Source organism: Dendropsophus ebraccatus, chromosome 5 (assembly GCF_027789765.1).
Source record: "Dendropsophus ebraccatus isolate aDenEbr1 chromosome 5, aDenEbr1.pat, whole genome shotgun sequence".
Lineage (NCBI taxonomy): Eukaryota > Metazoa > Chordata > Amphibia > Anura > Hylidae > Dendropsophus > Dendropsophus ebraccatus.
In genome coordinates, this window is record NC_091458.1 from 3,620,219 (window position 1) to 3,764,397 (window position 144,179).

General features: G+C 48.4%; 3 protein-coding genes across 5 annotated transcripts in view; 1 reads left to right on the top strand and 2 right to left on the bottom strand.

Annotated features, from left to right (window-relative positions):
• The first annotated feature begins 11,411 nt into the window (after positions 1-11,411).
• On the top strand, positions 11,412-70,453 carry LOC138792187 (hydroperoxide isomerase ALOXE3-like). Its single transcript, XM_069969304.1, has 15 exons — positions 11,412-11,504; positions 27,137-27,315; positions 32,876-33,080; positions 34,182-34,257; positions 34,341-34,463; positions 38,333-38,436; positions 58,487-58,659; positions 58,733-58,879; positions 58,965-59,168; positions 61,634-61,720; positions 62,182-62,351; positions 63,608-63,729; positions 63,857-63,957; positions 69,626-69,796; positions 69,878-70,453. The coding sequence occupies exons 2-15, from the start codon at positions 27,178-27,180 to the stop codon at positions 70,055-70,057; spliced, it is 2,001 nt and encodes a 666-aa protein (XP_069825405.1). The 5' UTR covers positions 11,412-11,504; positions 27,137-27,177; the 3' UTR covers positions 70,058-70,453.
• A 6,158-nt stretch (positions 70,454-76,611) lies between these two features.
• LOC138793348 (hydroperoxide isomerase ALOXE3-like) lies at positions 76,612-98,711 on the bottom strand. The gene is made up of 14 exons (XM_069971878.1): positions 98,521-98,711; positions 96,910-97,114; positions 92,937-93,018; positions 92,090-92,212; positions 91,915-92,018; positions 86,612-86,783; positions 86,391-86,538; positions 84,633-84,836; positions 84,309-84,395; positions 81,997-82,166; positions 81,714-81,835; positions 81,507-81,607; positions 78,693-78,863; positions 76,612-78,131 (listed from the first exon to the last, which is right to left on the bottom strand). The coding sequence occupies exons 1-14, from the start codon at positions 98,656-98,658 to the stop codon at positions 77,952-77,954; spliced, it is 2,007 nt and encodes a 668-aa protein (XP_069827979.1). The 5' UTR covers positions 98,659-98,711; the 3' UTR covers positions 76,612-77,951.
• A 35,291-nt stretch (positions 98,712-134,002) lies between these two features.
• Positions 134,003-144,179, bottom strand: part of CNGA4 (cyclic nucleotide gated channel subunit alpha 4) — a 14,937-nt gene continuing 4,760 nt past the window's right edge. The window contains exons 2-6 of one of the 3 annotated variants that reach the window (XM_069969305.1): positions 144,079-144,179; positions 143,744-143,851; positions 139,781-139,887; positions 136,985-137,980; positions 134,003-134,761 (exon numbers count right to left, since the gene is read on the bottom strand). The exon at positions 144,079-144,179 is cut by the window's right edge and continues 331 nt beyond it. In XM_069969305.1, the coding sequence (XP_069825406.1) occupies positions 134,367-134,761; positions 136,985-137,980; positions 139,781-139,887; positions 143,744-143,851; positions 144,079-144,179 (1,707 nt within the window). In that variant the 3' untranslated portion in view covers positions 134,003-134,366. Of the gene's footprint in view, positions 134,762-136,984; positions 137,981-139,780; positions 139,950-143,743; positions 143,852-144,078 lie in introns of those variants that run through there. The other 2 variants (XM_069969306.1, XM_069969308.1) reach the window with 2 other exon arrangements.

Sequence of the window (144,179 nt, forward strand, 5' to 3'; positions counted from 1 at the left end):
GAAGAAGAAAGAGCATCTCCCATTGGCTAGCACAGAACACATGGTACAACATCAACAACATTCAGTAGTATTAGTAGTGATAGTTGGAGTAGTAGTAGTGATAGTTGGAGTAGTAGTATTAGTGATAGTTGTAGTAGTAGTAGTGATAGTTGGAGTAGTAGTAGTAGTGATAGTTGGAGTAGTAGTAGTGATAGTTGGAGTAGTAGTAGTAGTGATAGTTGGAGTAGTAGTAGGGATAGTTGGAGTAGTAGTAGTGATAGTTGGAGTAGTAGTAGTGATAGTTGGAGTAGTAGTAGTGATAGTTGGAGTAGTAGTAGTGATAGTTGGAGTAGTAGTAGTGATAGTTGGAGTAGTAGTAGTAGTGATAGTTGGAGTAGTAGTAGTAGTAGTGATAGTTGGAGTAGTAGTAGTAGTGATAGTTGGAGTAGTAGTAGTAGTGATAGTAGTAGTAGTAGTAGTGATAGTTGGAGTAGAAGGATAATCCCCCGTCTGCGGTCATTGGGTGAGTGTCAGTAAATTACAATGTATGGTTACTTTTCTCCGTCCCGTTCTATCACTCACCTATCTGGGAATTTCTTTATTTAATGAAACGCAATCAATAATGTTGTTGATGTGTATAAAGTCATCTGCTGCCATGTACTGAGCCCCAAGGCCCCGAGTAAGCAAACACAGCATCGTCCTATGACTCCAACCCCAGAAGTGAGAGCAAGACGTTACCAGAAGGAAGGAGGGGAGCATCTTACAGAAGGAGTAGTAGTAGTAGTGATCCAGGCCATTGGGAGTAGTTGGAGTAGTAGTGATAGTTGGAGTAGTAGTAGGGATAGTTGGAGTAGTAGTGATAATTGGAGGAGTAGTAGTAGTAGTGATAGTTGGAGTAGTAGAAGTAGTGATAGTTGGAGTAGTAGTAGGGATAGTTGGAGTAGTAGTGATAGTTGGAGTAGTAGTAGTAGTGATAGTTGGAGTAGTAGTAGTGATAGTTGGAGTAGTAGTAGTGATAGTTGGAGTAGTAGTAGTAGTGATAGTTGGAGTAGTGGTAGTAGTGATAGTTGGAGTAGTAGTAGGGATAGTTGGAGTAGTAGTGATAGTTGGAGTAGTAGTAGTAGTGATAGTTGGAGTAGTAGTAGTGATAGTTGGAGTAGTAGTAGTGATAGTTGTAGTAGTAGTAGTAGTAGTGATAGTTGGAGTAGTAGTAGGGATAGTTGGAGTAGTAGTAGTGATAGTTGGAGTAGTAGTAGTGATAGTTGGAGTAGTAGTAGTAGTGATAGTTGGAGTAGTAGTAGTGATAGTTGGAGTAGTAGTAGTAGTAGTAGTGATAGTTGGAGTAGTAGTAGTGATAGTTGGAGTAGTAGTAGTAGTGATAGTTGGAGTAGTAGTAGGGATAGTTGGAGTAGTAGTAGTGATAGTTGGAGTAGTAGTAGTAGTACTGATAGTTGGAGTAGTAGTAGTGATAGTTGGAGTAGTAGTGATAGTTGGAGGAGTAGTAGTGATAGTTGGAGTAGTAGTAGGGATAGTTGGAGTAGTAGTAGTGATAGTTGGAGTAGTAGTAGTGATAGTTGGAGTAGTAGTAGTAGTGATAGTTGGAGTAGTAGTAGTAGTGATAGTTGGAGTAGTAGTAGTGATAGTTGGAGTAGTAGTAGTGATAGTTGGAGTAGTAGTAGTAGTGATAGTTGGAGTAGTAGTAGGGATAGTTGGAGTAGTAGTAGTGATAGTTGGAGTAGTAGTAGTAGTACTGATAGTTGGAGTAGTAGTAGTGATAGTTGTAGTAGTAGTAGTAGTAGTAGTGATAGTTGGAGTAGTAGTAGGGATAGTTGGAGTAGTAGTAGTGATAGTTGGAGTAGTAGTAGTGATAGTTGGAGTAGTAGTAGTAGTGATAGTTGGAGTAGTAGTAGTGATAGTTGGAGTAGTAGTAGTAGTAGTAGTGATAGTTGGAGTAGTAGTAGTGATAGTTGGAGTAGTAGTAGTAGTGATAGTTGGAGTAGTAGTAGGGATAGTTGGAGTAGTAGTAGTGATAGTTGGAGTAGTAGTACTGATAGTTGGAGTAGTAGTAGTGATAGTTGGAGTAGTAGTGATAGTTGGAGTAGTAGTAGTAGTGATAGTTGGAGTAGTAGTAGGGATAGTTGGAGTAGTAGTAGTGATAGTTGGAGTAGTAGTAGTGATAGTTGGAGTAGTAGTAGTAGTGATAGTTGGAGTAGTAGTAGTAGTGATAGTTGGAGTAGTAGTAGTAGTGATAGTTGGAGTAGTAGTAGTGATAGTTGGAGTAGTAGTAGTGATAGTTGGAGTAGTAGTAGTAGTGATAGTTGGAGTAGTAGTAGTGATAGTTGGAGTAGTAGTAGGGATAGTTGGAGTAGTAGTAGTGATAGTTGGAGTAGTAGTAGTAGTACTGATAGTTGGAGTTAGTAGTAGTGGATAGTTTGTAGTTAGTAGTATAGTAGTGATAGTTGGAGTAGTAGTAGTGATAGTTGAGTAGAGTAGTGATAGTTGGAGTAGTAGTAGTGATAGTTGGAGTAGTAGTAGTAGTGATAGTTGGAGTAGTAGTAGTGATAGTTGGAAGTAGTAGTAGTAGTGATAGTTGGAGTAGCTAGTAGGGATAGTTGGATAGTAGTAGTAGTAGTGATAGTTTGGAGGAGTAGTAGTGATAGTTGGAGTAGTAGTGATAGTTGGAGTAGTAGTAGTAGTGATATTTGGAGTAGTAGTAGGGATAGTTGGAGTAGTAGTAGTGATAGTTGGAGTAGTAGTAGTGATAGTTGGAGTAGTAGTAGTAGTGATAGTTGGAGTAGTAGTAGTAGTGATAGTTGGAGTAGTAGTGATAGTTGGAGTAGTAGTAGTAGTAGTAGTGATAGTTGGAGTAGTAGTAGTGATAGTTGGAGTAGTAGTAGTAGTGATAGTTGGAGTAGTAGTAGTGATAGTTGGAGTAGTAGTAGGGATAGTTGGAGTAGTAGTAGTGATAGTTGGAGTAGTAGTAGTAGTACTGATAGTTGGAGTAGTAGTGATAGTTGGAGTAGTAGTGATAGTTGGAGTAGTAGTAGGGATAGTTGGAGTAGTAGTAGTGATATTTGTAGTAGTAGTGATAGTTGTAGTAGTAGTAGTAGTGATAGTAGTAGTAGTGATAGGTAGTAGTAGTAGTGATAGTATTAGTAGTTAGTGATAGTTGAGTAGTAGTAGGATAGTTGGAGTAGTAGTGATAGTTGTAGTAGTAGTAGTGATAGTTGTAGTAGTAGTAGTGATAGTTGGAGTAGTAGTGATAGTAGTAGTAGTAGTAGTGATAGTAGTAGTGATAGTTGGAGTAGTAGTGATAGTTGGAGTAGTAGTAGTAGTAGTAGTGATAGTAGTAGTGATAGTTGTAGTAGTAGTAGTGATAGTAGTAGTGATAGTTGGAGTAGTAGTAGTAGTAGTAGTAGTAGTGATAGTTGGAGTAGTAGTAGTAGTGATAGTTGGAGTAGTAGTAGGGATAGTTGGAGTAGTAGTAGTGATAGTTGGAGTAGTAGTAGTAGTAGTGATAGTAGTAGTGATAGTTGGAGTAGTAGTAGTGATAGTAGTAGTGATAGTTGGAGTAGTAGTAGTAGTAGTAGTGATAGTAGTAGTGATAGTTGGAGTAGTAGTAGTGATAGTTGGAGTAGTAGTAGGGATAGTTGGAGTAGTAGTAGTAGTAGTGATAGTTGGAGTAGTAGTAGTAGTGATAGTAGTAGTGATAGTTGGAGTAGTAGTAGTAGTAGTAGTGATAGTAGTAGTGATAGTTGGAGTAGTAGTAGTAGTAGTAGTAGTAGTAGTGATAGTTGGAGTAGTAGTAGTGATAGTTGGAGTAGAAGGATAATCCCCCGTCTGCGGTCATTGGGTGAGTGTCAGTAAATTACAATGTATGGTTACTTTTCTCCGTCCCGTTCTATCACTCACCTATCTGGGAATTTCTTTATTTAATGAAACGCAATCAATAATGTTGTTGATGTGTATAAAGTCATCTGCTGCCATGTACTGAGCCCCAAGGCCCCGAGTAAGCAAACACAGCATCGTCCTATGACTCCAACCCCAGAAGTGAGAGCAAGACGTTACCAGAAGGAAGGAGGGGAGCATCTTACAGAAGGAGTAGTAGTAGTAGTGATCCAGGCCATTGGGAGTAGTTGGAGTAGTAGTGATAGTTGGAGTAGTAGTAGGGATAGTTGGAGTAGTAGTGATAATTGGAGGAGTAGTAGTAGTAGTGATAGTTGGAGTAGTAGTAGTAGTGATAGTTGGAGTAGTAGTAGGGATAGTTGGAGTAGTAGTAGTGATAGTTGGAGTAGTAGTAGTAGTAGTGATAGTAGTAGTGATAGTTGGAGTAGTAGTAGTAGTAGTAGTGATAGTAGTAGTGATAGTTGGAGTAGTAGTAGTAGTAGTAGTGATAGTAGTAGTGATAGTTGGAGTAGTAGTAGTAGTAGTGATAGTTGGAGTAGTAGTAGTAGTGATAGTTGGAGTAGTAGTAGTAGTGATAGTTGGAGTAGTAGTAGTAGTAGTAGTGATAGTAGTAGTGATAGTTGGAGTAGTAGTAGTAGTAGTAGTAGTGATAGTAGTAGTAGTAGTGATAGTTGGAGTAGTAGTAGTAGTGATAGTTGGAGTAGTAGTAGTAGTGATAGTAGTAGTGATAGTTGGAGTAGTAGTAGTAGTAGTAGTGATAGTAGTAGTGATAGTTGGAGTAGTAGTAGTAGTGATAGTAGTAGTAGTAGTGATAGTAGTAGTAGTAGTGATAGTTGGAGTAGAAGGATAATCCCCCGTCTGCGGTCATTGGGTGAGTGTCAGTAAATTACAATGTATGGTTACTTTTCTCCGTCCCGTTCTATCACTCACCTATCTGGGAATTTCTTTATTTAATGAAACGCAATCAATAATGTTGTTGATGTGTATAAAGTCATCTGCTGCCATGTACTGAGCCCCAAGGCCCCGAGTAAGCAAACACAGCATCGTCCTATGACTCCAACCCCAGAAGTGAGAGCAAGACGTTACCAGAAGGAAGGAGGGGAGCATCTTACAGAAGGAGTAGTAGTAGTAGTGATCCAGGCCATTGGGAGTAGTTGGAGTAGTAGTGATAGTTGGAGTAGTAGTAGGGATAGTTGGAGTAGTAGTGATAATTGGAGGAGTAGTAGTAGTAGTGATAGTTGGAGTAGTAGAAGTAGTGATAGTTGGAGTAGTAGTAGGGATAGTTGGAGTAGTAGTGATAGTTGGAGTAGTAGTAGTAGTGATAGTTGGAGTAGTAGTAGTGATAGTTGGAGTAGTAGTAGTGATAGTTGGAGTAGTAGTAGTAGTGATAGTTGGAGTAGTAGTAGTAGTGATAGTTGGAGTAGTAGTAGGGATAGTTGGAGTAGTAGTGATAGTTGGAGTAGTAGTAGTAGTGATAGTTGGAGTAGTATTAGTGATAGTTGGAGTAGTAGTAGTGATAGTTGTAGTAGTAGTAGTGATAGTTGTAGTAGTAGTAGTAGTGATAGTAGTAGTAGTAGTAGTGATAGTAGTAGTAGTAGTGATAGTTGGAGTAGTAGTGATAGTTGGAGTAGTAGTAGTGATAGTTGGAGTAGTAGTAGTGATAGTTGGAGTAGTAGTAGTAGTGATCGTTGGAGTAGTAGTAGTGATAGTAGTAGTAGTAGTGATAGTTGGAGTAGAAGGATAATCCCCCGTCTGCGGTCATTGGGTGAGTGTCAGTAAATTACAATGTATGGTTACTTTTCTCCGTTCCCGTTCTATCACTACCTATCTGGGAATTTCTTTTATTAATGAAACGCAATCAATAATGTTGTTGATGTGTATAAAGTCATCTGCTGCCATGTACGAGCCCCAAGGCCCGAGTAAGCAACACAGCATCGTCCTATGACTCCAACCCCAGAAGTGAGAGCAGAAGACGTTACCAGAAGGAAGGAGGGGAGCCTCTTACAGAAGGAGTAGTAGTAGTAGTGATCCAGGCCATTGGGAGTAGTTGGAGTAGTAGTGATAGTTGGAGTAGTAGTAGGGATAGTTGGAGTAGTAGTGATAATTGGAGGAGTAGTAGTAGTAGTGATAGTTGGAGTAGTAGAAGTAGTGATAGTTGGAGTAGTAGTAGGGATAGTTGGAGTAGTAGTAGTGATATTTGTAGTAGTAGTGATAGTTGTAGTAGTAGTAGTGATAGTTGGAGTAGTAGTAGTAGTGATAGTTGGAGTAGTAGTAGTAGTGATAGTTGGAGTAGTGGTAGTAGTGATAGTTGGAGTAGTAGTAGGGATAGTTGGAGTAGTAGTGATAGTTGGAGTAGTAGTAGTAGTGATAGTTGGAGTAGTAGTAGTGATAGTTGGAGTAGTAGTAGTAGTGATAGTTGTAGTAGTAGTAGTGATAGTTGGAGTAGTAGTAGGGATAGTTGGAGTAGTAGTAGTGATAGTTGGAGTAGTAGTAGTGATAGTTGGAGTAGTAGTAGTAGTGATAGTTGGAGTAGTAGTAGTGATAGTTGGAGTAGTAGTAGTAGTAGTAGTGATAGTTGGAGTAGTAGTGATAGTTGGAGTATAGTAGTAGTAGTGATAGTTGGAGTAGTAGTAGGGATTAGTTGGAGTAGTAGTAGTGACTAGTTGGCAGTAGTAGTAGTGTACTGATAGTTGGAGTAGTAGTAGTGATAGTTGGAGTAGTAGTGATAGTTGGAGGAGTAGTAGTGATAGTTGGAGTAGTAGTAGGGATAGTTGGGGTAGTAGTAGTGATAGTTGGAGTAGTAGTAGTGATAGTTGGAGTAGTAGTAGTAGTGATAGTTGGAGTAGTAGTAGTAGTGATAGGTTGGAGTAGTAGTAGTGATAGTTGGAGTAGTAGTAGTGATAGTTGGAGTAGTAGTAGTAGTGATAGTTGGAGTAGTAGTAGGGATAGTTGGAGTCGTAGTAGTGATAGGTTGGAGTAGTATTAGTAGTACTGATAGTGGGAGTAGAAGTAGTGATAGTTGTAGTAGTAGTAGTAGTAGTAGTGATAGGTGGGATTAGTAGATAGGGATAGTTGGCGTAGTAGTAGTAGTGATAGTTGGAGTAGTAAGTATGATAGTTGTAGTAAGTAGTAGTAGTGATAGTTGTAGTAGTAGTAGTGATAGTTGAGTAGTTAGTAGTATTAGTGATAGTTGGAGTAGTAGTAGTGATAGTTGGCTAGTAGTAGTAGTGATAGTTGAGTAGTAGTAGGGATAGTTGGAGTAGTAGTAGTGATAGTTTGGAGTAGTAGTACGTGATAGATTGGAGTAGTAGTAGTGATAGTTGGCGTAGTAGTAGTGATAGTTGGAGTAGTAGTCAGTAGTGATAGTGGAGTAGTAGTAGGGATAGTATGGAGTAGTAGTAGTGACAGTTGGAGTAGTAGTAGTAGTGATAGTTGGAGTAGATAGTAGTAGTGATAGTTGGAAGTAGTAGTAGTGATAGTTGGAGTAGTAGTAGTAGTGATAGTTGGAGTAGTAGTAGTGGATAGTTGGAGTAGTAGTAGGGATAGTTTGGATAGTAGTAGTAGTGATAGTTGGAGTAGTAGTAGTGATAGTTGGAGTAGTAAGTAGGGATAGTTGGAGGTATGTAGTAGTGATAGTTGGAGTAGTAGTAGTAGTACTGATAGTTTGGAGTAGTAGTAGTGATAGTTGTTAGTAGTAGTAGTAGGATAGTTGGGAGTAAGTAGTAGTGATAGTTGGAGTATAGTAGTAGTGATAGTTGGAGTAGTATAGTTGATAGTTGGGAGTAGTAGTAGTATTAGGATAGTTGGAAGTAGTACGTAGTGATAGTTGGAGTAGTAGTAGTAGTGATAGTGGAGGTAGTAGGGATAGTTGGAGTAGTAGTAGTAGTGATAGTTGGAGTAGTAGTAGTGATAGTTGGAGTAGTAGTGATAGTTGGAGTAGTAGTAGTAGTGATATTTGGAGTAGTAGTAGGGATAGTTGGAGTAGTAGTAGTGATAGTTGGAGTAGTAGTAGTGATAGTTGGAGTAGTAGTAGTAGTGATAGTTGGAGTAGTAGTAGTAGTGATAGTTGGAGTAGTAGTGATAGTTGGAGTAGTAGTAGTAGTAGTAGTGATAGTTGGAGTAGTAGTAGGGATAGTTGGAGTAGTAGTGATAGTTGGAGTAGTAGTAGTAGTGATAGTTGGAGTAGTAGTAGTGATAGTTGGAGTAGTAGTAGGGATAGTTGGAGTAGTAGTAGTGATAGTTGGAGTAGTAGTAGTAGTACTGATAGTTGGAGTAGTAGTGATAGTTGGAGTAGTAGTGATAGTTGGAGTAGTAGTAGGGATAGTTGGAGTAGTAGTAGTGATATTTGTAGTAGTAGTGATAGTTGTAGTAGTAGTAGTGATAGTAGTAGTAGTAGTAGTGATAGTAGTAGTAGTAGTAGTGATAGTTGGAGTAGTAGTGATAGTTGTAGTAGTAGTAGTGATAGTTGTAGTAGTAGTAGTGATAGTTGTAGTAGTAGTAGTGATAGTAGTAGTAGTAGTGATAGTTGGAGTAGTAGTGATAGTTGGAGTAGTAGTAGTAGTAGTAGTGATAGTAGTAGTGATAGTTGTAGTAGTAGTAGTGATAGTAGTAGTGATAGTTGGAGTAGTAGTAGTAGTAGTAGTAGTAGTGATAGTTGGAGTAGTAGTAGTAGTGATAGTTGGAGTAGTAGTAGGGATAGTTGGAGTAGTAGTAGTGATAGTTGGAGTAGTAGTAGTAGTAGTGATAGTAGTAGTGATAGTTGGAGTAGTAGTAGTAGTAGTAGTGATAGTTGGAGTAGTAGTAGTAGTAGTAGTGATAGTAGTAGTGATAGTTGGAGTAGTAGTAGTGATAGTTGGAGTAGTAGTAGGGATAGTTGGAGTAGTAGTAGTAGTAGTGATAGTTGGAGTAGTAGTAGTAGTGATAGTAGTAGTGATAGTTGGAGTAGTAGTAGTAGTAGTAGTGATAGTAGTAGTGATAGTTGGAGTAGTAGTAGTAGTAGTAGTAGTAGTGATAGTTGGAGTAGTAGTAGTGATAGTTGGAGTAGAAGGATAATCCCCCGTCTGCGGTCATTGGGTGAGTGTCAGTAAATTACAATGTATGGTTACTTTTCTCCGTCCCGTTCTATCACTCACCTATCTGGGAATTTCTTTATTTAATGAAACGCAATCAATAATGTTGTTGATGTGTATAAAGTCATCTGCTGCCATGTACTGAGCCCCAAGGCCCCGAGTAAGCAAACACAGCATCGTCCTATGACTCCAACCCCAGAAGTGAGAGCAAGACGTTACCAGAAGGAAGGAGGGGAGCATCTTACAGAAGGAGTAGTAGTAGTAGTGATCCAGGCCATTGGGAGTAGTTGGAGTAGTAGTGATAGTTGGAGTAGTAGTAGGGATAGTTGGAGTAGTAGTGATAGTTGGAGTAGTAGTAGTAGTAGTAGTGATAGTTGGAGTAGTAGTAGTAGTGATAGTTGGTGAGTAAGTAGTAGGGATAGTTGGAGTAGTAGTAGTGATAGTTGGAGTAGTAGTAGTAGTAGTGATAGTAGTAGTGATAGTTGGAGTAGTAGTAGTAGTAGTAGTGATAGTAGTAGTGATAGTTGGAGTAGTAGTAGTAGTAGTAGTGATAGTAGTAGTGATAGTTGGAGTAGTAGTGATAGTTGGAGTAGTAGTAGTAGTGATAGTTGGAGTAGTAGTAGTAGTGATAGTTGGAGTAGTAGTAGTGATAGTTGGAGTAGTAGTAGTAGTAGTAGTAGTGATAGTAGTAGTAGTAGTGATAGTTGGAGTAGTAGTAGTAGTGATAGTTGGAGTAGTAGTAGTAGTGATAGTAGTAGTGATAGTTGTAGTAGTAGTAGTGATAGTAGTAGTGATAGTTGGAGTAGTAGTAGTAGTAGTAGTGATAGTTGGAGTAGTAGTAGTAGTACTGATAGTTGGAGTAGTAGTAGGGATAGTTGTAGTAGTAGTGATAGTTGGAGTAGTAGTAGTAGTAGTGATAGTAGTAGTGATAGTTGGAGTAGTAGTAGTAGTAGTAGTGATAGTTGGAGTAGTAGTAGTAGTAGTAGTGATAGTAGTAGTGATAGTTGGAGTAGTAGTAGTGATAGTTGGAGTAGTAGTAGGGATAGTTGGAGTAGTAGTAGTAGTAGTGATAGTTGGAGTAGTAGTAGTAGTGATAGTAGTAGTGATAGTTGGAGTAGTAGTAGTAGTAGTAGTGATAGTAGTAGTGATAGTTGGAGTAGTAGTAGTAGTGATAGTAGTAGTAGTAGTAGTGATAGTAGTAGTAGTAGTGATAGTTGGAGTAGAAGGATAATCCCCCGTCTGCGGTCATTGGGTGAGTGTCAGTAAATTACAATGTATGGTTACTTTTCTCCGTCCCGTTCTATCACTCACCTATCTGGGAATTTCTTTATTTAATGAAACGCAATCAATAATGTTGTTGATGTGTATAAAGTCATCTGCTGCCATGTACTGAGCCCCAAGGCCCCGAGTAAGCAAACACAGCATCGTCCTATGACTCCAACCCCAGAAGTGAGAGCAAGACGTTACCAGAAGGAAGGAGGGGAGCATCTTACAGAAGGAGTAGTAGTAGTAGTGATCCAGGCCATTGGGAGTAGTTGGAGTAGTAGTGATAGTTGGAGTAGTAGTAGTAGTGATAGTTGGAGTAGTAGTGATAATTGGAGGAGTAGTAGTAGTAGTGATAGTTGGAGTAGTAGAAGTAGTGATAGTTGGAGTAGTAGTAGGGATAGTTGGAGTAGTAGTGATAGTTGGAGTAGTAGTAGTAGTGATAGTTGGAGTAGTAGTAGTGATAGTTGGAGTAGTAGTAGTGATAGTTGGAGTAGTAGTAGTAGTGATAGTTGGAGTAGTGGTAGTAGTGATAGTTGGAGTAGTAGTAGGGATAGTTGGAGTAGTAGTGATAGTTGGAGTAGTAGTAGTAGTGATAGTTGGAGTAGTATTAGTGATAGTTGGAGTAGTAGTAGTGATAGTTGTAGTAGTAGTAGTGATAGTTGTAGTAGTAGTAGTAGTGATAGTAGTAGTAGTAGTGATAGTAGTAGTAGTAGTGATAGTTGGAGTAGTAGTGATAGTTGGAGTAGTAGTAGTGATAGTTGGAGTAGTAGTAGTGATAGTTGGAGTAGTAGTAGTAGTGATAGTTGGAGTAGTAGTAGTGATAGTAGTAGTAGTAGTGATAGTTGGAGTAGAAGGATAATCCCCCGTCTGCGGTCATTGGGTGAGTGTCAGTAAATTACAATGTATGGTTACTTTTCTCCGTCCCGTTCTATCACTCACCTATCTGGGAATTTCTTTATTTAATGAAACGCAATCAATAATGTTGTTGATGTGTATAAAGTCATCTGCTGCCATGTACTGAGCCCCAAGGCCCCGAGTAAGCAAACACAGCATCGTCCTATGACTCCAACCCCAGAAGTGAGAGCAAGACGTTACCAGAAGGAAGGAGGGGAGCATCTTGGAGAAGTCCTTATCTGATTTGTGTTTATGGTGGGACGGAACAGTGACGGTGATGGATTATAAAAGATGCCACCCAGGTGTGTGTGACTGTGAGCCAAGGTCCTACTTGCTGAGACACATATCCTCCACCTGGAGATCCCGTGAAGTGGCCCCAAGTACAGACAGGTATGGACCAAACCCTCCACAGGGGAGGTCAATATATGTAGAATAATAGTGCAGCGGGCATGCCACTGCTGTGTTCTACGGGAAACAGATCACTAATCTCAGGGAGACCAGCCAGATAACACTGTCGGCTTCCAGATAAAGCGCTCAGTACAGTGATCTTTGGCCGGTCTCCCTGAGATCAGCGATCTGTTTCCCGTAGGGCTCTACTAGGCATTGCTCCCACCTAGCCAGAATCCTGCTCCACACTGATGAGGGGAAACACCCCGAAACAGCTGTCTGTGGATGAATACCTGGCCTTGGTTTTACCTTCTCATTACATTGACTTATAGGGCCACTTAATATGGTGGTGTTAGTGGTCTCCATAGAGGAGCCGCCCCTGGCTGGGTCCTTCCCGGAGGGATACCTGGCTGGTCCTGTGTTTCGAGACTCTTCAATGTAGCTCCTCAGGCTCTTCTTTACATACTGCTGTGTTCTTATATAAGTAGGTTTGTACTATCAAGTGTGTGGGCTCTGGGCTAAAGGCCGCATTCTGCACTCCAACCACTAGATGTCTCACTGTATTGTATGCAGGAATCCATATTGTGTCTGCTCTATGAAGTATATTATAGTCTCCATCTTGCATTTCAAGCAAGATTCTTCACCATTATATGAACGGTAAGAAGAGCGGTATCCTTTACCACTGTATGAACTCAGTTATACAGCCTATGGCTATGTTCACACGCTGTATGAGACCGGCTGTTCCGTGACCTGGCCAGGTCACAGAACGTCCGGTCTCATTAAAGATCATCCTGGTAGGTACTGCAGTACTGACCGGATGATCTCTAGTTCTAAAGCGGGAGCATCCTGGCGCCTCTACATCAGAACTCCCCATTGTACCCTATGGAGCGTGCGGCCGTAGCCACTCGCTCCATAGTGTGCACTGACAGGGTTTTCTGCGGCCGCTATTCAATGACATGTTAGTTTTCTACGGCGCTGCTAGGGATTCTGGCCGGAGTGTATACCATGTGTATGTATATATGTACTATGTGTATACACTCTGTCCAGGATTCCATAGAAGGCAAGGTAACATATATTTTCGTATTAATCATGGCCGTTGTGGCAATCGGCAACAAAGGCCGTAGTTTTACAAAAATATACGTTGTGTGAACATAGACTATATTTGCACGCCCTGCATAACCTTGAGGGTTTAGTATATTTTTGCTGACTTATCTAACATAGTAACATAGTTAATAAGGTTGAAAGAAGACAGGAGTCCATCAGGTCCAACCTAGGGAAACCTACTGTGTTACTCCAGGGGGAAGGCAAAAACCTCTATGAGGCAGAGGACAATTGCCCCACCACAGGGAGAAAACTCCTTCCTGACTCCAATGGCGATCAGAATAATCCCTGGATCAACGTATCACCAGAATCTAATGCCCATAACTTGTGATATTATATATATATAGAGAGAGAAGCATCCAGGCCTCCCCTGTACTTATTTAATGAATCGGCCATGACAACATCATGTGGCAGAGAGTTCCACAGCCTTACCGCTCGTACAGTAAAGAACCCGCGTCGATGCTGATGATGAAATCTTCTTTCCTCTAGACCTGTGAGGCGCCCCCTAGTTGTTGGTGAGGCCCAGCTGGCGAGGCAGTTTTCACAAAAGTGACTATAATCTGCACAGTCCTTTTGCTGTTTGCACAAATCTCCATTTTAGCAACATTATTAATTTATGTAGTACTTGCTTAATTAGCATATAGACCTTGGGAGATGGGTGAATAGTAGCCCTAGCATTATTTTCAGCTTTAAATTGGACTTTGGTGAGGCCCAGGAACCCTCTTGGTCAGTCTGGTGAAGTCCAGGCATTGCCTTGGTCTGTTGGGTGAGGCTCCAGTAGAAAAAGTTTGAGAAGCACTGCTTTAGACATAGAGGATTCCCCCTTGTCATGGTTACAGACCTAGGAGTAAGGAGACCACTACAAAGACCTCTGTACTGTCCAGTCATATATTTGTACATTGGGATCAGATCGCCCCTAAGACGTCTTTTTTTCTAGTGTAAATAACCCCAAGCGTGATACCCTGTCCTGGTCCTGTAACCCCCCCATTCCCTTAATGACCTTTGTCGCCCTCCTCTGCACCCGCTCCAGGTCAGCTGTGTCTTCTTTCGGGTGATTTGCCCTACGTTCTCTGTTTTTGATGATTTGCTGGGTTGATATTGTTCTGTTTGCGGATTGTTGTGGTCATCTTGTCTGAGACTTGGGAGCTGGTTACTCTGCAGGAATGGCCACGATAGACAAGGCTCATCTGTATACTCCAGTTATACCACAGTAGGGCACGTGAGCCATGATTAATGGTAATAAGAAGCCTGGGGCGTTCCGGTACGTAGGGACTCTGAAGCCCTTACCAGGGACACCCGTCCCAGGTTGTTCTCATAGGGGCATCAGCATTTGCCGGTTTTAGCTTCTCACAGCCGATGTTTCTGGACAGACGGTGATTAGGCTTGTATGTTATATTGCATTATTTCCTACAACTAGTTATTGTACAGATATCATACCATTTTCTCATAATTTACCTGTATTATATCATTTCCATAACATTGCGCAGTATCTTACGTTGGAGTCTTCTTTACTCCCTTAGGGACACATAATGTACCGGTGCGTCAGTGGGTCCAGCGATGCTATGAGGCCACTCCTGTTTCTAGGGCATTCTGACTACAGGGTGAACTTTGATAAAAGTGCACCCCCCCAGTGTGGTCAGGACGGGGCCTGGGGAGAAGCAGTGTGTGTAGAGCAGAGTTACCAAATCTTTTTAAAACCATATAATATACAAAAAACGTAATTCAGTAACTTACAGGTGACGTCTTCTTTGAGCTGAGGCGATAACATATCCTCTCCATCTGGCCCAGACCACCAGGATGATTTCTTGCAGCTGAAAATTCGTCTCCTCAGAACCTTCCAGACAAACATCTCGGGCTCCATTTACACAGAAAGATTATCTGCCAAAGCCAAGGCCAAAAGCAGGTCATATAGGAGAGCCTGAGATGTCTCCTTTTTTCAAATCCATTCCTGGCTTTGGCTTCAAGTCTATCTGCTTTTGCAGATAATCTGTCGGATAATCAATCTGTGTAAATGGACCCTCAAGCTTCGGGCTTTTCCAGAAACTTTGTTCCCTTTTCCCTCCCATAGGATCCCATACAGTGGTTATTTTACTTTTTTGTGTCACGGTCAGCAAAGTGAGTAGGTGTGTGGTTTGTATCCCGTATGTAGGATCCCCTGCTGCCATTGGGGGGGGAGGCAGCTGCCCAGGGCGCAGAGACCAGGGCGGGCGCCAGCACAGGGAGCAGAGAGAGAAGGATCCCAGCCTGGAAGCTCCTGCCCTCTGTCAGTGTGAGGAGACAGGGGATGATTTTAACTTATCAAAAGAGCTATTTCCCATACTGTACTGTCTCCTGGCTGCTGTTTAGCTATTATTTACGCAAAATCGCTGTGTTTTTTACGTAGATTTTGCACAAATCAGGGCTAAACAGCAGCCAGGAGACAGAACAGTAAAGTTACTGTGTAGATCAGTGATTTTCAACCAGTGTGCCGCAACACATGGTCGGGTGTGCCACGGGGAAAGTTCCCCAAACTATGGTGCCCCTGCAGATCGCCCCGCTGCTGCTGTCCGCCTCACCTACTGGCCGCCTGTAGCGCCCGGAGGTGCTCCTCCTATCCAATCAGCGGAGACCGGGAGCGTGATGCGCTGCGGGCCGTCATGCACGCATCCAATCAACGTGTGCGCTACGGCCTGCCGCAGCGCACCACGCTCTTGGTCTCCGCTGATTGGAGGAGCATGTCCGGGTCCTACGGGTGGCCAGTAGGTGAGGCGGACAGCAGCAGCGACCATCTCGGAGGAGGTGAGGAGGAAGGGGGGAGAGAAACCTGGGGATGGGGGGAGAGAAACAGGAGAAAACAATGGGGGAGAGAAACCTGGGGATGGGGGAGAGAAACAGGAGAAAACAATGGGGGAGAGAAACCTAGGGATGGGGGAGAGAAACATGGGGATGGGGGAGAAACAGGGGAGAGAAGCAGGGGGGAGAGAAACAGCAGAGAGAAGCAGGGGGGAGAGAAGTTTGGTGGAGAGAAGCAGGGGGGAGAGAAGTATGGTGGAGAGAAGCAGGGGGGAGAAGTATGGTGGAGAGAAGCAGGGGGAGAGAAGCACAGGAGAGAAGCAGGGGGGAGAAGTATGGTTGAGAGAAGCACAGGAGAGAAGCAGGGGGGAGAAGTATGGTGGAGAGAAGCATGGGGGAGAGAAGCACAGGAGAGAAGCAGGGGGGAGAAGTATGGTGGAGAGAACCACAGGAGAGAAGCACAGGGGGAGAGAAGCACAGGAGAGAAGCAGGGGGGTGAAGTATGGTGGAGAGAAGCATGGGGGAGAGAAGCACAGGAGAGAAGCATGGGGGAGAGAAGCATGGGGGAGAGAAGCACAGGAGAGAAGCAGGGGGGTGAAGTATGGTGGAGAGAAGCGCAGGGGGAGAAGAAAACAGGCCCAGGTTTCACACTGAGTGAGTATAAATACATTTAGAATCTATATTATTAACTATATGTATAATATGTACTGTTTTAGTGTCATTTTGTGCCACTTTGGTTGGTGGTGTGCCCCGGGATTTTTTAAGTATAAAAAGTGCGCTGCTGCTCAAAAAAGGTTGAAAATCACTGGTGTAGATGGTGAAGGACCATGACATGTGACTATGATGTCACCGCAGGTCCTGTATGTACACTGCACTATGGAGGAGGAAGAAAGAAAATACAGGTGTGTGGAAAGGGGAGGACAATCAGGAGTGCACAGTCTGGGGAGGTGGGTGAAGAGTTTCCAGTGTGGGGAGGGGGGTGAAGGGTGCACAGTCTGGGGAGGGGGGTGAAGGGTGCCCAGTCTGGGGAGGGGGGTGAAGGGTGCCCACTCTGGGGAGGTGGGCAGACTGGGGAGGGGGGTGAAGGGTGCCCAGTCTGAGGGGGAGGGTGAAGGGTGCCCAGTGTGGGGAGGGGGGTAAAGCGTGCCCAGTCTGGGGAGGCTGTGAAGGGTGCCCAGTCTGAGGGGGAGGGGATACAGGGTGAGACCAGTCTGGGATGAGGGGAGACACACAAGAGAGTGTCCAGTGTTTCCAAATATTTATCACATTTATATAAACCTTACCTACTATCTGCAGAGGTAGGGAACCTTGGATCTCCAGCTGTTGCAGAACTACAACTCCCATCATGTCTGGAGAGCCAAAGTTTTAGCTGTGACTGTCCATGTATGATGGAAGTTGTAGTTTTGCAACAGCTGGAGAGCCAAGGTTCTCTATGCCAATCTATAAAGCACCTGTATCTGTATATACAGCGACCATGATACAAGAGTCATTTTTCTAAATTATTTCTATTTTGAATTTGGTGATGAAAAACCTTACTGGAGGTGACGGAAAACCTTACTGGAGGTGATGGAATACCTTACTGGAGGTGATGGAATACCTTACTGGAGGTGTTACTGCTGTTGTCTCTGCTGCTGAGTACAGACAGCAGGGAGCGGAGACAACAGTCCCTCCACAGGTACGGAGAGCAGGGAGCGGAGACAACAGTCCCTCCACAGGTACGGAGAGCAGGGAGCGGAGACAACGGAGCCTTCTCAGGTACAGACAGCAGGGAGCGGAGACAACGGTCCCTCCACAGGTACGGAGAGCAGGGAGCGGAGACAACGGCCTCCACAGGTACGGAGAGCAGGGAGCGGAGACAATAGCGCCTCCACAGGTACAGACAGCAAGGAGCGGAGACAACGGAGCCTTCGGTAAGGTACTTAGGGACCAAATTTTAAATGGGAAAAATTGAAGTACTTTAAAAAATGGTGATTGAGCCCAGAGCTGCCTGATAATTATTCTTCATAAAAACATTCCAGGTACACAGGAAATATGTATCCCATATTGTGAACACCACGCTAGTGCTGCAAGGAGAGATGAGCGAATCACTCATCTGAACAATCCCTTATCTAAACTTCATTTAATAATCTCTCCCGCTGTGCCTCATATCGTAATAATGTCTCCCGCTGTGCCCCATATCGTAATAATGCCCCCTGATGTGCTTCCATATGGTAATAGTGCCCCCTGCTGTTCCCCATATAGTAATACTGTCCCCAGCTGTGCCCCCATATAGTAATGTCCCCAGCTGTGCCTCCATATAGTACTTATGTCCCCTGCTGTGCCCCTTTATAATAATAATGCCCCCTGCTATGCCCCCATATAGTAATAATGTCCCCTGCTGTGCCCCTCTATAGTGATAATGCCTCCTGCTGTGCCCCTCATATAGTAATAATGTCTCCTGCTGTGCCCTCCATAAGGCAATAATGCCCCCTGCTGAGCAGGAGCAGCTAATATTAGCAGTGTACTCACTGTTAATGATGGGCTTAAGCCACCCGCCATTACTCCTGAAGAATTTCAGACAGTGAGAGAAGATGTGCTCCAGGGGTCCCCATTAATTTTACTGACTGCTGAATGTCTCTTACTATCCTCCCAGCAAGTAGATGGGTGATCATTGCATAGAGTCTGCCAGAGGCAGACAACACTGATCCCTACTATGCTATGGCCACAGGCAGTCTGTATGTAGTGATCACAGATAACACTGATCAGTGCTATGCTATGGCCACAGGCAGGCTGTATGTAATGATCACAGATAACACTGATCAGTGCTATGGCCACAGGCAGGCTGTATGTAATGATCACAGATAACACTGATCAGTGCTATGCTATGGCCACAGGCAGGCTGTATGTAATGATCACAGATAACACTGATCAGTGCTATGGCCACAGGCAGGCTGTATGTAATGATCACAGATAATACTGATCAGTGCTATGCTATGGCCACAGGCAGGCTGTATGTAATGATCACAGATAACACTGATCAGTGCTATGGCCACAGGCAGGCTGTATGTAATGATCACAGATAACACTGATCAGTGCTATGACCACAGGCAGGCTGTATGTAATGATCACAGATAACACTGATCAGTGCTATGCTATGGACACAGGCAGGCTGTATGTAATGATCATAGATAACACTGATCAGTGCTATGGCCACAGGCAGACTCTATGTAATGATCACAGATAACACTGATCAGTGCTATGGCCACAGGCAGGCTGTATGTAATGATCACAGATAACACTGATCAGTGCTATGCTATGGCCACAGGCAGGCTGTATGTAGTGATCACAGATAACACTGATCAGTGCTATGGCCACAGGCAGGCTCTATGTAATGATCACAGATAACACTGATCAGTGCTATGGCCACAGGCAGGCTCTATGTAATGATCACAGATAACACTGATCAGTGCTATGCTATGGCCACAGGCAGGCTGTATGTAATGATCACAGATAACACTGATCAGTGCTATGGCCACAGGCAGGCTGTATGTAATGATCACAGATAACACTGATCAGTGCTATGGCCACAGGCAGACTGTATGTAATGATCATAGATAACACTGATCAGTGCTATGGCCACAGGCAGGCTGTATGTAATGATCACAGATAACACTGATCAGTGCTATGGCCACAGGCAGGCTGTATGTAATGATCACAGATAACACTGATCAGTGCTATGGCCACAGGCAGGCTGTATGTAATGATCACAGATAACACTGATCAGTGCTATGGCCACAGGCAGGCTGTATGTAATGATCACAGATAACACTGATCAGTGCTATGGCCACAGGCAAGCTGTATGTAATGATCACAGATAACACTGATCAGTGCTATGCAGTGGCCACAGGCAGGCTGTATGTAATGATCACAGATAACACTGATCAGTGCTATGGCCACAGGCAAGCTGTATGTAATGATCACAGATAACACTGATCAGTGCTATGGCCACAGGCAGGCTGTATGTAATGATCACAGATAACACTGATCAGTGCTATGGCCACAGGCAGGCTGTATGTAATGATCACAGATAACACTGATCAGTGCTATGGCCACAGGCAGACTGTATGTAATGATCACAGATAACACTGATCAGTGCTATGGCCACAGGCTGTCAGAGTTGGGAAATTGATGACAAATGACAGGTGTAGCCGTGACGCTGCTGAATTATTGGTTGGACGTCTTTTACCTGGATTCAGCGACATAACTGTGGTCAGGTGGACAGAAAAGTCCTGGCTTAGGTGCAGATGATGAAGAGCGTCGTCATAGAGATGATAAGGCCGTATTACACGTCCTGACCCCGTGCTGTAATCTGTTAGATCCTCACTTACTGCGCTGATTACACGGCCGGAGACTCGGGCAACCTGAGCTGGAATCAGCCGCCAGCCGGACATCAGATATTACACAGGATGATGGCCGGCCGGCAGCCTCACGTTTATAGGCAGCCAATAGGTGATCGTGTGCTCGCTCCTCGGCTGACTGCTGCCGCTATTACATAGGATGATGGCCGGCAGCCGCACGTTTATAGGCAGCCAATAGGTGATGGCCTGCTCGCTCCTAGGCTGACTGCTGCCGCTATTATATAGGATGATGGCCGTCCGGCAGCCGCACGTTTATAGGCAGCCAATAGGTGATCGTGTGCTCGCTCCTCGGCTGACTGCTGCCGCTATTATATAGGATGATGGCCGGCCGGCAGCCGCACGTTTATAGACAGCCAATAGGTGATCGTGTGCTCGCTCCTCGGCTCACTGCTGCCGCTATTATATAGGATGATGGCCGGCCGGCAGCCGCACGTTTATAGACAGCCAATAGGTGATGGCCTGCTCGCTCCTCGGCTGACTGCTGCCGCTATTACACAGGATGATGGCCGTCCGGCAGCCGCACGTTTATAGGCAGCCAATAGGTGATCGTGTGCTCGCTCCTCGGCTGACTGCTGCCGCTATTACATAGGATGATGGCCGGCCGGCAGCCGCACGTTTATAGACAGCCAATAGGTGATCGTGTGCTCGCTCCTCGGCTGACTGCTGCCGCTATTATATAGGATGATGGCCGGCAGCCTCACGTTTATAGGCAGCCGATAGGTGATCGTGTGCTCGCTCCTCGGCTGACTGCTGCCGCTATTACATAGGATGATGGCCGGCAGCCGCACGTTTATAGACAGCCAATAGGTGATGGCCTGCTCGCTCCTCGGCTGACTGCTGCCGCTATTATATAGGATGATGGCCGTCCGGCAGCCGCACGTTTATAGACAGCCAATAGGTGATCGTGTGCTCGCTCCTCGGCTGACTGCTGCCGCTATTATATAGGATGATGGCCGGCCGGCAGCCGCACGTTTATAGACAGCCAATAGGTGATCGTGTGCTCGCTCCTCGGCTGACTGCTGCCGCTATTACATAGGATGATGGCCGGCAGCCTCACGTTTATAGGCAGCCGATAGGTGATCGTGTGCTCGCTCCTCGGCTGACTGCTGCCGCTATTACATAGGATGATGGCCGGCAGCCGCACGTTTATAGGCAGCCAATAGGTGATGGCCTGCTCGCTCCTCGGCTGACTGCTGCCGCTATTATATAGGATGATGGCCGTCCGGCAGCCGCACGTTTATAGACAGCCAATAGGTGATCGTGTGCTCGCTCCTAGGCTGACTGCTGCCGCTATTATATAGGATGATGGCCGTCCGGCAGCCGCACGTTTATAGACAGCCAATAGGTGATCGTGTGCTCGCTCCTCGGCTGACTGCTGCCGCTATTACATAGGATGATGGCCGGCCGGCAGCCGCACGTTTATAGACAGCCAATAGGTGATGGCCTGCTCGCTCCTCGGCTGACTGCTGCCGCTATTACATAGGATGATGGCCGGCCGGCAGCCGCACGTTTATAGACAGCCAATAGGTGATGGCCTGCTCGCTCCTCGGCTGACTGCTGCCGCTATTACATAGGATGATGGCCGGCCGGCAGCCGCACGTTTATAGACAGCCAATAGGTGATGGCCTGCTCGCTCCTCGGCTGACTGCTGCCGCTATTACATAGGATGATGGCCGGCCGGCAGCCGCACGTTTATAGACAGCCAATAGGTGATGGCCTGCTCGCTCCTCGGCTGACTGCTGCCGCTATTACATAGGATGATGGCCGGCCGGCAGCCGCACGTTTATAGACAGCCAATAGGTGATGGCCTGCTCGCTCCTCGGCTGACTGCTGCCGCTATTATATAGGATGATGGCCGGCCGGCAGCCGCACGTTTATAGACAGCCAATAGGTGATGGCCTGCTCGCTCCTCGGCTGACTGCTGCCGCTATTACATAGGACCATATCTGCCCCATCTGTGTAATAGAATCCATGAGTCCTGTTATCCAATAGGGAGGATCTGGCCGTTCACGGATGATCTGGCTGCTGGCTCTCTCTGCCGCCTCTACATACATCTGCCCACCTGCTATGCATTCTATTCTCACCTCGGAGGGAAACCGGATTCTGCAAGACCACTTCACCCCCCCTCAGTGGGGGTGGGGGGCTGTTTTTTGCGCAGGGATTTCTCGGTTTTAGGGCAGAATATTTATTGATTTCTTTCTGTGTTTTCTGGAATTTGAGGCAATTAAATAATCCGGCAAGTTTTATGCTGCTGAGTGAGAACACGTAATGGTGTAATCGTTCAGAGTCAGCGCCTCCATACAGCTATAACGCCCCCATCATGGATCCCATAGCATATATTCTACCCCCCCCCCCTTTCTGGAGAATGTCCTCACCCACTCACTCTCTGTCCTTACTCACACTCATCTGTGCAACACATATAAACATAAATCACTGACACCTAGAGGTGAAACTTCAGAATAACTCATCACCACTTTAACCTGAAAGAAAAAAGCTTTTTTGTGAGGTGCACAAGAGAGACAAAAACACCAGTGGTGGGACACCACAGGTGCACACAATGTTATTACTGTGCTGCCTTCTCCCCAGGTTGGTGCACACAATGTTATTACTGTGCCACCTTCTCCCCACGTTGGTGCACACAATGTTATTACTGTGCCGCCTTCTCCCCAGACACAATGTTATTACTGTGCCGCCTTCTCCCCAGACACAATGTTATTACTGTGCCGCCTTCTCCCCAGACACAATGTTATTACTGCGCCACCTTCTCCCCAGACACAATGTTATTACTGTGCCGCCTTCTCCCCAGACACAATGTTATTACTGTGCTGCCTTCTCCCCAGGTTGGTGCACACAATGTTATTACTGTGCCACCTTCTCCCCACGTTGGTGCACACAATGTTATTACTGTGCCGCCTTCTCCCCAGACACAATGTTATTACTGTGCCGCCTTCTCCCCAGACACAATGTTATTACTGTGCCGCCTTCTCCCCAGACACAATGTTATTACTGCGCCACCTTCTCCCCAGACACAATGTTATTACTGTGCCGCCTTTTCCCCAGACACAATGTTATTACTGTGCCGCCTTCTCCCCAGACACAATGTTATTACTGTGCCGCCTCCTCTCCAGACACAATGTTATTACTGTGCCGCCTTCTCCACAGACACAATGTTATTACTGTGCCGCCTTCTCCCCAGACACAATGTTATTACTGCGCCGCCTTCTCCACAGACAATGTTATTACTGTGCCGCCTTCTCCCCAGACACAATGTTATTACTGTGCCGCCTTCTCTCCAGACACAATGTTATTACTGTGCCGCCTTCTCCCCAGACACAATATTATTACTGTGCCGCCTTCTCCCCAGACACAATGTTATTACTGTGCCGCCTTCTCCCCAGACACAATGTTATTACTGTGCCGCCTTCTCCCCAGACACAATGTTATTACTGTGCCGCCTTCTCCCCAGACACAATGTTATTACTGTGCCGCCTTCTCCCCAGACACAATGTTATTACTGTGCCGCCTTCTCCCCAGACACAATGTTATTACTGTGCCGCCTTCTCCCCAGACACAATGTTATTACTGTGCCGCCTTCTCCCCAGACACAATGTTATTACTGTGCCGCCTTCTCTCCAGACACAATGTTATTACTGTGCCGCCTTCTCCCCAGACACAATGTTATTACTGTGCCGCCTTCTCCCCAGACACAATGTTATTACTGTGCCGCCTTCTCCCCAGACACAATGTTATTACTGTGCCACCTTCTCCCCAGACACAATGTTATTACTGTGCCGCCTTCTCCCCAGGTTGGTGCATACAATGTTATTACTGTGCCGCCTTCTCCCCAGACACAATGTTATTACTGTGCCGCCTTCTCCCCAGACACAATGTTATTACTGTGCCGCCTTCTCCCCAGACACAATGTTATTACTGTGCCGCCTTCTCCCCAGACACAATGTTATTACTGTGCCGCCTTCTCCCCAGACACAATGTTATTACTGTGCCGCCTCCTCCCCAGACACAATGTTATTACTGTGCCGCCTTCTCCCCAGACACAATGTTATTACTGTGCCGCCTTCTCCCCAGACACAATGTTATTACTGTGCCGCCTTCTCCCCAGACACAATGTTATTACTGTGCCACCTTCTCCCCAGACACAATGTTATTACTGTGCCGCCTTCTCCCCAGGTTGGTGCATACAATGTTATTACTGTGCCGCCTTCTCCCCAGACACAATGTTATTACTGTGCCGCCTTCTCCCCAGACACAATGTTATTACTGTGCTGCCTTCTCCACAGACACAATGTTATTACTGTGCCGCCTTCTCCACAGACACAATGTTATTACTGTGCCGCCTTCTCCCCAGGATGGTGCACAAAATGTTATTACTGTGCCGCCTTCTCTCCACACACAATGTTATTACTGTGCCGCCTTCTCCCCAGGTCGGTGCACACATTGTTATTACTGGTAAGAAGGCGGCACAGTAATAACATTGTGTGTGGAGAGAAGGCGGCACAGTAATAACATTTTGTGCACCATCCTGGGGAGAAGGCGGCACAGTGTGCACCATTCTACCAACTACCCACCCCAGACAGGTCATCCTGTACCCTCCTGTCCCCTCCCCACCCCAGACTGGTCACTCTGCATAGACTCTGGGTCACTGAATTCATCATTTATTGTTCTGAAAAATGATAAGTAGACCTGAGCCAGCTCTGAGCACTGCGCCTCTACATAAATCTGCAAACTGGTGGCGTTACGGGGACATTTTTCAAGCCTGGCGCAAATATGCACATTTACTACATACACACGCTATATGCACACTGACTATGTGCACACTCACTATGTGCACACTCACTATATGCACGCTCACTATATGTACGCTCACTGTATGTACGCTCACTATATGTACGCTCACTATATGCACGCTCACTATATGCACGCTCGCTGTGTGCACGCTCACTATATGCACGCTCACTATATGCACGCTCGCTGTGTGCACACTCACTATATGCACACTCACTATATGCACACTCACTATATGCACACTCAAAACGTGCACATTCATTACCATGTTTTGCTGAAAATAACACAGTGTCTTATATTAATGTTTACTCTGAAAGATGTGCTATGTCTTTTTTACAGGGGATTTTTCCACGAAGATTTCACAAAAAAAAAAAAAAAAAGGACATTTATTATATACTGTACAGTAGTAACCCTAGTGGTGGTGCGGGTCTTACAATCGGGGAGAGGGAGGGGGACACCTTTATTTTAGACTATCTTGTAAATCCTCCACTATGCCTTATTTTTAGAGGATGTCTTAATTTCGGGTAAATGGTATATGCACACTCACTACATGCATGCTGGCTATATTCACACTTGCTATATACACGCTCAATGTATGCACACTCACCGCCGGCGAAGAACGCTGCCCCCCAATGACACAAGTATGAATAGGATATTACACTCACCACACTGCTGCAGACAGAATGGGAAAACATGGACCTGCACGTTGGTACATGGGGCGATATGGCTTGATCAATTCATATTCCAACATCCTGAAGTTGGTTTTTTAAAATAGGCCTAGCAGCATTAGTATCAGCCATAGGTGTGATGTGCAGCCGCTCCTCTCTCTCCATGGCAGATTTTATATTTTTCTCCCCTTTCTGGGCAGCTGGCACTCCCCTTTGTAAGACCCATGTGACCTAAGTCAGCAGAGCATACACCTGTGCTCACACGACAGTATCTCCATGTTTTTCCCATTCTGTCTGCAGCAGTTTTTGGTGAGTGTAATACCATATCCATACTTTTTTCGTTTGGGGGCAGCCTTCCTCGCCGGTGGTGCTGGCTGGGACTTTTTGGGGGGCACTTTGGGTCTGGTCCTGTGACGTGGGGGTTGCGGGGCCACTCCATGGCCTCCCTTCCCTGCATGTGCACGCTTTGCGGAGGTGGCGGTCACTGACCGACACGGTGTGGAGTTAGCGTAGGGACCCGTGTGAACCAGGAGACCTGCATGTTGGTACACGGGGGATATGGCTTGATCAATTCATATTCCAACATCTTGAAGTTGTTTTTTTAAAATGGGATGTGCAGCCGCTCCTCTCTCTCCATGTCGGATTCTACTTATTCTACTTCTTCCTGCAGAGCACAGTACTACCCTGGGTTGGGACCCTCTCAACATCCTCCTCTCTACTTCTCTGAACTTTCTCTACTTCTCCACACGTAACCAAGTCAGCACGGCTATTCTACCTCTCAAGCTCTGAGTACAAGTCATGTCAGTCAAGTCGAGAATTTATTGTCAAGTCAAAATTCTATTGTGTATCACTGTATCCAGTATTCCTGAAGTAAAGAAGAGTTTATTTATTGTAGCAGGACTCAGTGATTCTTATCCAAGCACCTACACAGTAACAGCACCTTTCTTGGGCTATCTCCCCTTTCTGTGGGTGGTGGTACCTATAGTCCGGGGGGTTTAACCACCCAGCAGGTCACCAACTACAGGAGAAAGGGTTTAGCTCGTCTCTCTAAAATAAATTGTTAAACCTTCACTAGAGAGAACAAGTCAGGTTTCATGTCAACCCACGCCATGGACAAGGAGAGTCACAGTGCAGGACAGTATCCATAAAGAAAGTAAAGGAACTGATCTGGATAGAGCAAAGTTGCAAGAAGCCTATGAACTCTAGCATGGGTGTAGGAAGGGAACCCTCAGCATTCCACTCATCCCAGGTAACAAGGTCTGGGGCTTGTGTGACCCTTTAGGACGGATCCCTCAACATTGGTGGGCAATAGGTGGTGCAATGACATCCTAAATAGAATCAAAGAGTCAAAATACAGGCACAAGTATTCTCTCTCTCTCTCTCTCTCTCTCTCTCAAGTATTCTTCTATTTCTACCTCCGTAGTTCCGGCAGAGCACAGTACCACTTGGGTAGGGACTCTCGACATTCTCCTCTCTACTCTTCTGAACTTCTCTTCTACTTCTCAGCATGCAACCCAGTCAGCACGACTGTACCACTCCTTCTACTGTCAATACAGACCTGGATCCTAAAGTATTGTCTTACCAAGTGTAAAGTATTGTATCAAACCAAAGCTGTATTATCTACCTGTGTGCCCAACCGGCACTGGCGTTACGACATAACATCACTAAGCACGGTTATATCTCAGCCAACCACCATAGAACTGGCGTGTCGCTTAACCATCTGGCAAGTGACCGGCCGTACCTCCTTCACACCACTGGAGGGGTACATGCCTGAGTGATGACATCCTAAATAGAATAGTTATAATGGGGGGGGGGGGGGTGTTGTGTATGATAATTATGCCCCTTGTAGCTGGTTATATAACACACAGTGACATCTAGTCTCATATATGTACAGACAGTGCAGAGCTGAGCCGGTGCAGGACGTCCTCTGAAGACATGATGCTATACAGGGTGACAGTGGCCACAGGAAGTGAATTCACTGCCGGGACCATCAACACCATCTCCATCAACCTCGTGGGGGAGAATGGAGAGAGCGCTAAGCAGCAGCTGTCCCACCTGTGGATGCCCGGAAAGGTGAGCGTTCTGTGCCGGATGCAGCCAGGACCACCTCAAGGTTGACGGGCACCAGTTGTCTCCCACTGTAGGTTCTATATAATGTTCCCGCCCAAAGATGTAACTAGAATTCATTGCAATGCACGCCCTGTCTAACCACCTAGATGCTCCGGCCTCTACTGACTGCAGCATCTAGGGGGTAAATAGCAGTGATGTTATATAGATATACTACACATAAGGTCAGCATAGTTGCCGATGTGCTGTCACACTGTGCATGTGCCCTAAACACCTTCAAAGTCCCAGCAGTGAGACCACCTGCGATCTCCAGGGACCCGTGTCTCCTGTCAGAATGACGCACATTGCCATGCCAGTCATTATATGGAAACCCATGTAGTAGGACACCGCATATGATACAGGAGGGAAGGGCACAAGGGCTGGACCCTGAGGAACTCAAAGTAAGGGCAGAAACAGACACTTTCTCTGCTATTGGATCAGAACGTGGTGGTCATTGGGTCCTTGGTCTCCTCTCTTACCAATCTCCTTCCCCCCCCCCATTATATTAGTTTGGTGGGGCAGCATTTCAAGATGGAGCCATAGTTGTTTTATCTGTTCCCATGTAAGAATGATGGAGGCCGCTGTGCTCTTGGGAACCCTAAGTGCAGCAGAGATGTGTTTGCCCCTTCTCCAGATCTGCTCCTCCACACACTCCTGTCTCTGAGCTCTACAGGCAGCTCTTTCCTCCTCCTCCACACAGTCCTGTCTCTGAGCCCTACAGGCAGCTCTTTCCTCCTCCACACAGTCCTGTCTCTGATCTCTATGGGCAGCTCTTTCCTCCTCCTCCACACAGTCCTGTCTCTGAGCTCTACATGCAGCTCTTTCCTCCTCCACACAGTCCTGTCTCTGATCTCTACAGGCAGCTCTTTCCTCCTCCACACAGTCCTGTCTCTGATCTCTACAGGCAGCTCTTTCCTCCTCCACACAGTCCTGTCTCTGAGCACTACAGGCAGCTCTTTCCTCCTCCAAACACTCCTGTCTCTGAGCTCTACAGGCAGCTCTTTCCTCCTCCACACAGTCCTGTCTCTGAGCTCTACAAGCAGCTCTTTCCTCCTCCACACAGTCCTGTCTCTTTGCTCTACAGGCAGCTCTTTCCTCCTCCTCCACACAGTCCTGTCTCTGAGCTCTACAGACAGCTCTTTCCTCCTCCACACAGTCCTGTCTCTGAGCCCTACAGACAGCTCTTTCCTCCTCCTCCACACAGTGCTGTCTCTGATCTCTATGGGCAGCTCTTTCCTCCTCCTCCACACAGTCCTGTCTCTGAGCTCTACATGCAGCTCTTTCCTCCTCCACACAGTCCTGTCTCTGAGCTCTACAGGCAGCTCTTTCCTCCTCCACACAGTCCTGTCTCTGAGCTCTACAGGCAGCTCTTTCCTCCTCCTCCACGCAGTCTTGTCTCTGAGCTCTAAAGGCAGCATTTTCCTCCTCCTCCACACAATCCTGTCTCTGAGCTCTACAGGCAGCTCTTTCCTCCTCCTCCTCCACACAGTGCTGTCTCTGAGCTCTACAAGCAGCTCTTTCCTCCTCCACACAATCCTGTCTCTGATCTCTACAGGCAGCTCTTTCCTCCTCCACACAGTTCTGTCTCTGGGCTCTACAGGCAGCTCTTTCCTCCTCCACACAGTCCTGTCTCTGGGCTCTACAGGCAGCTCTTTCCTCCTCCACACAGTTCTGTCTCTGGGCTCTACAGGCAGCTCTTTCCTCCTCCTCCTCCTCCACATACTCCTATCTCTGAGCTCTACAGGCAGCTCTTTCCTCCTCCACACAGTGCTGTCTCTGGGCTCTACAGGCAGCTCTTTCCTCCTCCACACAGTTCTGTCTCTGGGCTCTACAGGCAGCTCTTTCCTCCTCCACACAGTCCTGTCTCTGAGCTCTACAGGCAGCTCTTTCCTCCTCCACACAGTCCTGTCTCTGAGCACTACAGGCAGCTCTTTCCTCCTCCAAACACTCCTGTCTCTGAGCTCTACAGGCAGCTCTTTCCTCCTCCACACAGTCCTGTCTCTGAGCTCTACAAGCAGCTCTTTCCTCCTCCACACAGTCCTGTCTCTTTGCTCTACAGGCAGCTCTTTCCTCCTCCACACAGTCCTGTCTCTGAGCTCTACAGGCAGCTCTTTCCTCCTCCTCCACACAGTCCTGTCTCTGAGCTCTACAGACAGCTCTTTCCTCCTCCACACAGTCCTGTCTCTGAGCCCTACAGACAGCTCTTTCCTCCTCCTCCACACAGTGCTGTCTCTGATCTCTATGGGCAGCTCTTTCCTCCTCCTCCACACAGTCCTGTCTCTGAGCTCTACATGCAGCTCTTTCCTCCTCCACACAGTCCTGTCTCTGAGCTCTACAGGCAGCTCTTTCCTCCTCCACACAGTCCTGTCTCTGAGCTCTACAGGCAGCTCTTTCCTCCTCCTCCTCCACACAGTGCTGTCTCTGAGCTCTACAAGCAGCTCTTTCCTCCTCCACACAATCCTGTCTCTGATCTCTACAGGCAGCTCTTTCCTCCTCCACACAGTTCTGTCTCTGGGCTCTACAGGCAGCTCTTTCCTCCTCCACACAGTCCTGTCTCTGAGCTCTACAGGCAGCTCTTTCCTCCTCCACACAGTTCTGTCTCTGGGCTCTACAGGCAGCTCTTTCCTCCTCCACACAGTCCTGTCTCTGGGCTCTACAGGCAGCTCTTTCCTCCTCCACACAGTTCTGTCTCTGGGCTCTACAGGCAGCTCTTTCCTCCTCCTCCTCCTCCTCCACATACTCCTATCTCTGAGCTCTACAGGCAGCTCTTTCCTCCTCCACACAGTTCTGTCTCTGGGCTCTACAGGCAGCTCTTTCCTCCTCCACACAGTTCTGTCTCTGGGCTCTACAGGCAGCTCTTTCCTCCTCCACACAGTCCTGTCTCTGAGCTCTACAGGCAGCTCTTTCCTCCTCCACAGAGTCCTGTCTCTGAGCTCTACAGGCAGCTCTTTCCTCCTCCACACAATCTTGTCTCTGAGCTCCTCAGGCAGCTCTTTCCTCCTCCACACAGTTCTGTCTCTGGGCTCTACAGGCAGCTCTTTCCTCCTCCACACAGTCTTGTCTCTGAGCTTCTCAGGCAGCTCTTTCCTCCTCCACACAATCTTGTCTCTGAGCTCCTCAGGCAGCTCTTTCCTCCTCCACACAGTTCTGTCTCTGAGCTCTACAGGCAGCTCTTTCCTCCTCCACACACTCCTGTCTCTGAGCTCTACAGGCAGCTCTTTCCTTCATACAGTCCAGTCTCTGAGCTCTACAGGCAGCTCTTTCCTCCTCCACACAGTCCTGTCTCTGGGCTCTACAGGCAGCTCTTTCCTCCTCCACACAGTCCTGTCTCTGAGCTCTACAGGCAGCTCTTTCCTCCTCCACACAGTCCTGTCTCTGAGCTCTACAGGCAGCTCTTTCCTCCTCCACACAGTTCTGTCTCTGGGCTCTACAGGCAGCTCTTTCCTCCTCCACACAGTCCTGTCTCTGAGCTCTACAGGCAGCTCTTTCCTCCTCCACACAGTCCTGTCTCTGAGCACTACAGGCAGCTCTTTCCTCCTCCACACACTCCTGTCTCTGAGCTCTACAGGCAGCTCTTTCCTCCTCCACACAGTCCTGTCTCTGAGCTCTGCAGGCAGCTCTTTCCTCCTCCACACAGTCCTGTCTCTGAGCTCTACAGGCAGCTCTTTCCTCCTCCACACAGTTCTGTCTCTGGGCTCTACAGGCAGCTTTTTCCTCCTCCACACAGTCCTGTCTCTGAGCTCTACAGGCAGCTCTTTCCTCCTCCTCCACACAGTCCTGTCTCTGGGCTCTACAGGCAGCTCTTTCCTCCTTCTCCACACAGTCCTGTCTCTGAGCTCTACAGGCAGCTCTTTCCTCCTCCACACAGTCCTGTCTCTGAGCTCTACAGACAGCTCTTTCCTCCTCCACACAGTCCTGTCTCTGAGCTCTACAGACAGCTCTTTCCTCCTCCTCCACACAGTCCTGTCTCTGAGCTCTACAGGCAGCTCTTTCCTCCTCCTCCACACAGTCCTGTCTCTGAGCTCTACAGGCAGCTCTTTCCTCCTCCACACAGTCCTGTCTCTGGGCTCTACAGGCAGCTCTTTCCTCCTTCTCCACACAGTCCTGTCTCTGAGCTCTACAGGCAGCTCTTTCCTCCTCCACACAGTCCTGTCTCTGAGCTCTACAGGCAGCTCTTTCCTCCTCCACACAGTGTTGTCTCTGAGCTCTACAGGCAGCTCTTTCCTCCTCCACACAGTCCTGTCTCTGAGCTCTACAGACAGCTCTTTCCTCCCCCACACAGTCCTGTCTCTGAGCTCTACAGGCAGCTCTTTCCTCCTCCTCCACACAGTCCTGTCTCTGAGCTCTACAGGCAGCTCTTTCCTCCTCCACACAGTCCTGTCTCTGAGCTCTACAGGCAGCTCTTTCCTCCTCCACACAGTCCTGTCTCTGAGCTCTACAGGCAGCTCTTTCCTCCTCCACACAGTCCTGTCTCTGAGCTCTACAGGCAGCTCTTTCCTCCTCCACACAGTCCTGTCTCTGAGCTCTACAGGCAGCTCTTTCCTCCTCCACACAGTCCTGTCTCTGAGCTCTACAGGCAGCTCTTTCCTCCTCCACACAGTGCTGTCTCTGAGCTCTACAGACAGCTCTTTCCTCCTCCTCCACACAGTCCTGTCTCTGAGCTCTACAGGCAGCTCTTTCCTCCTCCTCCACACACTCCTGTCTCTGAGCTCTACAGGCAGCTCTTTCCTCCTCCACACAGTCCTGTCTCTGAGCTCTACAGGCAGCTCTTTCCTCCTCCACACAGTCCTGTCTCTGATCTCTACAGGCAGCTCTTTCCTCCTCCACACACTCCTGTCTCTGGGCTCTACAGACAGCTCTTTCCTCCTCCCCCACACAGTCCTGTCTCTGAGCTCTACAGGCAGCTCTTTCCTCCTCCACACAGTCCTGTCTCTGAGCTTTACAGGCAGCTCTTTCCTCCTCCACACAATCCTGTCTCTGAGCTCTACAGGCAGCTCTTTCCTCCTCCACACAGTCCTGTCTCTGAGCTCTACAGGCAGCTCTTTCCTCCTCCTCCACACAGTCCTGTCTCTGAGCTCTACAGACAGCTCTTTCCTCCCCCACACAGTCCTGTCTCTGAGCTCTACAGGCAGCTCTTTCCTCCTCCACACAGTCCTGTCTCTGAGCTTTACAGGCAGCTCTTTCCTCCTCCACACAATCCTGTCTCTGAGCTCTACAGGCAGCTCTTTCCTCCTCCACACAGTCCTGTCTCTGAGCTCTACAGGCAGCTCTTTCCTCCTCCTCCACACAGTCCTGTCTCTGAGCTCTACAGACAGCTCTTTCCTCCCCCACACAGTCCTGTCTCTGAGCTCTACAGGCAGCTCTTTCCTCCTCCACACAGTCCTGTCTCTGATCTCTACTATTGGGTCAAAAGTTTAAAGGAAAGAAATTTGGAGAAGGGAAATGAGTGAATGATACTTGGGGACAGAGAGATAAGAACCTTCTAGATACTAATCTGTCTATCTTCACCCTCTTTGCTGCTCTGTAGGTGTCTGACTATGAGGTGGAGACTGAGCGGGATCTCGGGGAGCTCCTGTCTGTGCGACTCTACAAAGAGACATATCTGTTCTCATTCGAGGACGCCTGGTACTGCCGGTACATTAATGTCACCTCCCCAATTGGGAAGCTCTACCAGTTCCCCTTATACCAGTGGATCTCCGGCCAGACCAGTTTGGTGATCCCTGAGGGGACGGGTGAGTAATCCTGAGCTTCCAATCACTTCTGTAAAATATCCCTCTAATACGTATGAGCTGTGGTGAAGGGGATGGAGCATTACTGCCAGGTCACCAGTCCTTTCCACAGAGGGTTCCCATCCTCACGGATTCCACTTATCTTTGCTATACCGATCAGCAGGAGGAAAAGACAAGAACAAGAAAGGGCTGGAGCTGCTTTCTGCTTTATTAATATAGACTTTATATCTGCTGAGCCAAGTAATGAAAGACCAAAGTAATTCATCATTAAAGGGATACTCCAGCGAAAATAAACTGGTGGCAGAAGATTATATAGATTTGTAATGTACTTCTATTTAAAAATCTCCAGTCTTCCAGTACTTATCAGCTGCTGTATGTCCTGCAGGAAGTTGTGTATTCTTGACAGTCTGACACAGTGCTCTCTGCTGCCACCTCTGTCCATGTCAGGAACTGTCCAGTGCAGGAGAGGTTTTCTATGGGAATTTGCTGCTGCTCTGGACAGTTCCTGACATGGACAGAGGTGGCAGCAGAGAGCACTGTGTCAGACTGGAGAGAATACACCACTTCCTGCAGGACATACAGCAGCTGATAAGTACTGGAAGACTGGAGAGAATATACCACTTTCTGCAGAACATACAGCAACTGATAAGTACTGTACGACTGGAGATTTTTAAATAGAAGTAAGTAAGTAACAAATCTGTACAATTTTCTGACATCAGTTTATTTAAAAAAAAAAAATAAAATTCACCGGAGTTGCTGGGTGAGTCACTTACCAACCAACTGTATAGAAGAGGTGGAGAAGAGGTGGAGCTTCAGTTCCCGCCAAACCAGATTCAGCCCGCCCACCCTAGACAACTGTCTAGAGGCATTGTGGATCCGTCTCAGGGTAACATGCCTCAGGGTCTCCACTAGGGGTGCAGCCTCCAAGCTGATGGGCCAGCTCACAGGATAGCCTGCCTGCCCATGAGCGGGTGTGACACTGCAAGGCCCAGCTAGCCCACAAGTTCTGTCCCACCCAAGGACCCCCCCCCCCGCCACTGTATTGGGCTCACAGTCCCTGCAGGGGGCGCTGTCACAACTAGTAATGACCTGTTCCTCTTTCAGGGAGTATTTTATCTACAAGCTTTATAGACATAAATCAACGAGCAAGAGAGCTGGAGGAGAAGAGACAAATTTACAAGTAGGTGACCTCCCCGACCCCAGGATGACCATGTGATATGGATTATGGAGTATTAAAGTCACGTGTCCTCCATTGTGTTGCAGGTGGAAGTTGTACGCCGACGGGGTCCCGTACTGCATTGAGACAGACGCCGATGATGAGGTTCCCCTCAATGAAAGATTCTCTGGCCTCAAGTATGGCAGCTTCATGTACAGCCACATAGCAAAGTAGGTTTCCTTTCCACCCCAAACACTCTCAATCACGGGCATGTTTCCCATTCTAGAAGTTTGTAAGAACACAAGAGGCTTAGTACTTTATGGTAAGTGAGACGTCCTTTAGATGAAGACCCACCCAACCGATATCGCCAACCAAATAACGTATGAGCAGGGAGTGACCAAACTGACAATCGGGAATCATCAGAGTCTTAGTCACCTTATATTGCTCCTCCACCACTTCTCCATACGATGCCCGATGTCGGACAGGCCCGGGAAGAGCAGCGCACATCTCAAAAAGCAACCAAAAAAGTTATTTGCGCCTGTCCGCGCTGTCCCGGTGTCTTCTTGTGACTCCCCCTATCCTGTCACTCAGCAACAACCCGACCACACACACAGGTCACCCAGCAACAGCCTGACCACACACACAGGTCACTCAGCAACAGCCTGACCACACACACACACAGGTCACTCAGCAACAGCCCGGCCACACACACACACAGGTCACCCAGCAACAACCTGACCACACACACAGGTCACTCAGCAACAGCCTGACCACACACACAGGTCACTCAGCAACAGCCCGGCCACACACACAGGTCACTCAGCAACAGCCCGGCCACAAACACAGGTCACTCAGCAACAGCCCGGCCACACACACACAGGTCACTCAGAAACAGCGCGGCCACACACACACACACACAGGTCACTCAGCAACAGCCCGGCCACACACACACACAGGTCACTCAGCAACAGCCCGGCCACACACAAGTCACTCAGCAACAGCCCGGCCACACACACAGGTCACTCAGCAACAGCCCGGCCACACACACAGGTCACTCAGCAACAGCCCGGCCACACACACACACACAGGTCACTCAGCAACAGCCCGGCCACACACAGGTCACTCAGCAACAGCCCAACCACACACACAGGTCACTCAGCAACAGCCCGGCCACACACAAGTCACTCAGCAACAGCCCGGCCACACACACACAGGTCACTCAGCAACAACCCGGCCACACACACACACAGTTTACTCAGCAACAGCCCAACCACACACACAGGTCACTCAGCAACAGCCCGGCCACACACACAGGTCACTCAGCAACAGCCCGGCCACACACACACACACAGGTCACTCAGCAACAGCCCGGCCACACACAGGTCACTCAGCAACAGCCCAACCACACACACAGGTCACTCAGCAACAGCCCGGACACACACAAGTCACTCAGCAACAGCCCGGCCACACACACACAGGTCACTCAGCAACAACCCGGCCACACACACACACAGTTTACTCAGCAACAGCCCAACCACACACACAGGTCACTCAGCAACAGCCCGGCCACACACACAGGTCACTCAGCAACAGCCCGGCAACACACACAGGTCACTCTGCAACCGCCCGGCCACACACACAGGTCACTCAGCAACAGCCCGGCCACACACACAGGTCACTCTGCAACCGCCCGGCCACATACACAAAGGTCACTCAGCAACAGCCTGACCACACACACAGGTCACTCAGCAACAGCGCGGCCACACACACACAGGTCACTCAGCAACAGCCCGGCCACACACACAGGTCACTCAGCAACAGCCTGACCACACACACAGGTCACTCAGCAACAGCCCGGCCACACACACACACACAGGTCACTCAGCAACAGCCCGGCCACACACAGGTCACTCAGCAACAACCCGGCCACACACACAGGTCACTCAGCAACAGCCCAACCACACACACAGGTCACTCAGCAACAGCCCGGCCACACACAAGTCACTCAGCAACAGCCCGGCCACACACACACAGGTCACTCAGCAACAACCCGGCCACACACACACACACACACACACACACAGGTCACTCAGCAACAGCCCGGCCACACACACACACACACACACACACACACAGGTCACTCAGCAACAGCGCGGCCACACACACACAGGTCACTCTGCAACCGCCCAGCCACACACACACAGGTCACTCAGCAACAGCCCGGCCACACACACACAGGTCACTCAGCAACAGCCCGGCCACACACACACAGGTCACTCAGCAACAGCCCGGCCACACACACAGGTCACTAAGCAACAGCCCGGCCACAAACACACGGGTCACTCAGCAACAGCCCGGCCACACACACAGGTCACTCAGCAACAGCCCGGCCACACACACACACACAGGTCACTCAGCAACAGCCCGGCCACACACAGGTCACTCAGCAACAGCCCAACCACACACACAGGTCACTCAGCAACAGCCCGGCCACACACAAGTCACTCAGCAACAGCCCGGCCACACACACACAGGTCACTCAGCAACAACCCGGCCACACACACACACAGTTTACTCAGCAACAGCCCAACCACACACACAGGTCACTCAGCAACAGCCCGGCCACACACACAGGTCACTCAGCAACAGCCCGGCAACACACACAGGTCACTCTGCAACCGCCCGGCCACACACACAGGTCACTCAGCAACAGCCCGGCCACACACACAGGTCACTCTGCAACCGCCCGGCCACATACACAAAGGTCACTCAGCAACAGCCTGACCACACACACAGGTCACTCAGCAACAGCGCGGCCACACACACACAGGTCACTCAGCAACAGCCCGGCCACACACACAGGTCACTCAGCAACAGCCTGACCACACACACAGGTCACTCAGCAACAGCCCGGCCACACACACACACACAGGTCACTCAGCAACAGCCCGGCCACACACAGGTCACTCAGCAACAACCCGGCCACACACACAGGTCACTCAGCAACAGCCCAACCACACACACAGGTCACTCAGCAACAGCCCGGCCACACACAAGTCACTCAGCAACAGCCCGGCCACACACACACAGGTCACTCAGCAACAACCCGGCCACACACACACACACACACACACACACACAGGTCACTCAGCAACAGCCCGGCCACACACACACACACACACACACACACACAGGTCACTCAGCAACAGCGCGGCCACACACACACAGGTCACTCTGCAACCGCCCAGCCACACACACACAGGTCACTCAGCAACAGCCCGGCCACACACACACAGGTCACTCAGCAACAGCCCGGCCACACACACACAGGTCACTCAGCAACAGCCCGGCCACACACACAGGTCACTAAGCAACAGCCCGGCCACAAACACACGGGTCACTCAGCAACAGCCCGGCCACACACACAGGTCACTCAGCAACAGCCCGGCCACACACACAGGTCACTCAGCAACAGCCCGGCCACACACACAGGTCACTCAGCAACAGCCCGGCCACACACACAGGTCACTCAGCAACAGCCCGGCCACACACACAGGTCACTCAGCAACAGCCACACACACACACACAGGTCACTCAGCAACAGCCCGGCCACACACACACAGGTCACTCAGCAACAGCCTGGCCACACACACACACAGGTCACTCAGCAACAGCCCGGCCACACGCACACAGGTCACTCAGCAACAGCCCGGCCACAAACAGGTCACTCAGCAACAGCCCGGCCACACACACAGGTCACTCAGCAACAGCCACACACACACACACAGGTCACTCAGCAACAGCCCGGCCACACACACACAGGTCACTCAGCAACAGCCTGGCCACACACACAGGTCACTCAGCAACAGCCCGGCCACAAACCAGCCTCCATAATAAACATGACTGACATTAATGTCTGTGTTGGATTATAAAAAAAATAGGCAAAGTCATATTGATGACATCACTCAGTGACAGATATACTGGTGATAATACTCGGTGACAGTTATAATGGTGACATCAATTGGTGACATGTAGTGGTGACATTACTCGGTGACAGATATAATAATAAATCTGGGCCATTGTATCTGCTTTATTATAGAGTAATTGAAGTACAATTGAAAGGTGTCCCAAAAACCTCTGGTTCTTGGAATAATCTAGACGACTTGAAAAAGGCGTTTTACTACAACAGAACGGACATTTCTGGTAAGTCTCATAACTGACCTCTTATGGTTATTACTAGTGATGAGCGAGTACTAAAATGCTTGGGTGGTTGTTACTCGAGATGAACATCTCCCGATACTCGAGTGCTCGTTTCGAGTAACAAACCCCATTTAAGTCAATGGGAAACTCGAGCATTTTTGCAGGGGACTTAAGTTCGGTAGAGGGAAGGTCGTGTGATAACCTGTCAACCTCAGAAAATGATGGAAACACAACGGAAATGGACAGGAAACAGCAGGGGCAGCATGTATGCTTGCCTCTGAGGCTGCCTAATGGCACCATTATGCCAAAAGCGCAATGTCTGGCCTCGGACCAAAAATCAGCTCAATCTTGAGCAATCAACGTGGATACCGCCAACTCCCACTTCTTTGGCATATAACAATCCAATAATATAGGTATCCCACCACACAACGTAATCTTCTATAGTGAGTGTGCGATACAGGAAAAAGTACACTCACATTTCAGTAGTCTTCATCTTGACTCTTTATTGGATGCAGTAGTTGAACTTCGGCTGTGTGTTCTCAGAGCACTGGAAGTAGCTCGAGGTTAGGCGTCCTCTCCCTGCCGCGCGACGTTTCGGAAGGCGGGGCTTCCTTACTCATGCGCACAGGTGAGTGGATCCCACTCAGCTAAATACCGACGTCTGATCTCATCAGTCATCTGTTCATAACCTATTTACAGATTTAACAGTAATAACAATATATAGCATGGCACAAAACTCTACTTATAAATGTAGTTTAACATGTAACCAACTGTGTTCTAAATTTATATACAAAACGCCGTCCACTAGTGGGGAGAAAAAATTCATAAAAATGCTTTAAAGCTACATACTTCATTTAAACCCTTCGGTTGTAGGGTGTCAAGTTTTTTTATCCAATACGTCTCCCGTTGAAGTAGAAGCTGTTTGTCCCTATTCTCTGAACCTGTAGTATTTAATTCTTCCAATATGCACCATCTTAGATCATATATATGATGACCTGCCTCCTTGAAATGTCTGGCCACACTCGTCTCTCCATGTTTTGTTTTTTCTTCCAACGTATTATCTGTTTTTAAATGTCTCCTGATTGTCGCTCTGTGTTCATTTATCCTTACTTTAGCCTGTCTCATTGTCTGACCCACATATGTTTTCCCACATGGGCATTTAAGCATATATATTACTTTCTGTGTGTTACATGTGAAAAACCCTTTCATGTTGATTTTATATCCTTGTGTAGGATGTAGAATTTGTTCTCCCTTTATTATAGATGTACAGTTCTGGCATTGTAGACACCCAAATGTGCCTTTTCGTTGTGTCCTTAAGAAAGTTTGTTTGTCTATTTTTCTCTTTTTTATGTCACTCCTTACAATCTTGTTAGCTATTGTTTTTCCTCTTCTTAATGCTAACATAGGTTTATTTTGAAATAATTTCCCAAACTTAGATTCTTTTTGCATTATGGGCCAGAATTTATTTATGGCTTTTTTTATAACTGGGATATGATGATCAAATGTGGTTACCAGTATCTGTCTCTGTCCATTTTGTTTCTGCTTATTTTGTGTCTTCTTTTTATTAATTGCTGCATTTATTTGTTTCTGTTTATACCCTCTTTGTTGAAATTTATTTTTCATTAATTTCTGACATTTTTCTTTATTTGTTTCAATACTCACTATTCTTTCTATTCTTTGCATCTGACTTCTTATTATACTGTCAAACACTTGAGGTGGATGGTGACTTGTGCGGTGTAGCAAGTTGTTCTTATCAGTGTTTTCGACATATAATGTAGTGTCAAAACTTCCTTCTTTTTTTGTTACTAGTACATCCAAGTAATGTATTACACTTTTGTTATATTCTAGAGTGAATTTTATAGTGGGGTGGCAAGTGTTCAGGTATGACACAAATTCTATAAGTGTTTGTTCACTCTCTCTCCACAGGAGGAACACGTCGTCCACGTATCTGTACCACGTGAACGACGTGTTCCCCAGTGTGTTCTCTAATACATGTTGTCTTTCAAACGTTTCCATAAAAATATTGGCGACACTAGGTGCCACCGCCGAGCCCATGGAAACTCCATATGTCTGTAGAAAAAAATCTTGGTCGAACCTAAAGTAATTCTTAGACAGTATTAACTCAAGGAGACCCATCAAGAAATTAATATCCATATTTGTAAATTTTTCATTGTTTTGCATAAATTCCCTTATGGCTGCCATCCCTTCGTCATGTGGTACGTTAGTGTACAAACTTTGTACATCCAACGTACACATGAAGGTCACTTCATTTGCATTTTCTTTTTGTAATTTGTTCAAGAAATCATTGGTGTCCTTCAAACACCTGGAAAAACCTTTTATTATGTTCTGTAAGAAGCTATCTATATATGTAGCCACAGGCTGAAAGATGGAACCAACTTGTGACACTATTGGTCTCCCTGGTGGGGATTTTAAATCTTTGTGTATCTTGGGAGCCAAATATAAAATTGGGACCCTTGGGTTTTCATTAATGAGTGCATTAGCTGTATGTTCACTTATGATACCACCTGTAACTGCGTCTTGTATGTAACTGTCTAGTTCATCCTTAAATTTGTCCGTGGGGTCACCTCTCAGCCTGTGGTACACCTTTTCATCAGACAGCTGTTTATATGCTTCATTCAAATAATCAGATTTGTTCATTATCACAATGGCGCCCTGAGATCTGCAGTGACGCACTGGATGTATTCACACGGTCCGTCCTTGCAGAGGTCAGGGATAATTGGAAAAATGCTAAAAAAACACCGGCTAACCTAACTAGAGCACAAAGAGAGGCTATTGATTCGTTGACCAATGACGCCGCCCTTGTGGTCAAGAAGGCCGACAAGGGGGGCGCCATTGTGATAATGAACAAATCTGATTATTTGAATGAAGCATATAAACAGCTGTCTGATGAAAAGGATATAAAATCAACATGAAAGGGTTTTTCACATGTAACACACAGAAAGTAATATATATGCTTAAATGCCCATGTGGGAAAACATATGTGGGTCAGACAATGAGACAGGCTAAAGTAAGGATAAATGAACACAGAGCGACAATCAGGAGACATTTAAAAACAGATAATACGTTGGAAGAAAAAACAAAACATGGAGAGACGAGTGTGGCCAGACATTTCAAGGAGGCAGGTCATCATATATATGATCTAAGATAGTGCATATTGGAAGAATTAAATACTACAGGTTCAGAGAATAGGGACAAACAGCTTCTACTTCAACAGGAGACGTATTGGATAAAAAAACTTGACACCCTACAACCGAAGGGTTTAAATGAAGTATGTAGCTTTAAAGCATTTTTATGAATTTTTTCTCCCCACTAGTGGACGGCGTTTTGTATATAAATTTAGAACACAGTTGGTTACATGTTAAACTACATTTATAAGTAGAGTTTTGTGCCATGCTATATATTGTTATTACTGTTAAATCTGTAAATAGGTTATGAACAGATGACTGATGAGATCAGACGTCGGTATTTAGCTGAGTGGGATCCACTCACCTGTGCGCATGAGTAAGGAAGCCCCGCCTTCCGAAACGTCGCGCGGCAGGGAGAGGACGCCTAACCTCGAGCTACTTCCAGTGCTCTGAGAACACACAGCCGAAGTTCAACTACTGCATCCAATAAAGAGTCAAGATGAAGACTACTGAAATGTGAGTGTACTTTTTCCTGTATCGCACACTCACTATAGAAGATTACGTTGTGTGGTGGGATACCTATATTATTGGACCATTATGCCAAACTCTGGGCAACAGCCTGGTTAAAACAGAGGTAGGCATATGAACCACCCCAAAACTCAGCCTGACACAACATGGCAGTGAGAACACATGGAACCATTAAAACAGAGGTAGCATATGATGAACCACTCAAAAACTTTGCCTGACACAGCATGGCTGTGAATACACAGAGAACCATTAAAAACAGAGGTAGCATATGAACCACCCCAAAATTTAGCCTGACACAGCATGCAGGCGAGGACAGAGTGACCAAGGTAGAAGTGGTAGCCAGTGAGCCTCCCAAAAATTAGGCCAGACACAGCATGGCAGTGAGCACACAGAGAACCTTTAAAAGTGAATGAGGAAGCAAGTGAGCTTCCCAAAAAATTGGAGTGAGGCTAGGGGCTGGGATTTATAGTAGACACGAACCCAGGTGCTGACAGCTAACTGGCTAGGCCAGCTGTCAGTCACCATCAAGGGTACACCTGATGCCGATCGACCGGGGGTGGTGAGGCCCTGGCCGCGGACACACACAAAAAAAGATAACACAGCTGTCTGGTTGCAGGGGACGCGATCGGCGGGCCCCCAGCAATCAGTCCCGCTCCTCTGCAGACGTAGTGACGTTAGAGCATGGCAGTGAGGACACAGAGAACCATTAAAAGTGAGTGAGGTGGCAAGTGAGCCTCCCAAAAATTAGGCCAGACACAGGCACCAGCTGCAACGAAGACCCGCTCTGACAACACGCTAGTGGCAGGGCAGCACAGCACCTCCAAGGCGTAAAGCGCCAGTTGGGGCCACGTATTCAGCTTTGCAACCCAGTCGTTGTAGGTAGCAGAGTGATCGGGAAGGACGTTGGTATGGTCAGCAAGGTACTCCCTCACCATCTTCCTGAAGGCTTCCCCCCTACTCTGTCTAGACTGGGGACGGTTGACATAGTCCTGCTGGGGTGCCATGAAACTGTCAAAGGCCTTGGAGAGTGTTCCCCTGCCCCTTGACAAGCTGCCTGCTCCACCACTCCTCTCCCCCGCTCTTTGGCCCACAGAACTACGTCCTCTGGCGCTAGTGGTGTCAGATGGGAAGAACATTTTCAGCTTCTGCACCAGCGCCTGTTGATATTGATTCACTCTCATACTGCGTTCCTCGGCAGCAATGAGAGTGGCAAAGTTCTGTTTGTACCGAGGGTCCAGGAGGATGAACACCCAGTAATCGGTGTTGTCAAAAAAATTTTAACCTGAGGGTCACGGGAAAGACAGCCAAACATCAAGTCAGCCATGTGCGCCAGGGTCCTAACACGCAAGAACTCCCTCTCCTCACTAGCCTCAATTTCCTCCTCCTCCTTCTCCTCCACCAATTCCTCCTCTTCAGGCCATACACGCTCAACAACTAAGGATTGAGTATGGGTACCCTCTTCAGTGGCGGCAGCAGTCTGCTGCTCTTCCTCCTCTTCTTCATCCTCCTCATCCTCTACTCCGAGGTGAGAAACTTACGTCAGGGTGGTCTGGCTATCTAGCAGCGACTGTTCTTCACCCGTCTCCTGAGACAAAGGCAAAGTGTCAGACTTCAGGCTGAGCAGGGAGGTTTGAAGCAGACACAGCAGCGGGATGGTGAGGCTCATGATGGCGGCATCTCCGCTGACCATCTGTGTTGACTCCTCCAAGTGGCCCAGTACCTGACAGATAGCAGACATCCACGTCCACTCCTCATTGTAGATTTGAGGTAGCTGACTGACCTGACTACCGCTTCGCACCGAGGTTGACATTGCACAATGGCTCTGCGTTGCTGGTAAACCCTGGCTGCCATCTGCAAGGTGGAATTCCACCGTGTGGGCACTTCGCACAGCAGTCTGTGAGCCGGCAGTTGCAAGCGCCTTAGCATTGCCCTAAGGGTGGCAACATCCGTGGTTGACGTGCGTAAATGCGCACAGATGCGCCGCACCTTGGTGAGCAAGTCAGCCAAATTGGGGCAGGTCTTAAGAAACCGCTGCACCACTAGGTTGAACACGTGGGCCAGGCATGGTACATGTGTGTGGCTGCCGAGTTGCAGAGCCGCCACCAGGTTTCGGCCGTTGTCACACACAACCATGCCTAGTTTGAGGCTCTGTGGAGCCAGACAAAAATCTGACTGCGCTGTGATGCCCTGCAACAGCTCCTGGGCCGTGTGCCTCTTGTCGCCTAAGTTCAGCAGTTTCAACACCGCCTGTTGGCGCTTACCCACCGCACTGCTGATGCTACGAGATGGAGGCGACGTGCTTGTGGAGGGTAATAGAGAGGAGGAGGAAGAAGAGGAGGAGAAAGAGGTGTACAACTCATGAGAGACCGCAACCGAGGTAGGCCCCACAATCCTCGGGGTGGGCAGCACATGAGCGGAACCAGGGTCAGATGCTGTCCCAGCCTCCACCAAGTTGACCCAATGTGCCGTCAGGGAGATATAGTGTTCCTGCCTGCCAGCACTTGTCCACGTGTCCGTGGTTTGGTGGACCTTGTCACTGACCGCGTTGGTCAGGGCACGGATGATGTTATCCGACACGTGCTGGTGTAGGGCTGGGACGGCACACCGTGAAAAGTAGTGGCGGCTGGGGACAGAGTACCGAGGGACAGGCACCGCCATAACGTTCCTAAAAGCCTCTGTCTCTACCAGCCAATAGGGCAGCATCTCCAGGCTCAGCAGTTTGTGCACATTTAGGGCTTGTGCATGCGGGTGAGTGGCAGTGTATTTGCGCTTCCATGCGAAGGTGCTGCAGGGACAGTTGCTGCAGGGACAGTTGAACGCTGCGCTTGGACACCTTGCTGGAGGGTGTGGATCATCGTTGAGGTGAAGGGGTGCGTGTAGGGTGGGAGGCGCTCGTGCCTGGGGGGGGGGGGGGGGGACTGACAGAACCAGCACCTGACACAGGGGAAGGAGCAGGTGTGCGACTTGCAGTCACTGAACGGCCTTGGTTCCACTGAGTGGGGTGTTTAGCACTCATATGCCTGTGCATGCTGGTAGTGGTAAGGCTGGTAGTGGTGGCTCCCCTGCTGATCCTGGCGTGGCACACGTTGCACACTACAGTCCGTCGGTGATCCGCAGTTTCTTTAAAAAACCTCCAAAACTTGGGAACATCTAGCCCTGGTCACGGGAGTTTGACTCTGTGAAACAGTTACTGATCTACTCGCTCTGCCCCTGCTTCTTCCTCTGCCCCTGCCTCTCCCTCTGCCCCTGCCTCTCCCTCTGCCCCTGCCTCTCCCTCTGCCCACCCCTCTTCCTCTTCCAACCGGTCCTGCGGGTGAACTTGCCTCCCCCTCAGTAGCACGGTCTTCACTAGGCTTATCCACCCAGCTCGGGTCAGTCACCTCGTCCTCATCCACCAGCTCATCACTCTCCTCCTCACTTTGAGTTACATCCATGACAACAACCTCACTGTCTGACAACCGGGTCTCATCGTCATCATCAGACACCTCTTCCAACCCCGCTTGCAAGTTCCCACTCTCATCACCCACTGACTGCGTGAGCTGCATAGTTTGGGCATCGGGACAGATCGACTGCTCCGGTTGCTCTGACTCAGGGAAGGGTCCAGAAAACAGTTCCTGGGAGCATGGTGGTGGTGGTGGTGGTGGTGGTGGATGGAGGGGCCAGGCTGTGGGGAAGGAGGCGGAGCTAATGGAGCAAGGGTAGCGTGGGCGGACTGCGTGGAAGACTGGGTGGTGGATAAGGTACTGGAAACATTATCCGCTATCCACGTCAGCACCTGTTTATGCTGCTGCGGTTTCAGTAGTGGTGTACCATGAGACCCCGTAAGTTTCGCCAAGAAGCTAGGGAGTGGACATCTGCGGTGTGCCACTGCTCCCTCCTAAACAGGTGCTACTGTGTCACTCTGCCTCCGGCAACGACATCGCTTGGTACCCCACGCCCTCGTCCTCGACCCTTACCCCTGGGGTTCACCATTTTATGGACACTGCACAGTATGGAGCTTAGATAGGCCTTGTGTATGAAATACAGAAAATATACTAGTGGTCCCACTAGTTTTTGGGTGGCTGTGGGATACAATCTGTTGGTGGCTGCACCTACAGTATACACACTCTGTGACCCCCCCTTTACACTCTGCAATCAGTAGTGAACTTATATATGCCTTGAGTAAGAAAGACAGAAATCTGGAAATATTCTAGTGGTTCCAATAGTTTTTGGGGGGCTGTGAGATACAATCTGTTGGTGGCTGCACCTATATACACTCTGTGACACCCTCTTACACTATGGAAGCAGTAGTGAACTTAGATATGGCTTGTGTAAGAAATACAGAAATCAGAAAATATAGTAGAGGGCCCAATAAAATAGTACTGAGCACTTCTTAGGGGTGTGTATACAACACCTAATGTCCCCTTTCTGCCAGCAGCCGGTCACCACAGTGTGCTGGTGAAATCTTGGTAGCTGCACTGCAACTCCCAGCCAGCAGTCTGTAGTAATAGTATTTAAAAACAATTTGAAGCCCTGAAAAGGTCTGTGTGTTTGTATTGCTAGTATATACCCTGCCTACTGGAACGCTATATCCTACACTGACACTCTCCCTGACCAGCAGCAGCTCTGTCCCTGATCTCTCACAGCATGCGTCTGAAGCCAGCACTGCCCCCGCCCAGTTTTATATGGCAGGGTCATCTGATCTGACCAACCAATCGCTGCTATCGACATGTATGGGTCCCACGTCATCGCAGGATGTACCAAAGAGTCTCCTGCATGTTTATTGGCTGAGAAATAGCACCCAAACTTACAGGAAACGGATGATGAGATTTTTGCGAGATGCTTGTCCCAGTAACGAGTACCATCGAGTACCCTAATACTCGAACGAGTACCAAGCTCAGACGAGTTGTCAGATGTTCGCTCATCACTAGTTGTTACATATTATCACTGTGGAGGAACACAAGATGGGACATTGCGGAGGAACACAAGATGGGACACTGTGAAGGAAAGCAAAACGGGACACTGTGGAGGAGCACAAGACGGGACACTGCGGAGGAACACAAGACGGGACACTGCGGAGGAACACAAGACGGGACACTGTGGAGGAGCACAAGACGGGACACTGTGGAGGAGCACAAGACGGGACATTGCGGAGGAAAGCAAAACGGGACGCTGCGGAGGAGCACAAGATGGGACATTGCGGAGGAAAGCAAAACGGGACGCTGCGGAGGAACACAAGACAGGACACTGTGGAAAAACACAAGACGGGACACTGTGGAGGAGCACAAGACGGGACACTGTGGAGGAGCACAAGACGGGACACTGTGGAGGAGCACAAGACGGGACACTGTGGAGGAGCACAAGACGGGACACTGTGGAGGAGCACAAGACGGGACACTGTGGAGGAACACAAGATGGGACACTGTGGAGGAACACAAGATGGGACACTGTGAAGGAAAGCAAAACGCGACACTGTGGAGGAGCACAAGACGGGACACTGTGGAGGAGCACAAGACGGGACACTGTGGAGTAACACAAGACGGGACGCTGTGGAGTAACACAAGATGGGACACTGTGGGGGAACACAAGATGGGATGGGGCGTCCTACCGCAGGTGTTACAGTTCTATACACCTCGCAAAAAACTGTACTTATAGTACTATTGCGGTGATGAAAGTAGTACTAAAGTTCGCCACTAGATTGTATATGCTTATGTGGAAGCTGCACAGCTAAAGGATGTAAAGGGTTATCGTTCCTCAATGTGTCACCTGAATCTGTAGACCACTAGGAGTCTTGTTTTCTTCTTTCCTATCATCTCTCTCCTTATTTCTTCTGTTGCACTCTTTACACACTCACAGCGCACCTTACATGCTGGGAGGAAGTAAGTCACATGTGTGGAGGAGCAAAGGTCTTTTCATGTTAGGCATTGTGAAGAAAGGACTCAAGCTAGAAAGCTCTCCACAGTGGACCTATCTGGGCCCCGAACCTCTTCCAGGTCCCCGTACCTCAGTTCAGTCTTAGCTAGAACCTTGTATGGGAAGGTCGCAAGACAGCACACCTCTATTAACTTTCTTACAAATTTACGCTACAAAGCACTATGCAGTGTTAAAACCTCTTAGGAGAGGACAAGCCAGAGACTACCTCAACCCACACCGTGGACAAGGAGAAGTCACACAGCAGGACAGTATCCACGAAAGCCAAAGAGCTAGGAACTGATCTAGATAGAGCAAAGTTGCAGTAAGCCTAGGAACTCTATCTCGCAGCGCAGGTGTCAGCAGGGAACCCTCAGCATTCCGCTCTTCTTCTTCTTCTTCGAAGTATTCTACCTCATCCTCCAACATCCCGGAAGAGCACAGTACTACACAGGTTGGGACTTTCCCGGCATCATCCTCTCTGCTACTCTGCTTCTTCGTATCACTCAGCACTACTCGGTCAACACGACTATATCCTACTTTGTACTTTCACTATAGATCAGGTTGCTAGACTGTCAAGTATTTATTTGGAACTCTACAACAAAGAAACTCATGGTGGCACTACTGGTCCCAGCGAAGACATAAAAAATATTAGGAATTGCAGTAATAACGGAGGTGCTAGTTCCCAAGTATAAGTATCAAGATAAATTGCACAAAAAAAAGGAAATAGAACTGCACTCACCGCTTAAAATTTCTTCATCTTTATTTGTAATCCATCATAAAATCAAGGAGCATTGGACAAGGTGCAGATAGTGCGGCAGCAGACGCCACGGAGATTAGGTGACAGGCTGTTTCACGCCTCTTTCCGGCGCTTCTACGGACCACCCTCCTATCGACGTCATCACGCTGCTTTAAATCAGTTAGCTTACAGTGACGTCAAAATCATGTGAAAGTGATTAGTGTCAAACAAACAAATATACATATATACATATAATTATAAAAACACTGATCCACTACATATAATGCACACTTTTAACATAAAAGGCTGCGATCTACTCTCTCGTTCAGGCCTCCGGGGCCCTCTGCCTCCGTGCCGATAATCCACAGTAAGCATAAAATACCTCCACACCAAACCTTGGGTAACTTCGGGCGCAGGTCCAAAATGAGCATGGGTAATGTAAAAGGGTTAGATTTATTTAAAAACACAACGCGTGTCTCACTTGAGAAGTCAGTACGACTTTGAAACGCGTTGTGTTTTTAAATAAATCTAACCCTTTTACATTACCCATGCTCATTTTGGACCTGCGCCCGAAGTTACCCAAGGTTTGGTGTGGAGGTATTTTATGCTTCTAGTAACCAGTTTGGTTCTTGGGAGTGGCTGCGGTTCATCTACATGCTGAGTGTTGTGCCTTGCATTTGCACAACCTCCACAGGGGAGAGTCTCCTTTTCTCTCCTCCCTTACCAATTGTTTTTTGTGGGAATCACACTATGGAGCGCTGTTCACATTTGTATCTATGATAATCCACAGTAACTCTGTCTTAAGGAGTGTTCGCTGTCTATCTTGCCCTGCTTTACTTTGCACTCTTTCTATGCCGGCAAACTTCAATACAGAGAAATCATTGTTATGGCTCTCCCTCATGTGGCTTATCAATCTTGTAGCTCCTACACCAGTCTGTAAGGAATAAATATGTTCCCTAAAGTGAGTACACATTGCTCTTTTAGTTTGACCAATATAGAAGCGGCCACATGGACAACAGATGCAATATACCACAAAGTTAGTTTTGCAACAAATAAAATCCTTTACAATTATACTTACACCATTTAGACATATATGTGTACCTTTTACCATCGCTGGACACCACTTACAGGACCCACACTTATAGTTCCCCATTAGCTCATTCTTAAGCCATTTATCACTTTTAGACACAAATTTACTGTGGACCAAATGATCTCTTAAATTATTGCTTCTTCTAAAGGTAATGTACGCTTTATTTTCTACCCATTCTCCCAGTGCGGAGTCCCCCTCCAATATACTCCAGTATTTATTTATTATACTGCAAATTTCTGGGGCCATAGGTGATAACTTGAAAGAGAAGGCAAATCTGTTGTTGTTCCTTTTCTTTCTACGCTTCGATATTCCTTTCAGTAGCAGCTGCCTGTCTTTCATTTTAGCCCTATTGCAGACTTCATCCAGTAATGACCCCTCTGCAACAAGCGTAGAGTGAGACCGTCCGCCTGTCGCAGAAAGGAATCCATGTTGCTGTTTATACGGCGCAATCTCAAGTACTGGCCGTATGGGACTGCTCTCTTTGTAGTGTCCGAAGAGGTGGGTTTTCTATAACCCTTCATTAGTTTTACGAACTAATACATCCAAAAATTCCAGTTGCTCTGTGTCTGTCTTAAAGGTGAATAACATATTCATGGTATTTGTGTTATTAAGCATCTCTACAAACTGATTAAATTCATCCACAGACCCTAGCCAAATTATAAATACGTCGTCTACAAAACGCACGTATTTATAAAATAATATAGCACTATATTGATTGGCTACTTAGCCCCTTGTTAGAAGGTGTCCCTTCCTTGGTTAAAGACACGAATGAATTTTTGGGCATACTAGGGGACTGTGCCTGCGGGGAGGATTCTGTTAGAAAAACAGACAAAAGTAGAGAATACATACAATTTGTCTGTGAGGCATTAGATCTGATTTTATCAAATAATGCCTTCCAATGGAGTGTGGTACCTACAGGTCTCCGGAGTTGCCATGGGCTCTCCGGTGGCCTGCAGTGTAGCTAATTTATTTCTGGCTGCATTTGAGATGAAATACGTTTTTTCTACTACCAATAAATTTTGCAAGTTTATTTATAAATACGTGCGTTTGGTAGACGACGTATTTATAATTTGGCTAGGGTCTGTGGATGAATTTAATCAGTTTGTAGAGATGCTTAATAACACAAATACCATGAATATGTTATTCACCTTTAAGACAGACACAGAGCAACTGGAATTTTTGGATGTATTAGTTCGTAAAACTAATGAAGGGTTATAGAAAACCCACCTCTTCGGACACTACAAAGAGAGCAGTCCCATACGGCCAGTACTTGAGATTGCGCCGTATAAACAGCAACATGGATTCCTTTCTGCGACAGGCGGACGGTCTCACTCTACGCTTGTTGCAGAGGGGTCATTACTGGATGAAGTCTGCAATAGGGCTAAAATGAAAGACAGGCAGCTGCTACTGAAAGGAATATCGAAGCGTAGAAAGAAAAGGAACAACAACAGATTTGCCTTCTCTTTCAAGTTATCACCTATGGCCCCAGAAATTTGCAGTATAATAAATAAATACTGGAGTATATTGGAGGGGGACTCCGCACTGGGAGAATGGGTAGAAAATAAAGCGTACATTACCTTTAGAAGAAGCAATAATTTAAGAGATCATTTGGTCCACAGTAAATTTGTGTCTAAAAGTGATAAATGGCTTAAGAATGAGCTAATGGGGAACTATAAGTGTGGGTCCTGTAAGTGGTGTCCAGCGATGGTAAAAGGTACACATATATGTCTAAATGGTGTAAGTATAATTGTAAAGGATTTTATTTGTTGCAAAACTAACTTTGTGGTATATTGCATCTGTTGTCCATGTGGCCGCTTCTATATTGGTCAAACTAAAAGAGCAATGTGTACTCGCTTTAGGGAACATATTTATTCCTTACAGACTGGTGTAGGAGCTACAAGATTGATAAGCCACATGAGGGAGAGCCATAACAATGATTTCTCTGTATTGAAGTTTGCCGGCATAGAAAGAGTGCAAAGTAAAGCAGGGCAAGATAGACAGCGAACACTCCTTAAGGGTATATTCACACGAACAGGCTCACAGCGAGATTCTCGCCGCGAGCCCTGCAGGTCCTGGCAGTTCCCATACACTACATACTCGCTGCGGTCTAAACGACCGCAGCGAGTATGTAATTCTGCCGCCCTTAACCCCTTCTGCTCCCGGCCGGCTCCCCCGCTGTAAGCATACATTACCTGTCCTCGCTGCACGGGTCCGGCGTTCCTGCTCTCCCGTCCGGCCAATCAGTGGCTGCAGCTGGGCAACACACTGATTGGCCGGACGGGACCGCAGCAAGTATGTAGTGTATGGGAACTGCCAGGACCTGCCGGGCTCGCAGCGAGAATCTCGCTGCGAGCCCGTTCGTGTGAATATACCCTAAGACAGAGTTACTGTGGATTATCGGCACGGAGGCAGAGGGCTCCGGAGGCCTGAACGAGAGAGTAGATCGCAGCCTTTTATGTTAAAAGTGTGCATTATATGTAGTGGATCAGTGTTTTTATAATTATATGTATATATGTATATTTGTTTGTTTGACACTAATCACTTTCACATGATTTTGACGTCACTGTAAGCTAACTGATTTAAAGCAGCGTGATGACGTCGATAGGAGAGTGGTCCGTAGAAGCGCCGGAAAGAGGCGTGAAACAGCCTGTCACCTAACCTCCATGGCGTCTGCTGCCGCACTATCTGCACCTTGTCCAATGCTCCTTGATTTTATGATGGATTACAAATAAAGATGAAGAAATTTTAAGCGGTGAGTGCAATTCTATTTCCTTCTTTTTGTGCAATTTATTTATTCGGAACTATTGTCAAGTGTCTTCTCAAGTACTTTATCCAGAGAAACCTTATACTTTCGACTCTGTATTACCTGCTGCACATTTGCAACTAATAAACTGGCTTATCTAACTTTAGGAGACTCTGTGATTATTCGCTATCCACCGGCACAGCACACACCTCAACCTTGGGATACTTCCCCTTTCTGTGGGTGGCAGTTCCTATAATCCGGGAGGGTCATTACACCACTCTGGCCATCCGTGAACACTGTAACCCAAGGGACCCCATAGCAGCCTGGCAGGACACTGACACAGGGGAAAAGGGTACAACTAAAAGCAGGCGTGCCATTACACCTGTGTGCCTACCAGGCACTGGCGTCACAAATTCACACTACAAGGTCCTGCTGTATCTCGGCCAACCACCACAGAAGTGGCGTCACACGACAACATCTAGCAAGTGACCGGCCGCTCCTCCGATATAACATCACCCTGGGGGTACACCACAGGGACCCTTACCCCTGGGGTTCACCACAGGTAGTGAGGATAGAAAAGTAAAATGTTTGAGTTCGAGTCGAACCTCGAACAGTAGTGAAGTTCGGTTCGATCTAGAGCCCCATTAAAGTCAATGGGAGATGTTCGGATTAATTTTGACACCTATATGTAGTAGGAGAAACTGTAATTATCATCCAGAAGAGTAAACTGGAAACATGGAACAACTTATAGCCTAAAATTTGGCTTTACGGATGAAAGGGAAAAAAAAGGCGGTGGATAAAATATTGCTAGAGATGAGCGAATAGTGAAATATTTGTTTATTCAAATTCGATTCTGTAGTCAGGTGTTGGTGGGCACAGATGCAGCCAACGCGCTTGAGATATTTTTTGCTGGGCCAGGGCAGGGACAGCTTTTCTTGCAAAGAATTGCCTGCTAGGCATCTGATACTGGGGACATGCCAGGGCCAGAATGTGGCGGAAGCCATCTGTATCCACCAGGCGCAAAGGCAACATTTCAAAAACAAACAGCCTGGGAATGCCGACATTAAGTTTTTTGGCTTTGGGATGGTTGGGGTGAAAGCGTTTCTTATGCTCCCATACCTAGTACACAGAAGGTTGGCTGATCGCTGATCGTCCGGGCAGCCCATAGGATATAGCAGCGTCTGCTGCCAATGCTCCTATTCAACGGAGCGCCGGCAGCAGATCGCTGCTATATCAGTCGCTTGTTTTTCAACATGTTGAAAAACAAGCGACTGCAACGATCAGCCGACATGAACGATGTCGGCTGATCGTTGCACTCTATTCCACGGGACGATTATCGTCCGTAGCAGCCGATATCAGCCGAATACGGACGATAATCGTTCCGTGGAATAGGGCCTTAAATTATCCTCTTTGGCCTCTTGATCTTTTGAACCTCCTTCTGACCCCAACTGCATTGTGTGGTCAAAGAGCTCTTCAGAATGTGGATTATTTTCAGTGGCCTGTATATTGGGGAGGGACATTCTACCCATGTTTGCTTCCAGTTGGACTGACAATGATGATGACATTTGTGGCCGTGACTGAGAGGAAGAGGAGGTCAAAGCGCTTGATTCAGGGTCCGATAACCACTGAAGAACAGATTGATGACGTTGTTCATTAATAAGGCGCACAGGAAACCGAGCAAAAGAGCACAGGCCTGATGGTCCTGCTACTGACGATATTCTTGCTAGTATGTTGACTGGAGCACTGAAAGCAGTGCCTTGTGCACTACCTCTATCTCCCCTTCCTACACCTGATACTGCTCGCCTACCTCCTCTGGTTCTCACCATGTTCACAAGATAGATATGAAATCTTAGAAGATACAACAAAAAAAAAAAATCAACAGATCTATCCACTCTCGATAAATCCACATACACAAATCAGATGTACGATTAATTACTGGGTATAACAGATGTGAAGTATTCCGTATTTTTTTATGATGGACAAAGAACATATGTCAGCTGATAGCAATACCACTGTAATCACCAAACAAATGCACGTACACAAATGAGATGTACGTTTAATTACTGTATAACAGATGTCTACTATTTTGTATTTTTCCTGACGAACAGAGGACGTTTTTCAGCTTATAGGAAGGGCAAGGAGCGGGCGCAGTATAGCGTAGGCCCTGCATGACTGGGTTTAGCTGGGACTGGGGGTAATGAAAGGGTTAAGTGAGTGGGGAGTGTGGAGGAGCAGGTGTGAGGGGAAGGGGTCAAGCTGAGTTCAGGAATCCTAGCAAAGGAAGGGATTGGTTGCAGTCTCTTACCAGAGGAGGAGCCGGAGTTCCGTACAGGAAGAGGAGCACGTGGATCTTCAGTTGCACGCCGGACCAGCTTCAGCCCGCCCGCCCGCCCTCATGTAGCAAGCCAGATTTGCGATGGTGGGTTGGGTGTGGGTCTTTTTGTTCCTGATTGTCACGACAGCCAGGCATAGGGAGGTCTTGCAGGGCACTTAAAGTGGACCTGAAAATGGTGGACCCATCATAGGTATGGCTCTCCTTGTTTACAATTGTTACCTGGTGTTAACAAAAGTGTGGAGTGGTGAGTTGTGGTGTTCCCTTCGGGATAGGTCCCTGGGAACGGTGGAGTGAACTGGCAGTACCATTTGACCTATTGTCAGCTCCTGAGTCGGCGCGGTGCGGCTAGGGGAAAATTGTGAGTTTAGTTGGTACTGCTTTGTGGGCGCCCTGCCAGACCTCCCTAGCTTTATTAGTCAGGTTGTATTGCAGTTAATATTTTGATAATGTTTTGATACTTGTTGATGTGTTATTTATTGTTCTGTTTTTAAGCACTTTAATACAGAAAAGAAAAAAGGCTGTTGTGGCCGTTCTATTCCAACGCTAATCTGGTGTCGGTGTAAGTCTGTGTATTGAAGGTAAAAGGGGGAAATAGTGGGCGCTGGGAGGAGGGCCAGAGGAGGGGAGTAATTGATTGGGGGGAGCCTGAAGGAACTCAGCAATACCCATAGTCAAGGAATAGAGCTGTAATCACTAAACAAATGCACATACTCAAATGAGATGAAATACACTTTGGGGCACTATGTATAAATTGGCAAATCCAATATGCAGCCTGCAATCCCAAAGCTAAGTATTACTGTGGCTGCAATGGTGTCTATGGACAGGAAAATGCTTGTTGCAAATATGCTAGTGTAACCTTCATTAACACCCCACTAATCTCTCTAATCTCAATACCTATCTCAGTAATATCACTAACCTCACTACCTATCTGTCTAATCGAAATGCCAGCATGCAGGGAGACATTGATACACTGAGATAGCAGTCTGTACAGTGAGGAGAAAATGGCGTCCAGAACGCAGCACAGTGACTTTTATATGAGATGTCATGTGATTTTAGCAGCCAATGAGACCCCTACACCTCAGCAATGACGTTTATGACACTTCTATTTGCTCTGCACTGATTGGCTGGCAAAAAGGCGCTCGAACGCTAACTCTAACGCAAACTCGAGCGAACAGCAAAATGTTCGGCTTGGTTTGAGTTAGAGAGAATCCAGATGTTCGACTCAAACCGAACTTTTCTTGAACAGTTCGATCAACTAGTCACAGGTTAGCTGGAACAACGTGACGCCACTTCTATAGTGGTTGGCCGAGATATAGCCCGGCCCGTTGGTGTTATGTTGTGACGCCAGTGCCGGTTGGGCACACAGGTATGCTGGCACACCTGCTTTTATTTTAGTGGGCCGGCTATACCTTTTTCCCCTGTGGACAGTGACCTGCCGGGTTGTTGCGGGGTCCCTTGTGCAACTATTACGGTGGTCCGGAGTGGAGTAGTGACCCACAGAAAGGGGAGATGACCCAAGGAAGTGATTACTGTGTCGTTGCTTAGTGCAGAACCACAGAGTCCCGTTAAAATCAATACAATTTTGTTTACTGTGAAAATACTTGATACAGAAGAAGACAGTGTGCTTTAGTCTTGATAAGTTACTTTACACTTAATAAACCAGATCTGTACTGAGAGTAGAAGGAGTGATTCATCTGTGCTGACTAAGTTGCATAATGAGAGGTAGAAGAAGGATCAGAAGGGTAGAGAGGAGGATGTCGAGAGAGTCCCAACCCAAGTAGTACTGTGCTCTGCTGGAACTTTAGAGGTAGAATAAGTAGAATACTTGAGAGTAGAGAGAATACTTGTGCCTGTGTTTTGACTCTTTAGTCTTTGCACCACATATTGCCCACAAGTGTCAGGTGACCCGTCCTAGAGGGTGACACAAGCCCCAGACCTTGTTACATGAGCAGATTGGTCAGAGTTCTCTGATGATACCCACACTGCTAGATAGCATGCATAGGCTTCTAGCAACTTTGCTCTATCTGGATCAGTTCCTGAACTACTTTTGTGGATGCTGTACTGCACTGTGTTCCACTGTGGAGGAACACAAGACGGGACACAGGAGAAACACAAGACGGGACACTGTGGAGGAACACAAGACGGGACACTGTGGAGGAACACAAGACTGGACACTGTGGAGGAACACAAGACGGGACACTATAGAGGAACACAAGGCGGGACACTGTGGAGAAACACAAGATGGGACACTGCGGAGGAACACAAGATGGGACACTGTGGAGAAACACAAGACGGGACACTGCGGAGGAACACAAGATGGAACACTGTGGAGGAGCACAAGACGGGACAAGATGGAGGAACACAAGACGGGACACTGTGGGGAAACACAAGACGGGACACTGTGGAGGAACACAAGATGGGACACTGTGGAGGAACACAAGATGGGACACTATAGAGGAACACAAGATGGGACACTGTGGAGGAACACAAAATGGGACACTGTGGAGGAACACAAGATGGGACACTGTGGAGGAACACAAGATGGGACACTATAGAGGAACACAAGATGGGACACTGCGGAGAAACACAAGGCGGGACACTGTGGAGAAACACAAGATGGGACACTGCGGAGGAACACAAGACGGGACACTGTGGAGGAACACAAGACGGGACACTGGAGAAACACAAGATGGGACACTGCGGAGGAACACAAGACGGGACACTGTGGAGAAACACAAGACGGGACACTGTGGAGAAACACAAGACGGGACACTGTGGAGAAACACAAGATGGGACACTGCGGAGGAACACAAGACGGGACACTGTGAAGGAACACAAGACGGGACACTGTGGAGGAACACAAGACGGGACACTGTGGAGAAACACAAGACGGGACACTGGAGAAACACAAGATGGGACACTGCGGAGGAACACAAGACGGGACACTGTGAAGGAACACAAGACGGGACACTGTGGAGGAACACAAGACGGGACACTGGAGAAACACAAGACGGGACACTATAGAGGAACACAAGACGGGACACTGTGGAGGAACACAAGACGGGACACTGGAGAAACACAAGACGGGACACTGTGGAGGAACACAAGACGGGACACTGTGGAGGAACACAAGACGGGACACTGTGGAGAAACACAAGACGGGACACTATAGAGGAACACAAGACGGGACACTGCGGAGGAACACAAGACAAGACACTGTGGAGGAGCACAAGAAAGCACATTGTGGAGGAGCACAAGACTGGAAATTGCACTTCCACTGTCTTTTAGTACTTAGTTTCTAGCAGCAGTTTTTTTTTTCCCTGGACCAATAACCCTACCATAACTTAAAACATTGTGCATCACAATATCTATATTTTGTATCCCTCCATGGTCGTCTAGAGCATATTGCGTCTCATCGAGGGATTCCGCTGTTTAGGGATGAAGCTTTCATATTCAACACTATTTCATCTGACAACAATGGCAGAACTGAGAGAGTAAATCAGTTTAGAACAAGACCTTGTTGTTTTTTATCCCCAGAAAAACACCTGCTATAAAACTGTTCCTATCTTTTCTTCTTCTCTAGATGAAGTCTCCCGGCTCTGGAATGAGGACTCCTTCTTTGGTTACCAGTATCTGAATGGAGTTAACCCGATGGTGATCAGGAAATGCCTCAATCTACCGGAGAACTTCCCTGTCAGTAGCAGCATGGTGGCCGCATCTCTGGGCTCCTCCACCAACCTCCATAAAGAGCTGCAGGTGAGGGCGTCCTGAGTGAGGATGTGACTACTGATGATGAAGCTTCTGTACTAAGGGTGCACTCATCTTACAGAACGGGAACATCTTCCTGGCCGATTACAAGATTCTCCAGGGAATTCCTGCAAACCCCTCGATTAATGGGAAGGAACAATACATCACTGCCCCCATGTGTCTGCTGTGGAAGGACCCCCAGGACCAGCTGCTCCCCATCGCTATCCAGGTACTGTATGGACACACATCTGAGCAGATATGCTGATTTTACTTCATTACTGAGACTTTCTGGTCTTCTCATCCTCCCATTACAGCTGTGTCAGACTCCAGGAGAACAGGCCCCCATCTTCCTGCCCAGCGACTCTGAGTGGGACTGGACATTGGCCAAGATATGGGTGCGCAGTTCTGAATTCCAGGTCCACCAGACAGTCTATCATCTGCTCCACACCCATCTCTTTGCTGAAGTGTTTAACATAGCGACTCACCGGCAGCTGCCCCGTAACCACCCGGTCTACAAGGTGAGGAGCGAAAGATGTCCACCAGCACACAGCACATGTAGCAGAGCTGAAGAGTCTTTGATGACTGAGTCCAACTCAAATTATGACCCCGTTATGTGATGGATCCATTGAAGGCTCGATCTCTGGTCCTGACATCTCAGTGCTGATCAGTTAGTGGACATGACCCATGGCTTTACTGTTCTGTAAGGGACAATGTTAGTCTGTACCTCAGGCTTCTATAGAATATATTTAGCATATGCTTATAGCTTAATCTGTAGTCTTCTCTTGAGTCCTCCTGCTGATAATGTGGTGTGTACCCTGCCTTGGGGCTGCTCCCGGTTATTTCTTCTGTTCTATGGTGGCCTTCATCATGCTGATCAGTTTTGGCACTGGGTCTCATGACAAATCAGAGGATGGGAGTTTGATGTCATAAATGACCTGCCACCGCAAGATTAGCTCAATGGTCCTCCTAATGCATACTAGTAACCTAATAAAGACCACCCCTCTGTTACCTGGCACTGATCAGTTTTCATTCCTGTGGTGAGGGTGTCAAGCACCATGTTTGAATGACCCTGGACCAGTCTTCTAGTGTGACCATCAATATCCCCCATACCCATACCCAGCCTCCTAATGTGACCATCAATATCCCCCATAACCAGCCTCCTAATGTGACCATCAATATCCCCCATACCCATACCCAGCCTCCTAATGTGACCATCAATATCCCCCATAACCAGCCTCCTAATGTGACCATCAATATCCCCCATAACCAGCCTCCTAATGTGACCATCAATATCCCCCATAACCAGCCTCCTAGTGTGACCATCAATATCCCCCATAACCAGCCTCCCCTGTACCCACATGAGGTTTAATGACTGTGTATCCTGTTGTACAGTTGAGCGATCTTTGGGCGTGCTCGGCCCTAGGTGGACTCTGATGTTGTATACGACCCTAGGTGGTCGCTGATCTAGGATAGGGCTTAGTTGGTGGCTGATCTTTGATACAGCCCTAGGTGGTGGCTGATATTGGATATCGCCTTAGGTGGTCACTGATGTTGGATACGGCCCTAGGTGGTGGCTGATCTAGTATAGGGCTTAGGTTGTTGCTGATGTTGGATACAGCCCTAGGTGGTTGCTGATGTTGGATACGGCCCTAGGTTGTTGCTGATGTTGGATACAGCCCTAGGTGGTTGCTGATATTGGATACGGCCCTAGGTGGTTGCTGATGTTGGATACAGCCCTGGGTGGTTGCTGATATTGGATACGGCCCTAGGTGGTTGCTGATGTTGGATACTGCCCTGGGTGGTTGCTGATATTGGATACGGCCCTAGGTGGTTGCTGATGTTGGATACGGCCCTAGGTTGTTGCTGATGTTGGATACAGCCCTAGGTGGTCGATGATATTGGATACGGCCCTAGGTGGTTGCTGATGTTGGATACTGCCCTGGGTGGTTGCTGATATTGGATACGGCCCTAGGTGGTGCTGGGAGATGTAGATAAAGGCTGTGTCCTATGGCAGATTGCTGTATATTGTATGTGTGGTACTCGGCCAGTTGGCTGGCTGTATTCCCCAAATGATCGGTGACCTGCCGGGTTGTGATGTGGCTAGTGTGTATGGGTGCTGGTGCCGAGGTGAGAGATGAGTCCCAATGATGTAAAAATAAAACAGCTTTACTGTAGAGTTTTACTTTCACCTATAGATAAATCTTTGACTCTGGAACTGGAACTTGTTGCGCTTAAGGAGGTGGAGTTTGTTAGAGGGGCCCCAACCCAGTGTAGCGGTGTACTCTGCCGGAACCTGAAGAGATATACTTTATACCTGTATACTTGTAGTTGTGTTTAGATCAACTTGTGCCCTACAGTGTCGAGTGACCCGTCCTGTCAGGGTACTACAAGACCCAGCCCTGGTAATCTGGGCGTAGCTAAGGGTCCGGGGGTGTCCCAATTACCTGCATTGTGAGATAGGATACGTAGACCTTCGTTACGGTAGCTTTGTCCTATCCAGGCTTCAACTAACTTCAGCTGTGCAAACAAAAACATAAGAATTTAAAGGATAGTGACACCTAGTGGGGAAACTGTAAAACACCTCATCACCACTTAAAGGGGTTATCCAGCGCTACAAAAACATGGTCACTTTCCCTCTACTGTTGTCTCCAGTTTGGGTGGAGTTTTGAAACTCAGTTCCATTGAAGTAAATTGAGCTTATTTGCAAACCGCACCTGAACTGGAGACAAGAGTAGAGGGAAAAGTGGCCATGTTTTTGTAGCGCTGAATAACCCCTTTAACCTAAAGTGATAACTTTGTAACAGGTGCATAGGAGAAAGAAAAACACTTGTGGTGGGACACCACATATGGCCTGGGGCTGTGTCCCCGTCACTGCTGATTGGTTACCGCACACTCAGGTATCCGAGCACACTCGACGTTCCCTTGGCTCTATACTGCACATTTCTACACGGAAAGACATTTACTGTTGATTCTTTTTCTCCAGCTCCTCATCCCCCATCTCCGCTACACGCTGGACATCAACACTCTGGCCAGACGTCATCTCATCTCATCTGGGGGCATGTTTGATGATGTAAGACCATGTGACAGGGGCGGGCTGTGACTACCTCTCTATACACTGTATATACAGGGGCGGGGCTGTGACTACCTCTCTATACACATTAAAGACAGGGGGCAGGGCTGTGTCTACCTCTCTATACACAGGATATACAGGGGGCGGGGCTGTCACTACCTCTCTATACACAGGATATACAGGGGGCGGGGCTGTGACTACCTCTCTATACACAGGATATACAGGGGGTGGGGCTGTGACTACCTCTCTATACACAGGATATACAGGGGGCGGGGCTGTGACTACCTCTCTATACACAGGATATACAGGGGGCGGGGCTGTGACTACCTCTCTATACACAGGATATACAGGGGGCGGGGCTGTGACTACCTCTCTATACACAGGATATACAGGGGGCGGGGCTGTGACTACCTTTCTATACACATGATATAACCTCATTCTCTCTCCCTTGCACTCTTCAGGCTATGGTTGTTGGTAAAGGAGGGTTCCCACCATTACTACAGAAAGCGATGGAGGAGGTGAGGTACAGCGGCCTGTGTCTGCCTGAGGACATCGAGGCTCGAGGATTGGATTCTGTCCCCAATTTCTACTACAGAGATGATGGGAGGATGATCTGGGCGGCGGTGGAGAGGTGCTGTAATTCTTAAAGGGGTACTCCAGAGAGTAGTCAGCTTTGTGTCCAGCATAGTGTGGTATTATAGTACAGTATATAGGGGCCATAACCCCCCATCTCCTCTCTGCCTCCAGCTTTGTGTCCAGCATAGTGCGGTATTATAGTACAGTATATAGGGGCCATAACCCTACATCTCCTCTCTGCCTCCAGCTTTGTGTCCAGCATAGTGCGGTATTATAGTACAGTATATAGGGGCCATAACCCCCCATCTCCTCTCTGCCTCCAGCTTTGTGTCCAGCATAGTGCGGTATTATTATAGTACAGTATATAGGGGCCATAACCCCCCATCTCCTCTCTGCCTCCAGCTTTGTGTCCAGCATAGTGCGGTATTATAGTACAGTATATAGGGGCCATAACCCCCCATCTCCTCTCTACCTCCAGCTTTGTGTCCAGCATAGTGCGGTATTATAGTACAGTATATAGGGGCCATAACCCCCCATCTCCTCTCTACCTCCAGCTTTGTGTCCAGCATAGTGCGGTATTATAATACAGTATATAGGGGCCATAACCCCCCATCTCCTCTCTGCCTCCAGCTTTGTGTCCAGCATAGTGCGGTATTATAGTACAGTATATAGGGGCCATAACCCCCCATCTCCTCTCTGCCTCCAGCTTTGTGTCCAGCATAGTGCGGTATTATAGTACAGTATATAGGGGCCATAACCCCCCATCTCCTCTCTACCTCCAGCTTTGTGTCCAGCATAGTGCGGTATTATAGTACAGTATATAGGGCCATAATTCTCCATCTCCTCTCTGCCTCCAGCTTTGTGTCCAGCATAGTGCGGTATTATAGTACAGTATATAGGGGCCATAACCCCCCATCTCCTCTCTGCCTCCAGCTTTGTGTCCAGCATAGTGCGGTATTATAGTACAGTATATAGGGGCCATAACCCCCCATCTCCTCTCTGCCTCCAGCTTTGTGTCCAGCATAGTGCGGTATTATAGTACAGTATATAGGGGCCATAACCCCCCATCTCCTCTGCCTCCAGCTTTGTGTCCAGCATAGTGCGGTATTATAGTACAGTATATAGGGGCCATAACCCTCCATCTCCTCTCTGCCTCCAGCTTTGTGTCCAGCATAGTGCGGTATTATAGTACAGTATATAGGGGCCATAACCCCCCATCTCCTCTCTTCCTCCAGCTTTGTGTCCAGCATAGTGCGGTATTATAGTACAGTATATAGGGGCCATAACCCCCCATCTCCTCTCTGCCTCCAGCTTTGTGTCCAGCATAGTGCGGTATTATTATAGGAGTGACCAGTCTGTGCGGACAGATCCAGAGCTGCAGGCCTGGGTGGCGGAGATCTATGAGAAGGGATTCCTAAGCTATAGTTCCTCAGGTAATGTGGTAATGTGATGTCAATGCACGGATGGGTATCAGAATATTCTAGTGAAATATTGTGAGAATACACCTATCTATAACATGAAGCTTTGTGCATCTGTCTCATATGTCTGACCCCCCACCAGGAATCCCATCATCCCTGGACACTGTGCCCGCCCTGGTGAAGTACCTGACCATGGTGATCTTCAGGTGTTCTGCTCAGCACGCAGTGGTCAATAGTGGTCAGGTGAGTGGCAGCACGGGGTGAAGATCCTTCCCATGTGATACCGTCAGCTTACAGCAAGGCCTCGTCCTTGCAGTGTCCCAGAGCGCGTGGGCTACTGCCGTATGCAGCATATGTAGGTACTATTGTGTTTCTATACTCTGGGGCGGAAGTGATGTAGTTTGCTACTCCCTCCGCTAGATGTCACTGCATCTTATATCGCGTATGGCACAGCTGAAGGGAGGTAACTAAAGGGTTAACTGTGAAACTTTATGTTCCTCATATCTCTAACCAATGTTGTGAGAGAAGGTGTACAGAAGAGGTGATTCTGCTGCAGTGTGTGTCCAGGGCCTGTCCCAGAGGCCAGGCCCCTAGGCGGGACTTTATGCAAGAGCTTATATGTCTTTTTCTTCAAAGTCTTAACATTCTAGCCATGTCCGGCTTGTGCCTTAAGTAGTGAGGCTGCGGTAAAGGATACAAAAGGACAACCCTATCTATGCTGGGCGGCAATCTCCCTCCATCCTAAAGGTCATTCCAGGATTAAGTTCAGCGGCTAAGTAAGCACCAAAAACTCCACTGCTCTTGCTTTGTATCCTTAGGGGTCACCTCAATAGCTAGCTGTACCCACAAGGGGGGGGGGCTATGTATTCAAGTAGTGTCACTTTGTGCCCACAGTCAGCAATAGGCGGATGGTCATACTCGTGTCCGTAGGTACTTGTTTTTATTAAGCCTTCTCCGGGTACCTTTGGGTCTAGATAGGGCCCCACTACCCTGAGCCTGCCCTCAGTCCACTGCTACCTCAAGCAAAGTCTATTCAAGTCAGTAAGTAACTTCCACTATTCAGAGACTCTATTTAAAGTGTATATCTATCACTCCAGCGAGAAGCTGCCATTTATAAACCAGTGACAAGTGTCTAGGCGATGCCCGCAGCTAAACACTACCTGGCTCCTCTGGGTTACCACATCCTGATTTCTTGTCTCATGGAATAATCCATAGCCTTTGCCGACCAGACAACAATTGATCCCTCTGCTCCTAATTATTGTCTATAGATGGTTAACAATAGCGGCCAAGGTCCACATCGATGCCTTGATTCCTTCATGGTAATGGAGAATCTATGGTAGGGTTCGCAGACGACACTCTTTAGGTTACAGTCTGGAGGCCACATTCTGGAGATCATGGGCCTGGATATTATGGTCAGTAGGTCATAGGCCATAGGTCATATTTTATAGGTCATATTCTGTGAGTCCCATTCTGTAGGTCAGATTTTGCAGGCCATATTCTATAGGCTACAGTCTGAAGGCCACATATTATAGGCTACAGTCTGAAGGCCACATATTATAGGCTACAGTCTGGAGGCCACATATTATAGGCTAAAGTCTGGAGGTCATGCTCTGGAGGCCACATATTATAGGCTAAAGTCTGGAGGCCACATATTATAGGCTAAAGTCTGGAGGCCACATATAATAGGCTAAAGTCTGGAGGCCACATATAATAGGCTACAGACTGGAGGCCACATATTATAGGCTAAAGTCTGGAGGCCACATATAATAGGCTACAGACTGGAGGCCACATATAATAGGCTACAGTCTGAAGGCCACATATTATAGGCTACAGACTGAAGGCCACATATTATAGGCTACAGTCTGAAGGCCACATATTATAGGCTACAGACTGAGGGCCACATATTATAGGCTACAGACTGAGGGCCACATATTATAGGCTACAGACTGAAGGCCACATATTATAGGCTACAGTCTGAAGGCCACATATTATAGGCTACAGTCTGGAGGCCACATATTATAGGCTACAGTCTGGAGGCCATGCTCTGGAGGCCACATATTATAGGCTACAGACTGAAGGCCACATATTATAGGCTACAGACTGAAGGCCACATATTATAGGCTACAGACTGAAGGCCACATATTATAGGCTACAGACTGAAGGCCACATATTATAGGCTACAGACTGAAGGCCACATATTATAGGCTACAGTCTGAAGGCCACATATTATAGGCTACAGACTGAGGGCCACATATTATAGGCTACAGACTGAAGGCCACATATTATAGGCTACAGTCTGAAGGCCACATATTATAGGCTACAGACTGAGGGCCACATATTATAGGCTAAAGTCTGGAGGCCATGCTCTGGAGGCCACATATTATAGGCTACAATCTGCAGGTAATGGTCTGCAGGTTATATTCTATAACTCAGTGTTTGCAGGCCACATGCTGTAGCCGATGTAGAAGCAGATAAGCTTCAGCACCAAGGCAATCGCCAACTTGCTCTCTCAGCTTGCCAGAAACCCTGCCAAGCTCCTGCCTTTCTAAACCCTGTTGCCGGATAGTGATGGTAGCTGACCACCAACACCTCAGGCTGCGGTGTCCCCTCCACAGCAATAATTCATAGACCTGGAACTCCAGCAAGTGCTTCTCCAGAGATGTATCATAGCTGGAGTTCTGTGACCAAACTGACTTCACCTTGTATGACTCTTCTACATCACCAGATGACCTCCAGCCCTGGTCCTGAAAGCCACTGCCTCTGAATGTCTATTCAGCCTCTCTGCCTCTAAAAGTCCAGGTGGAGTTGGCCTCTCTGTTAGTACCTGAGGCGGAGCCTACTTCCTTCAGACCTGTCTGTCATGTAGAGGGTGTGACCAGACTGGTGACCTAATCTATAGCCTGGGAGAAGAAATATGTCCACCCTCTGGAGAAACCCAGGGCAGGTGAGCCACCCTTACACACCACACAGCTTCCCTTTTGAAATTAAAGAAAAAAATGGGGTTTGAAGTAATTTAGCACTGCTAACCAGGAAAGTAGATCCTTGTAAATTGGAAAGCGGTTAAGAGAGACTACCTGTCAGCAAGTTGTAGTCTCCCACTACGCGTTTTTCTTCTTTCTTACACCTATGCAAAAGTGTATCTATTCAGTGTCACAGTTAGGACAGGAGGCTGCTGTACTTTACGCCAACCTCTAGGTGTCACACTCTCCCACAGCACAGCTGCAGACAAACTAGGTTTAGCTACACCCTCCCCTTCCCTCTATAGTCCTGACTTCCCTTTCGTTTAGTTAGTTAGTGCCTGGCCTCAGGCCTGGCGGAACGTGCAGCAGACCTGTTCCACAGAGCTAGTTACCCAACCTTAATGGGTTGCTAGACTTCACCCCCACGGAAGCTGGAGATAAGGGAGTCTCACCCCTTTCCTATGCTGTGGATTTTTCTAAACTCTGGACAGTCAATCATCTAAAGAAAGGAGAGGAACACTAAGGCTGTACCGCAGTAGAGCACAGTGCAGGCTAGCTGCTCTCTGCTGACTTACGCTCGGCTAAGTAGGAAGGACACTTCTTCTATGAACTCATCCTTTTCTCCATTCCTATTTCTTCTATTGAGTTTTGCACCTGAGCACTGTTTGCTACTGTTATTGCACTAAAGATATTTTTGCTAAGTTAAGTTAAACATTGCTTAAAGTGGGACTCTGTCATCTCTACTGCTGCACTTGCACCTACACTCCGCACCTCACATTAGTCCTAACCAAGGTCCGGTTGCCATGTGTTCGGGGGTCGGTGTTACCACTTCTGGCCACTGTGACAAGTAGCCCCCAAAACACCTGAGCCCACCAGCCGGCCCAACACCAGAACCAGCGACCCGGGCCACGGCGACTTCTCCATAACCTGAAGCCTGGTGAGATAATACAACATGTCCCGGGCAAAGTAGGAAAATGATCTGGGATGAACATTGGTAGGACTATAACCAGAGACCATCACTTCTACTACTACCACAACAACTACAACCACTTCTAAACTTGTTACCGAAGTCTATCCACAGCTGACCCTACAATTTCAGGCTGGGTTCACACACAGTATATTTCAGGCAGTATTTGGTCCTCATGTCAGGTCCTCATAGCAACCAAAACCAGGAGTGGATCTGTTCACACAATGTTGAAATTGAGTGGATGGCCATCATATAACGGTAAATAACGGCCATTATTTCAATACAACAGCCATTGTTTTAAGATAACAGCAAATATTTGCCATTATATGGCGGCCATCCACTCAATTACAACATTATGTGAACAGAGCCTTTCTGTGTTTTCAATCCACTCCTGGTTTTGGTTGCTATGAGGACCTGACATGAGGACCAAATACTGCCTGAAATATACTGTGTGTGAACCCAGCCTCAAGCAGCCATGATGGCCACCAGGACAAGTGCCACCTTTATATGGCTAAGGGAAGAGCCAATGGTTTAGTCACATTCCTTCAGAGATGGAGAGGAATATAATGTGTATTCTGACAGGCCTCCAGAACCTTCTACAGAAGCTCTCTATCCTCAGGACTGTAATGCCAAAGTCATGGACTGAAAATGTTCTCATCTGCAAAGGTTAAACTAAAGGAGAAGATCTTTCCAGTGCCCTAAATCTGCCTTCTAAGTCATGTGTTTCGGAAGTGTTTGTGAAATGGACAAGCTACAAGCAGATAGATGTAAGAGCGACGGCACTCCGGAGGTCAGAGGTGCTCGAGGTAGAGTAGTGTCCAGGAGAATGTAGAGAAGAGCCGGCACTCACCAATTCATTATGCTTCTTTATTATAATGCAGTAGCATCAGGTTACAGCAAGGATCCATTTTGGCCACATTCACTGATAAAGACCGTGCTTGGCCGAAACGCGTCCTTACTGTCACCTGATATATACGTCACTATAATATAAGAATAGTGAATTGGTGAGTGCCGGTTCTTCTCTACGTTCTCCTGGAAGCTACAAGCGGAGACCTTGCTTCCAAGAGCCCCTGCACCTCTAAAAAGGACAAGCTACAAATCAGAAACACGGCCACCAAGAGCCTCTGGGTCAACTCCAGCATCTCCCAAAGCTGCAACAAGCAGATCACTACTCAGGTTCACACTGCAAGTACAGCAGAAAGTTTCTATAACCTGCTTCAGGTCTGGGGTTGGATAATTTTCTGCTCTAGGGCCCCCTCTGGAGATGGGTTTCCATGGGAGTTATTGTGCCCCTGCATATTCCCCTCTGGGTATCTTGTGACAGGTCTTCAGGGTCTCCTGTGAGTCCGATAGTTCTCCTCTCACAACCACAGTTAGACAAACTGTGAAGATCCTTATCAGTAGAGTCTGGTCTAATTGCACGTCTCTCCTTTCAATCAAATCTGACATGTTTGCTCCATTACAGCTGCACATTCCCCAAGCTGTATCTAGGGATTGCAGAGAGTCTCAGGAGTGAGACCTGGTGCAATCAGTAACTATTGACATGTTTGATGACTGTAAGGACCCTGTTACACGGAAAAATTAATGATCAAACGACTGGCGATAATTCATCATGTGTCCTTGATCGCATCTTTAGAGCCGACCAGAAAATGATTGTTAATCGTTCTAAAATCTTTCGGGGTAAGGACGCATCGTTCAGAATTACAATTGTTCATATACCAGACTGTTCGAACAATTGTAATTATGCTCGTAACTATTGACAACCGTTCTGTGTATTGTGGTGAGTAGTTTCAGGTCGTTCCCAAAGTCGCTTGTCTGAAATCCTTAATTGGTGGAAATTAAAATATCGCTTGTTTAATAGGGACCAAGGTCTTTAGGGAAACCATAAGCCTTCGCAACCAAACTATGTATCAATGAAGCGTCAAATTCTCTAGTTTATTTGCTACTGTTCTAGAAAATCTGGAAATTTGTTTTTTCCCTGCAGTTTGACTTCTATGGCTGGATGCCCAATGGTCCTTCTTCTATGAGGAGCCCTCCTCCCACAACTAAAGGGGTTACCACATTACAGACTATCCTGGACGCTCTGCCTGATATCAATACCACCAGCATCCAAGTGGTCACCGTGTGGCAGCTCAGCAATGAGCCTCAGGACAGGGTGGGTATTCACCAGTATGTGTAGATGTCTAGATCCACAATTCTATACATTTCATGGTCTCTATTGCTCCTCATGTTACAGAGACCCCTGGGGAGTTTTCCCGATGTGCACTTCACTGAGGCAACCCCACAACAGTTCATAAGGGAATTCCAGGCGAAACTTGCTGAGATATCCAAGACCATAAATGAGCAAAACCAAACCAGGAGATTACCCTATCTGTATCTGGACCCGAACGTGATTGAGAACAGTGTCTCCATCTGACCGAGCTGCTCCCTCTTCCTCTTCTGGAGACACCTCACTGCATTATGTTCCATCTGGCTGAGCTGCTTCCACCTCCTGTGACTCTTCTGGAGACTTCTTGCTGCATTATGCTCCATCTGGCGGAGCTGCTCCCACCTCCTCCTCCTCCTCTTCTGGAGACTCCTCGCTGCATTATGCTCCATCTGGCGGAGCTGCTCCCACCTCCTCCTCCTCCTCTTCTGGAGACTCCTCGCTGCATTATGCTCCATCTGAGGAGCTGCTCCCACCTTCTCCTCTTCTGGAGACTCCTTGCTGCATTATGCTCCATCTGGCAGAGCTGCTCCCACCTCCTCTTCCTCTTCTGGAGACTCCTCGCTGCATTATGCTCCATCTGGCGGAGCTGCTCCCACCTCCTCCTCCTCCTCTTCTGGAGACTCCTCGCTGCATTATGCTCCATCTGACTGAGCTTTTCCCCCATCCTCCTTCTCTTCTGGAGACTCCTCGCTGCATTATGCTCCATCTGGCAGAGCTGCTCCCACCTCCTCCTCTTCCTCTTCTGGAGACTCCTCGCTGCATTATGCTCCATCTGAGGAGCTGCTCCCACCTTCTCCTCTTCTGGAGACTCCTTGCTGCATTATGCTCTATGTGACTAAACTTCTCCCACCTCCTCCTCCTCTTCTGGAGACTCTTTGCTGCATTATACTCCATCTGACCGACCTGCTCCCACATCCTCCTCCTTCTCCTCTGGAGACTTGTTGCTGCATTATGCTCCATCTGACTGAGCTGCTCCCACCTCCTCCTCCTTTGGAGACTCCTCGCTGGATTATGTTCCATCTGGCCAAGCTTCTCCGACCTTTCCCTCTTCCTCTTCTGGAGACACCTCGCTGCATTATGCTCCATCTGACTGAGCTTTTCCCCCCTCCTCCTTCTCTTCTGGAGACTCCTTGCTGGATTATGTTCCATCTGGCCAAGCTTCTCCCACCTTTTCCTCTTCCTCTTCTGGAGACTCCTCGCTGGATTATGCTTCATCTGACCGAACTTCTCCCACCTCCTCCTCTTCTGGAGACTCCTCGCTGCATTATGTTCCATCTGACGAGCTGCTCCCTCCTCCTCCTTCTCTTCTGGAGACTCCTCACTGCATTATGCTCCATCTGGCTGAGCTGCTCCCACCTCCTCCTCCTTCTCTTCTGAAGACTCCTCGCTGCAATATGCTCCATCTGGCTGAGCTGCTCCCACCTCCTCCTCCTTCTCTTCTGAAGACTCCTCGCTGCATTATGCTCCATGTGACCGAACTTCTCCCACCTCCTCCTCCTCTTCTTCTGGAGACTCCTCGCTGCATTATGCTCCATGTGACCGAACTTCTCCCACCTCCTCCTCCTCTTCTTCTGGAGACTCCTTGCTGCATTATGCTCCATCTGACAGAACTGCTTCCACCTCCTCTTCTGGAGACTCTTTGCTGGATTGTGTTCCATCTGGCTGAGCTGCTCCCTCCTCCTCCTCCTCTTCTGGAGACTCTTTGCTGGATTGTGTTCCATCTGGCTGAGCTGCTCCCACCTCCTCCTTCTCTTCTGGAGACTCCTCCCTGCATTATGCTCCATCTGGCTGAGCTGCCCCCACCTCCTCCTCCTTCTCTTCTGGAGACTCCTTGCTGCATTATGCTCCATCTGGCTGAGCTGCCCCCACCTCCTCCTCCTTCTCTTCTGGAGACTCCTTGCTGCATTATGCTCCATCTGGCTGAGCTGCTCCCACCTTTTCCTCTTCCTCTTCTGGAGACTCCTCGCTGCATTATGCTCCATCTGACTGAACTTCTCCCACCTCCTCCTCCTCTTCTGGAGACTCCTTGCTGCATTATGCTCCATCTGGCTGAGCTGCTCCCACCTTTTCCTCTTCCTCTTCTGGAGACTCCTCGCTGCAATATGCTCCATCTGACTGAACTTCTCCCACCTCCTCCTCCTCCTCTTCTGGAGACTCCTTGCTGCATTATGCTCCATCTGACCGAACTTCTCCCACCTCCTTCTCTTCTGGAGACTCCTCCCTGCATTATGCTCCATCTGACGAGCTGCTCCCACCTCCTCTTCCTCTTCTGGAGACTCCTTGCTGCATCATGCTCCATCTGGCTGAGCTGCTCCCACCTCCTCCTCCTTCTCTTCTGGAGACTCCTCGCTGCATTATGCTCCATGTGACCGAACTTCTCCCACCTCCTTCTCCTCTTCTGGAGACTCCTTGCTGCATTATGCTCCATCTGACAGAACTGCTTCCACCTCCTCCTCTGGAGACTCCTCCCTGCATTGTGCTCCATCTGGCTGAGCTGCTCCCTCCTCCTCCTCCTCTTCTGGAGACTCTTTGCTGGATTGTGTTCCATCTGGCTGAGCTGCTCCCTCCTCCTCCTTCTCTTCTGGAGACTCCTCGCTGCATTATGCTCCATCTGGCTGAGCTGCTCCCACCTCCTCCTTCTCTTCTGGAGACTCCTCCCTGCATTATGCTCCATCTGGCTGAGCTGCCCCCACCTCCTCCTCCTCTTCTGGAGACTCCTCGCTGCATTATTCTCCATCTGACCGAACTTCTCCCACCTCCTCCTCCTTCTCCTCTGGAGACTCTTTGCTGCATTATGCTCCATCTGGCTGAGCTGCTCCCACCTTTTCCTCTTCCTCTTCTGGAGACTCCTCGCTGCATTATGCTCCATCTGGCTGAGCTGCTCCCACCTTTTCCTCTTCCTCTTCTGGAGACTCCTCGCTGCATTATGCTCCATCTGACGAACTTCTCCCACCTCCTCCTCCTTCTCTTCTGGAGACTCCTCGCTGCATTATGCTCCATCTGGCTGAGCTGCTCCCACCTTTTCCTCTTCCTCTTCTGGAGACTCCTCGCTGCATTATGCTCCATCTGGCCGAACTTCTCCCACCTCCTCCTCCTTCTCCTCTGGAGACTCCTCGCTGCATTATGCTCCATCTGGCCGAACTTCTCCCACCTCCTCCTCCTTCTCTTCTGGAGACTCCTCGCTGCATTATGCTCCATCTGACGAGCTGCCCCCACCTCCTCCTCCTTCTCCTCTGGAGACATCTTCATTTATTAAGGACTAACTTTATTGCCTTCTTGCCTTTGTCTAGAAAAGTACTGAGAAAGTTAATGACATATGAGCTGGAAAATAAAGTATTAGATTGGAGTGAAATTATTCTCATGCATTTATTTTTAGGGGCATAGGGGGCACTATAGGGGCATGAGTAAGCTTTCAGAAGGGTGGCAGCACCATGGTGTCCTTCTTTGCCAACATATCTACTACAACATCCATCTGATCCACCTGAACCATATATGTCCTGGTGCCCAGTGACCCCAGACTGGTAAAGCACCAAGGAATATTTTCTTAATACCCAATGAGTCGGGGGGGTCCCCTGGATAATAAAATAGGGATCAGTTTAGTGGTCCTTTTAATAATATATTTTTTTTTAAATAGATAGGGGAGAACAGGAGCCATTGGTTACAGTACCCACCTGATGTCTCCAGGAAGCGGAACCCTCTATAACCTGGTCCCCTTGTGGGTTCCAGGAATGAAGCCGCTAAGAAGGATTGTACTGTAGATTATGCAGATTTGGGATAGCAACCAGTTCTTGACATTTCCTGAGATGGTCTAGAGATATTGAGACATATATCTCTCCTGGGCTCAGTCTCATCTCCACTCACAGTTGCTGAGTAGAGCAAGTCTCTCATGGTCCCTCTGGCATGCTCTTCCCTGGAGCTCCTATTGGTATAACTCTTTCACTGCCCCAACATGGCGCCAACATCATGCTCCTTAAAACATAGACAGGCACCCATCTTCCATCCTACTAAGAAGCACCATGTCAGAATGTCCAATAGTACCCAATTAATTTTAGTAACTCCACCCTGCTCAGGTATAAAGGTACGCTTCTCCTCACCCACCATGGCTTTTATTTTGCCCTTGTGAGTTGCAGGACCGTCCCCCCCCCTTCCCCTTTTTTTCTCCTAATGTTGTTACTTGTGCTTTGCAGGGTCATTGGGGGAAGTCCCAAGATGTCTGGTCTAGAGGAGTTTGCCCGGCGTCCGATCGATAAAGCCAGAGCCTTCGAGATGCACTTTGTGTTCCACTGTGCAGCGCTACCGGAAGTGACGCCGGGTCTATGTAAACCAGCTTAGACTTCTTGCTGCTTTAGGACATCTCGGTGCTTTGACCTTTGACTAGATTCTTCCGCTATGAGGTATTACTTATACTGGTGCAGGTATTCAGAAAGATTTCTATCTATATTCCTTTTTTATTTTTCTTCAGCATGTCTTTCGGGGAATCCTCTAGGAGGAAATCGTCCTCTACACCATTTATGTGTCCAGTGGTGCAGTAGATGTTCCTCTTCCTACCCTCATACCCTGCACCGTTCCTATTGTTGTTATTATTTATTCACAGATAGTGAATATTTCTGGCATGTCGTCCTAAAATACAGGATTAGAATGAAGGATAGAATCCAGGATGTGGTGATCCAGGGAAAGGATTTAATACAGTAAGCTCTCCTCCTAAGGTAGATAGAGCCACAGCAAAGCTCTCTAAGAGAACCGTTGTTCCTACTGATGATGGTTCTAGTTTAAAATACCCTATGGATCGTAGAATTAAGTCATCCCTAAAAAGATCTCACTCTATTGCTGCAGTCTGACCTTAGTAGCTATTTCCAATCATGAAGTTCTTAAAGCCTTGAGGAGGTGATTGTCCAAAGCTCAGAATGACATGACCCTGCTGGGGTAAGCAGAGACAACATATTATCATCATTCAAGCAGATCTCCTTAGCAGTTTATTCTGCTTCCCATCAGGAAAGATTGGCTTCTTGGGCTATGGCCCTTTCCTCTGCTGCTCACAGAGCTCTTTGGGTACGTCCCTGGCCTGGAGACTATCCTTCCAAATTCCATGTTTTTAATTTGAAATTTTTACCTGGCAGATTATTTGGCTCTGAATTGGATGCTATTATGATGGATATTTTGGATAAAAAGGGTACATCTTTAGCTTATGTCCGTAAAACATTTCGTAGAAGGCAGGATAGATCTCCTCAGCGAGGTAGACAACCTCATTATCGTGGCAGGGACAGAGGCTATGGAGGCTCTAATTGAGGTGGCCAAACCAGGTCCTCCCCAAAGAAGAAGGATTTTTTGCCGGTTTGCTAGTGGGGTGTTCTCTTTCTCAATTTTTTCCTGCTTGAGAAAGCACAATATCAGGTGTGTGGGTACTAAACATAATAAAAAGAGGATATGTGTTAGCCCTTCACCACCTGCATCTCGAAAAGTGTGTCATTTCTTCTCATCTAGGCCAGAAGAAGTAGGAAGTTCTGGAAGACAATATTCTTGAGTTAATCCAGCTATCTACGCTAGATCCTGGTCCTATTGGAGAAAAAGGTACAGGAGTCTACTCGCCGGTATTCCTGGTTCTAAAGCCATCAGGGAAATGGAGACATCATAGATTTGCGATATCTCAATCGCTTTATGACAACGAACAAATTCATGATGGAGACTATAAAATCAGTGACTATGATTCTTAATGGCTTTATTGGATCTAAAAGACGTATATTTTATATCCCTATCTTTGAACAACACAAAGGATTCCTTCTAATTGCAGTCTTCCATAAAGGTCAGTTACATCACCACCAATTCAAGGTGCTTCCCTTTGGGATGACCTCAGCCCCTTCGTTTTTATGAAAGTTGTAGCCTGAGTAGTAGCAGCTCTCAGGTTGAGAGGGGTAAATGTAATACCCTACCTAGACGATTAGCTACTACTAGCTAGGTTAAAAGAACTTCTCAGACAGGACTTTCCACAACCTCAATTCTGCTCTTGTCCCTAGGTTGGGTAGTCAACTAGGAGAAATTGAGTCTGAAACCTGCCACAGCATAGAAATACCTGGGTTTCTTCATAGACTCCCAGAACATGAAACTGTTTCTCACTCCGGAGAGGAAGAAGAGAATTTTAGATGGATGTTGGTTTCTGTGGGCTCCTCGTCGTGTGTCCCTCGGAACACTGATGAGGTTTCTGGGTCATTTGCCAATGCGGTTCCATGAGCTTTGTGGCAAATGAGACCTCTACAGTCGGAACTCCTCCAGGCCTGGAATCGAAGTCTAATGGATCTCGACAGGAAGATCATCTTGTTGCCAGGGCCATATTAACAGCTGCTGCTGCTCTAGGCACTAAACTTAAAGAAGCCCCACCACCAGACCTTACCAATATCACCATACCAGTCTCCCTCACTCTACTTTGTAATCACGCCTGTGCCCACTCCCCCCCCCCCAAAAAAAAACAACAAAAAAAAAACATATAGTGTTAGGCTATGTTCACACACAGTATTTTTACTCAGTATTTTGGTCCTCATATTGCAACCAAAACCAGTAGTGGATTGAAAACACAGAAAGGCTATGTTCACACATGCTTTTGAAATTTTTGTGGCTGACTGTCATTAAATGGCAAATAATTGGCTTTATTTTAAAACATCGGCCATTGTTATGAAATAACGGCCATTCACTAAATTTTAAGAGTGTGTGTGAACATACCCTACCTGTGTTTTGACTCCACTCCTGGTTTTGGTTGCAATATGAGGGCCAAAATAATGAGCAAAAATACTGTGTGTGAACCCAGCCTTAAGGAGGTAATACTTTGTATATATAGTGAAGCCATTCCAATATGGCGGACCTTCTAAACACGTAGAGATGTTAGATTCATTAAAGCTTACTAAGTAATCAATTTCTATGCAAGTAACTCTATTAGCACTTCAGCCAATAAAATACTAACACGAGCCCCAGGATATTCATCATGGCAGCCATCTTTGAATAAAGGAGATCCACCTTATCCATCCATGTGTCAGGGGGTTTGATTCTCAGTGAGAACTATGAACCTTATAACTTGGAACAGTCAATATGACCGCACTCTTGAGGTGCATCCATAACAAGAGGAACCCATACAAAGGCTGTGGTTAGAAGTTTTATGTGCCTATAATGTTCTCCATTGCTTTATGCTGGTATTATTGGTGTTTTGCATTTACAATGTCATCAGTTAATAGGCAAAGCTGAAGTTCTCAAAGGCTTAACCCACTTACACAACACTGTAGGAACTTTCCAGAAAACCTTAACTCAGCCTCTCTAGAAAGTGAGAAAGTGAGTAAGTGAGTAGGACAATTCTTTTTGGGCTACAAAAAGAGAAAGAACATAGCTCTCCAACCGGTCTGTGAGGAAAGACTCACAAGGACCTCACAGCCATAGACTATGACCCAATTAAGCTTATGTCTAGGCCTAGTAATGTAAAATGTAAGAAAAGCACAAGATCTTTCTGGCCTCAGGCCTACAGGGAGAAAAGCTGCAGATTTCCTGCCTGTGAGGGAGACCAATACTCACCTGAGGAGTCCAGACGTTTTGTGGAAACACTCCAGCTACTGTGACCACTGTGAACTAAACTGCGACCACACTGACAATCCCTTATCATTTCACCCACTCTTTGGGCTGCCCCTGCTATATATTCATCATTCTCCTGTACTGGACATAGGTAGGTAGACATATGTTCTACAAGCAATATCAGAAGGTCCACCAGGAATGGTCAAGTCACGTGAAGTCAGGTTGGCCGGGTGAAATGAAGGACAGCTCGGAACTCATCACAGAGCCAATAACCAAGCACTAGGGATTGCAGTAGTGGTCATCATGGTCCAGTCCTGAGGTTGGAGCAACACTTTACAACCAGAGGAGAGCCTTAGCTTTCTTTCAGGGACACTAGAATAATGGTCCAGGTCAATGACCCCAGAATAACATCAGCAATGGTGTTCAATAAGACAGCTTCTCAATGCAAACACAACAGTGTATTATCTTTGTAAGCAGAGAAGTGTAGGGTCAGTGCAGAAGAAGGCTCAATGTCATCTACATATGAGGCTGAAGAGGACATGGAGAACAGGCCCGGTCATATGGAAATGCTGTTCTCTATGTGTCTGGGGTCCAAGTATGGATATGGTAATCTTCGGCCTCGGTTCTTCTCTTCTATAGACAGAGATATCTCAACAAGTGTTTTCTGAAATTCTGCAATGAACTTCTGAGGGGCTTCTTCAGTAAAACGTTCATCCGGATAATTCCCAAGATGTCTCTGTAACAAAAGGAAGAAAATATCCCAGATAGACAGATAAAGTGACCAACATATCTAGCTCCACGCTCTAGCTCTACATTCCGCTCCCCAGCAATACTCCTTCCTCCAGCTCCACATTCAGCTCCATCTCCTCTAACATTACTCCTTCCTCCAGCTCCACATTCAGCTCCATCTCCCCTAACATTACTCCTTCCTCCAGCTCTACGTTCAGCTCCATCTCCTCTAACATTACTCCTTCCTCCAGCTCTATGTTCAGCTCCATCTACCCCAACATTACTCTTTCCTCCAGCTCTACGTTCGGCTCCATCTCCCCCAACATTACTAATTCCTCCAGCTCTACGTTTAGCTCTATCTCCCCCAACATTACACCTTCCTCCAGCTCTACGTTCGGCTCCATCTCCCCGACAATACTCAGTCCTCCAGCTCTATGTCTAGCTATATCCCCCCCCCCCCAATACTCCTCCCTCCTCCAGCTCTACCTCCATTTCCACCTCTCCCAACATTATTTCCTCCTCCTCCAGGTATTTTTTATGTGAAGATTATACTACCACTAGCACTCACCGTATCCATGGTCTCCTTGCTAACCTGCCACATGGTAGTCATCATGACAGTGGTGGTATTGACATCAGGCAGGGCGTCCAAGATATTCTGTAATGTGGTGACCCCTTTAGTTGTAGGAGGGGGGCTCTTCATAGATGATGGACTATTGGGTAGCCAGGAATAATAGTCAAACTGCGGGGAAAGCACAGTGTCCAGCTTTATGTTGTTAATGGAGATGCAGAATACCTACCTTGTTTTCTGCGACCACCTGGGTGCTAACACCAGATGCCCTCAGTGTTTGTTATGGAAGAAAACTGAGTTTCCGATGGAAAATCATTACGAAGAAGAGAAAAAACAATATTACTTTGGGCTGAGGTTAATGCCAGAATGATCTTTCTTCCTGGCCACTATTGTGGGAGCTTTGTCTTAATTTCAATCTCCCAGTGACCTTCCCTACATGATGATATCTGTGATTGGTCCCAATTGAGTTTGACTGGATCTGAAAATAGGCTGTTATTCCCAGCTTCCATGGCTTTATTTGATCATCCGTCCACAAGCTTTGCTGCACAACAACCAGGACTGGCTTTATGTTAGTTGGTGACCCGTGCTAAAGTACCCCCCCCCCCCAAGGATATAAATCATCGATTTAAAGTGGAACTTTCAGTAGGAAAAATGGAGTGTACATAAGCTCATGTCGTAGGAAAATAAGCCTTCTTAATATGTAAATGAGGCTAAACGGTCCTGGTGGCATTCCGCAGCACACCCAAAGTCCAGAGGGTGTTCTCCAGCATGACCAAAGCAAAGGGGTATTCCCAAACAAGGACAAATCACAGGGGACATTTCTCAACATGGGCAAAGTCTAGGGAGTGTTCCCCAGCACAGCCATAAGCCCAAGGGGTATGGTCAAAGCATAAATGTGTACAGCCAAAGCCCAGAAAGCATTCCCAAGTACAGCCAAAGCCCAGAGGGTGTTCCCAGCACAGCTAGAATCCCAGGGGGGGGGTGTTCCTCAGAACAGCCAGAGCCCAGGGGGGTGTTTTTCAGCACAGCAAAAGCCCAGAGGGTTTCTCTCAGCACAATCAGAGCCCAGAATGTGTTTCTCAACACAGATAGAGCCCAGGGGGTGTTTCCAGCACAGCCAGAGCCCAGAGGGTGTTCTCAGCACAGCCAGAGCCCAGAGGGTGTTTCTCAACAGAGCCAGAGCCCAGGGGGTGTTTCTAGCACAGCTAGAGACAAGAAGGTGTTCCCAGCACAGCCAGAGCCCAGGGGGTGTTTCTAGCACAGCTAGAGGCAAGAGGGTGTTCCCAGCACAGTTAGAGCCCAGGGGGTGTTACTAGCACAGCCAGAGGCAAGAGGGTTTTCCCAGCACAACCGGAGCCTAGATGGTGTTTTTAAGCACAGCCAGAGCCCAGGGGGTGTTCCCAGCACAGCCAGAGCCCAGGGGGTGTTCTCAGCACAGCCAGAGCCCAGGGGTTGTTTCTAGCACAGCTAGAGGCAAGAGGGTGTTCCCAGCACAGTTAGAGCCCAGGGGGTGTTACTAGCACAGCCAGAGGCAAGAGGGTTTCCCCAGCACAACCGGAGCCTAGATGGTGTTTTTAAGCACAGCCAGAGCCCAGGGGGTGTTCCCAGCACAGCCAGAGCCCAGGGGGTGTTCTCAGCACAGCCAGAGCCCAGGGGGTGTTTCTCAACACAGCCATAGCCCAGGGGGTGTTCCCATCACAGCCAGAGCCCAGAGGGTGTTTCTCAGCACAGTTAGATCCCAGAAGGTGTTTTTAAGCACAACCAGAGCCCAGAGGGTGTTTCTCACCACAGCCAGAACCCAGAGGGTGTTCCCAGCACAGCCAGAGCCCAAAGGGTTTTTCTCAGCACAACCAGAGCCCAGAAGGTGTTTCTAAACACAGCTAGATCCCAGGGGGTGTTCCTAGCACAGCCAGAGCCCAGGGGGTGTTTCTAGCACAGCCAGAGCCCAGTGGCTGTTTCTCACCACAACAGAGCCCAGAGGGTATTTCTCAACACAGCCGGAGCCCAGGGGGTGTTTCTCACCACACCAGAGCCCAGAAGGTATTTCTCAACACAGCCGGAGCCCAGGGGGTGTTTCTAGCATAGTCAGAGCCCAGGGGGTGTTTCTAGCACAGTCAGAGCCCAGGGGGTGTTCCCAGCACAGCCAGAGCCCAGGGGGTGTTTCTCAGTACAGCCAGAGCCCAGAAGGTGTTTCTCAACACAGCCAGAGCCGAGGGGGTGTTTCTCACCACACCAGAGCCCAGAGGGTATTTCTCAACACAGCCGGAGCCCAGTGGGTGTTTCTCACCACACCAGAGCCCAGGGGGTGTTTCTCAACACAGCCAGAGCCCAGTGGGTGTTTCTCACCACACCAGAGCCCAGAGGGTATTTCTCAACACAGCCAGAGCCCAGTGGGTGTTTCTCACCACACCAGAGCCCAGAGGGTATTTCTCAACACAGCCGGAGCCCAGTGGGTGTTTCTCACCACACCAGAGCCCAGAGGGTATTTCTCAACACAGCCGGAGCCCAGTGGGTGTTTCTCACCACACCAGAGCCCAGAGGGTATTTCTCAACACAGACGGAGCCCCGGGGGTGTTTCTCACCACAGCCGGAGCCCAGGGGGTGTTTCTCACCACACCAGAGCCCAGAGGGTATTTCTCAACACAGCCAGAGCCCAGTGGGTGTTTCTCACCACACCAGAGCCCAGAGGGTATTTCTCAACACAGCCGGAGCCCAGGGGGTGTTCCCAGCACAGCCGGAGCCCAGAGGGTGTTCCCAGCACAGTCAGAACCCAGAGGGTGTTTCTCAGCACACCAGAGCCCAGCTGTCACTCACCTGACCAGCATTGACTGCTGCGTGCTGAGCAGAACATCTGAAGATCACCATGGTCAGGTACTTCACCAGCGCAGACACTGTCTCCAGGTATGATGGGATTCCTGGTGGAATAAAGCTGGTCAATTTACTGTCATAGGGGCTAAAGCTGCTTCCTGGGCCACAACAGCCCCAGATCAGTGTTTGCCTCCAGACAGACTATTGTCATACCTGAGGATTCACGCTTCAGGAATCCTTCTTCATAGATCTCAGCCACCCAGGACTGAAGTTCTTGGTCGGTTTTGACAGCCTCATCGCTTCCATAGTAGTAATGGATGATGTTGGATACAAATCTAGGGAAGTAGAGGAGACCAGAAGGGGAGAGTTAGTATCCCATACCCACTATGGGGGGCGAGGGGAGGTATCTTCATGTTAAAGGGTATTTATAGGAAATATAGGTGTTAGCCCTGCCCCTATCAATCAAGACCCCAACAATGGCTGTTATAGTACATACCCCTCCATAGCCGCCCAGACTCTCAGGCCATCGTCTCTGTAGAAGTAATTTGGGATGGCGTCCATTCCACGACTTGTGATATCATCAGGTAGACAGAGGCCGCTGTATGTCACCTCCTCCATGGCTTTTTTCAACAGTACAGGGACACCTCCATTGCCAATTCCCAGAATCTAAGATCACAAAACACAGTGAAAAAGCCACCACATCATAAAGGAGATCTGCAGGGGAGGGGCTTATACACACAAGGTAGGCACATATATACTATGCAGGGGAGGGGCTTATACACACTATGGAGGCACAGATATACTATGGAGGGGAGGGGCTTATATACTGTGGGGCACAGATATACTGTGTAGGGGAGGGGATTATACACACAGTGGAGGCACAGATATACTATGCAGGGGAGGGGCTTATACACACTATGGAGGCACAGATATACTGTGCAGGGGAGGGGCTTATACACACTATGGAGGCACAGATATACTATGGAGGGGAGGGGCTTATATACTGTGGGGGCACAGATATACTATGCAGGGGAGGGGCTTATACACACTATTGAGGCACAGATATACTGTGCAGGGGAGGAGCTTATATACTGTCGGGGCACAAATATACTATGCAGAGGAGGGGCTCATAAACAGTATGGAGGCACAGATATACTGTGTAGGGGAGGGGCTTATACACACTATGGAGGCACAAATATACTATGCAGGGGAGGGGCTTATATACACTATGTAGGCACATATATACTATGCAGGGGAGGGGCTCATATACACTATGGAGGCACAGATATACTATGCAGGGGAGGGGCTTATACACACAAGGTAGGCACATATATACTATGTAGGGGAGGGGCTTATACACACAAGGTAGGCACATATATACTATGCAGGGGGAGGGGCTTATACACACTATGGAGGCACAGATATACTATGCAGGGGAGGGGCGTATACACACTATGGAGGCACATATATACTATGCAGGGGAGGGGCTTATACACACAGTGGAGGCACAGATATACTGTGCAGGGGAGGGGCTTATATACTGTGGGGGCACAGATATACTATGCAGGGGAGGGGCTTATACACACTATGGAGGCACAGATATACTATGCAGAGGAGGGGCTCATAAACAGTATGGAGGCACAGATATACTGTGTAGGGGAGGGGCTTATACACACTATGGAGGCACAAATATACTATGCAGGGGAGGGGCTTATATACACTATGTAGGCACATATATACTATGCAGGGGAGGGGCTCATATACACTATGGAGGCACAGATATACTGTGCAGGAGAGCGGCTCATATACACTATGGAGGCACAGATATACTATGCAGGGGAGGGGCTTACACACACTATGGAGGCACAGATATACTATGCAGGGGAGGGGCTTATATACACTATGGAGGCACAGATACTATGCAGGGGAGGGGCTTATACACACTATGGAGGCACAGATATACTGTGCAGGGAAGGGGCTTATATACTGTGGGGGCACAGATATACTGTGCAGGGGAGGGGCTCAAATATGCTATGGAGACACAGATATACTGTGTAGGGGAGGGGATTATACACACAGTGGAGGCACAGATATACTATGCAGGGGAGGGGCTTATACACACAGTGGAGGCACAGATATACTGTGCAGGGGAGGGGCTTATATGCACTATGGAGGCACAGATATACTGTGCAGGGGAGGGGCTTATAAACACAGTGGAGGCACAGATATACTATGTAGGGGAGGGGCTCATTTACACTATGGAGGCACAGATATACTATGCAGGGGAGGGGCTCATATACACTATGGAGGCACAGATATACTGTGCAGGGGGGGGCTCATATACACTATGGAGGCACAGATATACTATGCAGGGGAGGGGCTCATATACACTATGGAGGCACAGATATACTATGCAGGGGAGGGGCTCATATACACTATGGAGGCACAGATATACTATGCAGGGGAGGGGCTTATACACACTATGGAGGCACATATATACTATGCAGGGGAGAGGCTTATACACACTATGGAGGCACAGATATAGTATGCAGGGGAGGGGCTTATACACACTATGGAGGCACATATATAGTATGCAGGGGAGGGGCGTATATACTGTGGGGGCACAGATAAACTGTGCAGGGGAGGGGCTTATACACACTATTGGGCACAGATGTACTATGCAAGAGAGGGTCTCATATACAGCATAAGGAAGAGAATATATAGTTCTACAATGTAGAGACCCCCAGCGTGAAGCAGTGACTATGGGGGCAAAGATTCCCATTTCCTAGATGCCCTCCTTCATCTCACCTGGTCATTGATACCTCCAGGACTCAGGAGCTCAGATCTGGCGATGGTGTTGATCTCCAGGGTATAACGCAGATGTGGGGTGATGAGCTGTAGAATAATAAGAGGTTATTACACACCAGGAGATAATGTTATACATATGTGAGGGTGCAGCTTTGCGGTGTCCACAGATACACTGTAGCAAACCCTCCGATATCAGCAGGGACTGCAGCATGATCAGCTGGGAGTGGCGCTGTTAATACAAAGCAGCCATGTTCTCCTCATCCACAACAATCCCTTTAAGGTTGTGTGTGGAGGAAATGGTATGATGTATGGGCGGCCACTCACCTTGTACACTGGGTGGCTCATTGGCAGCTGTCTGGTGGTCGCAACGTTAAATGCTTCAGCAAGCAGATGGGTGTGGAGCAGGTGGTAGACGATCTGGTGAACCTGGAAGTCGGCATTGCGCATCCAGATCTTGGCCAAGGTCCAGTCCCATTTAGAGTCGCTGGGCAGGAAAATGGGCATCCGTTCTCCTGGAGTCTGACCCAGCTGTAATGGAAGCAGCAATGTAATGGAGTCACCATGTCGTCCTCAGGGGAACCCTTATCTCTACACACTACCTTACATTTAGCTCATTGGGTGAACAGAAGGACTATGGTATCAGGAGTTCAGGATGATGGGTGACAACCCCTCTGAACTATGGTCCCTGTTCATCTTCAGCACAAAATATAGATAGCTGTGGCCCATGTGGTGTCCCACCACGGGTGTTGCTTTTGGTTACACCCTTTGCAAAAGCCTGTACTTTTAAGCTACAAGTGGCAATGTAGCAGTACCAAAACTTTGCCACTAGATCTCGTTATTATATGTATGTATGCCTAAGATATTGCACGGCTGTAGAAGTTAAGGGGTTATTGTTTGTTTATGTATCACATGGATCTGTACACCAATGAGAGTTCTTTCTTCTCTTCACCTATCATCTCTCTCTTTATTTCTTTGCACACACTCCTCGCCCACTCACAGCACAGGAAGGAAGTCCCTTGGGTTAGAGGAAGTGTGGGGGTCTTTTGCCTTAGACTTTGTAGGGGTAGGACGCCCCCTACCGTTTCTCTTCAAGCAATCTTATTCAGCACTATGCAGTGTTAAGTCACTACTAGAGAGGACAAGTCAGGGATCATCCTAACCCACACCGTGGACCAGAGGAACACAGTGCAGGACAGTCTCCATAAAAAAGGAACTGATCCGGATAGAGCAAAGTTGCTAGAAGCCTATGAACTCTATCTCACAGCGTGGATGTCATCAGAGAACTCTGACCACTCTGCTCATCCCAGGTATAAAGGTCTGGGGCTTGTGTCACCCTCTAGGACAGGTTAACTGACACTGGTGGGCAATAGGTGGTGCAAAGACCAAAAGAGTCAAAATACAGGCACAAGTATTCTCTCTACTCTCAAGTCTTTTTCCTATTCTACCTCTAAAGTTCCGGCAGAGCACAGTACTACTCTCGACATCCTCCTCTCTACTCTTCTGAACATTCTACCTCTCAACACGCAAATCAGTCAGCACGGCTGTACCTTCTACTCCACTCTCAGTACAGACCTAGCCTATCAAGTATAAAGTACCCAGTCAAGGCAAAGCTGTATTAACTGCTTCCTATATTAAGTAAACGGATCTTATTTATTGTAACGGGACTCTGTGGTTCTTTACTAAGCACCTGCACAGTACACACACCTTCCTTGGGTCAACTCCCATTTCTGTGGGTGGCAGTGCCAATAGTCCTGGTGGGTCACTACTCCACTCCGGACCACCGTGACATTTACCCAAGGGACCCCGATAAAACCTGGCAGGTCACTGTCCACAGGGGAAAAAGGTATAGCCAGCCCACTAAACTAAAAGCAGGTGTGCCACCATACCTGTGTGCCCCTCCGGCACTGGCGTCACGACACATTACCACCGGGCAGGGCTATACCTTAGCCAACCACCACCGCACAGGCGTCACCATCTGGCAATAACTGACCGTGCCTCTACACCAGAGGTAACCACCACGACCACCACCACACCCATGTTATGGGAGGGGTCTGACAGCACACTGGAGGGATCCATCCTTACCTGGATAGCGATGGGGAGCAGCTGGTCCTGGGGGTCCTTCCACAGCAGACACATGGGGGCAGTGATGTATTGTTCCTTCCCATTAATCGAGGGGTTTGCAGGAATTCCCTGGAGAATCTTGTAATCGGCCAGGAAGATGTTCCCGTTCTGTAAGATGAGTGCACCCTTAGTACAGAAGCTTCATCATCAGTAGTCACATCCTCACTCAGGACGCCCTCATGTGCAGCTCTTTATCGAGGTCGGTGGAGGAGCCCAGAGATGCGGCCACCATGCTGCTACTGACAGGGAAGTTCTCCGGTAGATTGAGGCATTTCCTGATCACCATCGGGTTAACTCCATTCAGATACTGGTAACCAAAGAAGGAGTCCTCATTCCAGAGCCGGGAGACCTCGCCTGGAGAGTGAAAAGATAACAGAAATATTATATATATATATATATATATATATATATATATATATATATATATTATAAAGTATATGTATGGGCGTCTTCTATAGGCGCCCAATCACCTGAACCATGTGACCCCTGATTTTTCCTGTAGGTTAAGTGCCCAGGAAAGCTTAAGTAAAGGTCCTGACATTGCTAGATATATAGACTCCATCTCCTTCCAGTCCTGTGACTCCATCTCCTACCAGTCCTATGACTCCATCTCCTACCGGTCCTGTGACTCCATTTCCTACCGGTCCTGTGACTCCATCTCCTACCAGTCCTATGACTCCATCTCCTACCGGTCCTGTAACTCCATTTCCTACCGGTCCTGTGACTCCATCTCCTAACAGTCCTATGACTTATTTCATACTGGTCCTATGACTCCATCTCCTACCGGTCCTATGACTCCATCTTCTACCAGTCCTGTGACTCCATCTTCTACCAGACCTGTGACTCCATCTCCTACCAGTCCTGTGACTCCACTCCTACGAGTCTTGTGACTCCATCTCCTACCAGTCTTGTGACTCCATCTCCTACCAGTCTTGTGACTCCATCTCCCACCAGTCTTGTGACTCCATCTCCTACCAGTCTTGTGACTACATCTCCTATCAGTCCTGTGACTCCACTCCTACTGGTCCTGTGACTCCATCTTCTACCAGTCCTGTGACCCCATCTCCTACCAGTCTTGTGACTCCATCTCCTACCAGTCTTGTGACTCCATCTCCCACCAGTCTTGTGACTCCATCTCCCACCAATCTTGTGACTCCATCTCCTACCAGTCCTGTGACTCCATCTCCTACCAGTCCTGTGACTCCACCTCCTACCAGTCCTGTGACCCCATCTCCTACCAGTCTTGTGGCCCCATCTCCTACCAATCTTGTGACTCCATCTCCCACCAGTCTTGTGACTCCATCTCCTACCAGTCCTGTGACTCCATCTTCTACCAGTCCTGTGACTCCATCGCCTACCAGTTCTATGACTCCATCTCCTACCAGTCCTGTGACTCCATCTCCTACCATACCTATGACTCCATCTCCTACCGGTCCTGTGACTCCATTTCCTACCGGTCCTGTGATTCCATCTTCTACCAGTCCTGTGACTCCATCTTCTACTAGTCCCATGACTCCATCTCCTAACAGTCCTATGACTTATTTCCTACCGGTCCTATGACTCCATCACCTACCGGTCCTGTGACTCCACCTCCTACGAGTCTTGTGACTCCACCTTCTACGAGTCTTGTGACTCCACCTCCTACCAGTCCTGTGACTCCACCTCCTACCAGTCCTGTGACTCCACCTCCTACCAGTCCTGTGACTCCATCTCCTACCAGCACTATGACTCCATCTTCTACCAGTACTATGACTCCATCTTCTACCAGTACTATGACTCCATCTCCTACCAGTCCTGTGACTCCATCTCCTACCATACCTGTGACTCCATCTCCTACCGATCCTGTGACTCCATCTTCTACCAATCCTGTGACTCCATCTCCTACCAGTTCTATGACTCCATCTCCTACCAGTCCTGTGACTCCATCTTCTACCAGTCCTGTGACTCCATCTCCTACCAGTCCCATGACTCCATCTCCTAACAGTCCTATGACTTATTTCCTACTGGTCCTACGACTACATCTCCTACCGGTCCTGTGACTCCATCTCCTACCAGTCCTGTGACTTCACCTCCTACCAGTCCTGTGACCCCATCTCCTACCAGTCTTGTGACTCCATCTCCCACCAGTCTTGTGACTCCATCTCCTACCAGTCTTGTGACTCCATCTCCTATCAGTCCTGTGACTCCATCCCCTACCAGTCCTGTGACTCCATCTCCTACCAGTCCTGTGACTCCACCTCCTACCAGTCTTGTGACTCCATCTCCTACCAGTCCTGTGACCCCATCTCCTACCAGTCTTGTGACTCCATCTCCTACCAGTCCTGTGACCCCATCTCCTACCAGTCTTGTGACTCCATCTCCCACCAGTCTTGTGACTCCATCTCCCACCAGTCTTGTGACTCCATCTTCTACCAGTCTTGTGACTCCATCTCCTATCAGTCCTGTAACTCCTTCTCCTACCAGCCTTGTGACTCCATCTCCTACCAGTCCTGTGACCCCATCTCCTACCAGTCCTGTGACTCCATCTCCTATCAGTCCTGTAACTCCTTCTCCTACCAGTCCTGTGACTCCATCTCCTACCAGTCCTGTGACTCCATCTCCTACCAGTCCTGTGACTCCATCTCCTACCAGTCCTATGGCTCCATCTCCTATCAGTCCTGTAACTCCTTCTCCTACCAGTCTTGTGACTCCATCTCCTACCAGTCCTGTGACTCCATCTCCTACCAGTCCTGTGACTCCATCTCCTACCAGTCCTGTGACTCCATCTCCTACCAGTCCTATGGCTCCATCTCCTATCAGTCCTGTAACTCCTTCTCCTACCAGTCCTGTGACTCCATCTCCTACCAGTCCTGTGACCGCATCTCCTACCAGTCTTGTGACTCCATCTTCTACCAGTCCTGTGACTCCATCTCCTACCAGTCCTATGGCTTCATCTCCTATCAGTCCTGTAACTCCTTCTCCTACCAGTCTTGTGACTTCATCTCCTACCAGTCCTGTGACTCCATCTCCTACCAGTCTTGTGACTCCATCTCCCACCAGTCTTGTGACTCCATATCCCACCACTCCTGTGACTCCATCTCCTACCAGTCCTGTGACTCCATCTCCTACCAGTCCTGTGACTCCATCTCCTACCAGTCCTATGGCTCCATCTCCTATCAGTCCTGTAACTCCTTCTCCTACCAGTCCTGTGACTCCATCTCCTACCAGTCCTGTGACCCCATCTCCTACCAGTCCTGTGACCCCATCTCCTACCAGTCTTGTGACTCCATCTTCTACCAGTCCTGTGACTCCATCTCCTACCAGTCTTGTGACTCCATCTCCTACCAGTCTTGTGACTCCATCTCCTACCAGTCCTTTGACACACATGGTCCCCTTGACACATTTTGCTCCATTTCCGAGGTATATCCTGACACTATGGTGGATACAGCTCTAGACAATATACTCAGTTCAGTCTCAGTCTCACCTGCGATTCTAGATCTTACAAAACAAAAGACCATCTTCATGTCCTCCAATGTAGTCCAAGGCTTTTCCCGATGCATCTCCTACCATCTCCATCTCCTACCATCTCCTACCAGTCCTGTGACTCCATCTCCTACCAGTCCTGTGACTCCACCTCCTACCAGTCCTGTGACCCCATCTCCTACCAGTCTTGTGGCCCCATCTCCTACCAATCTTGTGACTCCATCTCCCACCAGTCTTGTGACTCCATCTCCTACCAGTCCTGTGACTCCATCTTCTACCAGTCCTGTGAATCCACCTCCTACCAGTCCTGTGACCCCATCTCCTACCAGTCTTGTGACTCCATCTCCCACCAGTCTTGTGACTCCATCTCCTACCAGTCTTGTGACTCCATCTCCTATCAGTCTTGTGACTCCACTCCTACTGGTCCTTTGACTCCATCTTCTACCAGTCCTGTGACCCCATCTCCTACCAGTCTTGTGACTCCATCTCCTGCCAGTCTTGTGACTCCATCTCCCACCAGTCTTGTGACTCCATCTCCCACCAGTCTTGTGACTCCATCTCCTACCAGTCCTGTGACTCCATCTCCTACCAGTCCTGTGACTCCACCTCCTACCAGTCCTGTGACCCCATCTCCTACCAGTCTTGTGACTCCATCTCCCACCAGTCTTGTGACTCAATCTCCTACCAGTCTTGTGACTCCATCTCCTACCGGTCCTGTGACTCCACTCCTACCGGTCCTGTGACTCCATCTTCTACCAGTCCTGTGACCCCCATCTCCTACCAGTACTATGACTCCATCTCCCACCAGTCTTGTGACTCCATCTCCTACCAGTCCTGTGACTCCATCTCCCACCAGTCCTGTGACTCCATCTCCCACCAGTCTTGTGACGCCATCTCCTACCAGTCCTGTGACCCATCTCCTACCAGTCTTGTGACTCCATCTCCCACCAGTCTTATGACTCCATCTCCCACCAGTCTTGTGACTCCATCTCCCACCAGTCTTGTGACTCCATCTTCTACCAGTCTTGTGACTCCATCTCCCACCAGTCTTGTGACTCCATCTCCTACCAGTCTTGTGACTCCATCTTCTACCAGTCTTGTGACTCCATCTCCCACCAGTCTTGTGACTCCATCTCCTACCAGTCTTGTGACTCCATCTTCTACCAGTCCTGTGACTCCATCTCCTATCAGTCCTGTAACTCCTTCTCCTACCAGTCTTGTGACTCCATCTCCTACCAGTCCTGTGACTCCATCTCCTACCAGTCCTGTGACTCCATCTCCTACCAGTCCTGTGACTCCATCTCCTACCAGTCCTATGGCTCCATCTCCTATCAGTCCTGTAACTCCTTCTCCTACCAGTCCTGTGACTCCATCTCCCACCAGTCCTGTGACTCCATCTCCCACCAGTCTTGTGACGCCATCTCCTACCAGTCCTGTGACCCATCTCCTACCAGTCTTGTGACTCCATCTCCCACCAGTCTTGTGACTCCATCTCCCACCAGTCTTGTGACTCCATCTTCTACCAGTCTTGTGACTCCATCTCCCACCAGTCTTGTGACTCCATCTCCTACCAGTCTTGTGACTCCATCTTCTACCAGTCCTGTGACTCCATCTCCTATCAGTCCTGTAACTCCTTCTCCTACCAGTCTTGTGACTCCACCTCCTACCAGTCCTGTGACCCCATCTCCTACCAGTCCTGTGACCCCATCTCCTACCAGTCTTGTGACTCCATCTCCTACCAGTCCTGTGACCCCATCTCCTACCAGTCTTGTGACTCCATCTTCTACCAGTCCTGTGACCTCCATCTCCTACCAGTCCTGTGACTCCATCTCCTACCAGTCCTGTGACTCCATCTCCTACCAGTCTTGTGACTCCATCTCCTACCAGTCTTGTGACTCCATCTCCTACCAGTCCTTTGACACACATGGTCCCCTTGACACATTTTGCTCCATTTCCGAGGTATATCCTGACACTATGGTGGATACAGCTCTAGACAATATACTCAGTTCAGTCTCAGTCTCACCTGTGATTCTAGATCTTACAAAACAAAAGACCATCTTCATGTCCTCCAATGTAGTCCAAGGCTTTTCCCGATGCAGGAGTCCCTTCAGTTTTGCTGCAAGTTTCCTGTAAAGAGACGGACATTGCGATGAGGACCGCTCACAGTCTCTGAAGCCTGATTGTTATTGAATACATACGTGATGAGTGCCATGTAGCTAAAGCTGCCCCTTTTCAGGTAAGAATACTGATCATTGGCGGGCAGGTCTACAATGCTCTCTACATCAATGCAATGGGGGATTCCATCAGAGAAAAGTGTCCACCTGAAAAACAAAAGCACACGTGTTTCTCTCTCTCTCTCTCTATATATATATGTATATATGTGCTCCATGCCTCCATGTCTTAGTCACATGTTGCCTCCTAGCCAGGAGCAGCTCACCGAAGTTTCTGATAAAGGTTGGAGAGATAGTCCTTAGTCCAGCCTGCTTTAACCTGGATGGGGTAGACTCCAGCATGAGTCTTGCTTTGGCCGGAGAACATGTCAGACAGCTCAGCTCCTTCTAGTCAGACCATTTATTTGATGATGTTTTCTTAGTATCCTGAGTATAGGATTGGTACCATAGACAAGGTGAGATAACAAGGACAGAGCTTCAGGACCAAGTTCCAGCCTCTGAGCTAGAGTAAATCCCTAGTCTGGAAAGGAGAAGATTTTACCTCCAATGCCCCTGAACCTATTATCCAAGGTAAGTCAGAAGAGCCTGCAGGAAGGACAGGCTACAAGACGCGAGGACATGCCTCTGACAGACCCTGACACTTTAACCCTCTAAGTTGACTACAGCACTTCCCAAAGCTATTACATTGGGTAAGCAACACCAATCTACCATGTGACACATGACATTTGAAATACAACACCCAGCTAGCCCTGCAGCAGTGCCGTCCCCATGGCTATCACAATAACACCCAGGTGGGACTCGCTTAGACTCACATGTAATCTGTTCTGTCTGTTCTGTGTGGCCGTTCCCTCACTAGGGAATATTTATCACTTACCTGTGGGTTTTCTTCTTTTTCTTCAGCTCTGTTTCTCGCTGTTTTTGTATAATGGGGTGAAGGTTCACGGTTGATATCAAGGCTGAAAGGATAGACAGAAATTCAGCATTATCCAGCACACTATAGCAACATAAAGATATAATAATATGATATAATGACATGATACTTTATACAGCACACTATAATAACATAAAGATATAAAATAACGTGATACTTTATACAGCATACTATAATAACATAAAGATATAAAATAACATGATACTTTATACAGCACACTATAATAACATAAAGATATAAAATAACGTGATACTTTATATAGCACACTATAATTACATAAAGATATAAAATAACGTGATACTTTATATAGCACACTATAATTACATAAAGATATAAAATAACGTGATACTTTATATAGCACACTATAATTACATAAAGATATAAAATAACGTGATACTTTATATAGCACACTATAATTACATAAAGATATAAAATAACGTGATACTTTATATAGCACAATATAACATAAAGATATAAAAAAAAACAGGATATATTAGGGTGGGTTCACACTGAGGAATCCGCACAGAGCAGTTCCTTTGTATTCCATCGCTCTTCCCCGCTCACACCAGCATGCAATTCTGCCCGTCCCATAGACTCCATTCTATGCACAGGCGGATTGCACTGTCCATCAAAGGAATTGACACATCAATTTAAATTCTTTCATCGGATAGCGGAATTCGCCCGACCATAGAATGGAGTCTATGGGACGAGCAGCAATGCGTGCATGCGAGCGGGGGAGAGCGACAAAATACGCGGGAACTTTTTTGCGCGGATTCCTCGGTGTGAACCCACCCTTATACAGCACACTATAGTAACATAAAGATATAAAATAACATGACCTGCCTCCTGCCTGGACACTCAGATGACCACTCCTGCCTGAGGACACTGAGATGACCACTCCTGCCTGGACACTCAGATGACCACTCCTGCCTGGACACTCAGATGACCACTCCTGCCTGGACACTTAGATGACCACTTCTGCCTGGACACTTAGATGATCACTCCTGCCTGAGGACACTCAGATGACCACTCCTGCCTGGACACTCAGATGACCACTCCTGCCTGAATACACTTAGATGACCACTCCTGCCTGGACACTGAGATGACCACTTCTGCCTGGACACTTAGATGATCACTCCTGCCTGAGGACACTCAGATGACCACTCCTGCCTGGAAACTTAGATGACCACTCCTGCCTGGACACTCAGATGACCACTCCTGCCTGGACACTTAGATGACCACTCCTGCCTGGAAACTTAGATGACCACTCCTGTCTGGACACTTAGATGACCACTCCTGCCTGAGGACACTTAGAAAACCACATCTGCCTGGAAACTTAGATGACCACTCCTGCCTGGAAACTTAGATGACCACTCCTGCCTGGACACTCAGATGACCACTCCTGCCTGGACACTTAGATGACCACTCCTGCCTGGACACTTAGATGACCACTCCTGCCTGAGGACACTTAGATAACCACATCTGCCTGGACACTCAGATGACCACTCCTGCCTGGAAACTTAGATGACCACTCCTGCCTGAGGACACTCAGATGACCACTCCTGCCTGAGGACACTTAGATGACCACTCCTGCCTGAGGACACTTAGATAACCACTCCTGCCTGAGGACACTTAGATAACCACTCCGGCCTGAGGACACTTAGATGACCACTCCTGCCTGAGGACACTTAGATGACCACTCCTGCTTGGACACTTAGATTACCACTCCTGCCTGAAGACACTCAGATGATCACTGCTGCCTGAGGACACTGAGATGACCACTCCTGCCTGAAGACACTGAGATGACCACTCCTGCTTGGACACTTAGATTACCACTCCTGCCTGAAGACGCTCAAATGACCATTCCTGTCTGGACACTCAGATAGTAAACAGATCACTCATCTCAGGGAAACCAGACATAGATAACCTACCTGAGAAATAAGAATATGCAAAAAAGAGCCCATGGAGCCTCAATTAAGACTCTCAAAACAAAGGACTAGCCAGATATCCCTCCGGAAAGGGCCCAGCCAAGGGGTGGCTTCTTTAGGGAAACCTACAAAACCACCATATTAAGTGGCCCTATAAGTCAATGTAATGACAAGGGAAATACCAAGGCCAGGTATCCATCCACAGACAGCTGTTTCAGGACACTTAGATGACCACTCCTTTCTGAAGACACTCAGACGACCACTCCTGCCTGGACACTCAGATGACCACTCCTGCCTTGACACTCAGATGACCACTCCTGCCTGGAAACTCAGATAACCACTCCTGCCTGAGGACACTTAGATGACCACTCCTGCCTGGACACTCAGATGACCACTCCGCCCTGAATACACTTAGATGACCACTCCTGGCTGGACACTTAGATGACCACTCCTGCCTGGACACTTAGATGACCACTCCTGCCTGAGGACACTCAGATGACCACTCCTGCCTGAATACACTTAGATGACCACTCCTGCCTGGACACTTAGATGACCACTCCTGCCTGGACACTTAGATGACCACTCCTGCCTGAGGACACTTAGATGACCACTCCTGCCTGAGGACACTTAGATGACCACTCCTGCCTGAGGACACTTAGATGACCACTCCTGCCTGAATACACTTAGATGACCACTTCTGCCTGGACACTTAGATGACCACTCCTGTCTGGAAACTGAGATGACCACTCCTGCTTGGACACTTAGATGACCACTCCTGCCTGGACACTTAGATGACCACTCCTGCCTGAGGACACTTAGATGATTACTGCTGCCTGGACATTAAGATGATCACTCCTGCCTGAGGACACTTAGATAACCACTCCTGCCTGAGGACACTTAGATAACCACTCCTGCCTGAGGACACTTAGATAACCACTCCTGCCTGAGGACACTTAGATAACCACTCCTGCCTGAGGACACTTAGATGACCACTCCTGCCTGAGGACACTTAGATAATCACTCCTGCCTGAGGACACTGAGATGACCACTCCTGCCTGAAGACACTGAGATGACCACTCCTGCTTGGACACTTAGATTACCACTCCTGCCTGAAGACACTCAAAAGACCATTCCTGTCTGGACACTCAGATAGTAAACAGATCACTGATCTCAGGGAAACCAGACATAGATAACCTACCTGAGAAATAAGAATATGCAAAAAGAGCCCATGGAGCCTCAATTAAGACTCTCAAAACAAAGGACTAGCCAGATATCCCTATGGGAAGGGCCCAGCCAAGAAGTGGCTTCTTTAGGGAAACCTACAAAACCACCATATTAAGTGGCCCTATAAGTCAATGTAATGACAAGGGAAATACCAAGGCCAGGTATCCATCCACAGACAGCTGTTTCGGGATGTTGCCCCTCATCAGTGTGGAGCAGGATTCTGGCTAGGTCGGAGCAAAGCCTAGTAGAGCTATACGTGAAACCGATCACTGATCTCAGGAATATCTGGCTAGTCCTATGCTTCCAGACTCTTAATTGAGGCTCCATGGGCTCTTTTTTTGCATGGACACTCAGATGACCACTTCTGCCTGGACACTCAGATGACCACCCCTTCCTGAAAACACTCAGATGACCACCCTTACCTGGACACTTAGATGGCCACTCTGTCTGGACACTCTGGATAACTTCTCATGCTATCTGACACTCAAACTGGGACCCCTGGGAACCTTCACCCACCAGCAGGTGCCCCCATTAGGATGTGAAACTCAACTCTGTTCACAGAGCTGAAATACCAGGCACAGCTTCTCTCATATGTATGGTGATGCTTTTGGATAGTGTGGAGACAGCCATGGCTTCTTTATTGGAAGAAGACCACAACATCATAGTCTAATATACATTTCCAAGATAAAGTGGAGAGTAGTAACCATATTTGTTGGGCCCAAATGCTGTCACCATGAGCAAAATAGACAATAGAAGACACAAACCTTTCCCTTCCAGAATCTCAACTGTTGTCACCCCAGAGATCCATTGATACAGCGGGAACTGGTAGAGCTGCCCCTCAGGGGAGGTGACATTGACATACAGGCAGTACCAGGCATCTTCCGTGTAGTACAGGTAGGCATCCTTGTAGATCCGAACTAAAAGGAGGTCCCCCAAGTCTGTCTCAGTGCTCACTTCAAAGTATGTGACCTGAAAGTGAAGAGGATAAAGCATGGGAGATGCATATAGAATAAGCCCACACTTATGCGAACATCATGAGAATCCCACCATCATGAGGAACCAATCATCATCAGGAGCCCACCATCGTGAAGTGTCGATGATCATGGGGAGCCCACTCTCATGAGGAACATATCATCATGTGGAGCCCAGCATCATTAGGAACCCATCATTATGAGAAGTCCACCATCATGAGGATCCCACCATCCTGAGGAGCCCATCATCATCAGGAGCCCATCACCATGAGGAGCTAACCATCATAAAGAACCTATGATCATGAGGAGCCCACCATCATGAGCAGCCCGCCATCATGAAGAAACCATCATCATGACAAACCCATCTTTATGAGGAGCCCACCATCATGAGGATCCCACCATCATAAGGATCCCACAATCATGAGGATCACACCATCCTGAGGAGCCCATCATCATCAGGAGACAATCACCATGAGGAGCCAACCATCATAAAGAACCTATGATCATGAAGAAACCATCATCATGACAAACCCATCATTATGAGGAGCCCACCATCATTGGAAACCATAATCATGAGGAGCCCACCATCATGAGGAGTCCATCATAATGATGAATTTATCATCATGAGAAACATATCATCAAGAAGAACCCGTCATCATGAGGAACCCATTATCACGAGAAGCCCATCATCGTGTGAACCTGTCATAATGAAGAGTCCATCATTATGAGGAACTTATTATTATAAAGAACATATCATCAAGAAGAACCCATGATCAGGAGGAGCCCGCCATTATGACGAACCCATGATCAGGAGGAACCTATCAGCATGAGGCGCTCCCCATTATGAGGAACCCATCATCATGAAAAGACCACCATCATGAGGAACCCACCATCACAAGGAGGCCAGCATCAGGAAGAACCTACCATCAGGAGGAATCCATCATCATGGAGAGCCTAACACCATGAAGAATCCATCATCATGAGGAGGCCACCGTCATGAGGAACTCATGATTAGTAGCCATCATCATGAGGTACCCATCATCACGAAGAGCCCACCATCACCATTCTTGCCTGGGGAAGGGGGGGGGGGTGCTTAAACATAAGAAAGAACTACAATTACAGCCCCAAGTACATTGCGTCAAACCAGATGGAAATCTGCAGACGTTTTCACTCCCTGAGTTTGCATTACAGTATCACTTTGTGTTATCTAATCTAAATAATAATTGCAGCTCTACACAAGAGCCCTGAGGAAAAGGAAATCTAAACAGCCGGTGCACACCCGAATGATAGGCAAGCCTTCCTGGAAATGGATGCAATGTAAGTCACAACGTAACAGCAGAAGAGTGCATACCCCCTATTGTAGCCCCTATGATGCTGACTCCCCTGAGCCCCCAGATCCCTCACCTTCCCGGGCATCCACAGGTGGGACAGCTCCTGCTTAGTGCTTTCTCCATTCACCCCAACGAGGCTGATGGAGATGGTGTCGATGGTCCCGGCAGTGAGGTCGCTCCCTGTGGCCACTGTCACCTTGTATAGCACCATGTCTACAGAGAACGTCCTGCGCTAGATCAGCTCTGCAGCATATATGAGACTAGGTGTCACTGGGCGTGATAGAACTGACCTACAGGGTATTATTATATTATATGTGACTATAACTCCTCCCGTCGCATGTGATGATGTAAGAACACCCCTATAATCATCAACTGCCCGGGAATCCTCTACTCTCAGATCTACAGATTTACTGCAGCTGTGAATGGGGTCATGTTCAGACCTGGGGCACAGGGGCTCTAAGCTGGAGCTGTCCTTCCAGTGAGGGGTAGGAGGCAATACAGGGCAAATATATCTCCTTAGGTCTGAGCATAAGGAAGAACGTAAGTCCTAGAATGTGGTTGATGGGTCTCGTATTTCCCCTGGGACACCCCCGAATACAGTTCCCAGCTGATGGTGGCTTGGGCTGCCCTTGGTGTTGCACAGGTGCAGGTATAGCTGGGACACCGGCTCTAGTAAGAACGAGAAGAGAGGCGTAATGGAGAAATGGGTAAACCCACTATGGTCAGAAATGAATCATCCACTTACATGGAGGTGCAAGGTACAGCTCCAACGGGAACAATGCAACAGCAGGTGGTACAGGTGGGAAGGAGTTAACCTGTCGCTGAGTTCCTGAGTTGTTAATGTTCCTGAGGTGACAGAGAGAAATCCCACCTGTTGGCTCCCGATGGTAGAAATGGTCCAACTGAAGGGCCAGTAAGGTCCCGGACTGCTAAGAGGTCTTCTAGTGTACCAGTGGGTCTGGAAATACCATGAAGTGGAGAAACCCAACAGTCCCAACACCGAGAACACCCTGTGGAAATGTAAGGAGAAGGATCAGGGGTCCTTGTTGAACTTCAGTGGAGCAGCCTTAGATTGGGAACCCAGCGTGAAGGCCTATACAGTCCGATCCCAGTGTGCCCAGCAAGCCTCGTGTTCACGTCTATAAATGAGGCCTTGGACCAGTAGGTCTCTGCAGATTGTCCGATGAGAAGTCCCCGGATTTTTCACTCTTTTTGTAGAGTTGCATTACCAGTCTGCTTAGTTTCATCTATTTGTCTTGGTGCCAAGTCTCCGCCTAGTTGTTCTCTGTTGCTTTGTGAGGGGTTGTGGAACGACAGTGTTGTAGGGATCTGCAGTATTTTTTGTTTGGGTCTTTGGACCCAAGGTGGGCTGAGGCTTCCAGCCAGGGTGATGGCACTGGGGTGTGTCCTAGTGGTGGATAGAGGAGTCTGGTGCTAGCGAGGACAGTAGGCCACAGTGATAGAGGAGTCTGGTGCTGGCGAGGACTGTAGGGAACAGTGATAGAGGAGTCTGGTGCTGGGGAGGACTGTAGGGAACAGTGATAGAGGAGTCTGGTGCTGGGGAGGACTGTAGGGAACAGTGATAGAGGAGTCTGGTGCTGGTGAGGACTGTAGGGAACAGTGATAGAGGAGTCTGGTGCTGGGGAGGACTGTAGGGAACAGTGATAGAGGAGTCTGGTGCTGGGGAGGACTGTAGGGAACAGTGATAGAGGAGTCTGGTGCTGGGGAGGACTGTAGGGAACAGTGATAGAGGAGTCTGGTGCTGGGGAGGACTGTAGGGAACAGTGATAGAGGAGTCTGGTGCTGGCGAGGACTGAAGGGAACAGTGATAGAGGAGTCTGGTGCTGGGGAGGACTGTAGGGAACATTGATAGAGGAGTCTGGTGCTGGGGAGGACTGTAGGGAACAGTGATAGAGGAGTCTGGTGCTAGCAAGGACAGTAGGGAACAGAATGGTCTGGAGGATAGCAGGAGATCTAGAGAGGACGGAGCGGTCTATAAGTAACAGAGAGGTCTGTAAGTAACAGAGAGGTCTGTAAGTAACAGAGGGGTCTGTAAGTAACAGAGGGGTCTGTAAGTAACAGAGGGGTCTGGAGGAGGACAGAGGGGTCTGTAAGTAACAGAGGGGTCTGTAAGTAACAGAGGGGTCTGTAAGTAACAGAGGGGTCTGGAGGAGGACAGAGGGGTCTGTAAGTAACAGAGGGGTCTGTAAGTAACAGAGGGGTCTGGAGGAGGACAGAGGGGTCTGTAAGTAACAGAGGGGTCTGTAAGTAACAGAGGGGTCTGTAAGTAACAGAGGGGTCTGGAGGAGGACAGAGGGGTCTGTAAGTAACAGAGGGGTCTGGAGGAGGACAGAGGGGTCTGTAAGTAGCATGGGGGTCTGTAAGTAACAGAGGGGTCTGGAGGGGATAGAGGGGTCTGCAGTGTCCCAGAACAGGCCTTCTTATGCTCACACTTGTATTATAATGTCACCGCCGCCGCGACCTCTCCATGCAGCCGCCGGGGTCCATGTGCAGGGACCCGGCGCTGCTACTAGTTCGGCCCCGGGGGGGGCGCCTTACCTCGCCCCGCTCCTGTCACCCGCTGTGCCAGCCGGCGCGCACGCGCCAGCTGTCTCAGATTTGAAGGGCCAGTCCGCCCCTAATTGGTTGCTGCACATCACACTCTCCCATAAATTCCAGCCCTGCCCCACTACAGGTGTTGGAGCCTCTACATGCTTCCCATAGCGTTTGGCCCAGCTCCCTGTTGTTCCTGATTCCTATCCGCTACCTGGTCCCTAGTCCTTGTTCCTGGTTCCTGTCCGCTACCTGGTCCCTAGTCCTTGTTCCTGATTCCTGTCCGCTACCTGGTCCCTAGTCCTTGTTCCTGGTTCCTGTCCGCTACCTGGTCCCTAGTCCTTGTTCCTGATTCCTGTCCGCTACCTGGTCCCTAGTCCTTGTTCCTGGTTCCTGTCCGCTACCTGGTCCCTAGTCCTTGTTCCTGATTCCTGTCCGCTACCTGGTCCCTAGTCCTTGTTCCTGGTTCCTGTCCGCTACCTGGTCCCTAGTCCTTGTTCCTGATTCCTGTCCGCTACCTGGTCCCTAGTCCTTGTTCCTGATTCCTGTCCGCTACCTGGTCCCTAGTCCTTGTTCCTGATTCCTGTCCGCTACCTGGTCCCTAGTCCTTGTTCCTGATTCCTGTCCGCTACCTGGTCTCTAGTCCTTGTTCCTGTTTCCTATCCGCTACCTGGTCCCTAGTCCTTGTTCCTGGTTCCTGTCCGCTACCTGGTCCCTAGTCCTTGTTCCTGGTTCCTGTCCGCTACCTGGTCCCTAGTCCTTGTTCCTGATTCCTGTCCGCTACCTGGTCCCTAGTCCTTGTTCCTGATTCCTGTCCGCTACCTGGTCCCTAGTCCTTGTTCCTGATTCCTGTCCGCTACCTGGTCCCTAGTCCTTGTTCCTGATTCCTGTCCGCTACCTGGTCCCTAGTCCTTGTTCCTGATTCCTGTCCGCTACCTGGTCTCTAGTCCTTGTTCCTGTTTCCTGTCCGCTACCTGGTCCCTAGTCCTTGTTCCTGGTTCCTGTCCGCTACCTGGTCCCTAGTCCTTGTTCCTGGTTCCTGTCCGCTACCTGGTCCCTAGTCCTTGTTCCTGATTCCTGTCCGCTACCTGGTCCCTAGTCCTTGTTCCTGGTTCCTGTCCGCTACCTGGTCCCTAGTCCTTGTTCCTGATTCCTGTCCGCTACCTGGTCCCTAGTCCTTGTTCCTGATTCCTGTCCGCTACCTGGTCCCTAGTCCTTGTTCCTGATTCCTGTCCGCTACCTGGTCCCTAGTCCTTGTTCCTGATTCCTGTCCGCTACCTGGTCCCTAGTCCTTGTTCCTGGTTCCTGTCCGCTACCTGGTCCCTAGTCCTTGTTCCTGATTCCTGTCCGCTACCTGGTCCCTAGTCCTTGTTCCTGGTTCCTGTCCGCTACCTGGTCCCTAGTCCTTGTTCCTGATTCCTGTCCGCTACCTGGTCCCTAGTCCTTGTTCCTGATTCCTGTCCGCTACCTGGTCCCTAGTCCTTGTTCCTGATTCCTGTCCGCTACCTGGTCCCTAGTCCTTGTTCCTGATTCCTGTCCGCTACCTGGTCCCTAGTCCTTGTTCCTGATTCCTGTCCGCTACCTGGTCCCTAGTCCTTGTTCCTGATTCCTGTCCGCTACCTGGTCTCTAGTCCTTGTTCCTGATTCCTGTCCGCTACCTGGTCCCTAGTCCTTGTTCCTGGTTCCTGCTCCCCTGTTACACTATTGCTCCTGTGTTCAGCCTGTCACCTGCGGTTACGCCTACAGACCTCTGCCAGCACCATCTCCTGCCTACTGCTCCTGCCACGCCTCGCCTGCCGTCACTAGCAACCAAGCCAGGGGTAGCGACCTGGGGGTCGCCTGCCGCAGCAAGTCCATCCCGCCTTGCGGCGGGCTCTGGTGAAAACCAGCGGCCCCTTAGACTCCGCTCCCTGGTGCGGTTTTGTGCCATTGCTAGTGACGGTCCAGTGGTTCCACTACTCCAGGCGTTACATATAACTAGTTCTGTTCTGGAAAGCTATGGTCCACTGCAAACTGCGTGTGTTGTGTCACCCTTCTCAGTATTCAGGTCTGCTATTCCATTCATTTATTGCATGTATATTCAGGTATCAGTGCCTAATGGTATTATGTCGCCTCCTAGTGTTCAAGTATGGTACTTCTCATGTATATTTCTCTGTATATGCCTAATGGTGTGATGATGCAATGGCTGGATGTCATGTGACTGCCCCTGCCTCCATGGTAACTCCAATGGTCATCGAGCTTTGGCTGGGGTTACCATGTGACTTCCTGTTCTACCTCAGTCTTGTTCTCCACCTTCAGGGAGAAAAGTGTGTCTGTCCTCTCCTCTGCTAAGAGAGAGGCCGGCGTGTTCTCATCTGGGTGCCGTTCTTCATTCATTCCTCTCATCATCATCTTCTCTAATCATCAACAGCAAGTATCTCATTCAAGTCTCACTCCACCCAGCATCTCAGCTTCAGTATCACTACTACTCCCATCATTCAGCACGCTAATCTCACAGCCTATTGCAGCATCACCCATTACTCCGCTTTATTCAGGATTGCCTTATTCCCGGTTGCATCCGGAGAGACTGTTGCTACTAGTTACCACCGTTACAATAAATATACAACTACCGTTGTTTCTGAACCTTGGCATTGGTGTGATCATTGGTGCCCTGACTAAGGACAACGAAGAATCGCATGCCCAGTATTCCCGCATGCCCCTCTGTCCTCCTCCAGACCACCCTATCACCCCCATAAGACCCCCATTATCGATCAGGTTGTAGTCACACTAATGTGCCATAAAGGGGTAGTAATCTACAGAAGGGACGTCATTCCCCTGATACTAGTCACAATCCTGCTGGCTTTAGAGGCAGACGACTGGCATTGAGTGCTATAATTTAGTTTATTATCAACAATTACATCCAAATCCTCCGTTGTAGACTCGCCCAGTAGTGATTCCGCCCAGATGTACGATGCTGCTCTATATATCTATATCATAAAAATCAAAGTCTGTCTGTCTGTCTGTCTGTCCTTCTGTCTGTCTGTCTGTCTGTCTGTCCTCTATAGACTTCCAAACGCCTGAACCGTTTGACCCCAAATTTGTCCCACAGATACATTGGGTGCCGGGAAGGTTATTGCGAAGGTCCCGTCCCCGCCAGATGTACAGGAGGGGAGGAGGAGGGGAAAGAGCGGCGCCCCATAGAGATGAATGGGAAAATCTCCTCACTGCAAACACAGGTGATATAATTAGCTGCAGCAGACACGGCAGTTGGAGCCTTAGCAACCAATAGGATTACTGCTCTCATTTTCACAGGGAGCAATGGTTGCTAGGGAAGCTGCCTCACAACATCCACAGTAATAACTGGTAGACCCTCTACTCCAACTATACAGTACAGGTATACAGGGCCCCCTACTCCATCTATACAGGACATGTATATACAGGACCCCCTACTCTATCTATACAGTACATGTATATACAGGGCCCCATACTCCATCTATACAGTACATGTATATACAGGACTCCCTACTCCATCTATACAGTACATGTATACAGGACCCCCTACTCCATCTATACACTACATGTATATACAGGACCCCCTACTCCATCTATACAGTACATGTATACAGGACCCCCTACTCCATCTATACAGTACATGTATACACAGGACCCCCTACTCCATCTATACAGTACATGTATATACAGGACCCCCTACTCCATCTATACAGTACATGTATATACAGGACCCCCTACTCCATCTATACAGTACATGTATATACAGGACCCCCTACTCCATCTATACAGTACATGTATATACAGGGCCCCCTACTCCATCTATACAGAACATGTATATACAGGACCCCCTACTCCATCTATACAGTACATGTATACAGGAGCCCCTACTCCATCTATACAGTACATGTATATACAGGACCACCTACTCCATCTATACAGTACATGTATACACAGGGCCCCCTACTCCATCTATACAGTACATGTATACAGGGCCCCCTACTCCATCTATACAGTACATGTATATACAGGACCCCCTACTCCATCTATACAGTACATGTATATACAGGGCCCCCTACTCCATCTATACAGTACAGGTATACAGGGCCCCATACTCCATCTATACAGTACATGTATATACAGGACCCCCTACTCCATCTATACAGTACATGTATATACAGGACCCCCTACTCCATCTATACAGTACATGTATACAGGAGCCCCTACTCCATCTATACAGTACATGTATATACAGGACCCCCCTACTCCATCTATACAGTACATGTATATATAGGACCCCCTACTCCATCTATACAGTACATGTATACAGGGCCCCTACTCCATCTATACAGTACAGGTATATACAGGACCCCCTACTCCATCTATACAGGACATATATATATACAGGACCCCCTACTACATCTATACAGTACATGTATATGGGACCCCCTACTCCATCTATACAGTACATGTATATACAGGACCCCCTACTCCAACTATACAGTACATGTATATACAGGACCCCCCTACTCCATCTATACAGTACATGTATATACAGGACCCCCTACGCCAACTATACAGTACATGTATATACAGGGCCCCCTACGCCAACTATACAGTACATGTATATACAGGGCCCCCTACACCATCTATACAGTACATATATATACAGGAGCCCCTACTCTATCTATACTGTACATGTATACAGGACCCCCTACTCCATCTATACAGTACATGTATATACAGGACCTCCTACTTCATCAATACTGTACATGTATACAGGACCCCCTACTCCATCTATACAGTACATGTATATACAGGGCCCCCTACTCCATCTATACAGTACATGTATATACAGGGCACTACAGGACAGGTATACCAAACTGTGACTGGGTAACACCGCCACACCAGACCTGACCAATACCGCCATACTGTGACTGGATAACACTGCCATACCAGACCTGACCAATACCGCCACACTGTGACTGGGTAACACCTCCATACCAGACCTGACCAATACCGCCATACTGTGACTGGATAACACTGCCATACCAGACCTGACCAATACCGCCATACTGTGACTGGATAACACTGCCATACCAGACCTGACCAATACCGCCACACTGTGACTGGGTAACACCTCCATACCAGACCTGACCAATACCGCCATACTGTGACTGGATAACACTGCCATACCAGACCTGACCAATACCGCCACACTGTGACTGGGTAACACCTCCATACCAGACCTGACCAATACCGCCATACTGTGACTGGATAACACTGCCATACCAGACCTGACCAATACCGCCACACTGTGACTGGGTAACACCTCCATACCAGACCTGACCAATACCGCCATACTGTGACTGGATAACACTGCCATACCAGACCTGACCAATACCGCCACACTGTGACTGGGTAACACCTCCACACCAGACCTGACCAATACCGCCACACTGTGACTGGATAACACTGCCATACCACACCTGACCAATACCGCCACACTGTGACTGGATAACACTGCCATACCAGACCTGACCAATACAACCATACTGTGACTGGATAACACTGCCATACCAGACCTGACCAATACCGCCATACTGTGCTGGATAACACTGTCATAAAACACCTGACCAATATTGCCACACAGTGACTGGGTAACACCTCCATACCAGACCTGACCAATACCACCATACTGTGACTGGATAACACCGCCACACCAGACCTGACCAATACCGCCCTACTGTGACTGGATAACACCGCCACACCAGACCTGACCAATACCGCCACACTGTGACTGGAGAACACTGCCATACTAGACCTGACCAATACCGCCACACTGTGACTGGATAACACTGCCATACCAGACCTGACCAATACCGCCATACTGTGACTGGGTAACACTGCCACACCAGACCTGACCAATACCGCCATACTGTGCTGGATAACACTGTCATACCAGACCTGACCAATACAGCCATACTGTGACTGGGTAACACTGCCAAACCAGACCTGACCAATACTGCCATACTGTGACTGGATAACACTGTCATACCACACCTGACCAATACCGCCAAACTGTGACTGGATAACACCACTATACCAGACCTGACCAATACCTCCATACTGTGACTGGATAACACCGCCATACCAGACATGACCAATACCGACACACTTTACTGAATAACACTGCCATACCAGACCTGACCAATACCAACATACTGTGACTGGATAACACAGCCACACCAGACCTGACCAATACCGCCATACTGTGACTGGATAACACAGCCACACCAGACCTGACCAATACCGCCATACTGTGACTGGATAACACCGCCATACGAGTCATGACCAATACCGACACACTGTGACTGAATAACACTGCCATACCAGACATGACCAATACCGACACACTGTGACTGTAGAACACCACTATACCAGACCTGACCAATACAGCCATACTGTGACTGGAAAACACCCCTATACCAGACCAATACCGCCATACTGTGACTGGATAACACTGTCATACCACACCTGACCAATACCGCCAAACTGTGACTGGATAACACCACTATACCAGACCTGACCAATACCTCCATACTGTGACTGGATAACACCGCCATACCAGACATGACCAATACCGACACACTTTACTGAATAACACTGCCATACCAGACCTGACCAATACCAACATACTGTGACTGGATAACACAGCCACACCAGACCTGACCAATACCGCCATACTGTGACTGGATAACACAGCCACACCAGACCTGACCAATACCGCCATACTGTGACTGGATAACACCGCCATACGAGTCATGACCAATACCGACACACTGTGACTGAATAACACTGCCATACCAGACATGACCAATACCGACACACTGTGACTGTAGAACACCACTATACCAGACCTGACCAATACAGCCATACTGTGACTGGAAAACACCCCTATACCAGACCAATACCGCCATACTGTGACTGGATAACACTGTCATACCACACCTGACCAATACCGCCAAACTGTGACTGGATAACACCACTATACCAGACCTGACCAATACCTCCATACTGTGACTGGATAACACCGCCATACCAGACATGACCAATACCGACACACTTTACTGAATAACACTGCCATACCAGACCTGACCAATACCAACATACTGTGACTGGATAACACAGCCACACCAGACCTGACCAATACCGCCATACTGTGACTGGATAACACAGCCACACCAGACCTGACCAATACCGCCATACTGTGACTGGATAACACCGCCATACGAGTCATGACCAATACCGACACACTGTGACTGAATAACACTGCCATACCAGACATGACCAATACCGACACACTGTGACTGTAGAACACCACTATACCAGACCTGACCAATACAGCCATACTGTGACTGGAAAACACCCCTATACCAGACCAATACCGCCATACCCCCCTCGAAAAGACACCAGATTTTCTGGCAAGTCTGAACAGGAGGGTACTGCCCCTCTGCAAGGTGCTACCCTACACACCAGACCATGGGTGCCTAATGGTAAATACGACCCTGCAGGTATACAGGACACTGACACTTTATACCCGGGCAGCGCCGGGTACATTTTCTAGTCTATATATATATGTATATATATATCTCTATATCATAAAAATCAAACTCTGTCTGTCTGTCTGTCTGTCCTTCTGTCTGTCTGTCTGTCTGTCTGTCCTCTATAGACTTCCAAACGCCTGAACCGTTTGACCCCAAATTTGGCCCACAGATACATTGGGTGCCCGGGAAGGTTATTGCGAAGGTCCCGTCCCCGCCAGATGTACAGGAGGGGAGGGGGAGGGGAAAGAGAGGCGCCTCATAGAGATGAATGGGAAAATCTCCTCACTGCAAACACAGGTGATATAATTAGCTGCAGCAGACACGGCAGTTGGAGCCTTAGCAACCAATAGGATTACTGCTTTCATTTTCACAGGGAGCAATGGTTGCTAGGGAAGCTGCCTCACAACATCCACAGTAATAACTGGTAGATCCCTACTCCATCTATACAGTACATGTATACAGGACCCCCTACTCCATCTATACAGTACATGTATACAGGACCCCCTACTCCATCTATACAGTACATGTATATACAGGACCCCCTACTCCATCTATACAGTACATGTATATACAGGACCCCCTACTCCATCTATACAGTACATGTATATACAGGACCCCCTACTCTATCTATACAGTACATGTATACAGGACCCCCTACTCCATCTATACAGTACATATATATACAGGGCCCCCTACTCCATCTATACAGTACATGTATATACAGGGCCCCCTACTCCATCTATACAGTACATGTATACAGGACCCCCTACTCCATCTATACAGTACATGTATATACAGGGCCCCCTACTCCATCTATACAGTACATGTATATACAGGACCCCCTACTCCATCTATACAGTACATGTATACAGGACCCCCTACTCCATCTGTACAGTACATGTATACAGGGCCCCCTACTCCATCTATACAGTACATGTATACAGGACCCCCTACTCCATCTATACAGTACATGTATGCAGGACCCCCTACTCCATCCATACAGTACATGTATGCAGGACCCCCTACTCCATCTATACAGGACATGTATATACAGGACCCCCTACTCCATCTATACAGTACATGTATATACAGGACCCCCTACCCCATCTATACAGTACATGTATATACAGGGCCCCCTACTCCATCTATACATTACATGTATATACAGGGCCCCCTACTCCATCTATACAGTACATGTATATACAGGACCCCCTACTCCATCTATACAGGACATGTATATACAGGGCCCCCTACTCCATCTATACAGTACATGAATATACAGGACCCCCTACTCCATCTATACAGAACATGTATATACAGGACCCCCTACTCCATCTATACAGTACATGTATATACAGGGCCCCCTACTCCATCTATACAGTACATGTATATACAGGACCCCCTACTCCATCTATACAGTACATGTATAAAGGACCCCCTACTCCATCTATACAGTACATGTATACAGGACCCCCTACTCCATCTATACAGTACATATATATACAGGACCCCCTACTCCATCTATACAGTACATATATATACAGGGCCCCCTAATCCATCTATACAGTACATGTATATACAGGACCCCCTACTCCATCTATACAGTACATGTATATACAGGGCCCCCTACTCCATCTATACAGTACATGTATATACAGGACCCCCTACTCCATCCATACAGTACATGTATATACAGGGCACAACAGATATACCAAACTGTGACTGGGTAACACTGCTACACCAGACCTGACCAATACCGCCATACTGTGCTGGATAACACTGTCATACCAGACCTGACCAATACCGCCATACTGTGACTGGATAACACTGCCAGACCTGACCAATACCGCCATACTGTGACTGGATAACACTGCCACACCAGACCTGACAAATACCGCCATACTGTGACTGGATAACACTGCCACACCAGACCTGACCAATACCGCCATACTGTGACTGGATAACACTGTCATACCAGACCTGACCAATACCGCCATACTGTGACTGGATAACACTGTCATATAAGACCTGACCAATACCGCCATACTGTGACTGGATAACACTGCCATACCAGACCTGACCAATACCGCCATACTGTGCTGGATAACACTGTCATACCAGACCTGACCAATACCGCCATACTGTGACTGGATAACACTGCCATACCAGACCTGACCAATACCGGCAAACTGTGACTGGGTAACACCGCCACACCAGTCCTGACCAATACCACCATACTGTGACTGGATAACACCATCATATCAGACCTGACCGATACTGCCATACTGTGACTGGATAACACTGCTATACCAGACCTGACCAATACCACCATACCGTGACTGGATAACACCGCCACACCAGACCTGACCAATACCGCCATACTGTGACTGGATAACACCCCCATACCAGACATGACCAATACCGACACTCTGTGACTGAATAACACTGCCATACGGGTAAATACAACCCTGCAGGTATACAGGACACTACAGGTATACAGGACCCCAAAACTATACACTACAAGTGCACGGGACCTCCACAAAACTATATACTACAGGTATACAGGACCCCAAACTTTACACTACAGGTATACAGGACCCCAAAACTATATACTACAGGTATACAGGACCTCCACCAACTATATACTTCAGGTATACAGGACCTCCAACAACTATATACTACAGGTATACAGGACCCCAAACTATACACTACAGGTATACAGGACCCCAAAACTATACACTACAGGTATACAGGAACTCCACCAACTATATACTACAGGTATATAGGACCCCAAACTATACACTACAGGTATACAGGACCTCAAAACCATACACTACAGGTATACAGGACCTACACCAACTCTATAATACAGGTATACAGCACCTTCACCAACTTTATACTACAAGTATACAGGACCCCAAATATACTATAGGTATACAGGAACTCCACCAGCTATATACTACAGGTATATCGGACCCCAAACTATACACTACAGGTATACAGGACCTCCACCAACTCTATACTATAGTTATACAGGACCCTCAAACTATTTACTACAGGTATACAGGACCCCCGAACTATATACTACAGGTATACAAGACCTCCACCAAACAAGACCTCCACCAACTATACATTACAGGTATACAGCACCAACTATGTACTACAGGTATACAGGACCCCCGAACTATACAGTACAGGTATACAGGACCTTCACCAACTGTACACTGCAGGTATACAGGACCTCCCTCAACTATACACTATAGGTATACAGCCCCCCCAACTATGCACTACAGATATGCGAGACCCCTAAAAACTATACATTGTGGGTATACAGAACCCCTCCAACTATGCACTACAGGTATACACTAATTCCACTGATTAACTCAGATGAAACAATACCTTTAGCTTGGCCTCCTGGGCACCTTAGAACAAATCTAATTAACACACTGACACTTTATACCCGGGCAGCGCCGGGTACATTTTCTAGTATATATATATATATATATATATATATATATACAAACACACACGCCACTGACACATACAGACACACTGATACACACATATATACACACACTGACACAAAAAAATATACAAACACCACTTACCAGGGGCGTAGCTAGGATTCACGGAGCCCCATAGCAAATTATATATATATATATACACACACACACACAGTATATGCTCTGTGATGTGGCCAAGAAGTAAAATCTCTTGTGGCCAGAGGCAGAATCCTTCCTGCAGCCACAAGAGTGACTGGTAGAGCAGAGAGCCAATGGCTGCTCGCTATGACAGTCCACTGTTTTTACCTGTAAGAGCCGTTTAGGAGCCCTTATGGTTAAATACATAGGTGCAGGAGCAGACTATCTTCTGCTTAACCCCTTATGTACTGCAGTGTGTAAGTGACCTCTACACAGACCTCTGCACATTTTCCTACTTGATTGTGGCAGCTGGAGAACAGAGATCAGAGGTTATCAGAGGAGATCTCTTTGTCCTCTGCTTGTTAACCCTTTTTTTGTGTTGTAGCCTGTAAGTAAACACTGGGTCACCCACACACTGCAGTACATAAGGGGTTAAGCAGAAGGACACACACTCTTACCTTTTCCACCAGGCCCCCCTCCAGCATGTGGTGTTGTCATGACTGGGGTAGTGGATCCTCTGGACCGTCACCAGCGATTGCATAAACCGCACCAGGGAGCGGAGTCTAAGGGGCCGCTGGTTTTCACCAAAGCCCGCCGCAAGGTGGGATGGGCTTGCTGCGGCAGGCGACCCCGAGGTCGCTACCCCTGGCTTGGTTTGCTGGTGACGGCGGGCAAGGCGAGCAGGAGCAGTAGGCAGGTGACTGTGCAGAAGGTGGTCTTAGGCGTAACCACAGGTGGCAGAGGCAATGGACAGGAACAACGGACAAGGGCAGAGGACAGGAACAATGGACTAGGGCAACGGGGCAGGAATTACAGGGAGCTGGGCCAAAACACTAAGGGAAGCATGTAGAGGCTCCAACACGAGGGACAGGGCATGCTGGGATTTATAGGGAGTGATAATGTGCAACTACCAATTAGGGGCGGACTGGCCCTTTAAATCTGAGACAGCCGGTGCGCGCGCTCCCTAGGAGGCGAAGATGTGCCGGCTGGCCGGGACAGACGGAGACAGGAGCGGGGCGAGGTAAGGCGCCCCCGGGGGCTGAACTAGCCACAGCACCGGGTCCCTGCACACGGACACCGGCGGCTGCCTGGGACAGAGGGGAGTTGCAGCGTCCGCGCAGAGCACGGGACGTTGCCGCAGCCCTGAAAGTACCCCCCCTTTGGCCTCCCCCTCTTTTTTGCCTGCAGGAACCTCTTAAAAAGATCTTGATCCAGGATGTTAGTCTCGGGTTCCCAGGACCTCTCCTCAGGACCAAACCCCTCCAGTCCACCAGAAAGAATCGTCTTCCTCTGACATTCTTCATTGCCAGGATATCCTTCACAATATAGACATCGTCTGAGATGGCTTGCGGAGAAGTGAGGGCAGACTTACTGGAAAATCGGTTGAGGACCACTGGTTTTAAGAGGGAGACGTGGAAAGAGTTCGGGATCCGCATAGTAGGGGGTAGACAAAGTTTGTAGGTGACCGGGTTGATACGTTCCAGCACTGCAAAAGGTCCAAGGATTTGGGGACCCAACTTGTAGCTGGGAAACTTGAATCGGATATATTTGGCCGAAAGCCAAACCTTGTCACCAGGAGAGAAGTTTGCGGCAGGTCTTCTCTTTTTATCCGCGTGGACCTTCATGCGGTCGGATGCCTTGAGTAAAGACTGTCGAGTCTGTCCCCAGATTGACTGAAGGTCTGACACCAGTTCTTCGACGGCTGGAACCTCGGAGGATGAAGAGAGAGGAAGAGGAGGACGAGGGTGACGACCATAGACAACATAGAAGGGTGACTTGTCCGTGGAACTTGAGTCCAGATGGTTGTATGAGAACTCTGCCCATGGGAGCAGACTGAACCAGTTGTCCTGGCGAGCAGAGACAAAGTGCCGTAGATAATTGCCTAGGATGTGATTGACCCTCTCCACTTGCCCGTTGGTCTGGGGATGATAGGCTGAGGAGAAGTCCAGCTTTACTTGGAGTTGGGAACGGAGAGCGCGCCAGAATTTGGAGACGAATTGTGATCCTCTGTCAAACACGATATGAAGAGGAAGACCATGTAACTGGAAGATATGATGAAAGAACAACTGGGCTAGACGAGGAGCGGACGGTAGTCCAGGAGGAGCCACAAAGTGAGACATTTTAGAGAAGCAGTCTGTGACCACCCAAATGCCACAAAGTCCTTGACATCTTGGAGTTGGCTTGGCCACCAGTAGTGGCGGGAGATCAATTGCCCGGTCTTTTGGGCTCCAGGATGCCCGGCCACCAAAGAGGAATGTTCCTACTTCAAAATCCTTCTTCAAAGTGCAGGGCGCACATAGGTCTTTCTGGGGGGTACTCTCTGAAGAGCCAAGGTGGCGACTGGCATTAGACGATCGGGAGGTATGATGTGGCGTGGAGACTCTTCTCGTCCCATGACATCAGATGCTCGAGAGCGGGCATCGGCTTTTACGTTCTTCTCAGCCGGACAAAAATGGATGACGAAGTTGAAGCATGAGAAGAAGAGCGACCACCTGGCCTGCCGGGGATTGAGGCGTTGGGCCGATTGGAGGTAAAGAAGATTCTTGTGGTCCGTGAAGATGTTAACCGGATGCCTAGCTCCCTCTAGGAGATGACGCCACTCCTCCAGGGCCAACTTAATCGCCAAAAGCTCTCTGTCTCCAATAGTGTAGTTCCTCTCAGCAGGAGAGAAGGTCTTTAGGAACCCATAGGTCTTGCCTGTAGCGTCCTTTTGTGAGAGAACGGCTCCAGTGCCCACCAAAGATGCATCGACCTCTACAGAAAACGGCTTGGTGGCATCTGGGCGGACTAGGGCAGGTGCAGAAGCGAAGGCTGACTTTAAACTTGTGAAGGCTTGTTCAGCCTCGGGCGGCCAATGCTTGAGATCCGCCTTTTTCTTAGTGAGAGCCACGATGGGTGCAACCAGGGTAGAGGAATGTGGGATGAACTGCCGATAGTAGTTGGCAAATCCCAGGAAGCGTTGGATTGCTCAGTCCCACAGGACGTGACCACTGAAGGACGGCCGAGAGCTTCGCTGGATCCATCTGCAGACCCCGGTCGGAGACAACATACCCAAGGAAAGGAAGGCTGTGCTGATAGAAGACGCACTTCTCCAAGCTTGGCATATAGATGGTTGGCCCGTAGTTGTCGTAGAACCTGGCGCACTTGGGTCACATGGGTCTGCAAATCGGAGGAGAAGACCAGAATGTCATCCAGATAGACGATGACACAGGTGTAGAGAAGGTCACGAAATACATTGTTGACGAATTCCTGGAAGACCGCTGGGGCATTGCATAGGCCGAATGGCATGACCAGATATTCATAGTGTCCATCTCTGGTGTTGAACGCGATCTTCCATTTGTCGCCTTCACGGATTCTGATCAAATTGTATGCTCCTCTGAGATCCAACTTGGTGAAAACACGGGCCTCGCGGAGACGATCGAACAATTCAGAGATGAGCGGGAGAGGATATCGGTTCTTTACCGTCACCTTATAATCAATGCATGGTCGGAGAGAACCGTCCTTCTGCACAAAGAAGAATCCCTCGCCGGGCACGATACGTGGACTTGCGGATGAAGCCCTTCAGCAAATTCTCCTTGATGTAGGAGGACATAGCCTCAGTCTCGGGAATGGAGAGAGGGTACACTCGACCACGAGGGGGAGAAGTCCCGGGAAGGAGGTCAATGGGACAATCGTATGGCCAGTGAGGAGGTAACGAGTCAGCTTCTTTGGCAGAAAACACGTCAGCCAAGTCTTGATATTCTGCCGGTAAGCCGGGGGGAGACTTGACGGGGTCAGGTGATGTCATAGAACACCTGAGTAAGGGGGACTTCAGACACTGGTTAGAACAGTTTGGGCCCCAACTTAGAACCTCCCCGGTTCTCCAGTCCAACTTAGGGGAATGTAATTACAGCCAAGGGAGGCCCAGCAGGATGGCGGAAGAGGAATGGGGTAAGACGTAGAAGGAGATCTTCTCCTGATGCAAAGCGCCCATCTGGAGAATAAGTGGTGCAGTCTGGTAGTGCACAACCTCAGTAAGAGTCTTGCCAGTGACTGAGGAGATAGTCAAGGATCTTGCAAGCCGAGTCACGGGTAGCTGCCATCTTTGGACCAGCGTTGCTGCAATAAAGCTGCCTGCAGACCCAGAGTCGAGAAAGGCAGTGATCTGGTGACTCTGTCCAGAGGGTGTCAAGATGGAGACTGGCATAACCAACCTTGGAGAGGAGGTATTCACACCTAGGGAGGCCTCTCCTACTGAGCCTAGGTGCGAGCATTTCCCGGACGCTACGGACGTTGAGGACAGCTCATCCGGAAGTGATCAGAGCCACTGCAGTAGAGGCAGAGATTCAGCTCCCGACGGCTAGTTCTCTCATCGGGGGTCAGCGAACTCGTTCCACCTGCATGGGCACCTCAGCAGTCGGCTAGGACGCAGGGGTAACTGGATTCTGGAAGACCAGTGCGGGCCGGAGATGACGGCGGGGAAGGCTTAGTTGCCGTTCTTGCCGAGCCTCCTCCTCTCTCTCGGAGAACCGGATATCGACCCTAGTAGCCAGTAGGATGAGCTCGTTCAAGAAGGTCGGAAGATCTCGGGCAGAAAGTAAGTCTTTCACCCGACTGAACAGGCCCTTCTTGAAGGTGGCTACCAAAGCGGCTTCATTCCAATCTAGTTCCGCTGCCAGCGTGCGGAATTGGATGGCGTACTCGCCCACGGAGGCGGTCCCCTGTAAGAGGTTAAGGAGAGCATTCTCTGCCGATGAAGCACGGGCTGGCTCCTCAAAGACAAAGGGAAGTTCGACCAGGAAGGTCTGGAGATTGTCAGCAACCGGGTCATCTCGGTCCCACAGTGGCGTAGCCCAGGCCAGGGCCTTACCCTCCAAGAGGCTGATGATGAATGCCACTTTAGAGCGCTCGGTAGTGAACTGGTTGCTTAGGAGTTCAATCTGCATAGTGCACTGGGTGAGGAATCCTCTGCACATCTTGGGCTCTCCACCGTACTTATTAGGAAGCGCAAGTCGGAGGTTTGGACCAGGCACAGGAGGTGGAGGTGGTGCTGCCGGAGGCAACCGTTGCGCTGCAGTACGCTGCTGTAAGGCGACAGTCAGTTGTTGGATCTGCAGGGACTGCTGCTGGATCTGCTGAGCCTGCTGGGCAAGCACTCTGGCGATGTCACGGATATCGGGCACCTCGCCGGGATCCATGGTTGGAGCCTACTGTCACGCTGTAGAGTCGTGGATCCTCTGTACCGTCACCAGCGATGGTATAAACCGCACCAGGGAGCGGAGTCTAAGGGGCCGCTGGCTTTCACTAGAGCCTGCCGCAAGGCGGGATGGGCTTTCTGCGGCGGGTGACCCCCAGGTCGCTACCCCTGGCTTGGTTTGCTGGTGATGGCGGGCAAGGTGAGCAGGAGCAGTAGGCAGGTGATAATGCAGATGGTGGTCTTAGGCGTAACCGCAGGTGGCAGAGGCAATGGACAGGAACAACGGACTAGGGCAACGGGGCAGGAATGACAGGAAGCTGGGCCAAAACACTTAGGGAAGCATGTAGAGGCTCCAACACGAGGGACAGGGCATGCTGGGATTTATAGGGAGTGATAATGTGCAACTACCAATTAGGGGCGGACAGGCCTTTCAAATCTGTGACAGCCGGTGCGCGCGCCCTAGGAGGCGAGGACGCGCGCGCCGGCCGGGACAGGCGGAGACAGGAGCGGGGCGAGGTAAGGTGCCCCCAGGGGCCGAACTAGCCGCAACACCGGGTCCCTGCACATGGACATCAGCGGCTGCCTGGGACAGAGGGGAGTTGCAGCGGCGGCCCGGAGCAAGGGACGCCGCCGCAGCCCTGACAGGTGTGTATGGATATGTGTGTGTGTCAGGGGTGTGTGTTTATGTATGTATGTATATATATATATATTACACACACACACACACACTGACACATATACATACACCCCTGACACACACACACGTATATATTAGTGATAAGCGAGTACTAAAATGCTCGGGTGCTTGTTACTGGAGACAAATATTTCCCGTTACTCGGGTGCTCGTTTCGAGTAACGAACCCCATTAAAGTCATTGGGAAACTCAGGCATTTTTGCAGGGGACCCAAGTTCGGTAGAGGGAAGGACGTGTGAAAACCTTTCAGCCTCAGAAAATGATGGAAACACAACAGAAATGGACAGGAAACAGCAGGGGCAGCATGTAGGGATGCCTCTGAGGCTGCCTAATCGCACCATTACTCCAAATTATGGGCAACAGTATGGCAGTGATCACACAGTGAAGGATTAAAACAGAGGTAGCATATGAACCATGACAAAATGTAGCCTGACACAGTATGGCAGTGAGAACACAGTGAACCATTAAAACACAGGTAGCATATGATGAACCACCCAAAAACTTAGCCTGACACCATGGAACACCACGGAAATTGCCAGGAAACAGCAGGGGCTGCCAAATTCTGGGCAACAGCCTGGTGGTCAACCTCAAGACAATAGTGCTGACCCACACCAAGATGGGCGAGGCACATGCGACCACGGTCAAAGGCCTGAAGGTCACTTTGAAGGTCAAAGGCCTTGGAGAGTGTTCCCCTGCCAGTGCCTGACAAGCTGACTGCTCCCCTCCTCCCCCCTTAATAACTTGTCTTTTTAAGTTACTAGACAGACCTGGGCTGGGGCATGACACCCTCTTTCTACTTTAGCAGTTGGGGTATCGTGTCACTCACCACTTCTCCCCACCGCTGATTTGATTTTGAGTTTGAATTTGAGTGGCTCAGTGGTTAGCACTGTAACCTTGCAGCGCTGGGGTCCTGGGTTCAAATCCCACCAAGGACAACATCTGCATAAAGTTTGTATGTTCTCTCCACGTGATCACCTATTCACACTGCTGCGGTTTCAATAGCGGTGTACCCTAAGTTGCAAGAAGAAGCTAGGGAGTGAACGTCTGTGGTGTGCTTTGCACATTGTAATTGAACATAACAAAAAAAGACCATAAAGTGGCCTTTACCGGACTTTAGATGAGGCAGGCGTGGAACCAAAAAATTAGGCCTGACAGAGCATGGCAGTGAGGACACAGAGAACCATTCAAACACAGGTAGCATATGAACCACCCAAAAACTTAGCCTGACACCACGGAACACCACGGAAATGGACAGGAAACAGCAGGGGCAGCATGCATGGATGCCTCTGAGGCTGCCTAATCACACCATCTGGGCAACAGTATGGCAGTGATCACACAGTGAAGGATTAAAACATCGGTAGCATATGAACCACCCAAACACTTAGCCTGACACCACTGACCCAGACCAAGATGGACAATACAATCATCCAATAAAAATAGCCGGATTATGGCTAGATTTAGCCTCACACCCTCATGCAGTTGTGCGTGATAAGCATCTCTTTGGAGGTAGGGACGAAGAATAACAATACAGTCTTCTTAAGAGGCCCTGGAATTTGAATGACTTTTAATCCTTTAAAGAGTCTCTAAGAGACGGCAAGTGCGGTAGCCTGTGTATTAAAAAGACCTGGTCAATCCTGCCTTCAAAAAGGCTACAACAACATCCAAGGAAGGAAAGAAGCTACTGGTGAAAGGACGGCAGAGGACAACCGCAAGTCAGCCAAATTGGGGAACTACACCAACACTAGGTTGAAGACGTGGGCCAGGCATGTACATGTGTGAGGCTGCCGAGTTGCAGAACCGCCACCAAGCTCACTGCTAATTACACAGGTTCATACAATTCACAGGGTAATACAATATACAGGGTAATTAGCAGTGAGCTTGGATATGGCTGCAATAAGAAATAAAGAAATAATAAAATTAATAAACATCAGCCTGTCAGCGCTGTCAGTTGACAGGTGGGTGCGCTTATTAGTGACTGATAGAACACTGGGTCACTTACACACTGCAGTAAATAAAGGGTTAAGCAAAAGGTAGTCTGCTCCTGCACCTATGTATATAACCATGAGGCTCCTAATACTAGTACTAATAATAGTTATATACAGTGGATGGACAGAACAAGCACGCAGAATTCTTGCCACATCACCGAAATATATATATATATATATATGTTAGTGTGTAGGAGAGGGGACCCCATACAGTTTTTTGCTAGGGGGCCCCATGAATCCTAGCTACGCCCCTGCTCAAACTCAAACTGCTTGTAATCCAAATCCGCTCTTAAACCAAAGCAAATATTCCCATAAGAAATCACTGATCTGCAGACAATCGGTTCCATATCCCAAATATAATGATTTATTATTCTGAATAACATATAAAACAGATGAAACAAACATTCAAAAACAGCAGAATCTGTGATATTATAAGTTACTGTACAGTAATGGAGAGAATGGGAAACACAAGGGCGGACAGAGACTGCAGGGAGCAGGAAGGAATGAGCAGGACAGATGTGGGCACATACATGCAGCACTCTCTGTCTGGGGAGAGAGGGGTTACAGCTATGGAGAGATTACCCCCCACAGTCCTGTCCCCTGATGTAAGCCCCAGCCTGGAGTGGATTTGCTATGATTTGGAAGGTGAGGAAGACTTCCTGGGTCAGAGTACAGGTGTCAGAACTAGGAGACACGAACAGGAGAAGACAGTGGGTCCTAGGTCGACATCCACCCCACTGTCCCTACCTACTTGCCTCAATCGGCCCTAGGCGGCCGTGGACAACCACAAAGACGTTCCCTGTACTGTATACGTGGGACACAAAACCAAGACAGACAGACAAACACAATATGGGATAACAACCAGGCCAAGTCAGAACCAACGGGCAGCGCAGCACAAAATCAGAAGGCAATCGGATAGTCAAAGGTCAGGAAGGGAGGTCAGATAACACGGCAAAACAGTCAGCGGAAATAGGAAGGGGTTAACAGGAATAGACACAGGGAAGCTGAGGCCAGGGAGTTAACCTAATAGCCAGCGATCAGTAAATGACCAATGGCTCTTAAAATACAAGACCAGGAGCCCAGACCAGGATGTTATTGGTCCGGACTCCTGAGTCCTGACAAGAGACAGCTGCAGTGTTGCAGAACGAGTGGCAGAGACGTCAGCTGGCAGCTGGGCGGCCGTATGTCACTGGAGCCCGCGGAGTCCCTGGTAACCAGGGATGCCGTCGGGTCTCCGTGACGTCTCGCGGTCCTGGCTGGGGAGGTGTCGCTGCGCTCCGGCTGACGAGGACTGCGCTGGAGCACTGTCAGGTAAGTTCCTGACAACAGGGCTGTAGACCCCGCTATGCAGATCATGCCCCTCCCCCACTCCCCCTCCCACCCAGTACAGGGAGCTCTTACACCAAAGCAATGCTCTTACACCAAGTCACAATTTTGAAAAAGTGTGAGCTCTTAAACCAAGGTACCACTGTATTTACTGTATACCTTTTTATGATGAATGATTATTAGGCAGCTCTGGACTCAATCAGCATTTTTTAAAGTACTTCCATTTTTCCCCATTTAAAATTTGGTCCCTAAGTACCTTAACGTAGGCTCTGTTGTCTCCGCTCCCTGCTGTCTATACCTGAGGAGGCGCCGTTGTCTCCGCTCCCTGCTGTCTGTACCTGAGGAGGCTCCGTTGTCTCCGCTCCCTGCTGTCTGTACCTGAGGAGGCGCCGTTGTCTCCGCTCCCTGCTGTCTGTACCTGAGGAGGCTCCGTCGTCTCCGCTCCCTGCTGTCTGTACCTAAGGAGGCTCCGTCGTCTCCGCTCCCTGCTGTCTGTACCTGAGGAGGCGCTGTTGTCTCCGCTCCCTGCTGTCTGTACCTGAGGAGGCTCCGTTGTCTGCGCTCCCTGCTGTCTGTACCTGAGGAGGCTCCGTCGTCTCCGCTCCCTGCTGTCTGTACCTAAGGAGGCTCCGTTGTCTCCGCTCCCTGCTGTCTGTACCTGAGGAGGCGCCGTTGTCTCCGCTTCCTGGTGTCTGTACCTGAGGAGGCGCCGTTGTCTCCGCTCCCTGCTGTCTGTACCTGAGGAGGCGCCGTTGTCTCCGCTTCCTGGTGTCTGTACCTGAGGAGGCTCCGTTGTCTCCGCTCCCTGCTGTCTGTACCTGAGGAGGCGCCGTTGTCTCTGCTCCCTGCTGTCTGTACCTGTGGAGGCGCCGTTGTCTCCGCTCCCTGCTGTCTGTACCTGAGGAGGCGGCGTTGTCTCCGCTCCCTGCTGTCTGTACCTGAGGAGGCGCTGTTGTCTCCCCTCCCTGCTGTCTGTACCTGAGGAGGCGCCGTTGTCTCCGCTCCCTGCTGTCTGTACCTGAGGAGGCTCCGTTGTCTCCGCTCCCTGCTGTCTGTACCTGAGGAGGCGCCGTTGTCTCTGCTCCCTGCTGTCTGTACCTGTGGAGGCGCCGTTGTCTCCGCTCCCTGCTGTCTGTACCTGAGGAGGCGGCGTTGTCTCCGCTCCCTGCTGTCTGTACCTGAGGAGGCGCCGTTGTCTCCGCTCCTTGCTGTCTTTACCTGAGGAGGCGCCATTGTCTTCGCTCCCTGCTGTCTTTACCTGAGGAGGTGCTGTTGTCTCTGCTCCCTGCTGTCTGTACCTGAGGAGGCTCCGTTGTCTCTGCTCCCTGCTGTCTGGACCTGAGGAGGCGCTGTTGTCTCCGCTCCCTGCTGTCTGGACCTGAGGAGGCGCCATTGTCTCTGCTCCCTGCTGTCTGGACCTGAGGAGGCGCCATTGTCTCTTCTCCCTGCTGTCTGGACCTGAGGAGGCGCCGTTGTCTCTGCTCCCTGCTGTCTGTGAATTAGGAGGCGAAATTAATGATCTATCTCCAGTGTGACACCCAGTGTAATGGGATTCTATGGTGCCGTCTCCTAATGCACAGGTACGCTCAGCAGTAGAGTCGATCAAACCTTGGGAAATCCTAGGTTCTATAGAACTCAAACATTCACGAAACTTCCGCATTAGATTGCTGATGCCTTCCTGGTCCGTGGGGAAGGAGGAGACTGCCTGGGTACCACCTGGAATTCCGGGATTCAGCCTATTACCTAGGATTTCCCGAGGTTCGACCAACTCCACTCAGCAGCGGAGACAACAGCAGCAATACCTCCAGTAAGGTGTCCCGTCACCTCCAGTAAGGTATCCCGTCACCTCCAGTAAGGTATCCCGTCACCCCCAGTAAGGTATCCCGTCACCTCCAGTAAGGTATTCCGTCACCTCCAGTAAGGTATCCCGTCACCCCCAGTAAGGTATTCAGTCACCCCCAGTAAGGTATTCCGTCACCTCCAGTAAGGTATTCCGTCACCTCCAGTAAGGTATTCCGTCACCTCCAGTAAGGTATTCCGTCACCTCCAGTAAGGTATTCCGTCACCTCCAGTAAGGTATTCCGTCACCTCCAGTAAGGTATTCCGTCACCTCCAGTAAGGTATTCCGTCACCTCCAGTAAGGTATTCCGTCACCTCCAGTAAGGTATTCCGTCACCTCCAGTAAGGTATCCCGTCACCTCCAGTAAGGTATTCCGTCACCTCCAGTAAGGTATCCCGTCACCTCCAGTAAGGTATTCCGTCACCTTTTGAAAAAGTGTGAGCTCTTACACCAAAACGCTCTAAAAACAAGTTACTCTTAAACCAAGGTACCACTGTATTTACTGTATACCTTTTTATGATGAATGATTATCAGGCAGCTCTGGGCTCAATCAGCATTTTTTAAAGTACTTCCATTTTCCCCATTTAAAATTTGGTCCCTAAGTACCTTAACGTAGGCTCCGTTGTCTCTGCTCCCTGCTGTCTATACCTGAGGAGGCACCGTTGTCTCCACTCCCTGCTGTCTGTACCTGAAGAGGCGGCGTTGTCTCCGCTCCCTGCTGTCTGTACCTGAGGCGGCGCCGTTGTCTCCGCTACCCTGCTGTCTTTACCTGAAGAGGCGCCAAGGTTCCCTACCCCTGCAGATAGTAGGTCAGGTTTATATAAATGTGATATATATTTGGAGAGGGCAGTTATTAAGGGGTTAAGTATAGAATAATGTACAACCAGACAAGACCCCTAAATAGACACTGGACACTCTCTTGTGTGCCCCCCCCCAACCCAGACTGGTATCATCCTGTACCCCCCTGTCCTTCTCCCCGCTCCACACTGGGCACCCTTCACCCCCCTCCCCAGACTGGGCACCCTTCCCTTCCCTCCCCAGACTAGGCACCCTTCACCCCCCTTCCCAGACTGGGCACCCTTCCCTTCCCTCCCCAGACTAGGCACCCTTCACCCCCCTTCCCAGACTAGGCACCCTTCACCCCCCTTCCCAGACTGGGCACCCTTCACCCCCCTCCCCAGACTGGGCACCCTTCACCCCCCTTCCCAGACTGGGCACCCTTCACCCCCCTCCCCAGACTGGGCACCCTGTACCTCCTCCCCAGACTGGGCACCCTTCAACCCCTCCCCAGACTGGGCACCCTTCACTTCCCTCCCCAGAATGGGCACCCTTCACCCCCCTCCCCACACTGGGCACCCTTCACTTCCCTCCCCAGACTGGGCACCCTTCACCCCCCTCCCCACACTGGGCACCCTGTACCTCCTCCACAGACTGGGCACCCTTCATCCCCTCCCCAGACTGGGCACCCTTCATCCCCTCCCCAGACTGGGCACCCTTCATCCCCTCCCCAGACTGGGCACCCTTTACTTTTCTCCCCAGACTGGGCACCCTTCACCCCCCTCCCCAGACTAAGCAGCTTTCACCCCCCTCCCCAGACTGGGCACCCTTCACCCCCCCTCCCCAGACTGGGCACCCTGTACCTCCTCCCCAGACTGGGCACCCTTCACCCCCTCCCCAGACTGGGCACCCTTCACTTCCCTCCCCAGACTGGGCACCCTTCACCCCCTCCCCAGACTGGGCACCCTTCGCCCTCCTCCCCAGACTGGGCACCCTTCGCCCTCCTCCCCAGACGGGGCACCCTTCTTCCTCCTCCCCACACTGGGCACCCTTCACCCTCCTCCCCACACTGGGCACCCTTCACCCTCCTCCCCACACTGGGTACCCTTCACCTCCCTCCCCAGACTGGACATCCTTCACCCCTCTCCACAGACTAGGCACCCTTCACCCTCCTCCCCAGTGTGGGCACCCTTCACCCTCCTCCCCACACTGGGCACCCTTAACCCCCTCCCCACACTGGGCAGCCTTCACCTTCCTCCCCACACTGGGCACCCTTCACCCCCCCCTTCCCCACACTGGGCACCCTTCACCCTCCTCCCCACACTGGGCACCCTTCACCCTCTTCCCCAGATGGGGCACCCTTTACCCCCCCCCTCCCCAGACTGGGCACCCTTTACCCCCCCCCCCCCTCCCCAGACTGGGCACCCTTTACCCCCACTCCCCAGACTGGGCACCCTATACCTCCTCCCCAGACTGGGCACCCTTCAACCTCTCCCCAGACTGGGCACCCTTTACTTCCCTCCCCACACTGGGCACCCTTCACCCCCCTCCCCAGACTGGGCACCCTTCACTTCCCTCCCCAGACTGGGCACCCTATACCTCCTCCCCAGACTGGGCACCCTTCACCCCCCTCCCCACACTGGGCACCCTGTACCTCCTCCCCAGACTGGGCACCCTTCACCTCCCTCCCCAGACTGGGCAACCTTTAACCTCTCCCCAGACTGGGCACCCTTCATTCCCTCCCCAGACTGGGCACCCTTCACTTCCCTCCCCAGACTGGGCACCCTTCACCTCCCTCCCCAGATTTGGCATCCTTCACCCTCTTCCCCAGACTGGGTACCCTTCACCCTCCTCCACAGACTGGGCACCCTTCTTCCTCCTCCCCACACTGGGCACCCTTCACCCCCCTCCCCAGACTGGACACCCTTCACCCTCTTCCCCAGACTGGGCACCCTTCACCTCCCTCCTCAGACTGAGCACCCTTCACTTCCCTCTCCAGACTGGGCACCCCCCTCCCCACACTGGGCACCCTGTACCTCCTCCCCAGACTGGGCACCCTTCATCCCCTCCCCAGACTGGGCACCCTTCATCCCCTCCCCAGACTGGGCACCCTTCACTTCCCTCCCCAGACTGGGCACCCTTCACCTCCCTCCCCAGATTTGGCACCCTTCACCTCCCCCTCCCCAGACTTGGCACCTTTCTCTTTCCTCCCCAGACTGGGCACCCTTCACCCTCCACCCCATTCCACACTGGGCACCCTTCAGCCCACTCCCCAGACTGGCCACACATCCATATACTGATCACTGATCTCTGCTTCTCACTATATACAGACATGGCCGCACATCCATATACTGATCACTGATCTCTCTGCTTCTCACTATATACAGACATGGCCACACATCCATATACTGATCACTGATCTCTCTGCTTCTCACTATATACAGACATGGCCGCACATCCATATACTGATCACTGATCTCTCTGCTTCTCACTATATACAGACATGGCCGCACATCCATATACTGATCACTGATCTCTCTGCTTCTCAGCACTATATACAGACATGGCCGCACATCCATATACTGATCACTGATCCCTCTGCTTCTCACTATATACAGACACGGCCGCACATCCATATACTGATCACTGATCTCTCTGCTTCTCAGCACTATATACAGACATGGCCGCACATCCATATACTGATCACTGATCTCTGCTTCTCACTATATACAGACATGGCCGCACATCCATATACTGATCACTGATCCCTCTGCTTCTCACTATATACAGACATGGCCGCACATCCATATACTGATCACTGATCTCTGCTTCTCACTATATACAGACATGGCTGCACATCCATATACTGATCACTGATCCCTCTGCTTCTCACTATATACAGACATGGCCGCACATCCATATACTGATCACTGATCTCTCTGCTTCTCACTATATACAGACATGGCCGCACATCCATATACTGATCACTGATCTCTCTGCTTCTCAGCACTATATACAGACATGGCCGCACATCCATATACTGATCACTGATCTCTCTGCTTCTCACTATATACAGACATGGCCGCACATCCATATACTGATCACTGATCTCTCTGCTTCTCAGCACTATATACAGACATGGCCGCACATCCATATACTGATCACTGATCTCTGCTTCTCACTATATACAGACATGGCCGCACATCCATATACTGATCACTGATCCCTCTGCTTCTCACTATATACAGACATGGCCGCACATCCATATACTGATCACTGATCTCTCTGCTTCTCACTATATACAGACATGGCCGCACATCCATATACTGATCACTGATCTCTCTGCTTCTCAGCACTATATACAGACATGGCCGCACATCCATATACTGATCACTGATCTCTGCTTCTCAGCACTATATACAGACATGGCCGCACATCCATATACTGATCACTGATCTCTCTGCTTCTCACTATATACAGACATGGCTGCACATCCATATACTGATCACTGATCTCTGCTTCTCACTATATACAGACATGGCCGCACATCCATATACTGATCACTGATCTCTGCTTCTCATTATATACAGACATGGCCGCACATCCATATACTGATCACTGATCCTTCTGCTTCTCAGCACTATATACAGACATGGCCGCACATCCATATACTGATCACTGATCTCTCTGCTTCTCACTATATACAGACATGGCCGCACATCTATATACTGATCACTGATCTCTGCTTCTCAGCACTATATACAGACATGGCCGCACATCCATATACTGATCACTGATCTCTCTGCTTCTCACTATATACAGACATGGCTGCACATCCATATACTGATCACTGATCTCTCTGCTTCTCACTATATACAGACATGGCCGCACATCCATATACTGATCACTGATCTCTCTGCTTCTCACTATATACAGACATGGCCGCACATCCATATACTGATCACTGATCTCTCTGCTTCTCACTATATACAGACATGGCCGCACATCCATATACTGATCACTGATCTCTGCTTCTCACTATATACAGACATGGCCGCACATCCATATACTGATCACTGATCTCTGCTTCTCAGCACTATATACAGACATGGCCGCACATCCATATACTGATCACTGATCCCTCTGCTTCTCACTATATACAGACATGGCCGCACATCCATATACTGATCACTGATCTCTCTGCTTCTCACTATATACAGACATGGCCGCACATCCATATACTGATCACTGATCTCTCTGCTTCTCACTATATACAGACATGGCCGCACATCCATATACTGATCACTGATCCCTCCTCTTCTCAGCACTATATACAGACATGGCCGCACATCCATATACTGATCACTGATCTCTCTGCTTCTCAGCACTATATACAGACATGGCCGCACATCCATATACTGATCACTAATCCCTCTGCTTCTCACTATATACAGACATGGCCGCACATCCATATACAGATCACTGATCTCTCTGCTTCTCACTATATACAGACATGGCCGCACATCCATATACTGATCACTGATCTCTCTGCTTCTCAGCACTATATACAGACATGGCTGCACATCCATATACTGATCACTGATCTCTGCTTCTCAGCACTATATACAGACATGGCCGCACATCCATATACTGATCACTGATCTCTCTGCTTCTCAGCACTATATACAGACATGGCCGCACATCCATATACTGATCACTGATCTCTCTGCTTCTCACTATATACAGACATGGCCGCACATCCATATACTGATCACTGATCTCTCTGCTTCTCACTATATACAGACATGGCCGCACATCCATATACTGATCACTGATCTCTGCTTCTCACTATATACAGACATGGCCGCACATCCATATACTGATCACTGATCTCTCTGCTTCTCACTATATACAGACATGGCCGCACATCCATATACTGATCACTGATCTCTCTGCTTCTCACTATATACAGACATGGCCGCACATCCATATACTGATCACTGATCTCTGCTTCTCAGCACTATATACAGACATGGCCGCACATCCATATACTGATCACTGATCTATCTGCTTCTCACTATATACAGACATGGCCGCACATCCATATACTGATCACTGATCTCTGCTTCTCACTATATACAGACATGGCCGCACATCCATATACTGATCACTGATCTCTGCTTCTCACTATATACAGACATGGCCGCACATCCATATACTGATCACTGATCTCTCTGCTTCTCAGCACTATATACAGACATGGCCGCACATCCATATACTGATCACTGATCCTTCTGCTTCTCAGCACTATATACAGACATGGCCGCACATCCATATACTGATCACTGATCTCTCTGCTTCTCACTATATACAGATATGGCCGCACATCCATATACTGATCACTGATCTCTCTGCTTCTCAGCACTATATACAGACATGGCCGCACATCCATATACTGATCACTGATCTCTGCTTCTCACTATATACAGATATGGCCGCACATCCATATACTGATCACTGATCTCTCTGCTTCTCACTATATACAGACATGGCCGCACATCCATATACTGATCACTGATCCCTCTGCTTCTCACTATATACAGACATGGCCGCACATCCATATACTGATCACTGATCTCTTTGCTTCTCACTATATACAGACATGGCCGCACATCCGTATACTGATCACTGATCCCTCTGCTTCTCAGCACTATATACAGACATGGCCGCACATCCATATACTGATCACTGATCTCTGCTTCTCAGCACTATATACAGACATGGCCGCACATCCATATACTGATCACTGATCCCTCTGCTTCTCACTATATACAGACATGGCCGCACATCCATATACTGATCACTGATCTCTCTGCTTCTCACTATATACAGACATGGCCGCACATCCATATACTGATCATTGATCTCTCTGCTTCTCAGCACTATATACAGACATGGCCGCACATCCATATACTGATCATTGATCTCTCTGCTTCTCAGCACTATATACAGACATGGCCGCACATCCATATACTGATCACTGATCCCTGCTTCTCACTATATACAGACATGGCCGCACATCCATATACTGATCACTGATCTCTCTGCTTCTCAGCACTATATACAGACATGGCCGCACATCCATATACTGATCACTGATCTCTCTGCTTCTCACTATATACAGACATGGCCGCACATCCATATACTGATCACTGATCTCTCTGCTTCTCAGCACTATATACAGACATGGCCGCACATCCATATACTGATCACTGATCTCTCTGCTTCTCAGCACTATATACAGACATGGCTGCACATCCATATACTGATCACTGATCTCTCTGCTTCTCACTATATACAGACATGGCCGCACATCCATATACTGATCACTGATCTCTCTGCTTCTCACTATATACAGACATGGCCGCACATCCGTATACTGATCACTGATCTCTCTGCTTCTCAGCACTATATACAGACATGGCCGCACATCCATATACTGATCACTGATCTCTCTGCTTCTCAGCACTATATACAGACATGGCCGCACATCCATATACTGATCACTGATCTCTGCTTCTCAGCACTATATACAGACATGGCCGCACATCCATATACTGATCACTGATCTCTCTGCTTCTCACTATATACAGACATGGCTGCACATCCATATACTGATCACTGATCCTTCTGCTTCCCAGCACTATATACAGACATGGCTGCACATCCATATACTGATCACTGATCTCTCTGCTTCTCACTATATACAGACATGGCCGCACATCCATATACTGATCACTGATCTCTCTGCTTCTTAGCACTATATACAGACATGGCCGCACATCCGTATACTGATCACTGATCTCTCTGCTTCTCACTATATACAGACATGGCCGCACATCCATATACTGATCACTGATCTCTCTGCTTCTCAGCACTATATACAGACATGGCCGCACATCCATATACTGATCACTGATCCCTCTGCTTCTCACTATATACAGACATGGCCGCACATCCATATACTGATCACTGATCTCTCTGCTTCTCAGCACTATATACAGACATGGCCGCACATCCATATACTGATCACTGATCCTTCTGCTTCTCAGCACTATATACAGACATGGCCGCACATCCGTATACTGATCACTGATCCTTCTGCTTCTCCCTATATACAGACATGGCCGCACATCCATATACTGATCACTGATCTCTCTGCTTCTCAGCACTATATACAGACATGGCCGCACATCCATATACTGATCACTGATCTGTCTGCTCCTCACTATATACAGACATGGCCGCACATCCATATACTGATCACTGATCCATCTGCTTCTCACTATATACAGACATGGCCGCACATCCATATACTGATCACTGATCTCTCTGCTTCTCACTATATACAGACATGGCTGCACATCCATATACTGATCACTGATCCCTCTGCTTCTCACTATATACAGACATGGCCGCACATCCGTATACTGATCACTGATCCTTCTGCTTCTCCCTATATACAGACATGGCCGCACATCCATATACTGATCACTGATCTCTCTGCTTCTCAGCACTATATACAGACATGGCCGCACATCCATATACTGATCACTGATCCATCTGCTTCTCACTATATACAGACATGGCCGCACATCCATATACTGATCACTGATCTCTCTGCTTCTCACTATATACAGACATGGCCGCACATCCATATACTGATCACTGATCTCTCTGCTTCTCACTATATACAGACATGGCCGCACATCCATATACTGATCACTGATCTCTCTGCTTCTCACTATATACAGACATGGCCGCACATCCATATACTGATCACTGATCTCTCTGCTTCTCACTATATACAGTCTGTATATAGTGAGAAGCAGAGAGATCAGTGATCAGTATATACAGACATGGCCGCACATCCATATACTGATCACTGATCTCTCTGCTTCTCACTATATACAGACATGGCCACACATCCATATACTGATCACTGATCTCTCTGCTTCTCAGCACTATATACAGACATGGCCACACATCCATATACTGATCACTGATCTCTGCTTCTCACTATATACAGACATGGCCGCACATCCATATACTGATCACTGATCTCTGCTTCTCACTATATACAGACATGGCCGCACATCCATATACTGATCACTGATCTCTGCTTCTCAGCACTATATACAGACATGGCCGCACATCCATATACTGATCACTGATCCCTCTGCTTCTCACTATATACAGACATGGCCGCACATCCATATACTGATCACTGATCCCTCTGCTTCTCAGCACTATATACAGACATGGCCGCACATCCATATACTGATCACTGATCTCTCTGCTTCTCAGCACTATATACAGACATGGCCGCACATCCATATACTGATCACTAATCTCTGCTTCTCACTATATACAGACATGGCCGCACATCCATATACTGATCACTGATCTCTGCTTCTCACTATATACAGACATGGCCGCACATCCATATACTGATCACTGATCTCTGCTTCTCACTATATACAGACATGGCCGCACATCCATATACTGATCACTGATCTCTGCTTCTCACTATATACAGACATGGCCGCACATCCATATACTGATCACTGATCTCTCTGCTTCTCAGCACTATATACAGACATGGCCGCACATCTATATACTGATCACTGATCTCTGCTTCTCAGCACTATATACAGACATGGCCGCACATCCATATACTGATCACTGATCTCTCTGCTTTTTAGCACTATATACAGACATGGCCGCACATCCATATACTGATCACTGATCTCTGCTTCTCACTATATACAGACATGGCCGCACATCCATATACTGATCACTGATCTCTCTGCTTCTCAGCACTATATACAGACATGGCCGCACATCCATATACTGATCACTGATCTCTGCTTCTCAGCACTATATACAGACATGGCCGCACATCCATATACTGATCACTGATCTCTCTGCTTCTCAGCACTATATACAGACATGGCCGCACATCTATATACTGATCACTGATCTCTGCTTCTCAGCACTATATACAGACATGGCCGCACATCCATATACTGATCACTGATCCTTCTGCTTCTCACTATATACAGACATGGCTGCACATCCATATACTGATCACTGATCTCTCTGCTTCTCACTATATACAGACATGGCCGCACATCCATATACTGATCACTGATCTCTCTGCTTCTCACTATATACAGACATGGCCGCACATCCATATACTGATCACTGATCTCTCTGCTTCTCAGCACTATATACAGACATGGCCGCACATCCATATACTGATCACTGATCTCTCTGCTTCTTAGCACTATATACAGACATGGCCGCACATCCATATACTGATCACTGATCTCTCTGCTTCTCATCACTATATACAGACATGGCCGCACATCCATATACTGATCACTGATCTCTGCTTCTCAGCACTATATACAGACATGGCCGCACATCCATATACTGATCACTGATCTCTGCTTCTCATTATATACAGACATGGCCGCACATCCATATACTGATCACTGATCCCTCTGCTTCTCACTATATACAGACATGGCCGCACATCCATATACTGATCACTGATCTCTCTGCTTCTCACTATATACAGACATGGCCGCACATCCATATACTGATCACTGATCTCTCTGCTTCTCACTATATACAGACATGGCTGCACATCCATATACTGATCACTGATCTCTCTGCTTCTCAGCACTATATACAGACATGGATTTCTGGGATGAAATAGTAAAAAATGTCAAGATCTTCAGAGTTTCCCAAGTGGTAAATCTGATTTGATACTATGCGGACCAATACAGGTACAGCCATACCAAACAGAAACAGTATATACAGTATATATACTGAGATAGTACTTACAAGTAATTACCAGCCAGGGTTTGTTTTTTTGTTTTTTAGTTTTTACTGTTTTTTTTTATTATTATAATCCATGTTTTATTTGACAAGCGGTGACCAAAAATCTGAAAAAAATATTCTGTTAATGTAATTTTTTTCCTCCATTAACCACTTAGATGGTGCATTCATTATTGACCATGATGGAATCTAGGGGGTCAAGCGGCCAGGAACAGAGCTCCCGCACCCGCCAGCACACATCCATATACATCAGCCTTCGGGATGGAGGTAAACAAGCACCATGTTACCCAAGGACCTTATTCTCATGTAAAGTTTTTATTTTGCTGGTGGGCTCATCTTCTACCATTCTGAGGACCCTGCCCAGAGCTTAGAGACCGCCACATGTTCCTCCATTATGTTGTACAGATGTTAGCAAAGAGCTAGTCATGGCTGTCCATCTTTGGCCCCCTGTGCAGACTCCTCGTCCTCCCACAGACTTATCTCCCACTCCAAGCGTTTAATCCTCTGACACATCTTGACGGCGCTGGACTCGAGCTCAGCCAGGAGCCGGGCCAGCTTGGTCTGCAGAGAGTCCAGGTTCACCTCCAGCCTCCTCAGCTTGTTGTCCATCTCTTGCTGCTTAGCCACCAGCTGAGCGGCCAGATTCTCATCGAGTTTATTCATCTTGAGTAGAATTTCTCGACCCTTCTCCTCCAGCATAGCCTTGGCATCAGGATATTCGGTGAGGGCGTCCTTTAGGTCTTCCTTGGAGAGGCAGAACAGATCTGAGTAGCCAATGCTTTTGATGTTTGCAGTTCTGCGGTTCCCAGATGTGTTACCTGCAAAGAGTAAGAGAATATACTAGAACATTACTACTATAATACAGCCTCCTAATGGACTATACTACTATAATACTGCTCCTATATACATGAATATACTGCTATAATACTCCCCCCCATATACAGGAATATAACTACTATAATACTGCTATTATATACAGTAATATACTACTATAATACTGCTCCTATATACAGGGATATAACTACTATAATACTGCTCCTATATACAGGAATATAACTACTATAATACTGCTCCTATATACAGGGATATAACTACTATAATACTGCTCCTATATACAGGAATATAACTGCTATAATACTGCTCCTATATACAGGAATATAACTACTATAATACTGCTCCTATATACAAGAATATACTACTATAATACTGCTCCTATATACAGGAATATACTACTATAATACTGCTCCTATATACAGGGATATAACTACTATAATACTGCTCCTATATACAGGAATATAACTACTATAATACTGCCCCCTATATACAGGAATATAACTACTATAATACTGCTCCTATATACAGGGATATAACTACTATAATACTGCTCCTATATACAGGGATATAACTACTATAATACTGCTCCTATATACAGGGATATAACTACTATAATACTGCTCCTATATACAGGAATATAACTACTATAATACTGCCCCCTATATACAGGAATATAACTACTATAATACTGCTCCTATATACAGGGATATAACTACTATAATACTGCTCCTATATACAGGGATATAACTACTATAATACTACTCCTATATACAAGGATATAACTACTATAATACTGCTCTTATATACAGGAATATACTACTATAATACTGCTCCTATACACAGGAATATAACTACTATAATACTGCTCCTATATACAGGGATATAACTACTATAATACTGCTCCTATATACAGGGATATAACTACTATAATACTGCCCCCTATAAACAGGAATATAACTACTATAATACTGCTCCTATATACAGGAATATACTACTATAATACTGCTCCTATATACAGGAATATAACTACTATAATACTGCTCCTATATACAGGGATATAACTACTATAATACTGCTCCTATATACAAGAATATAACTACTATAATACTGCTCCTATATACAGGAATATACTACTATAATACTGCCCCCTATATACAGGAATATAACTACTATAATACTGCTCCTATATACAGGAATATAACTACTATAATACTGCTCCCTATATACAGGAATATAACTACTATAATACTGCCCCTATATACAGGAATATAACTACTATAATACTGCTCCCTATATACAGGAATATAACTACTATAATACTGCTCCTATATACAGGAATATAACTACTATAATACTGCCTCCTATATACAGGGATATAACTACTATAATACTGCTCCTATATACAAGAATATAACTACTGTAATACTGCTCCTATATACAGGAATATAACTACTATAATACTGCTCCTATATACAGGAATATACTACTATAATACTGCTCCTATATACAGGGATATAACTACTATAATACTACTCCTATATACAGGAATATAACTACTATAATACTGCTCCTTATATACAGGAATATAACTACTATAATACTGCTCCTATATACAGGAATATAACTACTATAATACTGCTCCTATATACAGGGATATAACTACTATAATACTGCTCCTATATACAGGAATATAACTACTATAATACTGCCCCTATATACAGGAATATAACTACTATAATACTGCTCCTATATACAGGAATATAACTACTATAATACTGCTCCTATATACAGGAATATACTACTATAATACTGCTCCTATATACAGGAATATACTACTATAATACTGCTCCTATATACAGGGATATAACTATATATATAATACCGCTCCTATATACAGGAATATACTACTATAATACTGCTCCCTATATACAGGCATATAACTATATATATAATACCGCTCCTATATACAGAAATATAACTACTATAATACCGCTCCTATATACAGCAATATACTACTATAATACTGCTCCTATATACAGGGATATACTACTATTATACCGCTCCTATATACAGGAATATAACTACTATTATACTGCTCCTATATACAGCAATATACTACTATAATACTGCCTCCTATATACAGGGATATAACTATATATATAATACCGCCTCCTATACAGAACACAGAGCTATAACCTGTATCTGACCTTTTATATTGAGGATACTGATCTCCCCGAAGTACATGCCTGCCCCGAGGACAGCGAACTGTGTGACGCCATCGTCGGCCACCACGGCCAGCTTCCCCTCCTTGATGATGTACATCTCTCGGCCTATGTCTCCCTTCTTGCAGACGTACTCGCCGGGGCTGTAGACCTGAGGCTTGAGCTTGAGCACCAGCTCCTCCAGGAGACCCTTCTCGCAGTGCTGGAAGATCTGGACCTTGCTGAGGGTGGTCATGTGGACGCTGACGGCCACCTCCACCCGCAGCTTCTCGGGCAGGTTCTCCAGGATCTGGTTCTCGTTGGTCAGCTTCTTATTGATCTGCAGGTGCTGGTGCCAGGCGATCACCTTCTTTTTCACGCTCCGGTTCACCTTGTACATCTTCATGTACAGCTTCACCTGGTCGTAGTTGGGGTAGAAGGACTTGTCGGCGCTGTTGACATTGGAGACCACTGAGCTGATGCTCCCCATAATGGTGGCAAATCCCAGGACGGCGATGAGAAAGTCCACCACCATGAAGAGGTACTCCTCCTCCTGCATGGGGGAGGGGATGTCCCCCACCGTGGTCAGGATCAGGGTGGAGAAGTAGAAGCTGTACAGGTACTGACGCCCCAAGCGGCCAAAGTCGGGGTCTGAGATGTTGGGGTACACCCACTCGTCCTTCCCAAACCCTACATAACTGGAGAGGGCAAAGTAGATGCAGCTGTTCCAGTGAATGACCACGAAGATGTAGGCCATCAGCTTACAGATCCGGAAGACGTTGGGGTACGGGATCCGCGTCTCCGTCCGGTCAAAGGACTCGAAGAGACGATGGAAGCGGAGGAAGCGATTGACTCGGACGGCCGGAGTGTGGATGCCCAATCTGAAGTACAGGAAGTCTGTGGGGAGAATGGACAACAGATCCCAGCGGAACCTGGAGGAGCGCACATAGTGACCGGCGATCAGACCCCGATCAGTAACCAGGATTCCTTCCTGCAAGAAACCTGCCGGGAGATTACAGATTCATCACGGGATGTGACCCCGTATATCATCACTCACATCATATCACGCCTTATATACTACTCAACTCCTCCAGAGCTGCACTCACTATTCTGCTGTTACATCCTGTCTCATCCTCCAGAGCTGCGCTCACTATTCTGCTGTTACATCCTGTCTCATCCTCCAGAGCTGCGCTCACTATTCTGCTGTTACATCCTGTCTCATCCTCCAGAGCTGCACTCACTATTCTGTTGTTACATCATGTCTCATCCACCAGAGCTGCACTCACTATTCTGTTGTTATATCATGTCTCATCCTCCAGAGCTGCACTCACTATTCTGCTCTTACATCCTGTCTTATCCTCCAGAGCGGCACTCACTATTCTGCTGTTACATCATCTCTCATCCTCCAGAGCTGCACTCACTATTCTGCTGTTACATCATGTCTCATCCTCCAGAGCTGCACTCACTATTCTGCTGTTACATCCTGTCTCATCCTCCAGAGCTGCACTCACTATTCTGCTGTTACATCATGTCTCATCCTCCAGAGCTGCACTCACTATTCTGCTGTTACATCATGTCTCATCCTCCAGAGCTGCACTCACTATTCTGCTCTTACATCATGTCTCATCCTCCAGAGCTGCACTCACTATTCTGCTGTTACATCATGTCTCATCCTCCAGAGCTGCACTCACTATTCTGCTGTTACATCATGTCTCATCCTCCAGACCGGCACTCACTATTCTGCTGTTACATCATCTCATCCTCCAGAGCTGCACTCACTATTCTGCTGTTACATCCTGTCTCATCCTCCAGAGCTGCGCTCACTATACTGCTGTTACATCCTGTCTCATCCTCCAGAGCTGCGCTCACTATTCTGCTGTTACATCCTGTCTCATCCTCCAGAGCTGCACTCACTATTCTGCTGTTACATCCTGTCTCATCCTCCAGAGCTGCACTCACTATTCTGCTGTTACATCCTGTCTCATCCTCCAGAGCTGCGCTCACTATACTGCTGTTACATCCTGTCTCATCCTCCAGAGCTGCGCTCACTATTCTGCTGTTACATCCTGTCTCATCCTCCAGAGCTGCGCTCACTATTCTGCTGTTACATCCTGTCTCATCCTCCAGAGCTGCGCTCACTATTCTGCTGTTACATCCTGTCTCATCCTCCAGAGCTGCACTCACTATTCTGTTGTTACATCATGTCTCATCCACCAGAGCTGCACTCACTATTCTGTTGTTATATCATGTCTCATCCTCCAGAGCTGCACTCACTATTCTGCTCTTACATCCTGTCTTATCCTCCAGAGCGGCACTCACTATTCTGCTGTTACATCATGTCTCATCCTCCAGAGCTGCACTCACTATTCTGCTGTTACATCATGTCTCATCCTCCAGAGCTGCACTCACTATTCTGCTGTTACATCCTGTCTCATCCTCCAGAGCTGCACTCACTATTCTGCTGTTACATCATGTCTCATCCTCCAGAGCTGCACTCACTATTCTGCTGTTACATCATGTCTCATCCTCCAGAGCTGCACTCACTATTCTGCTCTTACATCATGTCTCATCCTCCAGAGCTGCACTCACTATTCTGCTGTTACATCATGTCTCATCCTCCAGAGCTGCACTCACTATTCTGCTGTTACATCATGTCTCATCCTCCAGACCGGCACTCACTATTCTGCTGTTACATCATCTCATCCTCCAGAGCTGCACTCACTATTCTGCTGTTACATCATGTCGCTACATTCACAATTCTGCTCTTACATCATGTCTTACCCATAATGCAACATGACGCACCTGTATGGAAGTTGGCCACTATGTCCATGATGTAGAGGATGTCACACAGGTAATCCAGACACAACCAGACTGGGAGGTACTCGTACTGCATCTCAGTGAAGCAGGACCTGGAGAGAGATGGAGCGCTCACTCATCCTGCTGGGGGGACATGGAGCGCTCACTCATCCTGCTGGGGAGAGATGGAGCGCTCACTCATCCTGCTGGGGAGACATGGAGCGCTCACTCATCCTGCTGGGGAGAGATGGAGCGCTCACTCATCCTGCTGGGGGGACATGGAGTGCTCACTCATCCTGCTGGGGGGACATCGAGCGCTCACTCATCCTGCTGGGGAGACATCGAGCGCTCACTCATCCTGCTGGGGAGATGTGGAGCGCTCAGTCATCCTGCTGGGGAGATGTGGAGCGCTCAGTCATCCTGCTGGGGAGAGATGGAGTGCTCACTCATCCTGCTGGGGAAAGATGGAGCGCTCACTAATGTTGCTGGGGAAAGATGGAGCGCTCACTCATCTTGCTGGGGTGACATGGAGTGCTCACTCATCCTGCTGGGAAGTTCCTCTGGCCCCTCCCTCCTCAGGTGTCCCTTGCCCCTCTCTCCTCAAGTGTCTATGGCTCCTCCCTCCTCATGTGTTCATGGCCCCTCCCTCCTCAGTTGTCTATGGCTTCTCCCTCCTCATGTGTTCATGGCCCCTCCCTCCTCAGGTGTCCATGGCCCCTCCCTCCTCAGTTGTCTATGGCTCCTCCCTCCTCAGGTGTCTATGGCTTCTCCCTCCTCAGGTGTCTATGGCTCCTCTCTCCTCAGGTGTCCATGGCCCCTCCCTCCTCAGTTGTCTATGGCTCCTCCCTCCTCAGGTGTCTATGGCTCCTCTCTCCCCAGGTGTCCATGGCTCCTCCCTCCTCAGGTGTCTATGGCTCCTCCGTCCTCAGGTGTCTATGGCTCCTCCCTCCTCATGTATATGGCTCCTCCCTCCTGAGGTGTCTATGGCTCTTCCCTTCCCAGGTTCCCCTGGACCCTCCATCCTCAGGTGTCTCTGGCACCTCCCACATCAGATGTTTCTGGCCCCTCCTATATTATATGAATATGGCTCCTCCTCCCTCAGGTGTTTGTGGCTCTTCCCTCCTCAGGTGTTTGTTGTCCTCCCCCCCTCAGGTGTCTATGGCTCCTCCCTCCTAAGTTGTTTGTGGCCCCTCCATTCTCAAGTGTTTGTGTACCCTCCCTCCTCAGGTGTCTATGGCTCCTCCCTCCTCAGGTGTCTATGGCTCCTCCCTCCTAAGCTGTTTGTGGCCCCTCCATTCTCAAGTGTTTGTGTACCCTCCCTCCTCAGGTGTCTATGGCTCCTCCCTCCTCAGGTGTCTATGGCTCCTCCCTCCTCAGGTGTCTATGGCTCCTCCCTCCTAAGGTGTCTGTGGCTCGTCCCTTCTCAGTTGTTTGTGGCTCCTCCCTCCTAAGGTGTCTATGGCTCCTTCCTATTCAGGTGTCTATGGCTCCTCCCTCCCTCCTCAGGTGTCTATGGCTCCTCTCTCCCTCCTCAGGTACTATGGCTCCTCCCTCCTCAGGTGTCTCTGGCTCCTTCCTTCTCAGGTGTTTGTGGCCCCTCCCTCCTCAGGTGTTTGTGGCTCCTCCCTCCTCAGGTGTCTCTGGCTCCATGCTTCTCAGGTGTTTGTGGCCCCTCCCTCTTCAGGTGTTTGTGGCTCTTCCCTCCTCAGGTGTCTATGGCTCCTCTCTCCCTCCTCAGGTGTCTATGGCTCCTCCCTCCTCAGGTGTCTATGGCTCCTCCCTCCTCAGGTATATGTGGCTCCTCCCTCCTAAGGTGTCTATGGCTTGTCCCTTCTCAGGTGTTTGTGGCCCCTCCCTCCTCAGGTGTTTGTTGTCCTCCCCTCCTCAGGTGTATGTGGCCCCTCCCTCCTCAGGTGTATGTGGCTCTTCCCCCCTCAGGTGTCTACGGCTCCTTCCTCCTAAGGTGTCTATGGCCTGTCCCTTCTCAGGTGTTTGTGGCCCCTCCTTCCTCAGGTGTCTATGGCTCCTCCCTCCTCAGGTGTATGTCGCTCTTCCCTCCTCAGGTGTGTGTGGCCCCTCCTTCCTCAGGTGTTTGTGGCCCCTCCCTCCTCAGGTGTTTGTTGTCCTCCCCTCCTCAGGTGTTTGTTGTCCTCCCCTCCTCAGGTGTTTGTTGTCCTCCCCTCCTCAGGTGTTTGTGGCTCCTTCCTCCTAAGGTGTCTCTGGCTTGTCCCTCCTCAGGTGTTTGTGGCCCCTCCTTCCTCAGGTGTATGTGGCTCTTCCCTCCTCAGGTGTTTGTGGCTCCTCCCTCCTCAGGTGTCTATGGCTCCTCCCTCCTCAGGTGTCTACGGCTCCTTCCTCCTAAGGTGTTTATGGCTCCTCCCTCCTCAGGTGTCTAAGGCTCCTTCCTCAGGTGTATGTGGCTCTTCCCTCCTCAGGTGTTTGTGGCTCCTTCCTCCTAAGGTGTCTATGGCTTGTCCCTCCTCAGGTGTTTGTGGCCCCTCCCTCCTCAGGTGTTTGTTGTCCTCCCCTCCTCAGGTGTATGTGGCCCCTCCCTCCTCAGGTGTTTGTTGTCCTCCCCTCCTCAGGTGTATGTGGCCCCTCCCTCCTCAGGTGTTTGTTGTCCTCCCCTCCTCAGGTGTATGTGGCTCTTCCCTCCTCAGGTGTCTATGGCTTGTCCCTCCTCAGGTGTTTGTGGCCCCTCCCTCCTCAGGTGTATGTGGCTCTTCCCTCCTCAGGTGTTTGTGGCTCCTTCCTCCTAAGGTGTCTACGGCTCCTTCCTCCTAAGGTGTCTATGGCTCCTCCCTCCTCAGGTGTCTACGGCTCCTTCCTCAGGTGTATGTGGCTCTTCCCTCCTCAGGTGTTTGTGGCCCCTCCCTCCTCAGGTGTCTATGGCTCCTTCCTCCTAAGGTGTCTATGGCTTGTCCCTCCTCAGGTGTATGTGGCTCCTCCCTCCTCAGGTGTTTGTGGCTCCTTCCTCCTAAGGTGTCTATGGCTTGTCCCTCCTCAGGTGTTTGTGGCTCCTCCCTCCTCAGGTGTATGTGGCTCTTCCCTCCTCAGGTGTATGTGGCTCTTCCCTCCTCAGGTGTATGTGGCTCCTCCCTCCTCAGGTGTTTGTTGTCCTCCCCTCCTCAGGTGTCTATGGCTTGTCCCTCCTCAGGTGTATGTGGCTCTTCCCTCCTCAGGTGTATGTGGCTCTTCCCTCCTCAGGTGTATGTGGCTCTTCCCTCCTCAGGTGTTTGTGGCTCCTCCCTCCTCAGGTGTATGTGGCTCTTCCCTCCTCAGGTGTATGTGGCTCTTCCCTCCTCAGGTGTATGTGGCTCCTCCCTCCTCAGGTGTTTGTTGTCCTCCCCTCCTCAGGTGTCTATGGCTTGTCCCTCCTCAGGTGTATGTGGCTCTTCCCTCCTCAGGTGTATGTGGCTCTTCCCTCCTCAGGTGTATGTGGCTCTTCCCTCCTCAGGTGTTTGTGGCTCCTTCCTCCTAAGGTGTCTATGGCTTGTCCCTCCTCAGGTGTTTGTGGCCCCTCCCTCCTCAGGTGTCTATGGCTCCTCCCTTCTTAGGTGTCTACGGCTCCTTCCTCAGGTGTATGTGGCTCTTCCCTCCCCAGGTGTATGTGGCTCTTCCCTCCTCAGGTGTATGTGGCTCTTCCCTCCTCAGGTGTTTGTGGCTCCTTCCTCCTAAGGTGTCTATGGCTTGTCCCTCCCCAGGTGTTTGTGGCCCCTCCCTCCTCAGGTGCCCCTCTCTCCTCCTTTGTCTCCCTCTTCTGTCTGTGGGGCAGTCTGTCTTGAGCTTTGTGTCAATAAAGTTTTTTGCAGACACAAGATGGTGGCTTTGTCCTACACACTGGTTCTCAACCATATCAACCAATCATTTTCCACCTGTACTAAACAATAGCTGTGACTGGATTGGTTGCTCGGGCAACTCCCCTGCATCTATTAATGAAACTTTATTAATCGTGTGCGTCCTGAGTACCTGCAGATGATGACCACCCAGTTATAAGTGATGGGGACGATCATGATGTTGAGCCAGACGTAGTACCAGGTGCCGGCCGGGTCCAGGATCCACGCCCGCTTCTGGGTGCTGCAAGGATAAGCAGGGGTCAGCGACTACAACGCCTCTCCGCTACATTACAGCTGAGGGTTTGTTACAGTGTACGGTACCACTATCACCAGTGACACACTGTGACAAACCTTCAGCTGTAGAAGTATGAATGTTCTCAGTCAATGACAACAACACAGGAACGGGTGATGACTGTATAAAGCCACCCACATGGGCGCTGCCATGGCCGCCGCATTGGCCCCTCATACCTGGGGTTGTCGGTGTTCTCTAGGGGCTTGGTCCAGGCCTTGATCTCCTCCTTCTCCATCCTCTCGGCTCGGTGGGACATCATCTGGGTCAGGGTGTCCAT

Coding starts and splice junctions, on each gene's coding strand:
- LOC138793348 (XM_069971878.1), bottom strand. CDS start 98,658: ATGGTGCTATACAAGGTGACAGTGGCCACAGGGAGCGACCTCACTGCC. Junction 86,539..86,611: donor GACCTCGATAAAGAGCTGCA/CATGAGGGCGTC, acceptor ACTCATCTTACA/GAACGGGAACATCTTCCTGG. Junction 78,132..78,692: donor GCAAGGAGACCATGGATACG/GTGAGTGCTAGT, acceptor CTTTTGTTACAG/AGACATCTTGGGAATTATCC.
- LOC138792187 (XM_069969304.1), top strand. CDS start 27,178: ATGATGCTATACAGGGTGACAGTGGCCACAGGAAGTGAATTCACTGCC. Junction 34,258..34,340: donor GAGAAGAGACAAATTTACAA/GTAGGTGACCTC, acceptor ATTGTGTTGCAG/GTGGAAGTTGTACGCCGACG. Junction 62,352..63,607: donor ATCTGGGCGGCGGTGGAGAG/GTGCTGTAATTC, acceptor CTCTGCCTCCAG/CTTTGTGTCCAGCATAGTGC.